The 113,351-nt window shown below is 45.4% G+C and overlaps 4 protein-coding genes and 1 long non-coding RNA gene across 25 annotated transcripts; 2 read left to right on the forward strand and 3 right to left on the reverse strand.

Moving 5' to 3' along the window:
• Positions 1–1,751: 1,751 nt before the first annotated feature.
• On the reverse strand, positions 1,752–10,256 carry RIT1 (Ras like without CAAX 1). 3 transcript variants are annotated; one of them, XM_081305828.1, is made up of 6 exons: positions 10,115–10,256; positions 9,518–9,665; positions 9,296–9,352; positions 5,857–5,930; positions 5,445–5,636; positions 1,752–3,745 (listed from the first exon to the last, which is right to left on the reverse strand). In XM_081305828.1, exons 1-6 carry the CDS (start codon positions 10,226–10,228, stop codon positions 3,515–3,517), a joined length of 816 nt encoding a protein of 271 aa, XP_081161954.1. In that variant the 5' UTR covers positions 10,229–10,256; the 3' UTR covers positions 1,752–3,514. The 3 variants fall into 3 exon arrangements, with proteins under 3 accessions (XP_081161954.1, XP_081161953.1, XP_081161955.1); XM_081305827.1 differs by having other exon boundaries at positions 10,076–10,255; XM_081305829.1 differs by lacking the exon at positions 10,115–10,256 and adding an exon at positions 9,813–10,054.
• Positions 10,257–12,270: 2,014 nt separating this feature from the next.
• On the reverse strand, positions 12,271–31,312 carry KHDC4 (KH domain containing 4, pre-mRNA splicing factor). Of its 3 annotated transcripts, none has more exons than XM_081305825.1 (14): positions 31,195–31,312; positions 30,496–30,712; positions 25,872–26,000; positions 25,387–25,466; positions 22,020–22,072; positions 21,591–21,754; positions 20,418–20,629; positions 19,971–20,031; positions 18,504–18,561; positions 18,019–18,272; positions 15,208–15,381; positions 13,831–13,943; positions 13,498–13,589; positions 12,271–12,629 (listed from the first exon to the last, which is right to left on the reverse strand). In XM_081305825.1, the coding sequence occupies exons 1-14, from the start codon at positions 31,230–31,232 to the stop codon at positions 12,430–12,432; spliced, it is 1,845 nt and encodes a 614-aa protein (XP_081161951.1). In that variant the 5' UTR covers positions 31,233–31,312; the 3' UTR covers positions 12,271–12,429. The 3 variants fall into 3 exon arrangements, 2 of the variants coding, with proteins under 2 accessions (XP_081161951.1, XP_081161952.1); XR_014023507.1 differs by having other exon boundaries at positions 12,573–12,629; positions 13,831–13,915; XM_081305826.1 differs by having other exon boundaries at positions 12,487–13,589; positions 13,831–13,915.
• Positions 31,313–31,547: 235 nt separating this feature from the next.
• Positions 31,548–35,562, forward strand: LOC308655697. Its single transcript, XR_014023508.1, has 3 exons — positions 31,548–31,867; positions 33,041–33,117; positions 35,411–35,562. It is a non-coding gene; the product is annotated as an uncharacterized lncRNA (long non-coding RNA).
• Positions 35,563–50,864: 15,302 nt separating this feature from the next.
• On the forward strand, positions 50,865–55,292 carry RXFP4 (relaxin family peptide/INSL5 receptor 4). Its single transcript, XM_081304987.1, has one exon. It carries the CDS (start codon positions 53,280–53,282, stop codon positions 54,402–54,404), a length of 1,125 nt encoding a protein of 374 aa, XP_081161113.1. The 5' UTR covers positions 50,865–53,279; the 3' UTR covers positions 54,405–55,292.
• Positions 55,293–55,442: 150 nt separating this feature from the next.
• ARHGEF2 (Rho/Rac guanine nucleotide exchange factor 2) lies at positions 55,443–103,048 on the reverse strand. Of its 17 annotated transcripts, XM_081305831.1 has the most exons (26): positions 102,942–103,048; positions 95,301–95,339; positions 92,503–92,620; positions 91,888–91,927; positions 90,623–90,716; positions 75,280–75,424; positions 73,136–73,203; positions 72,750–72,813; positions 71,980–72,109; positions 71,463–71,572; positions 71,178–71,324; positions 70,007–70,257; positions 69,685–69,810; positions 69,283–69,400; positions 68,860–69,108; positions 66,664–66,740; positions 65,754–65,923; positions 64,545–64,612; positions 62,761–62,961; positions 62,308–62,427; positions 62,105–62,172; positions 61,928–61,963; positions 61,666–61,716; positions 61,070–61,513; positions 60,393–60,576; positions 55,448–59,260 (listed from the first exon to the last, which is right to left on the reverse strand). In XM_081305831.1, exons 3-26 carry the CDS (start codon positions 92,564–92,566, stop codon positions 59,187–59,189), a joined length of 3,099 nt encoding a protein of 1,032 aa, XP_081161957.1. In that variant the 5' UTR covers positions 92,567–92,620; positions 95,301–95,339; positions 102,942–103,048; the 3' UTR covers positions 55,448–59,186. The 17 variants fall into 17 exon arrangements, with proteins under 17 accessions (XP_081161961.1, XP_081161959.1, XP_081161964.1 ...); XM_081305839.1 differs by lacking the exon at positions 102,942–103,048 and having other exon boundaries at positions 55,446–59,260; positions 71,980–72,106; positions 95,301–95,324; XM_081305841.1 differs by lacking the exon at positions 102,942–103,048 and having other exon boundaries at positions 55,447–59,260; positions 62,335–62,427; positions 95,301–95,323.
• Between the last annotated feature and the right edge of the window lie 10,303 nt (positions 103,049–113,351).

Genomic DNA, 113,351 nt, shown 5'->3' on the forward strand with positions numbered 1-113,351 from the left:
TAAATAAATAGGGCTGGGGTTGTGGCTCAAGCGGTGGCGCGCTCGCCTGGCATGCGTGCGGCCCGGGTTCGATCCTCAGCACCACATACCAACAAAGATGTTGTGTCTGCCGAGAACTAACTAACTAACTAAATAAATATTTAAAAAAAAAAAAAAAACTCTCTCTCTCCTCTCACTCTCTCTTTAAAAAATAAATAAATAAATAAATAAAGGATGGGGGTTATATCTTAGCGACAAAGCACACAGTGGTTTAATCTCCAGTACAAAAAAAAAGTTATTCTCATTCTCGCACATCTTAGTTTATACGTATTTGAAACAACTGCATAATCTTCAATTAGGAGGCAAATGTACTATAGTTTTCCATTTGTGTTTTCCTATCTCCTCACAAAGAAGTAATCTCTGAATCAATACTCACTAGCAGTTGACCGTATGTTGTAGGCACTCAAATATTTTTGAATGATGGAATCAACCCAAATGCCCACGAACACATGAATGAATCAAGAATGAAATAATGACATTTGCGGGTAAGTGGATGAAAATGGAGAACATCATGCTAAGTGAAATAAGCCAAACTCAGAAAATCAAGGGTAAAACGTTTTCTGTCCTATGTGGAAGCTACAGCAGAATGAGGGAAAGTTGGTGTGTGTGGGGGATTTCAGATAGCATAAACTGAATGGGAAGATCAGTGTAGTACAAAGTGGAGAACAAGAGGGAGGAGGGGAAAAGGGCAGAAATACGTAATGTATTTAACAAAATCAATATAATCATTTTTAATTTTATTTATTTATTTGGTACCAGGGATCGAACCCAGGGTGCTTAACCACTGAACTACATCCCCAGTTCTTTTTATATTTTATTTAGAGATAGGGTCTTGCTAAGTTGCTGAGGATGGCTTTGAACTCGTGATCCTCCTGCCTCAGCCTCCTGATTGCAGGCATGTGCTACTGCACCTGGCTATATATATTTTTTTGAGACAGCATCTATCTGAATTGCTCAGAGCTTTCTCAAATTGCTGAGGCTGTTCTACAACTTGCAATCCTCCTACCTCAGCCTTCCAAGTTTCTGGGATCACAGACATGCTGTATTTTTTCCTTAAAATGATTCCAAATATTTCTACCCACTCATATAAGTAAAAGAAAAGCCCAACAAATTCTTTGAGTTTTGTATTGTCATACAAATTGTCTTCATATACAAGTGCATAAATGAAAAACTTCCCCCAAAACATCACAGTAGATGAAATTTTGCTAATATATCACAAAGTTAAAACATGTCCCTTTCTGAATTCTAACCAGCTAATTTTAGACATGAGTTTCTGAATCTTTTAATTTACTGATCTGATATGGACATAAACTGTTCCAGTGCCTTTCAATGTGTCCCTGAATTTTTCTCTCTTCAAAGTTCCAGGCAGTAATTAATCTTAATGCCCTTGAATTGGATAAAGCTGATTATCTAGAGCTCATAAATTACCTACACTATATGACCACTAAGAAAAGAGATATGACTTACACATATTAGACCCCTCAAACTATCTAGCACCATGAATGAACAGAATTCTCAGTACTAATTAAGCGACTAGTTTATCCAGGAATCAAATATGTGTCAGTAATAAGTCTTAAAAACACTAATCTTATTTTTTGCATACGCAATACAAATTTCCTTCAGTCTTACAGATTTCCTGGCAACATTCTACATTGCAATTATATAACTGTCATTTTCTTGCTTAATGCTAATAATTCCCTAGTTCATTAGTAATGAGAAACTAAGGCATTAAACTTAAAAGGCTCTAAATGTGGTAAAATACTGTAATAGAATTGCACTGTATTTCTACTTCCATGCTTCTCCAAAGTGTAATGGTTCCTGTGAGATTTTTGTTCTGTGCAGACTCAAATTTTGGGTCTTTCATTTTTAGATGGCTGAGTACCATAAAGCATGATTTATTTGGTAGCAAAAACGTTTTCAGGAGTTTCAAAAAGGACCACTACTCAGAGCTAAAAAATGTTAGAACTTTTCTTTAAATCTAGACTATAAACAGTTAGTTTATAAAGAAAAACATAACAACCCTGTTGTCCTGCTTCTAACAACAACAGAAAACAGTAGGTTGAGCTTTCAAAGAGGTGCTACACAAAATCATCCTCTGAGAGTGACACAAATAGTGCTTCAGTGACATTGAATATTCAACACGTGACTCATTACTCTTAGCACTTTTGCATTTACTCTCCACAGGTCTATTTGGATAGCAAAATGATTCTGATCCTCAAAAGAGAAGTTACCAGCAATGTTTAAAGCAGTTTCTTTCTAGAACTATAGTTTCTCAACTACATATATGGAGAAAAGTGGTTAGGCCAAACTGTCAAGGCTCAGACAACCCTGAGGTGAACTTAGTAAGGTCCTCTTAAGGAAATCTTAGGATTACAAACCTAATGTACAAATATTAAAGCTTTATGACTGACCCATTAAGCAGAAAAACCACAGACTTTCTTTGAGCAAAGTCTAGTGACTGTTGATGTCAAGGAGGCCACATGATTTTACTCCAACTTTTGAAAATAAAGTCAGTTAACAAAGGGCCTAAAAATCATTTTGCCAGGTCTTGCTCTTCCAAAGAGTACAAGAAAGATAAGGGAAAGTACTAGGAAACAATGTCTTAGTGTGTGTAACTGTGGAGAAAAAATAAATTTGTACGAGGCAATGGCTGTCCCAACTAAGGACAAACAAAAGTTTAGCAATCCAGTGTTTACCTTTGAAGGTAAAGAAAGGCAAAACCCTGAAAAGAACTTAAGAAGCTCCTAGGAGAAATCTTCATTACCTTTCATATGCTTCTGTCTATTCTTACCCCTCCCAGTGTCTGGACCAAAGGTGCACTTCTCAGAAAAGCCAGGCTTGTACTGGGAACAATGTTCTGACCCTACCTTTTTCTAGCCAACTTCCTGCAAGCATCTGATCTGATTTACCCAAATCTCATCACTCCATAATCTGAACAGATGTCAGTTCCATAGCTATTTGCTGAACTTTAAAACTGATCTCTTTAGCACTGATTTCCCTGTATGATTTTTATTCTGTGACACGGAAGCTCAGTATGAATAGATGAGACTGAGGTCCTTCTCTGGGACAGTCCCAAGAAACTGAAGTTAAAGGATGATTGGGGAGTGTACAGCACATTCCTCTTGCGAAATCATCAAACACACATGGTATACATATTCTCCCAGGATATAAAAAATTTACATTAATTAATTAACATCAGCAAAATAACCCAAAACAATGGTAGATCAAATTCTAATGTGACAATTTAAAAGCAGACAGTGCGTCACTGGGTTAATAAATCAGAATCAACTAAGAAACAATACTTTAAATACCACATTATTGAAAACTCCTAGTAGGCACGTCCCCCTCATCAGTTACTTTTAAAATAATGGTCATAACAGGAGAAAGAGCAAGCACCATGCTTACTACTGCAGGTTACTGGACTGCTTTGATCAAGCACTGCAGTTCACAGATAAAAACACTTCACATCTTCCCTTCAAGTTACTGAATCTTTCTTCTTCCGGAATGGGGATTTTAGCCTCTTCCATACACTGCTTTTGGGTTTGGATTTTTTCTCCATAGCCAGCACTGCCTCCTTCTCTTTCTTCCGTATCTCCCGTACAAGTGCATGGAAGACATCATCAATATAATAGCGGTATGCGGCAGAAGTCTCAAAAAAAGGGCAGCTGAACTCCCGGGCCAGAGCCAATCCTTCTTCCTTGGTGACCTTTAAAAGTGCAAACATGAGCAAATTTAGAGAGCTAACAGAAAAACCATTACAACTGTATAAAAGTAAATAGGCAGGGCCGGAATTGTGGCTCAGTGGCAGAGCACTTGCCTGGCATGAATCAGGCTTTGGGTTCGATCCTTAGCACTTAGCACTACATATAAATATGTAAATAAAATTTAAAAAGATCCATTTACACCTTAAAAAAAAAAGTAAATAGGCAACCTTAACAGGAGGAGAACATCTCAACTCTGAAGGTATGCAGGCAGAATCCAGGCACTTTATAATTTGGGGGGACTAGACTACATGGCTTTTTCTGCCTTAAAATTATATGGTTCTATTTCTGATCTTTTTTCAAGATAACTTTTTAGAACAGATTACTAAATAGATATGGACATCAATATGCAAGACTAATTTTCTCCACACTTTCCATTTTAAGAAAGAAAAGCACAAACAAAAGAGATATATACTTAAACTATAATACTGAAAATTTCGAGGAACCCCAAATCAATATATCCAATTCTGGATAGGCCATAATTTCTCCTACTTTTGGGCAGTAAGACTGTTTCTGATTTTCTGCTTCCATAAATAGCCTGGCAATGAACACTTTGCATATAACCTCTTGAACAGATTTTTCCAAGGCTTAACAGAGAAGCATTACAAATTGACCCAGGTGTAGTAGTTCGTGCCTGTAATCCCAGCCACTATGGAGGCTGAGGCAGGATTGCAAGTTTGAGGTCAGTTTCAGAAATGTATCTCAAAATAAATAAAAAGGGCTGAGGATAGAGCTCAGTGGTAGAGCCACAACTGGGTTTAATCTCCAGTTACCAGTAAAAATAAATAAATGGAAAGAACAGAAATATTACAAATTTAACAACTGTCAAAATACTTTCAAAAGATTTGTATCATTCATTGCTTTCACTAGTAGTCATTACTATACTTTCAACCTCTACCACAAACAGCAATTTTAAGTATTATCACTAACTTGAAAGTTATCACTTATTTTTCTTTCTTTTTTTTTTTTTTTTAATGGTATAGGGAATTCAATCCAGGGGCACTTAACCAACCACTGATCCACATCCACAGCCCTTTTTAAGTTTTTATTTTGAGAAGGGGTCTCACCAGGTAGGCCTCACTAAGTAGCTGAGGCTGGCCTTGAACTTGTGATCCTTCCGCCTCAGTTCCTGAGTTGCTGGATCACAGATATGTGCCACCACACCTATACTGTTTAAACAGATTTATTTCTGAAGTTTTAGTCAATGATCATTCCACAACCTTTTACTTGATGGATATTCTATTCTATTCTGATCATAACCATGTGGCTTCCTGTAAACTGAGTCTCCAATCCAGATTTTATCCATAATATTTTTTTAAATTTTTTTTTGAGAGAGAGAGGGAGAGATTTTTTTTTAATATTTATTTTTCAGTTTTCGGTGAACACAACATTTTTATTTTTTATTTTTATGTGGTGCTAAGGATCGAACCCAGCGCCCCCCGCATGCCAGGAGAGCGTGTTACCACTTGAGCCACATCCCCAGCTCTTTATCCATAATATTAGCAAATAGATACAGCAAAATTTTCAAGGTTAGGGAGAAGCTAATTTTGATTTTCTATTTTAAGGCAAAGAAATCTGTAAACCAAGAAACATAAATGACTTATTCTACAAGATGTTAGACAACATTTTCTTCTCTTTCCTCACCTGTCTTAGCTGTTTTAGGTCAGACTTGTTTCCCACAAGAACCACAGGTGTGTCATCAGTACGTCGAACTCGATAAATGAGCTGTTTGAACTCCCGAACTTCATGGAAACTTCGGCGATCAGTGATAGAATAACAAATGATAAACCCTTCTCCTGCCCTCATATACTGATCCCGCATGGCTGTAAACTCTGCCTAAAGAAACACATAGATCAATAATGTATTGATGTAACCTAGATCTATATACACTAGCTATTTATTTCAGTTTAAAGAAGAGGTAAGTCGATTACCTGCTATCCTGAGTCAGAGTGCATGAAAAATTAAGAGAGATAAACTAGTGATCTCTGCATAAGCCTTCCCCTCCCATTTACTAGAGTAAAACAGCCTTTACTCATAGCTTTCTGGGATTTAATACCTGTCCAGCTGTATCCAAAATGTCCAGATTGGCAGGCTCATCATCAATACGGATTCGGATTTTATAAGCGTCTTCTACAGGAGGGAAGAAAGGTGTACTATAAATCCATACACACAGAATGAAGTGTCTACTTTAAAATTCATAAAGATACTGAAGTTGATTCCACCCCCCCCCTCCCTTTTTTTTGTACTAGGGACTACCCCCAGAGGAGCAGGGCACATCCCCAGTGCTTTTCATTTTGCGACAGGGTCTTGCTAACTTGCTGAAGGTGGCCTTGAATTTGTGATCCTTCTGCCTTAGCCTCCCAGGTCACCACACAACCTCTAAACTTTTTTTTTTTTTTTTTAAGCTTACCACTGAGCTATATTCCTAGGCCTTTTTATTTTAAGACAGGGTCTTGCTAAGTTGCTAAGGCTGACCTTGAATTTGAGATTCTCCTGCTTCAGCCTTCTGAGTCACTGTGATTACAGACATGTGCCACTGTACCCAGCTCTTTGTATTAACAGTATAGATAAAAGAAAAACCATAACTTACTTTACTACACTTTCTAAATAATCCATATTGTCACAATTCTTCCCTTAAGACATTTTATTTTATGCTTATTACTATTATTATTGTTATTATTTTAAGGAGATGGGGTCTTATTTGATCCCAGGAGACTGGCCTCAGTCTCCTGGGATCAAATAATCCTCATGTCTCAGCCTCCTGAGTAGCTCTACTCATGCAGGTTAGTGCACCTGGTTTCTTTAAGGTATGTTATTTTAGTAACCTTGGAAATCATAGGAAAGAATAAAAAACCCTCTCAAGGATTGGGGTTGGGATTGTGAGGCACTAGCATCAATTCTCAATACCGCGTATAAATAAATAAACTATCAACAACTAAAAAAAAAAAAAAAACACTCAATATTTTCATACCCCAAAACAACTGCTATTTATATCCCAATATATTTCCTTTTAATATTTTTTCTTGAATCCCTATTTCTGACCTTTTAATATTTTTTCTTGAATCCCTATTTCAGAGATGAAGAGCCTATTAAATCAGTGTTTCTCAAACCACAGGTCATGGTCCTTTAGTATTAGTAAGTTGTGACATAAACCTAATGGGGGGGAGCCAACATTAAAATAGATAAGCAAAGACTTTATGGGTATGGTAGCACGTGCCTACAATCCCAGCAACGCTGGAGGCTTAGAGTACAAGCTTGAGACCTTGTCTCAAAAAATAAAAAGGAGGGGCTGGGGTTGTGGCTCAGAAGTAGAGTGCTGGCCTGGCATATGTGAGGCACTGGGTTCGATCCTCAGCACCACATAAGGTAAAATAAAGACATTGTGTCCGCCCATAATTAAAAAGTAAATATTAAAAAAAATAATAATAATAGTAATGATAGAGGGCTGGGGATATAGCTCAGTTGGTAGAGTGTCTGCCTCACATGCACAAGGCCCTGGGTTCAATCCTCAGCACCACAAAAAAGAAAAATAAAATAACAAGGAGTGGGGATGGATGGAGCTGACATTGTGGCTCATGGTAAGGTGCTTCCCTAGCACGTGTAAGGCACTAGGTTCAATTCTCAGCACCATATAAAAAATAAAGGTATTGTGTCCACCTACAACTGGGGGGGGGAGGGGAAGGACTAGGGATGTGGCTCAATGGTTAAGTACCCTTGGGTTCAATCCACAATACCGCCAAAACCAAAATAAAATAGAAAAGCAAAAGCTTAAACAAGAGACAAAAATCCTAGAGAACATTATATTTAGAAAGGTAAGCAAAATTTCATGATATTTTAATTTGCTACAAACATACCTGCATATGTATAATAAGTATCCATCAGCAAAATATATTCATACTTATATTTGTATCAATTACAGTGTAAAGTTTTTCTTCTTATAGTTTGTAGCCAAAGTTTAAAACAAAATGTAAACTGGGTGAGAACAGACACCATATCTTTTTGTTTGCCACTGTACCCCAGGGCCTACCCCAGTTCTTGGCTCATTAACAGCAACCCAAGAAACCTAAGTAGCTGCTGTTGAATCAGACAGCGTCATTAGATAATGGGAAAAAATATTCACTAATATCAAAAAGTACTTCATATGGCTAGGGATGTAGTTCTATGGCAGACCATTTAATTTTAGCAACTGTAAGGCTGAGTGTGATCCCCAACACCAAAATAGATAGACAGATAGATAGATAGATCTGGTATTGTATCTGAAAAACAAAAACTGTTTCTATTTTTCCCAAATCCACAGAAGTACCTACTGTATAAAATGACCACATCCAAAGCTGGGCTACCATTGAACACTCTTTCAGCAGCAGGGGCCTGACCTGATGGAAAGTCTTTCTAGAGACCTAGTATCATGGCAAAGTGCCACATACTGAAAATAACAGTGGTAAGGCTGCCTTTCTGTGTCCTCCCTCACCTTTACTTATTTATACTAAGATATAATCCCTTAGAATTAGGGATTATATCTTAAGGTTTAGGGATGACTTAGTGTTCTTAGTCTTAGGAGAAAAGAACAATTAAAACTAAAAAGGCAAAACAAACAAAATGACTTTTTTTACTCTATCAGCATTCTGACAATAAGAGAGTTAAAGACTACAAATGACAGGGAAAACGATACCACTGTATAATGAACTTCAGGTATAAGGAAGTAAATGAAAGGCTTCATGTGGAAGAAGTCCAGGCCGTACATGCCTGGGTTGTAAGAGTTCAGGAGGCTGGCTCTACTTGTTTTTCTGCTTCCTTTTGTGGAAGTTCAAACCAGCTGACTCATACTTACAGTCAGTTTCAAGTCAGACCCTTAGAGAAGTGATAGTAAGTAAGTGGCCTTTAAGCTTTGCCTTTAGTCTAACCATACAGCACACCAACCAAAAAAAAAAAAAAATGACAAAGAAAGTTGTCCCATTAATACTCAGCTCAATACAGAGACTAAAGAAGGCTTGTGTTTAAAAATCTAGAAAAAGAACTATTCAATTGTTTACCAACCACTATTATATCCTTGTTTCTAAATAAATCTGAATTAGATGATGAAAAAAAGCTCAAAATATAAATAGAAATTTAACAATATTTCATGGGTTTTTTTCCACAGGTTAATACGCTCTTTCTGGTATTGGACCAAATAAACATGTTTGAGAGGTTTGTTTCTGCAAAGAAAAACTGAGTATTTATTATTAATTGTTTTTTAAAATTGACATTTACCAAACATTTAACAAGATACCCCCCCCCCCTTTTTTGTACTGGGGATTGAACTCAGGGGCACTTGACCATGATCCACAAACCCAGACCTTTTTATTTTTATTTTGAGAGTTGCTGAGGTTGGTCTTGAACTTGCAATCCTCCCATTTCAGCCTCCCAAGTGATTGGGCTTACAAGTTGGCACCACCACTTCTGGCTCTAAGATACTTTTACAAGGTGTATTTGGAAACCTGAGAGAGAATCTGACTTACCAATGGTGGGGTCATGATCTTCTGGGAATCTGTGGCTGATGAACTGCATGGTCATGGCTTCAAAACAAGAAATGAAAGTTAAAATCCTCACCAAGGTGACCCACAGAAAGGACTGAAAGTATCAACATTGCACAACAAATAGCCAGTAACCCCACTGGCTTGGGTAGAGGTCATTTATTTGAAGTTCCTTTTCATCCTTATAAAATGGAAAATGTCACCTACCACTCTTCCCCACACCACCAGCACCCAGCATCACTAATTTGTACTCCCGTGAGAGCCCTGCAGGGTTGCTACAGCAGCTACCAACAGGGCGAGTTCCAGAATCCATTGTCCTTTTGGGAAATCCTGGGCGGCCCCACGGAAAAGCCACCTAGAAGGAAAGCAAAAGATATCTAATGCAGGGTGGACCCGCCGTGCCGGCGGTCCGAAGGGCCCTACTTTCCCAGACATATTACGGCCTATTGCTCCTAACACCTCAGAAACCTTTCTGGGGCCCCAAGAAGCCCCACATCCTCACCCTCTCTCCGAGATGCTACCGTCGTATGACACATCACAGGTTTCCCCACTTACTTCTCCCACAAAGAAAAAGAGACAAAGAAATTTACAATCTTTTCAGAACGGGGCACCAAGACAAGAAAGGGAGCCAAGGGGGAAGCCTGGGGTCTGGGGACCAAACGCAGGCTGCTGCTGGGCTGCAGGGGCTCATTCCACCGCGGCGCGAGGTTCCGCCCCCTCCCCATCCTGGCCCCACCGTTCCCCAGGCCCTGGCGCCCCCGTCACCTCAGGACGCTGGGCCCCGCAGTCCGGCTGGGCACCCACCGGGTGCTCCTCCGCTGGCGGGAGGATCGGGCTCTGACCTGTGACCCCTCCCGCAGCCGGGTAAGATGGCGCCACCGGCACTGCGTCCCCACGGGAGGGGCAGGGCCGCCCCATGACGCCTGCGGGTGCCCCGCCCTCGCGGGGCGGGACATCGCCCCTTCCAGGTCCCCAAACCTAGTTCCACAACGGGCCACAAAGGCCCACTGGTCACGTACCAGTTTCAAGGTCTGCACGTAGAGACATGGGTATTAAGGCAACTGCATAAAGTGAACTGACCAGTCAGGAGGAGGCAGCGCGTGATACGCAGGGGATCTTTCAAAGGTGGCGTTTGCTGGTGGTTGTCGTGGGGCAGACAGAACTTAAACCAGTTTAAGGCCAAAACAGAGCAAATGAGGAAAGGGACACCTCACCCCTCAATATTCTCCCAAAACAGAGGACTGAGATGGAATTTAGGGACGACTCTCCTCCATTGCAGAAAAAGCTTTCATTTCACAAGCACAACTTAGATCCTTGAAATTAGGAGTCAAAGGGCAGATGTTCACTACCATCTAGTAATCCTAATCAGGTCTTTATGTATTTTAAATATATCTATAAAACATTAAATAACCTGCTTCAGGGCAACCGCATGCATTGGCCCCTGGCTTCCATTCTCAGTACTGCCCTTCAAAATTGATTTTTTGAAATTACTTCTCTCTGGCAGGAAAGGATATAACTCAAGAGTTATAAATGCACATGCATCTCCAGGCAGCACACACATGTACAGAAAATTTTATATTGGAAAATTCCTGATGCCCACCACTCTTATAAGATTGTCTTCCCAAGAAAATATTAAATATGCCTTAAAATATTTCATTCACTTAAACCTTTAATGTCACTGTAAAGTAAAGGTCCAAAATATAAAAAAGGAATACATTGAGCTCAATATCCCTCAAAATTTTCATCTGGACTAAGTTCCTGGAGTTGGGCTGGGGCTGATGGAACACTTGCCTCACATGTAGGAGGCACTGGGTTCATTCCTCAGCACCACATAAAAATAAATAAAATAAAGGTATTATGTCCATAAAAAATAAATAACTTTTAAAATTAATTCCTGGAGTTATGTGCAAACCTCGGAGTCTGTGTATATATTTTTTTGTGAGGTTCTTAACTGCAATATGCTGAGTAAAAATGTTAATTTTAATGTAAGGATGGATTGTAGAAGATAAAAAAAAAAGAAACCACAAGCAGAATATTTATACATTTATTTATAATGAAATTATGGTCTAATTATTTACAACATATAGGAAACCAGAGGATAAGTTTATACAAAGCCAGCCTGCAAAGTATTCAAATGTGCAAAAATGACAGTTCAGTATCTCAAACTACTCCTGGTTCAGCAGACTAGCTCCTTCACTTTCACACATCAATATTTGATACAAAAAAGTTCTTTTGGCAAAACCTGTAATGCCAAGAAAAAAGGACAAGTTGCAATCTCAGTCACCAAGTCCACCATCCTATTTGGTGTAGTCAAATCTCTCTATTTTAGTTGCAAGCAGTTCTGAGAGAGACAGACCACTGTTTCATTTCTGTGATGAGTTCTCACCAGATTTTAGTCAAGTAGTTTTCTCTGACCCAGCTGAAGACAAGGAGCTTAGAAGGGCAATAAAAACTGCAATGGCTATGTAAGACAAATGTGCCTGAAGGTACCCGCTTTGGATCATCCCAATAAAAACTCACAATGAAAAAATAACTTAATTTTCCTAGTCAGGATCCAGCTGCATTTGACATTTTTAAATTAGTAAAATAGCATTTTCAAAAACAGAAAGAATCCAAACTGAAGCAGGGATGAGGATTTCTTAGAATTAGGTACTGAAAAGAAAAGGATGATCTTAAAATCATTTCCCCACTAATAAATAGTAAGGCTTTGTTTGTAACCAGTTATCAAAACTGACCCAACAGTAGTAAAATACAAAGAAAACTTCATTTGAGAGTAGAGGCTATTCATTTGGAAAAGGCTGGATCAGGCCAAACATCTACAGGAATGACCCTGTTGGGATGCTTCATTAGACAAGCACATTTCACCAACTGTTAAAAAGCTTCTGAGACAAATTTGTGATTCTAAGTAAACTTTAACAGATGTTAATGCCACTGCAGAAATGAGAATTTCTTAAAAAAAAAAAAAAAAAAGGAACCCCTTTAAGTAAGGGGGCACTCCACCTCTAAATTCTGCAAAGGTCCAAGATGGCTCCCAGTACAGGCCCCAGAGTCTTGTTAAATCAAATGCATGCATTATTGCTAAGAAGAGTCATCGAGGGTCAAAACTGTTCCACTGTTTCCTATGGTGCCATCCAGAATGGCATCTGTTGTTTAGCTCGTGGTTGTGATGAAGGGTATTGATATCCCAAACTCCAGCCCTGTGGAAAACTACTTGCATTTTTATGACCTCCATGTTCCTCCTCTTCATCAGATGAATCTGCAGCATAAGCCACCAAGCCAAATCCCTTCTCTGTAGTTTTCATTTTTTTGGCTGGATAATCTAGAATAGAGAAAACAACCCCAACCCCATTCCCCACCAAGGGAAAAAAAAAAAAAAGATAATACCATAAATTCGTTAATAAAAAAAAGACGTTAATTTTAAGTGGTTAGTTGGACACCATTTTGAGGTCACAAGGTCAATGGTCACCCAAAAACGTTGAAGATCACACGAAAAACAGCATCAGCATCAGCAAATGTGAATCCACCAGAACCATGTAAGAAAACAGAGAAAGAAAAAGAAACACACAAAAAAAAAAAAAAAAAAAAGAAAAAAGAAAAAAAGGAAAGTTAGCAAATGAGTCTTTGGGGGCTGATATTCACCTTTTAAAGAGTTAAAAGAAAGGAAGTTAAGAAAAGAAAAATATGTATTTTCTTCTGTTCATTTTTATTATGACTACAGACAAAGAACCAAAATGACCCCATGCACCACTATGGATTTAGAGTTTGGGAATGTTGTGGCAGCCACAGGCTGCCAGGAAGATGTGCTTCAGTTCCCAATACAAAGGAAACTGATCTTTTAAAGGAAAATAAAATCTATTAAATCTGTATGAGATCACCTCCAGGTATTCAGACGACATCAGCAATAGAATTTTGAAATGACCTACCAATTATTAGTATTTCCTAGGGTTTTAATGTCACTGATGCTACATATAAAATAAGTTGACTGATTCTTTTCTAGACACACGTCGGTTGAAAATAAAAGGCTGTAACTATACGCTGTCCTTATTAAAAAAAAAAAAAAGTATTCTCATTAGACAGTAGATTATAGAAGGTGGATTAAACACCTGAATGAATATCAGGTTAGGAAAACTTATAGCTTGAGTCCAGTCCTACTTAGTCCCCTGTTCCCCCAGCTCCACCTTACTCACCATGGCTCCCTGTTAAGGTCCCAGACCCATTCCTTTCATCAGACTCAGTTTTTATTCCAGTCACTGGAAAGGCTGGTGGAGGCATCAACTGCCTGTTAAAAAAATGAAAATCCGTTTGAATTCAATTTTTAACTCATCTGCTTCTAAACAGTAAAAGACATATCGCAATATTTTCCATTACTGCATCAATTACAACAAAGAGGAGTTTGATTCATGTGAGCTTTAGTACAAGCTTTAGTACACTGCAGCTCATAGCAATAAACATTACTTATACAAAATGGTGCATAAGAATGACAACTAAATGTATTTGTATAATTGATCAAACTAACTTACCTGTCCCTCTCTCGCTCTTTGCCTGAGGAACTTGCTGGCTTCGATCCTGCACCTTCAATTTCATTCTGACTGGAGAAGCCTGTACCTAAATTAGTCATATGAATGGGTCCATGCTATGAGCAGAAAAATACAGTGGCATTAGCAAACCTACAACTGCTGTAATGACTTTAGCTCCTTAATGTAACTGTCAAGTGCCTCATCTTTCTGATAAATTGAAATAAATTAAACTGTACTATATACTCCGGATTTGGAAGATAACTGTAGTCAAGTAGGGATTTCTAGGATTTAAAGATACTACAATTCATGCTTCATTTTGAACCAACCACCCATAATTCAACAGGTTTCTACAAAACTGTAAAAAATTTGCTCTCTTATAAAGAATGACTGAAGGGGAGCTGGGTTTGTGGCTCAGCAGTAGAGCACTTACCTAGCACATTCAAAGCCTTGAGTTTAATCCTTAGCACCACATAAAAATAAATAAAAAAATAAAGGTATTTGTCCAACTACAATTAAAAACTAAAAAACAATGATTGAAGGATTCTGGCAAGATGTATAGATGCTTCTGTTAAAACTGTACCAAAACCATGTACTTCTTAAAAAAATTATTATTTCTTTCTGTGGTGCTACAGATCAAACCCAGGGTCTCACACACGCTAGGCAAATGTTTTGCCACTGAGCTTCAGCCCCAACCCTTAATCTTTAACTTTATGAATGATTATGTTTGTAATTATGTGTATAAATCACTCCATTTCCAACAGGTGTGTGTAGGGGGAGTATGGGACACACACCCCCTTAATTTAAAGGGGTTAAAAACAAACAAACAAACTGAAAGCCAAGGTTTAGACATATTGGTATATGGATAGCTTTTGGTGAGATATGCTGCAAAGAAAGAACTATCACAGGCTTTCAAGAGTCTTGTATGAGTAAGAGAAAACAGAGTTCTATACAACTCTTTCTAGAAGTTATTCATGGTAAACTTCTCTCCAGGTGGAGAGTTGTGTATTTTCTTTTCTTTTTTAAAAATATTTATTTTTTAGTTTTAGGTTTACACAATATCTTATTTTATGTGGTGCTGAGGATCGAACCCAGTGCCTCATGCATGCTAGGCGGACATACTACCACTGAGCCACCACCCCAGCCCAAGAGTTGTGTATTTTCTTATCACAATGAACCCAAAGGCAAAACCCACCCAAAGGAAATCACACTTGCTTAAATTAATTCCTCAAGAATAAAATCCTAAACTAAATGGATTCCAGAAAGCATAAATCCCGATACTAGAAGGACAGTTAATATAGATGTAAATTTATTTCTTTCTTTAAAGGGAGAATATAGTAGGAGAATAAGATGAGGAAAGGAAAACAAGGTATTTTATTTAACCTGATATCCAAGAAGTCCAGATTCCCGTTCATCTGGTAGCTCCTCTGTGAATCGTCTCTTCTGTGCCTGGGGTTGAGTTGGGAGTGGGGGCTGGGGCTGGGGCTGGGGCTGGGGGCCAGCAGGCAAGGCAGTTTTGACAGGAGCAGCAGGAATAAAAGGACCACTCATCGGACTCTGGGACCAAAACAAACCAAGGAGGAAAAACAATGTAACACTGCTCAACTAATGAATAAGTACTTACTAGAATATACTTCATGTATCACATGCAGCTTTATCTGCTTCCTATATAATTTAACAGTATCACCCAGCCTCCCACCATCATCCTAGGGACATGAAATTAACAATCTATATACAGTTCTTTGAATTTTCATTGTGTATCTCTGAGGTATTAGGAATAAACATAACCATTAAAAAACAATAGCAACTTTAGTCACTTACTTCTGAAGTCATGAAGCAGGAACTTTCTCTTATTTAAAGCCCTTTCATCAACCTGAATCATACATGCAGCTAATGCGTGTGGCAGAGACAACTTCATTTAGTACTACCATGGTTATTATTAAGTTGCTATAACAAGAGCATGTTTAAGCTGGGTTCAGTAGCACATGCCTATAACCCCAGCTGCTCCGAAAGCTGAGGAGTTCAAAGCTAGGCAGTACAACTTAGCAAGGCCCTAAGCAACCTGGCAAAATCCTGTCTCTAAATAAAATACAAAAAAGGGCTGGGGATGTGGCTCAGTGGTTAAATGACCCTGGGTTCAATCCCTGGTACTAAACCTGGCATGATGATGCATGCCTGTAATCCCAGCAGCTCAGGAAGGCTGAGGCAGGAAGATTATGAGTTCAAAGCCAGCCTCAGCAATTTAGTGAAGCCCTAAGCAACTCCATGAGACTCATCTATAAATGAAATACAAAAAAGGACTGTGGCTGTGGCTCAGTGGTTAACTGACCTTGTGTTCAATCCCTGCTTTAAAAAAAGCAAAAAAGAAGGCTGGGGCTCTGTGGTAGACTGCTTGCCTAGCACGTGTTCAATTCCCAGCACAGCATAAAAAAACACACTAAATAAAGGTATTGTGTCCACCTAAAACTTAAAAAAAAAAAAGAGCAAGTTTGACTATTTTTTAAAAATATTTATTATTTTAGTTGTAGTTGGATGCCATACTTTTATTTATTTATTTTTATGTGGTGCTGAGGATCGAACCCAGGGCCTTGCACATGCTAGGCGAATGCTCTACCGCTGAGCCACAATCCCAGCCCCTTGACTAATGTTTTAAGTAGTTATTCCAAAAAAAGAATAAAGAGTGATCAAAACACAGTATACATTAGAGATAAATAGCATTTCTAAAAGGAAAATTCACACAATCAATAACAAGCAGCTAACATTTATAGACTGTTTGGATCATCTTAGTTAATCATTACCACTCATGGAGATTTTATCCTTATGACCATTTTCTTGGTAGTTCAAGTTATATCCCAAGATAAAACAGCTTAAAAGGGGAAAGCATGATGTACCCTGGCAACTTAACTCTAAACCTCCAGCTCTTAACCACTGTGCCATGTTGCTTCACAATTATAAAAGGGTTTCAACTCAAACTCAAGGAACTACAAATCTCATATATTTATTTATTTTCGTTGTAGATGGACATAATTTTTTATTTATTTTTATGCAGTGCTGAGACTCGAACGCAGTGCTTCACGCATACTAGGCAAGCACTCCACCACTGAGCTACCCTAGTCCCAGAACCACAGTTCTTTCTGAATATAAAAAGGAACCTGGCATCCAAAGTATCCCAAGTTTGAGGCCAGCCTGGGCAACTATGGGAGAACTTGTCTCAAAATAAAAACAAAAGGCTGGGGATATAGCTCAGTGGTAGTGTTCCTGGGTTCATTCCTCAGTATCAGAAAGAAAAAAACAACAGTACAATTTTTGACTACAGCCTGAAAACAGAATTTAGTTTACATGCTTTTGTTACAAACTGTGCAACCTTCTTCAGTGCTCACAGCCCACGGACAAGGAAGCCGGGCAATGGTTCAAGGCTGCAGTTTACTCTGGCATGGGTACACTATGAGAGGCCCACAGAGGAGGACCTGCCATAAATCCATTACCATGCTCCCATTAGTCTCTCCCATCTCCAATTGTTCTACATCACCCACATGGAAGAGCTAGACAAAATCTATTCTTTTCTTAAAATTTCACTTTCTTACATAAAAGACCTAGCAAAATTTATAATCCTGGAAAGTTCATATATCATTTAGGCTAGGAACATTTGTCAGAAAAAGATTAGAGCTGCTAAATCAGTTCTGACCCTTCAAAGGAGGGCTGTAGCCAACTTCCTTCTCCGAGAACTCAGTTCTACCACAAAGTTATGGGCAGGCAAACTATGATTCTGGCTTGTCATTCATTTTTGTATATTAAGCTTTAATATAAGTATACCCACTGTTCATTCAGACAGTGTCCATGGCTGCTTTGGTGCTGTAATAACAGAATAGAGAGCAGCTGTGACAGAGACTACCTGACCCAAAAAGCCTAAAATATTTACATAAGGCTCTTTACAAAAATTTGGCCGGCCATTCCCACTTTAAACTACTATTTGGTGACAAGACTTATGAAATTAAATTAACTCTAGGATGAGAAACAAAAATGTACACACTGTGATAAAGTATTCAGGTAGGTTAATAGTAGGAACACAGAAGACAAAAGGAAAAAAAAATCTCACATTGCATGGATTTATTTCTAGAAGACAACCATTTCCCCAGTTTTTTTTTTTCCCCTCCTAAATCAAATGACAGCATAATGCATTCCCTGGCATCCTACCTGTCCAGTGCTAGCTGGAGGTTGCACTTGTGTTATCGGGTATTGTGTTGGCACAGGTGGGACTCCAGTGGGTAATGCTGGCAAGACTCCAGGTGCCAATGAAACAGCTGGTGGCACTATGCTTGGTACTCCATAAGGAGGTTGAACTGGCTGCTGAGGAGGGGGAACAACAGGGTAACCAGACTGATAGCCATTGGATGGATAATATGGTGGTTGAGGAGGGACACTACTTATAGCAGAGGGTTGTGTATAGCCTGAGGGGGGAAGAAAAAAAGTGTTTAATCAGCTGCAGCAGAATGAGACATTTTAGCTGAATATAAACTTAATATCTAGGGAAAAAAAATACTGAGGCATGATTGGCTTTCCAAATTACCCTAAGTTGAAGGAACATTATTAGTGCCCTGGCACAGTTACTCTAGCCTCAAGTATCACACACAAAAATATCATTAACAAAATAGCTCTTAAACACTTCAAGATATACACACCTGGTAAAGGTACAGCAGTATTAATTTGATTCACAAATCTAGAGTACTCAGCATGAACCTAGAGAAGGAAAAACAAATCAATAATTTGAATAAGGCAGATCTACAAACTATTAGGCCACCTCATTGGAAATAGAAGCATATATAATCCAAAATCCCCCCAAACTAGATTTAATTCTGTGGCATTAAAATCATCCAGAAAGCCAAAAATCATAACAACGAGGAAATTTCTTTCTTTCTTTTTTTTTTTTGAGAGAGAGAATTTTTAATATTTTTTTTTTAGTTTTTTTTTTTCGACAGACACAACATCTTTGTTTGTATGTGGTGCTGAGGATCGAACCCGGGCTGCACGCATGCCAGGCGAGCACGCTACCGCTTGAGACACATCCCCAGCCCAACAATGAGGAAATTTCTAAACTGCTAGTACTAGTCAGAATTAATCATATCTACTGGCTGATGTGTCCTCCAGCTCCCAATTTACTTCAATCTCTTCTTTACTACAAGCATCCTATGAACTGTAATTTCATGTATTAACAAAGAACAAGGAAGTTCAAGTGTTGGTAAATCAGGTTATATGCACAAAAACAAACAACAGTTCCCCAACAAGGTGCCCTTCAATACCAAAGAACACAAGGTTCAATGTATTCAACAGGAAACCCAATTTTCCATTAAGTGCTACAGAAAGTACTATGATTTACCTTTCAGTTATTTGTTTATAGAATAAAACAAGTGGATGGGCTGGGGTTGTGGCTCAGAGGTAGTGCGTTTGCCTTGCACATGTGAGGCACAGGGTTTGATCCTCAGCCCCACATAAAAATAAACAAAGATACTGTGTCCCTCCATGACAATTAATTAATTAATTTGAAAAAGATAAAGCAAGCGGAATGAATATCGAGCAACTATCCCAAAAACACTGCTACTTGGTTTTATTTCATTATTTTTTGAGCTCACAGGAGTTGCCCAGATTCTAAACCAATCTTCACTACTGCTCCTGAGCAGCTGGGACAATAGGCATAGTGTCAGAGCTCTACTCTGCTCTTTGTTATGCTAACATAGCCAAAGAATGCCAGTGCAACCACCAAAAAACAACTCTAGAAGGAATCAATCCTACCAGCACCTGGGTTTCAGACTCCTGGGTTGCTAAACCCTCACAGAATAAATTTCTGATCTTTTAGTCAACACTATCCATAATACTTTGGTAACGCAGTCCCAGGAAACTAATACAGGTGGGAAAAAAAGTCCAATCCATTCCAAAATGGCAGTGGGTCTTCTGAATATTATTAGACAAATATAACTGACTGTTGGGGCTGAGGATAGCTCAGTGGTAAATGTATATTAAGGAACACTTACCTAAGCATGATAGGGGCCTTGTGTGGGTACCCATTTTCAATCCCCAGCACCAAAAGAAGAATGAATATGTATACAGAGAAATAAATATATATAATACATATTTATATATCAGTAACTCACTGTTTGCAAGAGATTCTCACAGAGCTTCTTGGCAGCAGCCAGACCTTCTGGTTTGGGATGACTGCAAAGAAATATGAAGCAGGAATTCAAAGGAGAAAATACAACATATAATTCTGTCTCATTTTTCATGCTATTTTGTCTTTCTCTGGGCAATGATACTTCTTGGCATAAGAAATACTTCAAGGTCATAAAATATTAGCTTTAACTGGAAGTTATTTTAAGCTTATCATAGCTCATTTATGATCACAGACTTATATAAGACCTAAGGACCTGAATATTAAAGACACACAGACTTAATTCAGTTATTTTTATTAACTAAATATTAAGTGTTTACTCCTAGTGTTTACCTAAATCCCTAATATTATTAAGCCTTTTTGCTTATTTGTTCTGAATCATTCTAGCCTGTTACAGTCAAAATGACAAGAATTCTGCCCGATCCATCCGTACCTGATGTAAATATACATAGGTTCAAAAGCTTCTCGGCCTGATGCTGGCTCAATGCAGCCTGAACCTTTGCCCCGTAGGAAGACTTTGGCACCTGTTTCAATCTGAATGTGCTGCAAATAGGAGCAGCCTGGACCTTCCACTTTCTCCTTCACATTAAAAGTGGGCACAGCATGTTCTAGACCCACAAATAATTTATCTTGAACATAATGCATCTGTAGGAAGAACAAAATACATCAGATTAAACAGAAAATACATAATTAAATCCTAATCCTAGGGGTGGGGATATAGCTCAGTGTTAAGAGTGTTTGCCTAGCATGTGAGGCCTTGGGTTCAAACCCCACTACTTCCCCACACAAATACATACAAAAATCCTAATACTGTAGAAAACTGTTACACAAAATATTTCAATCCCCAAAACACATTTGATCACTTCTACAACAATACTCTACAATTTCTAATACAAATTCTATCAAAAAGCTTAATTTAAATAAAAACTTCAGATGCTGCGAGTATAACATGCCTAACATGTTCTAGGCCCTGCGATCCCCAGCACCACAAAAAAACATACAACAAAAACAGAAAACCCCTTCATATTCATGCATCTACCTTACCCACAAAATAAACACCTTATTCTATTCATGCATCTACCTTACCCACAAAATAAACACCTTATTCTATTCAACAAGAGATATTTGCAAAGCAAAAATCCAGGATCCAAATTCGAATAAACACATTCACTTCAAGTCAATCAAAAATCACAGCACAGAGTGGGCTGTAAAACTGGAGTAGAATGTTGGGTCATACAGTCAGCCCCAAAATTTTCTCCAATGAGGGCTGCTCTCTCCAACCCTTTTTTCTAGGAGGAGTGTATCAGCAAAGTCTTGCTTCATCAGACTCAGCCTTCTTGGTCCTCCAGTTGCCATGAAGTTTACAAATACAAAATTAAAACTATTTTCACGTTGTACTACGTTTATACCCTTTGCTCTTCTCAATCCCCTTCCTACATTATATCAGAATAAAGATATAGTGAGAACGTATTAGTAGCACACTAATAGGATACCAGTAGCAGATTAATTCTCAGGTCACAATTTTAGGGGTTTTCCTTCACGCGTATTATGTAGTATATAGCACATACCATTTTTATAGAAACAACAATCCCTCACCAAAACATACCCCTGACTGGAAGGGAGGCTTCTGACTAACAGCTGGAGACAGCTGAGTAATGGGTGCTGGTTGGTGATAGACAGTGACTGTTGCACCATTAAAAGTTGGACTTGTCCCTGTGGCAGCCTTCACCACCCCATTGGTGATAATTTCCTTGATTCGGTTTACAGCTCCTAGGGAAAAATAAAGACAGATAGTATACTAAAGAACTGAATGAACTGACTGGTGCCCAATGACAAAGACAGAAGAAATATTCAATTATTCAAAGCACTAATCCACTTTTTAGGTTAGCCAAAATATGTGGCTCCCCATACATGCTGGTGTGTAGCTGGTAAAGACTTTAGAAGAGCCATCAGGAACAGTTAGCAGATTTGAGATACACAGCCCAAAACTTTGCGCTTCCCAAGAAATAATATGTGAACCAAAAACATTACTTACTGTCCACTAATTCCCGTGTCTGGCCCTGAACATGAAGATATAATGGACGATCCCTACAAAGAGAAATGCAAAAGGCTGATCCCAAACTGGTAAAAAGCAAAGGAGCCAAATGGCTCACCAAAATTTTGAGGGAAAAAGGACTGGGGGGGATTAGGGACCGAACCCAGAGGGGCTTTACCACTGAGCTATATCCCCAGCCCTTTGAACTTGTAATTCTCCTGCCTCAGCCTCCCCAATTGTAAGATTACAGGTGTACACCAACATGCCTGGCATGGCCAAATCTAATTTGTAATGTTTGAAGTTTACAAACAAGAAACAGGAGCTTTTGCTGGTAGTTTCTAAGAACATGGCTTTATAGCTGAGGCTATAAATTTTCCTTGTTAAATGGCCCACAGAGAGGTCAAATCTGCTCATATGGATTCATGCAAATATGGGCTTGAGTATCCAAAATAATGGGGAAAGAGTGATGATAACACACAAACTTTTAAAAGATCCTGCATCGACTAAGAAGACACTTTAGATTCAAAGTCTAAAAGTTTAGATTTATATAATGAAGAAAGTAGTCAACAATTACATATGGCTAAGAAATGGCAGGTTTTAAAAAAAATTAATAACCAGGTTCAAAACAGCAGCTAACACATTCAAAGTTAAAAGCCAATATTAAAAACACTGAATTTCCTGTTAGTGATGTAGCAGAGTGGAGAGCATGCTTCAGGCCGAAGGGTTAATCCCCAGCAGAAGAAAATATGTTTTATTTTTATTTATTTATTTATTTTGGTTTTTGGCGGACACAACATCTTTGTTGGTATATGGTGCTGAGGATCGAACCCGGGCCGCACGCATGCCAGGCGAGCGCGCTACCACTTGAGCCACATCCCCAGCCCCAGAAAATATGTTTTAAAACAAAACAACAGCTGGGTGTGGTGACGCAGACCTGTAATCCCAGCTACTCTGCAGGCTGAGGGAAGAGGGATGATAAATTTGAGAGCAGCCTAGAAAATTTAGCCAAGACTCTGTCCCAAAAAACATTAAGGAGCTGGGGATGTGTCAGTGGTAGCTTGCCTAGCATATTATGAGGCACTGGGTTCAATTCAGAGCATCATATATAAATTAACATCTAAAAAAATATATATATATTATATATATAAAAAAGGGATGGGGATGTAGTTTAGTGGTAGAGCACATGCTTATTACTCACCAGACCCTAGCTTCAACCACCCCCCCAGGAAAGCAAGAAGAGATAGGAAAAATTTTTAAAAGGGTAAAATTTTATTTGTAATCTCAGGGACTAGGAAAACTGAGGCAGGAGGATCACAATAAGTACATAAGTTGTAACTCAATGTTCAAGGGCCTCTGGGTGCAACTGCCAGTACCACAATAAAAAATAACCAAGGCCATAGGTTCAATCCCTACTGCACGCGCACGCGCACACACACACACACACACACACACCCCACAGGGCTGGGGATATAGCTCAATTGGTAGAATGCTTGCCTTGCAAGCCCTGGATTCAATCACCAGAACCACAAAAAACAATAACCAAACACCCAAATCCCCCAAAACAGTGCATGGTGGTGCATAGTTGTTACCTTAACAACTCAAGAGATTGAGGCAGGAGGATTCTAAGTTGGAAGCCAGCCTCAGCAACTTAGCAAGACCTTGTCTCAATAAAAAATAAAAAGGTCTGAAAATGTAGCATGCAGCTTGGTGTTAGAATACCCTGGGTTCAATCCAGTATCACTGGTGGGAGTAGGAGTCTCATTTCCTGAATACTTGTCAACTGAGAGTAAAGCTAAAATATTAATAATGAAAGAAAAAAATCTATTCTGCTGCCCTTCCTATCCCAGCAGAATACAACAGACACTAGTATGGTAATTACGTAAAAACATATGTGTAACCAATGTGATTCTGCAATCTGTATACGGGGTAAAAATGGGAGTTCATAACCCACATGAATCAAATGTATGAAATGATATGTCAAGAGCTTTGTAATAGTTTGAACAACTAATAAAAAAAATAAAAAAAATAAAAAAAAAAAGAAAGAAAAGGGCTGGGGATGTGGCTCAAGCGGTAGCGCACTCGCCTGGCATGCATGCGGCCCGGGTTCGATCCTCAGCACCACATACCAACAAAGATGTGTGCCCGCCGAGAACTAAAATATTAAAAAAATTCTCTCTCTCCCTCTTAAAAAAAAAAAAAAAGAAAAAAAAGAAAAATCTAAATTGAGATTAATTGGATAATTTACAGCTAATGATCATCATTTAGTGTGTGTGTGGGGGGTGCTGATTAAACTCGGGGACACTTAACCATTGAGCCAGCCCTTCCAATTCTTTAAAAATTTGAGACAGGGTCTTGCTAAATTACTTAGGGCCTGGCAATATTGCTGAGGCTGGCTTTGAACTTGGATCAATCCCAAATCACTGGGATTAAGACATGTGCCACTGCACCAGGCTGAAATTTTATTTTAGGTACTGGGGATTGAACCCAAAGGCACTTTACCACTGAGCTAGATCTCCAGCCCTTTGTATTTTTATTTTAAGACACATTCTCACTAAGTTACTGAGGCTGGCTTTGAACCTGTGATCCTTTTGCCTCAGCCTCTCAAGCCACTGGGATTATAGGCATGCACCATCAAGCCTGACTGAACTTTTCCTTATTTAAAGGGAGGGACCAGAAATAAGGTCATGGTAAAGCCTGTGCTTAGCATACATGAAGCCCAGGTTCAATCCTAACCCATTTGTGGGGGGACAAATTCCACAGGAAAAAAGTTCAGAAGCATACATGTTAAATGTTAACCATTTGGAGAGGGGTTGTGACTCAGTGGCAGAGCGCTCGCCTAGCACGTGCTAGACCCTGGGTTCGATCCTCAGCACCACATAAAAATAATAATAAAAAAATGTTAACCATTATTACCTTCTTGTATGATTTCTTGTAATTTGTTTCTTACAATTAAAAAAAAAGTGAAATAAAATAGGAAAAGTGACAGAAAAATACCTGTCAACATCTTTTTTTTTTTATTAAACTTTCAGTACCCAGGATTAAACATAGGGGCACTTTACTACATCCCCAGTCCTTTTACTTTTTATTTTGAGACGGGGTCTTATGTAAATTGCCCAAGCTAACGTTAATTTATGATTCTCCTGCTGCAGTTTCCCAATTAACTGATATTACAGTCGTGCACCACCAAGCCCAGCTAGCTGCCAATATTTCTCACACCTATTTAAGAAGCCCAACATTATGCTGCAAATCATGCACCCCGACTCCAAACCAAACATCCTTTACATATATTACCTAGAAATGAAAAATATGAAATGAGAGTCAAATGCCCAATCCTTCCCCAAACCAGAGGACAAGCATACACACACACCCTGGTCCCACTTTAGCTTTCTCCTCAGTTGTCATGAACCTCCCTCGAGTTGACACAGCAGCTCCACTAAGTCGGCTGATCTAAAAGAAGAAAACATTCTATTAAAAAGATTATATACACATATCAAAAAGTCACGATACATATGAATGTATACATAATTATGAATATATAACTATGTTAATAAAAAGATGTGGTACTTAATGGATTTCAATGACAGCAAGATAAATTTCCATCACAATTCATTCATTCTATCAATCAAGGCAGAAAAAACTTCCATGCCTTAAATTCTTATTCTATGGTTTCTTAAACAAACGGGATTCACCCATCTGTTTCATTACCGCTTCTGCAGTTAAATTAAACTCGATCTGATTTTGAAAACATGGACCCAAATCCCCCTCATAGATATTTGACTTCTACTTGAGCTTAGATGTGTTTTTTTCTTTATTCACATGCCACTTTTCCCGAGAGTCCCAACTCTTTCGCACCTCGTCTTGTGTCTGTCCTCGAGTCAGCAAGTTCCTACACGTGAGGGGCACATCATTGATTTCTACTTCAGCTACCACCAGGTCATCCTTGCTTTTATTGCTAGTTAGGCCTTTGCCAGGGGCCTGAAGCTACAAAGACAAAGAAATTAGATTATGGTGTTTATATATAAAATACTCATTTAGTTGTCTAGTTTAAAACTATCCCTTTACTATTTCCATCATCTCTTTAATTCTTTACCTATCAACACTTTTTAAATTCAGTCTTCATAAAAGATATAAAAATGACACCAAGTACAGACAATTTATTTGAAGGCCACCATCAAGATTTGTGACCTTGACCCTGTGTGCACTTTTATGACCCCATCATCATGGAAACTCTATGAGCTAGAAGCTGCAAAATTCTAGAAAGAAAAATTAAAGGTCCAAATTTACAGTTCAATCCAGGGACTATACATATAGTAAAATATACAGCATAGAGAGAATGCACAAACCCATACACCTCATTCATACAATAGCCAAGTTACCTTCTGGTAACCCCTAATCACAACTCACCAAATTCAACTAATTCTCTCCTTGCAATAATCTCAAAATCCCTTCAATATGAAAAAAAATCTAATCTGATTTCAATTTATATTTAAGTATTTATTTTTTAGTTGCAGTTGGACACAATACCTTTATTTTAATGTGGTGGTGAACCCAGGGCCTCGCATGTGTTAGGCATCTGCTCTACTACAACCCCAGCCCCTAATCTGATTTCAATTTAAACCATGAACAACTCTAGAGCTGGGTCTGACTGTTACCTGGTGGTGGTGGTGGTGGGGCGGAGGGGCTGTTCAAGAAAAATAAAATGCTATTTTACAGCACATGCCTACCATGAGTGAGGCCCTAAGTTCGATCTCTAGAACCAGCAGAAAAAATTAAAAAATAGATAAATAAATAAGTAAAAATAAAAACCTTGTTTAACGTAGATGGTAGATGCATTTTTTAAATGTGGAGGCAAGCTGGGCATGGTGGTACATGCCTACAATCCCATCAACTTGGGAGGCTAAGGCAGGAGGATCCCAAATTTGAAGCCAGGCTCAGTAATTTAGCAAGGACATAAGCAACTCAGCAAGCCGGTCTCAAAAAATAAAAAGGGTTGGGGTGTAGTTTAGTGTTCAATGGTAAAGCATCTCGGGGTTCAATTACACACACACACTTCACACAGACTTCTAAAGGTAAATATCAAAATATCAATATTGTTGGACAGGAATTTGTGATAATCAAGTGTTCTATATCTGAGCAGTCCAATATGGTTACCATTAACCACACGTTTCTCTATAGCTCTTTAAATGTGGCTAACGTGACTAAAAAGTAGGATTTTCTATTACATTTAATTTATATAGCTGTACATAACTGCAACTACCACACTGGACAGTGCCAGTATGTATCACCTATTAGAAAACTGAGGTTCAAGAGGGGATTTGGGGATAGTAAAGATGGTGGTGGAATGTGATGGACATTATCACCCTAGATATATGTATGACTGCATATATGGTACAATGCTACATCATATACTGAGAAATGAAAAGTTGTGCTGCAATTGTGTACAATGCATCAAAAACGCATTCTACTATCATATACACCTAATTAAATAAAGAAAACTGAGGTTCAAGATGTCAAAGCCAGTTAGTATTTCGTCTAAATCCAGTATACTTTTATATTTCATGTTGCTTCCAGGAAATTATCCAGGGGTAGAGGGGGTTGAAACCAGGAATTGAAACCAAGGCCTTGCAGGTGCTAGGCAAGTGATATACCACGAAGCTACATTCCTGGTCCTTTTTATGTTATTCTGAGATAAGTCCTACTATGTTGCCCAGGCTGGCCTTGAACTCGTGTTACTACTGCCCCAGACTCTTCACTGGGATTATAACAATGTACCACCCTGCCTCAATTATCATTTTAAAGATTAATTTTAAGAGAAAAAAAAAATGAGTCTAAATATTCAAGTACTATTCCTTTGTCAATATGCTAATTTTGTGGGGCTGGGGATGTGGCTCAAGCAGTAGCGCGCTGGCCTGGCATGCATGCGGCCGGGTTCGATCCTCAGCACCACATACAAACAAAGATGTTGTGTCTGCCGAAAACTAAAAAATAAATATTAAAATTCTCTCTCTTTAAAAAAAAAAATATATATGCTAATTTTGTTGTTGCAGTACTGAGACTGAACCCAGGATGTTCTTAACCATTGAACTACATCCATAGCCCTTTTTATTTATTTATTGTTTAAATTTTGAGACAGGGCCTTGCTACATTGCTCAGGATGGCCTCAACCTTTCCATTCTCCTGCCACAGGCTCTGGAGTTGCTGGAATTACAGGTGTGTGCCACCATTCCCAGCTGTCAATGTGCTTTTAATTTTTTATTTTTTTCCTCAAAGACCTTAGAAAGGGATAACTGACCTATATAATCTTTGCAAATCATAAAAAATACTGATTGTGTGTGTGTGTCTGTGTGTGTGTGGTGTGTGCTTGGGATTGAACCCAGGGCCTTGTGCATGCAAGGCAAGCATTCTACCAACTGAGCTATATCCCTAGCCCTCTATACTGAATTTTTAATTCACTAAAATTTCTCTCCAACTCTCAGAACTTTAATATTTCAGCATCCAAACAGGTTATTTGTTTTGGCCTTACTGATAAACATTCTATAGAACTGGAAGGCTCAAAAAAAATTGCATATTCAAACACAGAACTTACATCTTCACAGGAACAATAGGACTGTAAAGACTAATTTAAGTCATTTTTTTTTTCAAGCAGGAATTACAAGGGAAAGAGATACTATGGAACACAATTCTAGAGGCTTTCAACCAAAAAAATGAACAACCAATTGTATGAGGTGACCTTGAAGTCACCTGTGCCCACCATTAACAAATCTTGTATGTGTTACTTTACTCTCACGAGCCTAATTTTCTTCCTGTGTTAATCATGTAATAATCATGATTGCAAAGATTTTTTTTTTTTTAAGTTTACAAAGGACCCAGGTGGTGATGCATGCCTATAGTCCTAGCAACTGGGGAGGCCAAGGGAGGAGGATTACAAGTTTGAGGCCAGTCTCAGCAACCTTGTGAGATTCTGTCTCAAAATATAAAATGGGCTGGGGATGTAGTTCAGTACCTGGGTCAAATCCTCAGTACCCCTTCCCCCAAAAAACGTTTAAAAAGTTTACAAAGCATATTTTGTAATTATACCACTAGCCATTATCATCATTATTCTGTACATAAATTCTTTCTTTCTATGGCTAAGTAAAAGTTTCAGGGATGGAGCTGTGGCTCAGCAGCAGAGCGCTCGCCTTGCATGTGTGAGGCCCTGGGTTCGATCCTCAGCACTACATAAAAATAAGTAAATAAAATAAAGGTATTGGATCCAACTACAACTAAAAATAAATAAATAAATATTTTTTTAAAAAAAGTTTTCATCAGCTAGGTTCGGTGGTGCACACTGTAATCCAGGGGCTTTGGAGGCTGAGACAGGACAACTTCAAGTTCAAAGCCAGCATCCGAAAAAGCAAGGTGCTGAACAACTCAAGTGAGACCCTATCTCTAAATAAAATACAAAATGGGGCTGGGGATGTGGCTCAATGGTTGAGTGCCCCTGAGTTCAATCCCCAGTAACTCCCCCCACAAAAAGTTTCAATCAGACCCCTTCTAAGCATGAGATTCTAATTATACCAGAAATTTTATAAAATAACACCCTTATAATCTATATGAAAATAACACACTATCCCAAATATAAATTATAACTCTATTTTAGTTCAAGTTTAATAACACAGCTATTAAAGTTATTAGATTCTAATTAGAAGCAACACTCTTAAATTCAGTTAATTTACTTGAATTATTCTGACTTCAGGAACAAAGTACGAATATCAAAAACAGATTTCAGGGGCTGGGGATGTGGCTCAAGCGGTAGCGCGCTTGCCTGGCATGCGTGCGGCCCGGGTTCGATCCTCAGCACCACATACCAACAAAGATGTTGTGTCCGCCGAGAACTAAAAAATAATAAATATTAAAAAATTCTCTCTCTCTCTAAAAAAAAAAAAAAAAAAACAGATTTCAGGGCTGGGGTTGTAGCTCAGCAGTAGAGCGCTCACCTAGTGCAAGGCCCTGGGTTTGATCCTCAGCACCACATAAAAATAAATAGATAAAATAAAGGCATTGTATACAACTACACCTAAAAAATAAATATTAAAAAAAAAAAAGATTACAGAGGCTGGGGTTATGGCTCAATGCTCAGTGGTAGAGCGCCTGCCAAGCGCTTGCCTAGTGAGGCACTGGGTTCAATCCTCATTACCACATATAAGTAAGTAGACAAAATAAAGTTCCAACAACAACAACAAAAACAGGTTACATTGCTTTTAAATGATTAAGTCAATAGAACTTGAGTGAAGCATACAAGCACAAGTTACTCAGTCCATAAATGAAACCAGCCCAATCAAAACTGCCATCTAAAATACCATCAGTAATGCTCCAAAACTAAACAATATTTAAATTACGGCATCTCTATTCTCCTTCATTAACAGTAACAAATATGAGATTACAGCATTATAAAACTCCTAAAATTGCAATTAGCCCAGACGTCGATTTTGAATACCTTCTCAGCAGCATTCTGTGTTGGTTTCAGCTTCCCTTTGGCCATGAGCATGGCATTGATCTTGGCAGCCACAGCAGCAGCAGCATCCAAGGCTCCTGAGGGAGCAGCTGTGGCACCCCCAGGACTTCCCCCACTGCTAGAGACCTCACCACCTGGGGCCGCCGGTGGGAGGAAGAGAAGTGGGGCTGGAGCAGGTTGGTCCCATTTGCTGCGGCGCCTACAGGTAGAAAAAGGAAAACATTAAGCCCTAAAGCGTTCTTGTGTACCATTCTTCCCTTACTACGCCTCAGCACCCCATTTCCCGTCTATCATGTTCCACATTCGTCTACCTCCTACCAGGTCTAAAATTCCCATCTCTCCTTAGACAAGTACAGCATTTCCTTCAAACCCCGTTTCTTTCAATCCTTTCCTAAACTCTTCCTTTCCCGTAACCTCAATCGAAAGACTTCTCTCGGTCCCACATGCCCTTGTTTTTTGCCTTCTCCTTGCCTCGCACTTCCATTAATTCCTGGTTCCCTTCCCCTCCGATCCTTGCCAGCCCTTTTCAGGGGCCCGAGGCCTGCTCAATACCCTTCTCCCTAAAAATCTGGCCTTCCATTAAGCTTAAGTGCCCCTCCACCCATACGCAGCTTCCCACGGTCCCTCCGCCTCTCCTATGCCCTCAAGCTCGCTACGATGCCCTCGCCCACAAAGCTTTACCCTCCAGATCCAGGATGTGTCGCGCTCCCCGCGGACATGGCGACCGGCTCTACTCAACCACCCGCCAACTACCCCACTACCACTTCCCGTCACTTCCGCCCCCAACGCCCTTACGCACACCCTCTTCCGGCCGCGAGGCCGAGCGGTTCCGGTAAAAATGTCGATTCCGATTGGACACTTGGTGATTTAATGGCGTCTGGAGTTTCTGAGACAAGGTAAGGTGTGACTTTCCGGCTTGCGCTTTGCCCTCAAGAAAAATGGCTGCTATGCTTAATTTAAATGCATAGTTTTCGGGGCGGCGGGGGGGGGGGGGGTCGGTGGCGGAGCGGGCTGCCTGCGAGAATCCATCTTTGTTGTGGGCAAAGTGGTAGACGAGGAGACAATACGCATGAGTCAGGGAATTAAAAAGGTTTCCCCCCCGAATTCTAGTGCGTTTGCGTGGCGTCTAAACCTCTACCCAGGGCGAAAGCCTTCCTGTGGCTCCCATTTCGTTTCAGTTACCTGTTAAGGGAAAGGGAAATAATTCGTTCCAAAGGTCATTTAAAGCCTCTCTGGTTTTGTTTTTCATTTCCGTGCGCCTGGCAATGTGTGTCGAGATACGCCGCCGTCTTGCGGTTCTGTACTCGACGTGGCCGAATAGCGCGCGGGCACCTACGTAGAATAGAGTTGTATAGTAAGCATCAGGACAAGGTGCTCGGGTTGCGGGGACTATTAAGAAAAGGAAGTTAAACAGCCGGTTGAGGCCTGGAGAGGCCTAAATTATGAAACGGGCTCTTCTGGGGTCTGCGACGTTTGGTTTGGCCGCCCCGATGTCAGGGCTAGATAATGAAAAGTCTTGACTGCCAAGGCGTTTGAGTTAATACGGGAGACCAGTTTTTCTTTTTATTCCTTTTCGGTACCGGGAATTGAACCCAGGGGAGCCTTCCCACTGAGCTACATCCCCAGCCCTATTTATTTTTTTTATTTTGAGACAGGGTTTCGTTAAATTGCTTACGGCCTCACTAAATTGTTGAGGCTGGCCTCCAACCTGTGAGCCTCCTCAGACTCCCAAATCCTAGGATCACAAGCTTACAGGCCTTCGCCACCAAACCAGGCAAGACCAGGGGATTTCAACATATAGGGTACCTTGGAGATGCCAGAAAATCTAGATGGAATAATAAATAATATAGAATGCTTTCTTTTTCAAAGATGTTTACATTGCAAATATGATTAATAGAATACAAATTCATTTAAAAATCGATTTATGGTGTTTTACTTTCAGTATTCAATAAATAAAATGAATTCCTTACAAAAGCCATCTATATCATGTGAACCGGCAGATGTATACATACACACACACACACACATACACACACACACACACACACACACACACCTGCCATTATATTTCTGGATTGTTTTTATTTTATTTTATTTTGAGACAGGGTCTTGCTAAAATGCCCAGACTGGCCTCCTGCCTCAATCTCCCATGTCTCAGGGATTTCAAGTGTATGCCACTACACCTAGTTTAACAAGAATTTTTTGCGGGGTTGGGGTTGTGACTCAGCAGTAAAAGCACTCACTTAGCTTGTGCAAGGCTCTGAGTTCGAACCTCAGCACCACATATAAATAAATAAAGTAAAAAAAAAAAAGGATTTTTTGCGGGAACAGGTGTTAAATTTTAGCAATTTGGTAGGATTGATGTAATCTTATAAGTATTCTTTTTTATGTATTATTACAAATAATTCTGATACTAGACTTTTTTTTCCCCCCTGAATCTGTGTGTTTTTTTACTGCAGATTAAACTCAGGGCCATCTACCACTAAGCTATAAACCCCAGATCTTTTGTATTTTTTCTTTGAAACAGAGTCAAAACTGAATTGCCAAGACCAATCTGGAATTTGTGATCCTCCTGCCTCAGCCTCCCAGTTACTGGAATTACAGGTACACAACAAATCACCTATGTTAATGGTAGTTTTCTTAATGTTGAACACTCCTTCTATTTTCAAATAATCTTATTCATCTTGAGACATCATTCTTTTAATACACGACTGGATTTGATTTTCTGATATTTTGTTTATGAGTTTTGCATCAGTATTCACAGGTGAGCTTTTGGTATTTTAAAAATTGTAATTGGGGCTGGGGATGTGGCTCAAGTGGTAGCACGCTTGCCTAGCATGCGTGAGGCACTGGGTTCGATTCTCAGCACCATATAAAAACAAAAAATAAAGATATTGTGTCCACCTAAAACAAAAAAAAATAATTTTTTTAATGTAATTGTGGGGACTAGGGATATAGCTCAGTGATAAGAGTGTTTGCCTAGCATGGGCCAGGCCCTTGGTTCAATCCCCAGTACCCCTTCTCCTTAAAAAAATAAAGTTATGAATTTATGCTAGCTTTGAAAAATTACTTGGCAAACATTTAATTTTTTTTCTCTTCTTTGAGTAATTTAGGGATTATTGTCCCATTTAGATTAGATTTGATGTGGGCGGGGTGGCATATGCCTGTATCCCAGCAGCTTGGGAGGCTGAAGCAGGAGGATCACAAATTCAAAGCCAGCCTCAGCAACTTAACAACGCCCTAAACAACTTAGGGAGAAGTTGTTGCAAAATAAAAAGGGGTGGGGTGTGGCTCAGTGGTTAATGTACCTAGGTTCAGTCCCTGGTATGGGGATTGGGGGGGGCTGGACTAGAGCTAGGGACATAGCTCAGCGGTAGAGTGCTGGACCTATATCTTATGCAAAGCCCTAGGTTTGATCCTGAGTACTGCAAGGACAACAAAGGTTAGACTGACCTGGCTTCTAAAAATCATCAGAATCTGGAAGCTTTACAGTGATCCTTGATACTTTAAAAACTTTTCAGGGGCTGGGGATGTGGCTCAAGCGGTAGCGCGCTCGCCTGGCATGCATGCTGCCCGGGTTTGATCCTCAGCACCACATACAAACAAAGATGTTGTGTCCGCTGAGAACTAAAAAATAAATATTAAAAATTCTCTCTCTCTCTCTCTCTCTCTCTCTCTCTCTCTCTCTCTCTCCCCCCCCCTCTCACTCTCTCTAAAAAAAAAAAAAAAAAAAAAAAACTTTTCAACTTCTTTTTTTTTTTTTAACCAAATTAGATCAAGCTTATAGTGTGTACACGAAGAGAGTTGGCCAGCGGCTATCTCACTGGAAACCCAGGACAGAGAACAGCCCAGCTCTCAGGGAAGAAAAGGTCTTTATAGCACGAAAGTTACAAAGGGGGTTGTCTTAGGAATTTATAGCCAACAGGGTTCTGGCAAACACAATACAAGAGCAGTTAACAGATTAATGATTTACATGGCTTGATATTTCAAGGTAGGGAGTAAATTCAGATCCCAACATCAGAATTTATAAGACGCTGCTGAGGTTTCAGAGAGGGGTGTTATCTGGTCATGGAGAGCCAGGCATGGGTGATCAACTTCTTATGTAGTTATTCATCTGTTCAAGATTCTTATTTTTTTAAAATAATTTTACTCATATAATTTTCCTTAAAAAAGCTCATCCATTTTACCTAGAATTTTAAATGCTTCGCTTGAAATTTACCATAGGACCCTCACTTTTTATCATTTATATGGCTATTTCTCTTCTCTCTTTTTGGTTTTTCTCTTTATTTTCCTTAGCCTGGCTAAGGTCTTGTCTGTTCATAAAACCCAGCTTTTAGTTTCATTCATCAATTTGTTCATTAATTCCATGTTAATTTATTTTTATGAATTATTTTTTTAAAACCAGGGGCACTAAACTATGAGCCATATCCTCAATCCTTTTTATTTTTTAAAGTTACTTAGGGCCTCGCTAAATTACTGAGGCTGACTTTGAAGTAGCAATCTTGCCTCAGCCTCCCAAGTTGCTTGGATTACAGGTATACATCACTGCACCTGGCTATCTTTGCACTATTCTTTTTTTTTTTTCCAATTTTTTTTCTTTTTAATATATATATATATTTTTTTTTTAGTTGTCAATAGACCTTTATTTATTTATGTGCAGTGCTGAGGATCGAACCCAGGGCCTCACACATGCTAGGCAAGCGTTCTACCACTGAGCCACAACCCCAGCCCCCTTTGCACTATTCTTGTACTTTCTCTGTAAGTCTAAAATTTTACCAAAATTTTAAAAAGGAAAAATGTTTATAATTTTTTGTGTGTATGGCCTGGGAATTGAACCTGGAGGTGCGCTACCACTGAGCTACGTCCCCAACCCTTGTTATTTTTTCTTTTGAAACAGGGTCTCTCTAAATCCCTTAGGTTGCCCAGCTGGCCTCACACATGTAATACTCCTGCCGCAGCCTTCAGAGTCACTGGAATTATAGATGTGTGCCACTGCACCTAGCACAGGAAGAAAACATTAAATAAGGCAATACATTATTAAAATAACAAACCTTTAAAGTAAAAAAGTACAGGTATTGGGGGATAGTGCAGTGATAGAACATAGGCCCTGGGTTTGATCCCCAGTATCACAGAAAGAGAAGAAAAGGGGAAAAACGGTAAAAAAGGATAAACAACCCCCTGAAGCCCCTTGGGAATTGAATTGCCAGAAAAACACCAGTCTTGAACAGGTGAGTCTTGGTTCAGCTCAAATCACTGTGACGGGCATGTCTGCCTCTCCAATAAATCATGATCTCAAGTACAAGGGATAATGGCAAAAAAGAACCATTACCACAGTTAAATTCATATGAGGGCATTTTCATCAATCACCCTCTCAAGGATGATCTGAAGGGCTGGGGATGTGGCTCAAGCGGTAGTGCGCTCTCCTGGCATGCGTGCGGCCCAGTTTGATCCTCAGCACCACATACAAACAAAGATGTGTCCGCCAAAAACTAAAAAAAAATAAACATTAAAAAAAAAAAAACCTCTCTCTGTCTCTCTCTCTCAAAAAAAAAAAAAGAGTTAAAAAAAAAAAAAAAGGATGAGGGCTGGGGATGTGGCTCAAGCAGTAGCACGCTCGCCTGGCATGCGTGCGGCCCGGGTTCGATCCTCAGCACCACATACCAACAAAGATGTTGTGTCCGCCGAGAATTAAAAAATAAAATAAATATTAAAAATTCTCAAAAAAAAAAAAAAAAAAGGATGATCTGAAGAGTAGTGGCAAACAGAAACTTCCTAGTAAGCAAAATTTGTGACATAATCCAATTTTCTGACCAAGGAACTCACATCGCTTCAATGAACGTGGGTCGCCCAACTGATACTGGGAACTGACTTGTCCTGTCACATACCTTGTCACCAGCTTTGACTACCCTTGCAGTGTTAATGGGGTATCTGTCAGTGTGCCTTGGGGGATGCGAAATAACTTTCAAAGTTTGACTGGCCTATAGTACTGATCTAGAGGGTTTGTCTACTTTCTCCCTTTTTTTTTAATGTTTATTTTTTAGTTGTAGTTGGACACACTACCTTTATTTTATTTATTTTTATGTGGTGCTGAGGATCGAACCCAGGGTTTCGCACGAGTGAGGTGAGCGCTCTATCACTGAGCTACAGCCCCAGCCCTACTTTTCTCCCTTTTAATTAAAAATTCTGCTAGGGAAAAACGTTATACAGCTATGGTCTGGGTAAAGATTATTTGGATTTAATTCCAGAGGCTCAGACAATGAAAGCAAAAACAGACACACAGGATTACATTAAAGTAAAAAGCAAACAATCAACAGTATGATGAAACAACCTGCAGATTGGGAGAAAATATTTACAAATCACAGCTGATAAGAGGCTGATATCCAAAACACATAAGGAACTCAAACAACTCAATAGCAAGAAAATAAATGAACTGATTTTAAAATGGGCAAGAGCTGGATGCAAAGGGACATGCCTGAAATCCCAGTGACTCAGGAGGAGAGATAGGAGGATTATAGGTTCAAGGCCAGCCTCAGTAATTTAGTGAGAAGGCCTAACAACTTAGTGAGACTCCGTCTCAAAGTAAAAACTAAAGTGGGCTGGGGAGTGCAGCTCAGTGGAAGCACCCTTGGGTTCAATTCTCAGTACCGAAAAATAATAAAAAAGAAATGATTTAAAAAATTTAAAATGGACCTAAATAAATATTTTTCAAAAGATGATATACAAATAATCAACAAATATATGCAAAAAAGCTGAATGTCACTAATCATTAGGGAAATTCAAATTAAACCAAAATGAGATTATCTTCTTACACCTGTCAGAATAGCTACTATCAAAAAGATGAAAGAGGCCTAAGGCTGTGGCTCAGTGGTAGAGCACTTGCCTAGCATGCGTGAGGCACTGGGTTCCAGTTGTCAGCACCACATAAAAATAAATAAAATAAGGTCCATCAACAACTATAAATACATTTAAATAAGGGGCGGGCTGGGAATGTGACTCAGCAGTAGAGCATGCGCCTAGCACATGTGAGGCCCTGGGTTTCCATCCTCAGCACCACATAAAATAAATAAAATAAAGGTATTGTGTCCAACTACAACTAAAAAAAAATAAATATTAAAAAAAATTAAAAAAAAAAAAATGAAAGATACCAAGTGTTGGTAAGGGTAATTAGAAAAGGTAATCCCTTGAGGGGAATGGGAAAATAAACAAGGAGAGAAATGAATTACAGTAGATGGGGTAGAGAGAGAAGATGGGAGGGGAGGGGAGGGGGGATAGTAGGGGATAGGAAAGGTAGCAGAATACAACAATTACTAATAGGGCATTATGTAAAATTGTGGATGTGTAACCGACGTGATTCTGCAATCTGCATTTGGGGTAAAATTGGGGGTTCATAACCCACTTCAATCTAATGTATGAAATATGATATGTCAAGAGCTTTGTAATGTTGTGAACAACCAATAAAAAAAAAAAAATTAAAAAAAAAAAAAGAAAGAAAAGGTAATCCTTGCATGCTGTTGAAGGAATGTAAATAAGTATAGCTATTCTGGAAAACAACATGGAAGTTCTCAAAAAACTAAAAATACCATATGTTTTATTTCTATGTATATAGTCAAAGCAATTGTATTAAGTATGTTAAAAAGATATCTGCATTTCCATGTTCATTGCAGCATTATTAACAATACCCAACTTATGGAATCAACGTAAGTGGCCCATCGACAGATAGATGGGTAAAGAAAACAGGGTGGGCCAGGCATGGTGCCATAGGCTCGTAATCCCAGCAGCTAGGGAGGCTGAGGCAGGAGGATCACAAGTTCAAAGCCAGCCTTGGCAACTTAATGAGGCTATAAGCAACTTAGTGAGACTGTGTCTAGAAATAAAAATATAAAAAGGGGGCTGGGGATGTGGCTCAACTGGTAGCGCGCTTGCCTGGAGTGCGTGCGGCCAGGGTTCGATCCTCAGCACCACATACCAACAAAGATGTTGTGTCCGCCGAGAACTAAAAAATAAAATTAAAAATAAAATTCTCTTCTCTCTCTCTCTCTCTCTCTCTTAAAAAAATAAAATTAAATTAAATTAAAAAAAATAAAAATTTAAAAAGGCTGGGGATGGGGATGTGGCTCAGTAGTTAAGTGCCCCTGGGTTTAATCCCTGGTTGAAAGAAAGAGGGGAGGGAGGGAGGAAGGGAGGGGGAGGGAAGGGAAGGAAGAGAAAGGAAGGAAGAAAGAAAGGAAGGGAAAGGGAGGAAAGAAAAGAAAGGGAAAACATGGTGGGTCTGTGTCAGGGCACATGCCCATAATCCCAGCTGGCCTGAGGCAGGAGAATTAAAAGTTCAAGGCCAGCTGTGGCAATTTAATGAGGCCTTCTCAAAATAAAATGGGGTCCAGGGATGGAACTCATTGTCATAGTGACTGCCTAGCATAAGCAAGGCCCTGAGATAAATCCCCAGCTACAAAAAGGAGAAAATGCAATATAGTGCACAATGAACACAATTCAGCCTTTAAAAAGAAAATGCCTCGTGTGCTGGTGAATGCCTGAAGTCCCAACAACTCAGGAGACTGAGGAGGGGAGGTCATTGAGCCCAAGATTTCAAGCCCATCTCAAATAAAATGAAAATGAAAGGAATTTTCATCACTTGCAACAACATGGATGAACCTAGAGGATTTTATGCTAAATAAAACAAATACTGTGTGATCTCACATGCTGAAATTAAAACAAATGAACTCATAGAATCAGAGAGTAGAATGTTGATTACTAGAGACTGGGCCAATAGGGGACCACGAAGATGTTGGTCAAAGGGTACAGTGTTTCAGCTAGATGTATTATATGTAGAGTTTTTTTAGACATAGCCTAGTGACTAAAATTAATAATAGTGTATTGTATATTTCAAATTGGGAAGAGTCAATTTCAAACATTCTTACCACAAAAAATGATAAGTATTTAACTTAGGTGCAGTGGTGCACACCTATAATCTCAGCAGGTCAGGAGGCTGAGGCAGGAGGATCTGCAATTCAAAGCCTGCTTCAGCAAAAAGCAAGGCACTAAGCAACTCAGTGAGACCCTGTCTCTAAATAAAATACAAAATAGGGCTGGGGATGTGGCTCAGTGGTTGACTGCCCCTGAGTTCAATCCCCAGTACCAAAATAAAATAAAAATAAAAAAGGCTGAGAATGTAGCTGCATGGTAGAGCACCCCTGGGTTCAATCCCCAGAACAGGGGGTCAGCCAGGGGTGGAGGGATGGCAGACAGAGGATCTAGTCCGTGTAGAGATGCAAGAGAATGGAGCACTTGTGCTGAGAGAAGCAGAAAGAAGAACCCAGTGAGAAGCAAAATAAGAATTGAACTTCCCTGAAAGCTGTACTGTTCTGTCTTTACATTATCTCAGCTGAATCTGTTCAGATCTACTGAAATTGTAAAATTGCATTTAGGCCCCTAAACTTTCAGGCTAACATTCCCACACACTGCAGTGGAGACTGGGAAGAGAAGATGGACATTGGGAGGCAAAAGGGTGAGAATTTTTTTTTTTTTAAACACTTATTCTTAAGTTTTAGGTAAACACAATATCTTTATTTTACATTTATGTGGTGCTGATGATCGAACCCAGTGACTCGTGCACGTTAGGCAAGCAATCTACCACTGAGCCACAACCCCAGCCCCGAGAATTTTTTTAAGGGTTCTGACATAATCAACTTCACCCTCTCCTTGGATATCTGGGTCATCATTAAGTGGCCACTCGGGGAATTTCTGTTACTCTCAATGAAACAGGCATTATAGAAAACCTGAAGGAAGGGAGTGACCGTGGAACCTGATCTGGAAAGAAAAGGATTTAAGAACATGCTGAGGGCCATTGCCAAGTAGGAATGACGAATCGAAATTTCCTTGCCAGTGTACCCCATGTTGCTTAGAGGAAGGACTCGTGGAAATGGACTTGCCTTGGACATTCGCTGTGACATTGCATGTATGTTTGAGAAAGGTGACCCTGCTCAAGGACCAGGGTGGACCCAGGTTTAGGGTGTATCCTGCAGGTTTTAGGAAGTATCCCACTCCTTGGGTTTAGGGCGTTCCTGGTTTAGGACAATCTGGGTTTAGGGCAGTTCCAGGTTTAAGGTTATTCCTGCTGGGAATAGGGCGTATCCTGCTGCCTGAGTTCCCCTTGAGTTCTCGTGGAAATCAGAAAGTTTTTGGGATTAAAAGCCTGGTGGAGTACGTGAATTTGGGCCCAGAACTTGGATTTCCCCAGAACGTGTGTAGAGGCCGGTGTGAGTTCGGGAATAAAGAATTGCTGTTTGAATCTACAAAGCTGTGAGTGGCTCGTGATTCTGTGCCCAGCCAGACTGCGGCAAGAACACATATGGAGCCAGGGGCAGTGGTGCATGCTTGTAATCCTAGTTCAGGAGGCTGAGGCAGGAAGATCTTAAGTTCAAGGACAGCCTTCCCACTAGCAAAACCTTGTCTCAAAATTAAAAAATAAAAAAATAAGGGGCTGGGGCTGGGGCTCAGTGGTAGAGCACTTGCCTCACATGTGTGAAGCACTAGGTTCGATCCCAGCACCAAATAAAAATAAATAAATATATAAAAATTTTTTTAAAAATAAAAAGAACAGAATGCCCCTGGGTTCAATCCCTAGTACTGCAAAGACAAAAACAAAACCAGAACACACATGGAGGGATTGACCTTGAACAGAAAGAGCTACTTCTTCCTGAGAATCCAAAAAGTTCTTGAACCCACAATGGTGGCATGATCATGCACGCCTGTAATCCCAGTGGCTCCAGAGGATATGAGGCAGGAGAATCACAAGTTCAAAGCCAGCCTCAGGGGCTGGGGAGATGTAGCTCAGTGGTAAAGCACTTGCCTAGCATGCATGAGGACCTGAGTTCAATCCCCACCATCACATGAAAAATAAACAATAACAGGAAAATCATTAAAAAGAAGAAGCAGCAGCCAGCCTCAGCAACTTAGTGAGACTCTATCTCAAAATCAAATAAAAAATGGGCTAGGGATGTAGCTTAGTGATTAAACCCCCTGGGTTCAATCCCTGGTACAAAAAAACTTTTTTTTTCATGAATTTATAAAGAGATTGATTTAATTATTCTGTAAGCATAGTAATACATAGCTGTTAGTACTGTTTACACTTGTTGAATCAGTCAACACAAGTTTGCCTAAGTGAACACCATCTGATCAGTGTCAGCCCCATGCTTCATGAAGTCAGACAATTGCCAATAAACTGGCCACTATCAGTCTTACCAGAGTAACCATCTGCTAAAGATAATGTCTTTCTACTTAAATCTCTAAAAATCTACCAATCCCTGAACTCCAGCCTCCCCAGAATCCTACAACTAGAATATTTGCACTCTGCTCTGCTGGGAGAGATGAGTATGCCTACCATCTCTCTTTTACTAACGCAAGTAATAAATTTGGTAAACATAGTTGTCGCCAGCTGGCTGGGCTGGCAAATAAAAACCCACACAAGCACAGAAATATCTTTTTCCTGGGTCAGGTACAGCTCTGAGACCTCAGCTCCCATGCCTGAAGGCAAGGGGAGCAAGGGAGGCAAGAGGCAAGAAAGCGAGCACACCCGAGCCCCTCTATTCATTTAGGGGAAAGACATTTATAGAATATTCCACCCAAATAAGGCAAGGGATTGGGCTTGGAAGAGTGGAGTCTTGCTTGGTGATGTCCTGTGGTCAGCAGGTTGATTGACGTCTTGGAAAGCCACACCCATCTTAGGTGCTATGTGGGATCTCAGGCAGAGCAAGAGAAAAGGCACACATATGTCACACAGACCAATCAGGCAGCAACGTCAGGCCAGTCCCCTCATACAATCAAATGCGCATAGCTCACATCCACAGCCCATGGCTGGCTGGCGACACATAGTTTGCTCCCTTCTACCCTAAAAATTACTATTCATCAATCCTTCATCCCTTCGTTCAAGCCAGGATGCTTCTCATTACAAAAGCAGAAAATCAAACTCAAAATGACTTATTAATAAAATGTATCATCTCCCAATACTAGAAATTTAAAGATAGCGCATGCTCAGTTTTTCTACTCTGTCTGCCTCCATTGAAGTATGGGACTTAAATTGGCTTCCTTCATGGTGACAAAATGAGTGCAGGCACAGTTGGGCCACATGCTATTAGGTCCAACAAGAAAGAGAAATACCCTCTGCCACTCAGAATAAAAACCATTCTTCCATTTTTGTCTGATTGGGTTAACTTGTGCACTAACAATGGTCATCTGAACAATATCATGAATTGATTAGCCATTGGTTTAAGCCTTGGCTCTTGAACCATTTGCAGCCTTGAGATGGAGAGATCTCTTTGTGTGTGTCTGTCTCTATATATACACATATATACATGTAGAGAGATATTTTATATATATATATATACACACACACACATATATATATATATATACTTTTTTAAAAAAACCAAGAGACAACGTCTCACTAAGTTGCCCAAGCTGGTCCTGAGTAGGTGGGACTATAGGAATGCACTACCACATCCACTTTAAGATGTATTGTAATTGGTTAAACTAATCAGGATCAACTCCTAGAGTTAGGAATAGATTTAGCTTCTTCCAGGTCATGTAGGCTTATAGGGGAGGAATGATATTGGAACAAAATTAGGTCCTTTATAAAGGAAGAAGGGAGAAATGGATTTGGGAAGGCCACCAACAGCATTCAGATGGCTACTGGACCTTTTCTTCCATGGGTTTGTCCAATACCCACTTTCTTCCTAAGACTCCTAAGTCCAGATCTTCGAAAGATGATGTCTATTTCCACTGGCCAACTGCATATTGAATCTGCTATAACCAAGTGGTTCACAAACATTTCGACCCATTTCGACCTGTTTCCGGCTCCCTTCCTCCCACCCCCCCTCTCTATTGTGTGTGTTGTGTTTCCCTCTGTGCTGGGTATCAAGCGTAGGGCCTTCTACATGCCAGGCAAGTGCTCTGCCATTGAGCTATGCCCCCCGTCCCCTCGTTGTGGGTTGTGGTTTCAATTTGCTTTTTCCTTATGATTGATGAGGATGAGCATCTTATCTTCTTATGCTATTCTCATTTCTTCTTTGGTGAAGTAGCTCTTCAAATCTTTTGCCCATTGTAAAAATAAGCTTGTTTTCTTTTTACTAGTGAACTTTGATAAGTCTGTTATCAGCACTGTAATTTGCAAATATTGTCTCACAGTCTGTGGCTTGTCTTTTCATTCTCTTAATCATATTTTCAGAGTGGAAATTTTTTTAAATGTTTGTTTCTTAGTTTTAGGTGGACACAATATCTTCATTTTACATTTATGTGGTGCTGAGGATTGAACCCAGTGCCTTCTGCATGTTAGGCAAGCGCTCTACCCCTGAGCCACAACCCCAGCCCCCAGAGTGGAAATTTTATTGAGTGAAAATTTTATTGAAGTTCAATTTATCAGTTTTTAAAAATATTTTCAAGTTGTTGATGGACGTTTATTTTATGTTTTTGTATGTGGTGCTGAGAATTGAACCCAGTGCTTCACACATGCTAGGCAAGCGCGTTACCACTGAGCCACAACCCCAGCCCAATTTATCAATTTTTTATTTTATAAAGGCTGTTGATTTTCTAACTGAGAAATCTTTTTTTAAATATTTATTTTTTAGTTTTAGGTGGACACAATATCTTTATTTTATTTTTATGTGGTGCTGAGAATCGAACCCAGTGCCTCACGCATGCTAGGTGAACGCGCTACCACTTGAGCCACATCCTCAACCCCTAACTAAGAAATATTTACCTAATTACAGCCACAAAAGATTTATCCTTTGCTTTCTTCTAGAAGTTTTGGGGGTTTAGTGTAAGGGTCCGGCGGAGCGTCGGAGAAAGAGACCCCAAGAGACTGACTTCATGCAATTGGCATAGGGGATTTATTAATTCAGCATGCTGAGGTTCCAGGCTCACTCAGGAAGATAGAGCAGCCCAGAGCCCAGAGCAGAGGTCAAGCAGAGCTTAAGTACACTTTTTGGAGAGGGCGGGGGGCTTTGCATACATCAGAACAAATCATCATGAGGCGCGGGAAAATTGAACAACAACTCTGAGACATGATTAGTACATTCATTGGCGGGAACAGTCTGGGCAGTGGTGATTGGTCACTCCTAAGCGGGGTACACATTTAAACTGATTGGTTTTGTGGCCTGGATGCTTACGTGCCGAGCTACTTGGAGCCCTTAGCTATTAAACAACCAGGGAATCAATGGAAATATTTGCTGGGCAGTTCCAGTATTGTCCTAACAGCTACAGAGATTACAGGTTCCGGGGGTAGCAGAGGAATTTTAACAATACCTGGTCTTTTACTTTTTAGCCCAGGCCTTGCAATTTAGAAACTTTACAATGCCTGGTCTTTTACACTTTAACTCAGACTTTTGCAGCTTAGAATCAGCTTAGAAATTTTACCTTTACATTAGGTGTATTGAGGTTTATGATCCATTTTGAGTTATTTTTTCTGCATGATGTGAAGAATGGATTGAAGTTTTCTCTTTAAAAAAATACTTTTTAGTTCTAGATGGACACAATACCTTTATTCTATTTATTTATTATGTGGTGCTGAGGATCAGATCCAGCGCTTCACATGTGCTGGGCAAGTGCTTTACCACTGAGCTACAGCCCTGGCCCTGAAGCTCTCTCTTGTACTCTTTTTTGGGGGGTGGTACCATGGATTTGAACAGAATGCTTTAATACTGAGCTGTATCCCCAGGCCTTTCTTCCTTCTTTTCTGTCTTTCTTTCTTTATCCATTCATTCATTAGTACTGGGAGTTGAACACAGAGGCACTCTACTGCTGAGCCACATCCCCATTCCTATTTACTTTTTATTTTGAGACAGGGTCTCAGTAAGTTTCTTAGGACCTTGCTAAGTTGCTGAGGCTGGCCTGAAACTTGCAATCCTCTTGCCTCGGCCTCCTGAGTTTCTGGGATTATGGGATTACAGGCGTGAGCCAGTGAACCCAGCTTCTTGTACACTTTTTAAAATTGTAGCTATTCAAATGCTACAAAACCATTTGTTGACAAAGACTATCCATTTTTCAATGATTTGTGTTTGTACTTTTGTTGAAAGTCAGTTGACCATAAATATGCGAGTCTATTTCAGGACTAGATGTTTTTCCATTTGTTAATGTGTCTATTCTTTTGCAAAACCTCACATTGTTTTTCTGGTGCTATCGATCAAACCCAAGGCCTCACACATGCTAGGCAAGTGCTCTATCACTGAGTTACACCTCCAGTGCCAAAACCACACTGTCTTGACTGCTCTAGTGTTATAGGAAACTTTGAGATCAGGTAGCACAAATGCTGCTCCATTATTATCTCTTTACAAAATTATTTGGCTATTTTACAAAATTTTGGGGATATTTTCATTTTCACATGACTTTTAGAATGCTTGTGTGTGTGTATATATATACACAAAATTTTATATATATATAAATATATTTGGGCGGTAGCGCGCTCGCCTGGCATGCGTGCGGCCCGGGTTAGATCCTCAGCACCACAAACAAACAAAGATCTTGTGTCCGCCGAGAACTAAAAATAAATATTAAAAATTCTCTCTTTCTCTCTCTCCCCTCTTTCACTCTCTCTTTAAAAAAAAAAATATACACACACACACACACACACACACACACACTTAAAAGCCTGATAGGATTTTGATTAGGATTGTTGAACCTACAATTGTGAGAATTAACATTTAAGAATATTTTTACAGGGCTGGGCTTATAGCTCAGTAGTGGAATGTTTGCCTAACATGTGTGAGGCACTGGGTTTGACTCTCAGCACCGCATAAATATAATAAAATAAAAGTCCACCAACAACTGAAAACAAAACAAAACAAAACAATATTATTGCAGCCAGGTGCAGTGGTGTGTACCTGTAATCCCAGCAGCTTGAGAGGCTGAGGCAGGAAGATCAGGAGTTCAAAGCCAGCCTCAGCAAAAGCAAGGCACTTATCTTACTGATAAGACCCTGTCTTTAAAGAAATACAAGATAGGGCTGGGGCTGGGGATGTGGCTCAGAGGTTGAGTGCCCCTGAGTTCAATCCCCAGTACTCACCCTCCGGAAAAAAAAATATATATATAAATTAAATAAAATAAAAGGTCTGAGCATGTAGCTCAGTGACAGTGCATCTATGGGTTCAACCACCAGTATTGCAACAACAAAAAAAAGAATATATTCTTTTGCCACTCAAGAACACATAAACACAGTATAATTCTTCATTTGTTTAGATCTTCTTTGGTTTTTCTCAGCAGTGCTTTCTAGTTTTAAGTATACTGGCACTGCACATCTTTTTTGTCATTATCTCTAAGATTTTATTAATTTTTTTTGCACCGGAGTTTTAACATAGGCGTACTTTACCACTGAGTGACATCCCCAGTCCTTTTTGTTTTTTATCTTGAGACAGGGTCTCACTATGTTGCTGAGACTAGCCTAGAACTTGGGATCCTCCTGACTCAGCCTCCTGAGTCACTGGGATTATGGTGTGAGCCACCACCCCAGCAGAAATGCTTTTTATGTAAGGCAGACACCATAATCTACCCCTACAGGTCCTTGAACTCTGATCAGGATAGAAAGTGGGACTGGTAAAATATGGCTTTCAGGGTAATGTGAACAGGATGGATAGCAAAGCGTATTTGTTAAATCTAGTTCCTCCTCTTTTAGCACTTGTGACTAAGGCACCATCTCTAAAGGAGTTGTCATTGTCCCTCTGTCTGCATCCTGATGCCATTTCCCTCTGTAGTTTTGGTGTTTCCAAGGATAGGGACTGGTGTTTGTGGCACTCAGGAAGTGGGAAGGGGATACTGGGTGGAAAGAAGCACCTACAGAGTTTCAAAATGTAGTGAAAAGAACACTTTTCTAGTAGTCAAGGGACTCTTATCTCAAATCCTGCTTCTGCCATCACTTTCCTGGTGGCCTTGAACAAGTCACTTTCACTCTATAAAATGAAAAATTGAATCAGATGAGATCCTTTCTATCTCAAAAAGTTTGTTTATTTTATTGAATCCAGGGCCTTGGGCATGCAAGGCAAGCACTCTGCCAGCTGAACTATATCCCCAGTCCCTCGTTCTCCTCTTCTTCTTTTTTTTTTTTTTTTTTTTTTTTTTTGGTAGTACTAGAGTTTGAACGCAGCAGTGCTCTACCACTGAGTTACATCCCCAGTCTTTTTCTTTCTTTTTTTTTGGGGGAGGGGTACCAGGGATTGAACCCAGGGGCACTCAACCACTGAGCCACATCCCCAGCCCTATTTTGTATTTGTATGTTATTTTGACACAGAGTCTCACTAAGTTGCTTAGGGTCGCTAAATTGCTGAGGCTGACTTTGAACTTGTGATCCTCCTGCCTCAGCCTCCCGAGCTGCTGGGATTATAGGTGTGTGCCCCTGTGCCCAGACTGAATCATTTCTTATCTTTATTTTAGACAAGGTCTTGCTGAGTTCCAGAGTCTGGCCTCAAACTTGTCTTCCTCCTGCCTCAGCCTCCAGAGTAGCCAGGATTATGCACCATTACACAGGCTGTTTATTCTTTTTTTATGAGGAAAGAAGTCATATTTCATTTTTGTCTCCCAGAATCTAGCACAGTGCCTGATACATTGTGAGGGTCATAGAAATGCTGTGATTAGTGAATGAATGAATGAATGAATGAATGAACAGAGTACTTCAAAAATGAGGTTCTGGGGCTGGGGCTGAGCGGGAGCGCCCTTGCCTGGCATGTGTGAGGTTCTGGGTTTGATTCTCAGCACCATATGTAAATCAAACAAAACAAAGGTCTAAAACAACTAAAAATATATATATAACAAAAATGAGGTTCTAGCCGGGCCTGGTGGCACATGCCTGTAATCCCAGCAGCTCAGAAGGCTGAGGTAGGAGGGTTGTGAGTTCAAAGCCAGCTTCAGCAATTTAGTGAGGTCCTAAGTAACTAAGTGAGTCCCTGTCTCAAAATAAAACATAAAAAGGGCTGGAGATGTGGCTTAGTGATTAAGCACCCATGGGTTTAATCCCCAGTATCAAAAAATAAAAATAAATTGTCAGGTGAGGTAGTATATGCCTGTAATCCCAGCGGCTCAGGAGGCTGAGATAGGAGGATGGCGAAGTTCGAAGCCAGACTCAGCAATAGCAAGGTGGCAAGGTGCTAAGCAACTCAGCGAGACCCTGCCTCTAAATAAAATACAAAATAGTGCTGGGGATGAGGCTCGATGGTTGAGTGCCCCTGAATGAATGAACAGAGTACTACAAAATCAATCCTGGGTACCAAAAAAGAGGTTCTTAGACCTGACAAGCCATGGGATCACCTCTGTACATAACCACAAGGGAGTGTTGATGGTCTCAGACCAAGGGAAAGACTAAAGACTAAAAAAAGAAGAAGAGGAAAAAGAGAGGAAGGAAGGAAAGGAAGAAGAAAAAGAATTAAGGAATCAGTAGCTCAGTATCTTATAACCTTTAAAAATCTTTTTTTTTTCTTTTTTAGGGGGGTACTGAGGATTGAGCTCAGGGGCAGTCAGCCACTGAGCCACATCCCCAGCCTGATTTTATATTTCATTCAGAGACAGGGTCTCACGGAGTTGTTAAGTGCCTTGCTAAATTGCTGAGGCTGGCTTTGAACTCATGATCCTCCTGCCTCAGCCTTCCTAGCCGCTGTGATTACAGGCGTGGGCCACCTCTTTAACAATCTTATAAAAAAGACTGTACCACTTAAAATAGTATTCTCAAATGAGAATTTCTGAACTTTGATAACATATTTTCCTATAACAAATTCATAGTTTTTTTTTTTCTTTTTTGAGGAGATGGTGGATACCAGGATCGAACTTGGGGCACTTGACCACTGAGCCACATCCCCAACCCTATTTTGTATTTTATTTAGGGACAGGGTCTCACTGAGTTACTTAGCCCCTTGCTTTTGCTAAGCCTGTCTTTTTTTTAGTTTTAGGTGGATACAGTATCTTTATTTTTTATTTTTATGTGGTGCTGAGGATTGAACCCAGTGCCTCATGTATGCTAGGCGAGCACTCTACCACTGAGCCATAGCCCGAGCCCTAAGCCTGTTTTTGAACTCATGATCCTCCTCCCTCAGCCTCCAAAGCCACTGGGCTAGTTTTTTCTTTTGATGCAAGTATGTCTTTGGTTCTTTTCCCTCAAATATGTTCATTACACTTTCCTTGATCCCATAGGGACTGACTATTACATGCTCTATTTTCTGGGTTCTGTTGCCTTCCTATTAGGTTTGGCCAATCAGACTGTGACAGGAGATTGGAGGGCTGGAGGAGGGGAGAGTATTTCTCCACTGCTGTCTGCTCCAGGTGGCATATCTAGCAGTGAATGTATCTTTCCTATCTCCATGGATCCAGTTACCCAGTGTGTTCCAGAAGATACTTTAATATATTATATATATATATATATATATATATATATATATATATATATATATATATAAATATATATATTTAGTTTTAGGTGGATACAATATCTTTATTTTTATGTGGTGCTTAGGATCGAACCCAGTGCCTCACACGTGCTAGGTGAGTGCTCTACCACTTGAGCCACATCCCCAGTACTCTTAAGTCATTGTAATAAATTCTCTTTTATGCTCTAAAAAAAGGAGAAGAAGAAGAAGTAAGAAATCAGAGGGCCATGGGCTGGGGTTGTGGCTCAGTTGATAGAGTGCTTGCCTAGCATGAGTGAGGCACTTTAGATTAGACTAAAGACTAAAAAAAGAAGAAGAGGAGGAAAAAGAGAGAGGAAGGAAGGAAAGGAGGAAGAAAAAGAGTTAAGGAATCAGTAGTTCAGTATCTTATAACCTTTAAAAATCTTTTTTTTCTTTTTTCTAAGTGAGCACCACATATAATAAATAAGGGTCAATCAACAACTAAAAACAATTTTTTTAAGAAATCAAAGGGCCAGATATTTTAATGGGACAGCAGAAGCCTGGAATTCTGTCCTACCTTCTTTTCTCTAGTGAAGAGAAAATAAATCCAATGCATTGAAATTTTCATAACTGCCATATTGTTAAGGTAATTCTGGGTGGACAGAAGAGTATACATGGCCCTAAGTGAGTGACTAGCACAAAGTCACACAGGAGCAGTCTGAAAGTCCAGGTGGTAGCCCAGGGGCTCACCTGACCCAGGACTGGGCACTCTTCCCTGTCATCCCCTCACACTCATCCAGACCGCATCTCTCTCACCTCTGAGTTTCTCATATAGAGTCATCAAGTCTCATGATGATTTATTGTCCTGAAGAGACCCTCTGCTCCCCAGCACCCCAGGAAGACTAAACATCAAACATGATCTTGGGCCAGGCCAAGTGGTACCTGCCTATAATCCCAGCGGCTTGGGGGGCTGAGGCAGGAGGGTTGCGAGTTGAAAGTCAGCCTCAGCAATTTAATGAGGACCTAAGTACTTAGTGAGACCCTGTCTGAAAATAAAATAAAATTTTAAAGGGCTGGGGGTATGGTTCAGTGGTTAAGCACTCCTGGGTTCAATACCTGCTATCAAAAACAAACAAACAAATCTTGGTACGGGGGGGGGGGGGCACAGAGTGCCTGGCCCATCCTTCTTGAGTGGCATCCCCAGCACTGCAAAAAAGGAAAAAACAAAAACAAAATCCCCAAACATTATCTTAATTAGCCAGCAGAGGGCAAGATGTTGAATATGTTGGAATCCTTGAAAAAGCCTCAGTCTTTTACCTACCCACCTTGCATGTTGTCCTTTACCCAGTGCAGCTCCTGCTGCATACAGAGAGATGGCCAATGAAAGGTGATGACCGAGTGGGGCATTTTTCCAGTTGGGACTGAGATCATGGGGAGACAGGACGAGGTGTGGTGACAGCATGTCTCAGGGCCCACAGCTCTGAAACAGGGTTTGGGGAATAGAGGAGAGGGTGGGGTGCTGTTGAACTCTGGCTACACAGATCCGAGTGGGAAAGGTGAAGTGGCAGTGTGGGTGACACAGGTGGAAGGACGAAATAATACAGAGCAGAGTAAGAACTGAAGGCATGTCCAGGTCCACCCAGGTCCCCACAGGCCCAGCATTCCCTGCAGGGGACGAACAGGAAGCTGTGACTTCCTCTCTCCTTTCCCTCTCTGGGCTTACCCTCAAGGTCATTTGCTGCCGAGATGAATTCCAACCTGTGTTTTAGTTGGCACTGTGCCCTGGGCATGATGACAATAGCTGCTCAGTGTCCAGCTCCCCTGCACCACAATCGCCCCAAACTTCTCCTTTGAAATAGCAGTCATTCCTGCACAGACATACAAAGTGCTGTCTCACATGTGTTAACTTAATTCATTACACCAATTTTGTTAGAGACTTTTTTTTTTTTTTAAACTGGGGATTGAACTCAGGAGCACTTAACCACTAAGCCATACTCCCAGTCCTCTTTTATATTTTATTTAGAGACAGGGTCTCACTAAATTGCTTAGTTCCTCCATAAGTTGCTGAGGCTGACTTTGAACTGGTGATCCTCTTGTCTCAGCCTTCTAAGACACTGAGATTACAGGCGTGTACCACCATGCCCAGCCAGAGACTTTTATCTGAAAAAAAAAAAAATTTTCCCCTACTGAGAACTGAACCCAGGGCCTTGCACGTGCTGAGTAAGTAAGCACCCTGCCACGGAGCACTGAGCTATACCCCCTCTCTCTCCACATTTTCTTTTCTTTTCTTTTTTTTTTTTTAAAGCTGGGTCTTGCTATGTTGCCTAGGGAACCTCAAAACTCCTGGATTCAGGTGATCTTGCTACCTCAACCTCCTATGTAGCCAGGACTGCACATGTGTCACCACGCCTAGTTAATCCTGAAAATTTTGTTCTGTTTTGTGGTGCTGGGATTGAACCCAAGGTCTCGAATCACTGAGCTATAGCTCCAGTTCTTTTTATTTTGGAGGGACAGGGTCTCACTAAGTTATTCAGGCTATCCTTGAATTTGGGATCCTCCTGTCTCAGCCTCCTGAGTAGCTGGGACAACAAGTACATGCCACTGCACTTGGTTAACTCCTGGAACTTTTAAGCAAAGAAATAAGCTCAGGAAGTAAAATAACTCACCCAAAGGCACACAGCTAGTGAGTAGCAGATGTGAGACTCAAGACCCTCTGCTCCCTCTTCTCAGACACTTGTCCTGATTCCTGCCTCTGTGTCCACTCCTTGCCCCTCCCCTGGGCCCCAAGAGAGCACTTTCTGCAGAGGGACTCTGCACACGGTTGGGAGTAGAGGGAAGCCAGGAGCATTGGCACACACCTGAGATTACAGACTTGAGAGGCTGCAGCAGGAGGATCACAGTTTGAGGCCAGTCTGGGCATTTTGGGAGAGACCTTCTCTCAAAAACAAAAACAAAAAAATCCCCCAACAATAGAAAAGGCTAGGGATGTAGCTTAATGGCAGAACGCTTGCCTAGGAAGGATGAAGCTTTGGTTTGACTCCTGTCATTCCTGAGCTGTCTCCCCTATTCTCCCCTTCCTCATTGCACAGAGCGCTCGCTCGCGCTATCTCTCTCTTTCTCTCTCTCTCTCTCTCTCTCACACACACACACACACACACACACACACCCAGGCTTCAGGTCCATCTTGGTATGCCCCACCCACCACTGGTCTGGCCCAACAGGGAGCAGGCAGCTGTCCTCACACCCCTCCCTCTGAGGTGTGGGTGTGGGCTGCGGCTCCTGGCTGGCGCTAAAGGCCCCAGAGAAGCACTCACACCCTGAGCCTCCTGCTGAGCGCCTCAGTGGCCCCTGCCAGCCTGGCAGGCACTTGCTGGCTCTTTATTCAGCACCACCAACCTCCTCCGATGTCCTGCGATGCCCACACCCAACACTTCCTCCCCTCTACCCACGTTCTTCTGGGTCAACGCCTCTGGAGGCAGCGCGCTGAGTGCCGACGATGCTGGGATGCCCGTGCAGTTCCTCGCCCTCAGGGTCACGGTTGCTTTGGCCTACGGGATGGTAGGGGCCATCGGCTTGCTGGGCAATTCGGCTGTGCTGTGGGTGCTGGGCAGCTGCGCGCGGAGAGTCCCTGGCCCACCTTCCGACACTTTCGTCTTCAACCTGGCTCTGGCAGACTTGGGGCTGGCCCTCACTCTCCCCTTCTGGGCGGCAGAGTCAGCACTGGACTTCCACTGGCCCTTTGGAAGTGCCCTTTGCAAAGTGGTCCTGACGGCCACTGTCCTCAACATCTACGCCAGCATCTTCCTCATCACAGCACTGAGTGTCGCCCGATACTGGGTGGTGGCCATGGCTGTGGGGCCAGGCACCCACCTCTCACTCTTCTGGGCCCGTGCGGCCACCCTGGGAGTGTGGCTGGCGGCGGCTCTGGTGACCGTGCCCACGGCCATCTTTGGGTCTGAGGGCGAGGTGTGGGGTGTGCGCCTCTGCCTGCTGCGCTTCCCCAGCAGGTACTGGCTGGGGGCCTACCAGCTGCAGAGGGTGGTCCTGGCTTTCGTGGTGCCCTTGAGTGTCATCACCACCAGCTACCTGCTGCTGCTGGCCTTCCTGCGGCGGCGGCAGAGGCGGCGGCAGGACAGCAGAGTTGTGGCCCGCTCTGTCCGTATCCTGGTGGCCTCCTTCTTCCTCTGCTGGTTCCCCAACCATGTGGTCACTCTCTGGGGTGTCCTGGTGAAGTTTGACCTGGCGCCCTGGAACAGCACTTTCTACACCATCCACACCTACGTCTTCCCCGTCACCACATGCCTGGCACACAGCAACAGCTGCCTCAACCCCGTGCTCTACTGTCTCCTGCGCAGGGAGCCCCGGCAGGCCCTGGCAGACACCTTCAGGGACTTGCGCTCAAGGCTGTGGCCCCAGGGCCCGAGCTGGGAGGAACACGTGGCCCTAAAGGAGGTAGGCAGGCAGTGGGCAGCCAGTACGCCCCAGGAGAGCAGTCCTTCTGCCATGCTCATGAATGGGGACAGAGGGACACCTGGGTAAAGGGTACAGCAGGTGCAGGATCCACACATTCTAAGCTGCCCTGGGCCAGGCTGCAGTGTCCTCTGAGAAAGTCTGACCTTTGATCACCAACTCTGGGTGTGGTGGAATGGGGGAGGCCAGGGCCTGGGGCCAGGGGATAAGGGCTGGGGCAAGAGCTCACAGAGGTGGGAAAGAGGAGGAACCCAGAATAAACCTCTGTCACCCACAGGTGTCTTGACCCTTCATCCTTGTTCCGCCTCCAGGACAGTGCAAGAATTCTCAGAACATTTTCCCCGTAGGGGTCTAGGCTCATGGATCAGAGGTCAGTGCCCATCTCCCTCTGTCCGTCCTCCCCACCCTCACCTCTAAACAGACTATTTCTTTTTGTATTTTTTTTTAGTTGTCAGTGGACCTTTATTTTATTTCTATGCGGTGCTGAGAATTGAACCCAGGGCCTCACTCATGCTAGGCAAGCGCGCCACCACTGAGCCCCAGCCCCAGCCCTAAATGGGTTATTTCTTTTCCTTATTTGGTACCAGCGCTCATAGTGCCCTCTTTCCCTGGCCACTTACCAACTTAGGGGTACCACAGAAACTTGATGCCAGAAGACTCAGCCTCAAGAGCTGTAGCTCCCCTGCAGCTCCCTGCGATGCCAGTGCGGGGTCTTGCCAGAATCCCTTGCACCTGCCAGACCCGTGTGTAAATCCCTGGTGCTGTGTCTCTCCTTGAATTAGGACTTGGAAGGTTATCACTGGTGCCTCTAATCCCAGTGGCTCAGGAGGCTGAGGCCCGAGGACTATGAATTCCAAGCCAGCCTCAGCAATTTAGCAAGGCCCTGAGCAGTTTACTCAGAGACCCTGTCTCTAAACGAAATGCAAAAAAGGGCTGGGAATATGGCTCAGTGGTTGAGTGCCCTGGAGTTCAGTCCCCAGTAGTATCCCCCTCAAAAAAAAAGTGATAACAGCAAGTCAAAGACGGAGGTGAAAGATGCAGAAAGGAGTGGAGGGAAAGGAGGCGAACGGTAGGGCGAGAGAAGTGGTGCGAGTCCCTACCCTGAATGCACAGCTCCAATTCAACATAGCTAGAGCACCTGATTTTCATCTTTACCTCAGACAAGTTACTTACCGCTTTGTGCCTTAGTTTTCTAATCTGTAAAAGGGTTCAACAATGCAAGAAATATAGTGTTTTTGCTATTATTCTCACATCCCATGTAAAATGGGGACGAAGGGAAAGGAGGAAATAAAGGGCAGCTGGTCTTTTTGGAAGTGGTTTTACATGCCATGGGTTATAAGGAAAGTCTCGCAGTAAACCCCTCTCAAAGATGGGTCTCTAGGACAGAGGGCTCGACTTGGTTTATTTTTGGTACCAGGGATTTAACCCAGGGACACTTAACTACTGAGCCCCATCCCCAGCCTTTTTTGTTTGTGTGAGTGGTGCTTGGAATTGAACCCAGGGCCTTATGCGTGCAAGGCAAGCACCCTACCAACAGAGCTGTATCCCCCAGCCTTCCTTTGTATTTAACTTAGAGACAGGGCCTTGCTGAGTTACTTAGCGCCTCTCTAAATTGCTGAGGCTGGCTTTGAACTCGCAATCGTTCTGCTTCAGCTTCCCACAAACTGCTCGGATCATAGGTGTGTGCCATTACACACTCCCATTTGTTTGTTGGGTACCAGGGATTGAACTCAAGGGTACTCAACCACTGAGCCACATCCCTAATTCTATTTTGTACTTAGAGACAAAGTCTCACTGAGTTGCTTAGCACCTTGCTTTTTGTCCATGTTGGCTTTGAACTCTTTCTGCATCTTCCTGACTTAGCCTCCTAAATAACTGGGATTACTGGCGTGAGCCACCACCCCTGGCCTCCCGTTTTTAATGATGGTTAGCTTTTAGAAGGGAGTTTTAGGGGGAGAGTCCTTGGAAAGAAGGTAAGAGGCAGAGGGAGGCTGGGCTGGAGATTCCACTTCCATTGCCCTCCACTGTCCGCTCTCTGGCACACCTTGTAACCCAGGACACCAGCACCCTCTCTGAAGGGGAGACCATGTGCCTCCAGGCTCCTTTCCCTGCCCTGTACCATTCAGTTGCTGAGAAGAGGCCACCCAATTCACAGCATATTAAGCAATGGGAAAGAGATTTAAGTAGCTCACTGATGTTTAATTTCCTCTTTTTGATAATGTTTAAACTGGTTCCAAAACTCCAGCCAATTCAGGAAGATGGAAAATGCTCCCCTACCTAAGTATCCCTCTTCCCACCTCCAGCAGCCTGCGGATATTGGCTCCTCTGGGGGCATCTTGGCTTTATGGGAACCGGAGGTAAATATTGACAAAATTTACAAAGGTCCAAGTCAGCGACGAGTTAATGCACATAGACTTGCCTTTGGAGGAGAGTGGGAGAGAGGAAGGGCAGTGGAGGGGGAAGCCTGGGCAGGGTGGGACGCAGCAGGCTTGGATCTCCTCTGGGAGTGGAAGGCGCAATGGAAGGCTTGGCTTGGAAACTGCAGTAGGATGCCTGGCACGGTGGAGGATGCCTGCCCAGTGGGGCATGCCTAGAACCCCTGCAGTTTGGGAGTTGAGGCAGGAGAATCCCAAGTCTCAAAAAAAACAACTGGGGATACAATTCAGTGGTAAGGCACCCTTGGGTTCAGTCACCAGAACCAACCATCCACCACCACCACCACCAAAAAAAAAAAAAAAAAGATAAAAAAGCAGCAGGAGGGATAGAGGTCCAATCGGAGTTTTCAAAAATGGGGACTTTTTCTACCTCCTAGGATTCCAATAATGGATGAGATAAAGCCCCTTGAAAGATCCAGATGCGGGTTAGTGTCTCCATGCAACCTCAAGTCTTCCCAGGCAGGCTTTTGAGCCCCCTTCTTCTCATCTCACCCCACAGGCTCCAGCAGTGTGCACAACCAGCACGGACACAGCCCCATGCTCTCCACCCCTGGCCCAAGTGAAGGGTGTCAACTAGAAATGAGAAGTGAAATGAGGCGAAAACAAGAACTGAAACCAGAGGCAAAGAGCAGACAAGGAGCTCAGGTGAAGGCTGACACTGGGGACAAACCAGAGCAGGAGGGGGTTGAATATGAAATGAGTGACACTTGGGGAGGTTATAAGAACCATGCCAAAAGGGGCAAGAGGCAGATAGGACTTCTAGCACAGCATACAAATAAGATGAAAGTAAGCTTTGTAATATTGGCATCCCCAACAGCTGCTGGAACCTGAGTGCCTTTTTTTTGGGTACTGCGGATTGAATCCAGGGGTGCTTAGCCACTGAGCCACATCCCCAGCCCTTTTTATTTTTAATTTTGGAACAGGGTCTCACTAAGTTGGTTAAGGCCTTGCTAAGTTGCTGAAACTGCCTCAAACTTGTGATCCTCCTGCCTCAGCCTCCTGAACTGCTGGGATTACACACATGATCCACTGTGCCGGGCTAGCCTTTTTCTGAATTTTTTGAGACAGGGTCTCACTCAGTTACCCGGCTGGCCCTGACCAAGCAATCCTCCTGCTTTAGCCTCCTGAGTAGCTGAGATTACAGGCATGTGCCACCATGTCCAGAATAACTGTTCATTTAAAGATCTGCATGGCTTCATTCATTAGTGCCCCTTCTCTGCAGTGAGGCAGAGGGCCCTTCTGGTGGGACCATGAGATCCAGAGAGGAATCTGGGTCACTCCTGCTTGCTCTCTCACCATCACCCTCAGAACTAGCAGATATTACAAGACAGCACTTCATGGGTTTTCAGTCTTTAATTTTCCCTGCTTGATCTTTTTCTTTTTTCTTTTTTTTTTTTTTAACAATCATATTGGCAGAAAAATGGTTGGAGCTGGTGGGCACTGGGGGAGTCCACTGAAAAACCCCCCAAATTCACGCTGAGGTTTCAGGTTATGGTTACTGAGGTGGGAGATGAAGTCAGGATTCATACAGCTTCCCTAACCCACCCTAGAACTTCTTCCAAATGGCTGACAAAGAAGGTCAGATAGGAGCGCCATTACTCTAGATGAAGGGAGAGGTCACTCTCCCCATTCTTCCCTCAAGTTCAGAGTTGGAAATAGAAGGCTACGATCTCTACTGCCTACAATCTTCTCTTAAAAGTATAAAACACGTGCAGTTGGCTTTGGTACAAAAAAGAAAAGAAAAGAAGAGTAAAACATTCTGGTCCCTGTGGGTCTTTTCCCTCACCCCCAATAAACCATTATGGCCGCCCTAACTTCTATGCCACCAACTCTAGGAAGCCAGGTCTTCTCTCCCTGGGTTTCCTGGAGGATGGAGAGAGCAGTAGTAAGAGGTGGAGGGGAGCAGGGAGAGGGGTGTGGCCCTGCCCTCAGCCCTCCTTAAAGGGGCAGTAGGGTCCTGTGGTTGTAGCCTCTTGTTGAAGATGTGTGTTGCTGGGGAAGGATGTCAGGGCCAGAACCTGTCAGCGCATGGCTAACCCTAGACACACCCCAGTAGTGTTAAAGGACAAGGCCCCCTGATCCCTATGGCTTGGTTCCCATGTCCCTGGTCCTTTAAATCGCCCCTCTCCCCCCATAACTAATAAACAATAAATAAATAAATTTTCCTAAAGTAGAGGGAAGAAGGCATGAAAAATTGGCATCTGTGGTGTAGCTTTTGGATGCCACCAAGGGGATACCGTGGCCTAAACCCCCTGGCTTGCTAAATGGCCCCAGGTATCCAAGGATTCCAAGAGCTGGCAAGGACAATCAGCAGTTCTTTCAAACGTTCCCTCATCATTAGCAGATTGGAGTCACCAAGGTTTGCCCCCCTCAGTAATGTTCTTCAGTGGGGTGCAGCACAGGGAGAGGGAACCCCTTAGCTCTCTGAAGCCACAGGCTCCCCATCGCGGCTCTCTATCTCCTCCGGGATGTCCTGCATTCGAGTGAAGTCTGCAGAGGACAGGGTAAAACAGTGAGCGAGCTGAGTCTCCCATGAGGAACTGTCCCCTACACCAAAGCCTTCCCACCTGAGGGTTGGGGGACTCTGAGCGCTATGGAGGATGACTCCTTGGGGCAGGAGAAAACCATCAGCAGCATGTCCCCACCTAGATACTTGGTATACTTCCTAAATACATAGATATACAATTGGATCAATAAAATACAAAACACTTAGAATTATAATATGAAATTATAATCTAGCTAGTTATTTTGTATTTCCTGAACCAACTTTTAGAACTTGGAGATCTCTGAAATCAATTTACTCTTGGGTGTGTGAGTGTTACCAGGGATTGAAGTCAGGGGCATGTCTCCAGCCCTTTTTTGTATTTTATTTCGAGACAGGCTCTTTCTGTGTTGCTTAGGGCCTTGCTAAATTGCTGAGGCTGGCTTTTTTTTTTAAAGAGAGAATTTTTTAATATTTATTTTTTTTTTAGTTTTCGGCGGACACAAGATCTTTGTTTGTATGTGGTGCTCAGGATCGAACCTGGGCAGCACGCATGCCAGGCAAGCGCGCTACCACTTGAGCCACATCCCCAGCCCCGAGGCTGGCTTTGAACTCGCAATCTTCCTGCCTCAGCCTCCCGAGCTGCTGGGATTACAGGCACACACCACTGTGCCCAACCACTCAGTAATTGTTTATTACTTTGAAGCTCTATTTTCATGGGCTGGGAGTATGGCTCAGTGGTAGAGCACTTGCCTAGCTCACACAAGGGTCCTGGGTTTGATTCCCCACACTGCAAAAAATAATAAAAAATCTATTTCTTCTTGAAAAAGTTGGGAGTCACCAACCACTCCTTATTAGGCAAAATATCTCTCCCCCTCAAGAGTTACTGTGGCCTGGCTTGCTGGCACATTCCTATAATCTCAGAGGTTTGGGAGCCTAAGGCAAGAGGGCTGCAAGTTCAAAACCAGCCTCAGCAACTTAGTGAGATCCTATCTCAAGATAAAAAATAAAAAGGGTGGCTCAGTGGTTCAGTGCCCCTGGGTTTGATTCCAGGACCTGGGTGGTCAGTTAGCACCCACCTGGAAGCCACAGCCCAAGAGCTGTAGCTCACCTCCACTGCAGATCCCACCAGGGTCTCACCTCGTGGACTGTGGGGTGGGGACAGACGGCTGCTGCCTTCCTCCTCACTGCCAGTGTCAGGGTCACTGCTGTCTTGCAGCCGCTCTTCTGGGCTACCCAGCTCCTGCCTCTCACGGTCCTCAAAGGGTCGGTGGACAGAGCGAACAGTCACGGGCAGATCCAGGCGGTCATGTCCCCGGCTGGGCTGTGGAAAGCGGGCAGAAACTACAGCGGGCTGGACAGTGTGAGGACTGCAGGCTCTGCCTCCCTGGGGGCAGGGTGTCCAAAACCCACTCCTTCTCAACAGTGACTCCCTGGGGTAGCCTCCCCACCAACTGATCTCTTTTCTTGTGGCCATCCAGGTCATTTTCCTTCAGCACCCATCCCTGTACCTGGGGAAACTTCTTTGTTTTCTAACCAGTCTTTTTTTGGACAGTACTGGGGATTGAAGCCAGAGGCACTCTGTTACTGAGATCCATTTTTTAATAATTTGAGGCAGGGTCTCGCTAAATTCTGAGGCTGGCTTCAAACTTGGGATCCTCCTGCCTCAGACGCTGGAGGCCAAGACTACAGGCCTGTGGCCACCCCAAGCACCCAGCTCCAACCAAAATCTTAGTATTCTTCCAGGCTGCTGCTTGATTTCATTGTGGGGGGCCCTCTGTCACCTGAGGCCGGGTTACCACTCTAGGCGGCCCTACCTGAGGGGGCGTGAAGCTCAAGTACAGGGCGTCGCCAGCGGGGAGGCTGCGCCTGCGCGGATCCAGAGGCCGGCGCGCCCAGGGCGCCTCGGCAGGGAGCGGCTCGGTCTGGCCCAGGGCGGCCAGCTGCCTGCGGGCCTCCTCGGCCTCGCGCTCCAGCAGCGCGCGGGCCTGCTCGCTCTCGCGGAGCCGCGCCTCCAGGCTGCCAGCCTCGGTGGCCCGCTCCTCGCCCAGCCGCCGGCAGCGCCGCAGCTCCTCCTGCAGCAGCGCGTGTTGCCGCTGCAGCAGCGCCAGCTCGGTGGCTTGCTTGTCCGGGGCCACGGGAGAGGCCGCCGCCCTGCCAGCCTCCCCATCCCGAGAGTTGGCTCGGGCCAGCTTATCCCGCCGCTCAGGGCCCTCGGGGAACCGGGCTTCCATCAGAGTGTCCTGCTGGGCCACAGCAGCCTGGGGTAGGACAGGGACAGAAGGGTATGTCAGACACCCTGGTTCCCGGACCCCTGGCCCTCAGCCTCCAGCCCTGTTAGGAGGACTGTGCTCATTCCACGGTCTCGGCCAGGCTCCGCCCTCCGGCCCGGAGGCGGTCCTCGCCCACTGACCTGCAGGCCATGCAGAAGTCCGTAGAGATTGACCACCCGCTGTAACGCCTCCTGAGGACAGAGGAGAGGGTGGGAACAGTGCCCAAGCTTCAGGACGGAAGAACTGTCCAGAAGTTGAACAAGAGTGGGTGTGGGGACAACAGGATCTCGAGACACTCTGAAGTCCACACGCTGTCCCCCGCACCACTCCAAATTGGGGTTTTTCAGGCTGAGAATACCGCCCCCCCCATCAGGCTCCTGTGCTATCAAGTTCCCGCCTCACCTCTTGGGGGGATCTCAGCTGGTTTCCATTTCGATCCTGCAGAAATGGGCAAGGGTGGGGAGTCAGCAGACCCCCCAAGTCCCTGGTGCCTGCCCCTGAGAACTCTGTGCGGAGCACCCACTGGTCTGCTATCCCCTGCCCAACCTCCAGCCACATCCTGGAATCTCAAGGACCCACCTTCTGGCTGGAGTCGGAGTCGGCTCTGCAGAGTTCAATGGAACCATTGAAGGTTCTGGCCTCCCCGTCTGTTGAGAGGTGGAAAAGGATGGGCTGAGCTCAGTTTCCCAGGGTCCTGACCCGCTCCATCCCTGGCACTGCCCCTCCCACAGTCTTTTCAGCTCCTCCCACATACTGCATGGGTCCCCTGCCCTGGCACTCACTGGCAGTAACCCCAGGACTCGTGTTACCACCGCTGTCCGGTTCCAAGGGCAGGGCTGACTCTCGGGGTGTCAGGAGCAGCTCCACTCCAGGCCCCACCAGCAGGTCTTTCAAGCCCTCCACTGAGGGAAAGAGGTTAAGGACAGGAATGACAGACCACTCTGAGGTGTATCGTTCACCCGACAGACACACAAGCCACCCGAGCCAGACCCCTCCAGGACAGTGGGGTTTAACCCACAATCCCACAGAAGACAAAGGGCCTCGAAGAAGCCCGGTGGGGAGCAGGAGCAAGTGCAGTGGGAGAGGTGTCAGCAACCCACCCGCCAACTGGCATAGGACGGGCACTCTGGCCACACGCTGTGGGGTACACCTCCGCCTGTGTGTACCCAGATCTAGCCAAGTGTCCATATTCTGACGGTGAGCACACAAGCCGATCTCCCCCAGAGCCCCCTCACCCTCACGGATAGCATCCTGCAGCAGCCGCTCGCCACGGGGGGATTCCAGGGACTCAGAGCGGAAAAGGCCCCTGGGCAGGGTGGGCAGGGACATTCCACTGCCACCGTCTTCTTCTGCCTGGAAGTGGGTCATCTCAGCAAACAGCCCGACCTTCTCCTGCAGCAGCTCCACCAGTGCGCGGTCCTTCTGCTGCAGCTCCACTGCAGATAAGGAACAGATGAGCACCCGGGGCCAGGGCCCAGGAGAGCCAGTGGAGGGCTGGGTGGAGTGGCAGGACTTCACTTTGGGTGCTCAACCTCTGAGCCATACCCCCAGCCCTGTTTTATATTTTGAGACAAGGTCTCACTGAGTGGCTTAGCGCCTGGCTTTTGCTGAGACTGGCTTTGAACTCATGATCCTCCTGCCTCAGCCTCCTGAGCCGCTGGGAATACAGGGGTACGCCACTGGGCAGGCTATTTTATTTATTTTTATGTGGTGCTGAGGATTGAACCCAGTGCCCTCACACATGCTAGACAAGCACTCTACCACTAGGCCACAATCCAGCCCCTCCTTTATTCTTCCCTGCTAGTGGGATGCAGATGTGATGGTGGAGCTGAAGAAGCCACTTTGGATGTAGAGATGAAAGTTGAAGATGGCAGAGCTGTAACGCTATCTTACACTTCTTACTCTTGGACTCTTAAATAGGAATAATCTACATTTCTGGTTTTTTGGGTACCAGAGATTGAATTCAGGGGCACTTCACCACTAAGTAATATCCCTAACCCTTTTTATTTCGAGACAGGGTCTCACTAAGTTGCTGAAGCTGGCCTTAAACTTGTAATCCTCCTGCCGCAGCTTATTGAGTTGTTGGGATCACAGGCAGGTGGCACTGTGTCTAGCCAAGAAATAATCTACTTTTTAAAAAGGGGACTTTTGTTGGTATTTCTGTATAGCAGTTAGGTCACATATACCCTAAGCGATATTAAGGCTCTATGATAAAAAAGTAAGTTCCTTGCCCAACCCTGGTCTTCCTAATTTCCTGTTCCAGACACAGCCACAGTAATATCTTTCTAGTAATATCACACACATACACACAGACAACATGTATGTAATTATATCTATCCACATTTTGTAAATGTGTATGGAGTACTAAGGAGTAACCCAGGGGCACTTAACTACTGAGCCACATCCCCAGCCCTTTTAATGTTTTATTTTGAGACAGGGTCTCACTTAATTGCTTAAGGCCTTGAACTTGCAATTCTCCTGCCTCAGCCTCCCTAGTTGCTAGGATTACAGGTATGAGCCTCTGCACTAGCTAGCACATTACTTTCTTCTTCTTCTTTTTTAATTTTTTTTTTTTGTTGTAGTTGGACACAATACCTTTATTTTATTTGTTTATTTTTATGTGGTGCGGGGGATTGAACCCAGTGCCTCACGCATGCTAGGCAAGCACTCTACCCCTGAGGCACAACCCTGGCCCCTCCACATTACTTTTAAACAAAGTGTAGCATACACTTTACATTGTCTAACATTTTGCTTTCTTCACTTAATGTGTTTGGTTTTAGATCTATACCAGCCCTCATGGAGCTATCTCATCTTTTAATAGTTGCGTAGTATTCCATTGTGTGGATATGTCATAAATCATGTGACAAGTTCCCTATAAGTATACATTTTTTTAAGTTGTAAATAAAATGTAAATTTATTTTCTCATTTTTATGGGTGCTAAGAATCAAACCCAGTGCCTCACACATGTCAAACAAGCACTCTACCACTGAGCTACAACCTCAGCCCCAGGGGGACTTACTCTTGATCCGCCGTAGGTATGCCTCATCCTCCGTCTCAATCAGGGGGAAGTCCTCCCTGGATGGGCATCTGGAGGGGTCACAGGTTGGACAGGGTTTAGGAAGACACTAGGTCACAAACCCGGTGTCGGCCTTCCCTCACTTCCCACACTCCCCTCGTCTAGTCAGGCTCTTCATCTTCAGTTCATGCCCTGATGGCATTCATTCTTTTTTTTTTTTTTTTTAAATATTACTTTTTAGTGTTAGGTGGACACAATATCTTTATTTTTATGTGGTGCTGAGGATCGACCCAGGCCCTCATGCATGCTAGGTGAGCACTCCACCACTGAGCCCCAGCCCAGCCAGATGTCACTCATTCTTGACCTCTCCTTCTCTTTTCACTGACTGTCTGTGTTTGAAGGACATAAAGATTATAAAAATCCTGTCTAGGGGTGTAGCTCAGGTTCTAGCATGTGAAAAAATAAGCAAAATACTTCAGAATTCTTTGTTGTAATTTTCTTTTCTTCAATAGCAGATTGAGCCCAAGTGCTCTACTACTGAGCTACATCCCCAGCCCTTTTTATTTTTATTTTGAGACAGGATTGTTGCTAAGTTGACCAGAGTGGTCTCAAACTTGTGATCCTCCTTCCTCAGCCTCCCAAGTTGCTGGGATTATGGGCAGGCACCACCACACCTGGCTCAAGAACTCAATCTCAACCTTGCACTGTGCTTTGACTTCTTTTACCATCACAATTAAACATACAGTTGACTCCTCAAATCTAGTGTGTGCCCTGGAGATTTGCTGCTTTAGCACATCAACCAGTTTCCTTCTTGCGTCCATGATTTTGAGTCTTCTCTCTAGCATCAACGTTCTCCTGTTTCATTCATTTTTAGAAAATAAAAGTAAATCGCAATATGATCCAAATCACGTCCCTGTGCCTGCACACCAAGTGGAACCGTCCTGCTGGCCGGCAGGTGTCCCCCGTGGCAGCTCTGAGCCTGCGTCTCTTGTCAGCTCGTGCTGCATCTGAAGGGTGGCTGGCCTTGTAAGCATATAAAATATGATGACGGGATATAAAGATCATAGGGGACCTTTCTGTTCTGGCCCACCTTGTCTCTCCCCACGTCTCTGCCTCCGCCTCTGAATGCTGGTTCTGTCCTCAGCACTATGGCCTGGGACCCAAGGCTGCGGGAGAGTCCATACGCACATACAGGTAGCAAGCAACACTCACACGCGCACACTCTGCTGAATGACACGGATCCAGGTGCTCCGGTCATCCCGGGACGCTGTATGCACCTCATACATCTCGGGCGGGGCCGCGCTGATCAGGAACATCCCTTTTTCCTGGTTGGCGATGTCCCGCACTATCAGATTCTGCAGCGACACCACTGAGGGCTTGTCCTGCCAGTCGGTGGAGAGGAAGGATTAGGATTAGGAATTCTGAGGTGCTTGGATCTTCAACCTAAGAATGCCCCAAGGATTGAGGAAGACCTCCTACAATACAAGTCAAGAGGCCAGGCTCCAGTGCCATCTAGGAAAAACTTATAAGAGCTAGGAGCAATGGCGCATGGCTGTAAACGCGTGGGCTCAGGGGCTGAGACAGGAGAATCACAGGTTTAAGACCAGTCTCAGCAACTTAGCCAGACCCTGTCTCTAAATAAAATATATTAAAAAAAGGCTGGAAATGTGGCTCAGTGGTGAAGCACCCCCTGGTTCAATCCCTGGAACCCTCCACCTAAAAAAAAAAAAAAGGATGGGCCGGGGATGTGGCTCAAGCGGTAGCACGCTCGCCTGGCATGCGTGCGGGCCCCGGTTCGATCCTCAGCACCACATACAAACAAAGATGTTGTGTCCGCCAATAACTAAAAAATAAATATTAAAAAATTCTCTCTCTCTCCTCTCTCACTCTAAAAAAAAAGGAAAGAAGAATGAACTGGGCATGGTGGCACATGCCAATAATCCCAGTGACTCAGGAGGCTGAGGCAAGAGGATCACAGGTTAGAGTCCAGCCTCAGCAGCTTAGTGAGGCCTTAAACAATTTATCGGGACCCTGTCTCAAAATAGAAAATAAATTGGGGATGTGGCTCAGTGGTTGAGGGCCCCTGGCTTCAATCCATGGTAGCAAGCAGAAGGTGTCTCACCAGGGCAGGAAAGATGTACTTCTGGTCCTTCTCCTGGAGAAATAGCAGCACATCCGTCATCAGCAGCATCAGCACATCTGGTTGGGGAATGAAGGCAGAGAAACAGCACTAAAGGGTCTGACAGGTGCTGCCCTTGATCCCAGGGACCAGGCCCACCCTGTCAGCAGGAACTTCCAACCCCTCATCCTGCTCTCTTCCCTCTGGTCACTTATCCCACCTTCTCAAGACTTCCTACCTCCCCATTTTTGGAGCATAGAGAGGGAGGGGCAAAGAAAGATGCCTCAGAGGAAATGCTTTTGGGGCCGGTAGAGACCAGGGGGTCACAGTGCCTTTGGAAAGAACTCCGTACCCTTACTCAGGTTTCTGAGCCAAGGGTCTACAGGCCCCTAGGGTAGCCACTATTTCAGGGCTCTAGAAACCCTCTGAAGTTTTTACATATTAATAGACACACATGCATTTTTCTGGGTGAAATGGTCTAAAATTTTTTGGTTTTATTTTACTTTTTTTTTTTTTCTTTTCTGTGGGTCTCGCATCCCAGTCTCAAACCCCTGGACTCAAGTGGTCCTCTTGCTTCAGCCTCCCTAGTAGTTGACACTGCAGGCATGTGCTACCACCTCCCAAGAGGCCCAAGATAGTTTTTTTTTTTTTTGTACTGGGGATTGATCCAGGGGCGCTCTACCACTGGGCTACATCCCCAGCCCCACCCTTTTTTTGTGGGGTTGGGGATTAAACCCAGGGCCTGTGCATGCGAGGCAAGCACTCTACCAACTGAGCTATATCCCCAGCCCCTGATCCTCAGCCTGTTTTGGAATTTTTTTTTTTTTTTTTTTTTTTTTTTAATTTTCAGACAGGGTCTTCCTAGGTTGCTGAAGCTAGCCTCAAACTTTTGATCCTTCTGCCCCAGACTCCTGAATCAGAGTGGCGCACCTGGCAGGTCCAAGATTTTTGTGAGTCACAAGATTCCCAGAACAAGAGGGGCTGTTTTGGGTTTTTTTCTTCCTTTCAGACTTTAAGTGTAACATCTACCTAGTGCTAAGATCTTTTTAGGTATCTGACCTAAATTCCCCCTACCCTAACATATTCCCACTTCCCACTCTGCGCTCAGCAGGGAGGGAGGAAGAAAGTTAGTTTCTTTCCACTAAAGCAGGACTGAAAGGACAGCCTCCCCGTCTGTCTCTGAACAACCCCATCTCCTTGGATCCCAGCAGGATCCGCTTCATCTCCCTTCCTGCCCCCACTCCAGGCTCTCAGATCCTTTGTGGGCCTGCACTGGAAGACGGAGGGGGAGACGAAGGTCAATTCTGTGACACGTGGTGTCACATACTCACCCTTTGCCCTTGGGGATCTTACTAAACTGTGGGCACACAGAAGAGGAGGGTTTTTGCTAAATGCTTCAGAAATAGAGCTCTCCAGCCTTGCTATTTTTACCCCCCCTGCTTTATATTCTTAGCTGCTGCGTGGGAGGGATGGGAAGGAGAAAGGGATGGAGGGAAAAGCTGGTGAAGACTGACAATATCCAGGCCTGGGGAGGAGGGTTTCATGACCTCCATAGAGAAGCCCAGGCAGCCTCCAGCCTCAGGTACCACATTACGGTAGCCCCCATTCCTCGTCCTCAGAACCGAGGCTTGCCCTCTGCTGGCCCTGACTTAGTTAGGAAAGGCTTGCAGGTACGACCAATTCTGGAAAGTACTCCTGGGAAAGTGCGCGCTGCCCTCCAACATGGCCCCCCTCCTCTGCCCTGCCTGTCCCTCCTTGGGCTCAGTGCCTCCCTCTGGGACTTCCCTGGTTGCATTCCCAGAGCTCTGGTGGCTGGGATTCCAGTAGGGGCAATCAACCGCCCTGACCTAGTCTTCTTCACCAACACTGATGGCTCGTGGGCCAGGTCTGTAACTCAGCGACAGGACACTGGCCTAGCGTGTGTGAGGCCCTGGGTTCAATCCCAAATAGCACCAAGTAAATAAATAAATAGAGCTGGTGGCTCTCTGAGCACGCAAGGACCATAGAAATAAATCCGTACCGACAAGTCCCTGTCCTGTCCATGATGTTCAATGCGCAATGGAGACTTTTGCTACAACAGACCATGTCTTTTCCTCCCACTGAGACTCGCCCCTGGGTCAGGACTGCACAACAGGGTCCTCAAGGAGGGTACATCTCCCACCCTCCGAGGCTGGACTCTTGCTGGGTCAGGTTACTGACCTTTGAAGCGCCCGGTTGCTGTCTTCCAGAGCAGGCAGCCATCATGGATGAGCTTGCGCCGTAGAAGTTCCTCTCGGCCAAAGGGCCCCTTGCCAGGCACCGGGGCCTGGGCCCGAGGGTCCATGCGGTTGTAAATCTCCTGCAGACGGGCCCCTTTCTCTAGCTCATGCACATCCTGGTCCACGTTGGACAGCAACTCCTTCACCAGCCCCAGTGCCGCTGTTAGGTCCTGGCGCTCCTCCTCAGCCCCTGGTGCCAGAGGGTGGGCGTAGGGCATGGCACACCTGGCTGCACTCCAGCCCCAACTCCCAGGGGTCTGGATTCCACCTGGAGGCTGCCCAGGGTCCCACGCCTTGTAGGGCCACCGCGAGCCTTTGCTCATCGCAGGCACCCTCTCTACCCACACCTGCGAGTCCCGCTCACCATGGGAATGCTGTAGGATGCGGTTGATGAGCACTGGGTACTTGGTGATACGCTGAGTCACCAGGAGAATGCACTCCTGGACCCCGTGCCGCTTCAGCACAGCTGAACGGGTCACTTTCTGAAAGGGAAGGGGCAGGGCTTGGGGTCATCGGCCATTTACCTCATACTAGGTGACAGTGCTGGACAAGTGGGTACCAGCACCACGCGTCTATGGTCAGGACCAATTTGATAAGGTGTGAGAAGTATGTGGGGAGCTAGCACAACTAGCACAAAGTGCTCTGCCACCATGAGGGGTGACTGTTGATCGGATCCAGGAGTGGACAGGTCCATAAATGGCGAGCCCATGAATGGTCTGGACCAGGACAGGTGGCCTGAGCACAGGTCCTAGGGAGGATTGCTCACCCGGATGAACTGCTGGAAGCGTTTGTCTCGGGCATACAGCTCCTTATAGAGCTTTAAGGCCTTGGTGTGCCGGCTGCAGAACTCTGCATAGGTCTTCCGCATCTGCTCCGCACTGGGACCTGAGAACTAGAGGTCGGGGAGTGAGGCTAGCTCAGCATTTCCCCCAAAGTCACAGCTTATCCCCTGGACCTGCCTTGGGCCTCCTGCCAACAGGCTGGCTTCTTGCCCCTCCAGCTAAAGTTCTGTTGTAGGCAAGAAACAAGCCCACCCCACCCCCAGTCACACCTCCATGAACACTGCCCAGGGGTCCTGCCTCTCCCACCTGGCTGATGAGCAGGTCACCCAAGCGATGGATGACAAAGTTCCGGGAGCTGCCAGGGCACAGAGCCTGCCGTCGGCGTTCTAACAGCTGGCTGAGGAAGCGCGTATGGATGTCACTGAGCTCATCCACACAGGGGAACAGGCCCTGCACAACTCCTGGCTCCAACTGCAGCTCTTCCAGCATCCCCGTGCGGAAGAGGCGGGTCATGATCTTCAGCGTCCTCACATGGTGCAGCTCCGTCTGAATCAGCTCTGTGGGGACAATGGTACGCTTGGTTTTCTGCTCTGGCTTGGCCATGATTTGTGGGGCCCTAGGTTGGTCCCTTTCAGGTTAATATCTCCATTACTGAGATCTTAGATAATATTTTTGGTACTGAGGATTAACCAGGGTGCTCTACCACTGAGGTACAACCTCAGCGCCCCTCCTCTTTATCTATCTATCTATCCATCTATTTATTTATTTTATGTGGTGCTGAGGATCGAACCCAGGGCCTCACTCCTATGAGGCAAGTGCTCTACCACTGAGCTACAGCCCCAGCCCCCAACCTCAGCCCTTTTCATTTTTTATTTTGAGACACTAAGTTGCCAAGGCTGGCTTGAACTTATAGTCCTTCCACCTCAGCCTCTCAGTCACTAGAATTATAGGTGTGCACCATTAGAAATGTCTGGAGTCCCCAGCACAGTGTTGGGTATGGAAAAGATACAGAATGGGAACTAAATTGAAGAAAAAATAAAAGTGGAGCCTTGGAGCCAGGCATGGTGGCATACACCTTTAATTCCAGTGACTTGGGAGGCTGAGGCTGGAGGATTACAAGTTCAAAGCTAGCCTCAGCAATTTAGTGAGACCTTAAGCAACTTAGCAAGACCCTGTCTCAAAATAAAACATTAAGAAAAAATGGCTGGAGATGTAGCTCAGGGGTTATACGCAAGTGCCCCTGAATCCAATCTTTGGTACCAAAAAAAAAAAAAAAAGATGGGACCTTGGCCATAGAACCGAGAGGTAAAGGCCCAGAGGGAAACCTGATACCAAGCAGGGTCGTGGAGGTCAACAGGTTAGGAGGCAAAGGTCGAAAGAGGCGGGAGATGGCAGAAAGTAGGACACAGAGAAACAAGTAGGACACAGAGAAACGGGATCTGGTGAAGGAGGAGGAAGGCAGGGTGGGCGTGCTCACCGTAGATGACGTCCTGCTGCTTCATCACCTCCTTCTTGTGCTGCTGCAGGAAGCTGCTATCCACAGCAAGGCTCCAGGAATCAGCCGCAAAGTCCTTCTCATCCATTTCAAAGTCGCTCATCAGCTCATTGTAGATCACCTCTGCACCTGGACCCCAGTGGGGGCGGCAACTCAGTCAGACCCTCTTCAGTGGGTCCTGGGCCCCCCCAGGTGCTTCCACCAGCCACTCATCTCCATCCCCTCTTCGTCTTCCCCGGGTCAGCCCCAGGCCCTGGCCACACTCACCTTCATCAATGAGGGACTCCACCGACTGGGTTCGGTTCCGCATATTGAGCGAGTCTGTAGACTGAGAGAGGATCCGACGCAGCCCCAGGGGCGTCTCATCATTGAAATGTCTAAAGGAAGTGGAGGCTGTCTGCATCACCCTCACTCAGGCCAAAGAGCCCTTCCCCGGCGGGGACCCAAGGTGGGATCTGAGAGGTGGTCACCTGTGTTCTCCTTACTCCTATTTTTGTGGCAGTGCTGGGATTGAGCCTGGCAGTACTCTACTACTGAACTGCATCCTCAGCACCTCTTGTTTTTTTATTCTGATGCAGGGTCTTGCTAAGTTACCCAGGGCTGGCCTGCAACTTTCAATCCTCCTGCCTCAGTCCCCCCTGAGTTGCCGGGATCACAGGTGTGCACCACCCCACCACCTGGTTCTCTGTCTCCAATTCTGAACTCAGGGACAGAAGACCCTCTCGGCTCCCTAGGGCTCCCTACTCTCTGCTGCCTAGCTCCCCTTCCCCAAATAAAGGCTCACCCAGCAATGTTGGTGGTGGAAACACTCTTGGCTAAAGACAAGGATGAGCGGCCACGGCGGGAGCCCAGGAGGGACTGCCGGAAGCTGTCAGCGGGGTAGATGGCTGAGGAGGGCCGCTCTCGGGTGGCTGCTGTTGGGGAGACACGGTGAGCAGGCAATTCCAAACGCTGGTGCCCTCCCAGGATTCGGAGCTCCTAGGCTCCTCCTCACTGGAAAGGAAGTGTCCTCTCCCGCCTTCCCTTTTGTACAAGAGAGATGGTCACAGTGACAACAATGCCACTGTCCATTTACTGCATCCTCCAGTGTTCACGTGTCGGTGACACATCTCCCCCAAACAGCCTGAGAGCACACTGAAGCTCAGGAAAGCAGAAAGACCTGTCCAGGGTGACCCAGGGATGGCGAGTAGGGACACGGGCTCTGCTCTTCCTGCCTGAGCATCATGTTCTTTCTGTCATACCAAACCTGTCAGAACGGACACTTGACAGCCACTGCCAACACTCCCCCAAATGTCGTGTATACAACTGACAAAAACAACAAAGGACGCGGCCAACTCAGGTGACCAACCATCCCACGGCTTATCACATTGGGTCTTTCCCGTTCTGCCCCTAAACCCAGGAACTTGTGTCATCCGTTAAGCCCCACTAGCTGCCTCCACTAAGGAGAGGAAGGTGCTGTGCCTGGGAATGACCTCAGGGGGGCAGCAGAGCCTGTGGACTGAGCTGCCCGAGGTCCAGGGTCTCAAGGGAGCCCCCCCACTCCCCACTACTCACTCTTACTGCGAAGGGAAACAGACTGCAAGGCAGTGTTGTTCTTCAGCAGGGCGGCTTTCTGTTGCTGTGAGACAGAGCGAAAGAGACACCAGGAACAGCTGTCACCCAAGGATCCCCCCCCCAGGCCTGGAGTAGGAGCTGGGCAGCTAGCCCCTCAGGAGAAAGCTGGCACTGTGGTTAAGGGCATGGGGTGGCTGACATAACTCCAATTCTGTGGGGCTGTATCTAGAGCCATAGGCCTGGCCACTCAGGGGACCCAGGGCCGGGGGTCAGGTTCTGGGTTGCCCTGTGGTATGGAGGAGGTGGCAGGGGATGAATAGAAAAGGCTTGAGGTCACCACACTTCCTGCCCTCTCCCCCAGCCCTCTGCCCTCCCTGCCATCTCACCTTCTGCTTGACCTTGGTACAGTTGGCGAGGGTGTCTTTACAGCGGTTGTGGATAGTCACATTGCAGGCTGGGAGGGTGGGGTAGAGAGGGTGAAGGGAGGGCCAGGTGGTACAGGAGGGGACACACCCACATGCAGACACCCGAGTCCCCCTAGCCACACGGTCCTCAGACACTCTCCCCCTTCCCAGACTTCTCAGCCATTGCCACACCCCACTCCCTCCCTCCCACAGCCCTTTCCTTCAAGCAGGAAGTGGAGAGGGTGGTCTGGGTATGAAATGAAATAAAGCAATCAGGAGAGATGGACAACCCTGAACCAAAAATGGCCGTGACGGGACAGGAGGGAGAAGGGGTCATGCTGCCAGGGATGAGCTCAAACACAAAAGAGGTGGAGAGTGGCAGATGGGAGCCAGGACTCCCACAGAACAGGAGATGGCACCGAGGCAGCTGGGATGGCAGCTAGGGCAGAGGGGGACAGTAACATGCCCTGAGCAAATGCCCAACCTTTAATCTATCCCATCAATCCTTGGAGGCTGACTCAACTATCCTCACTTTACAAATGAGGAACGTGTCCTGGAGAAGCTCAATCCCCTGCTGGTGGTGAAGCAGGCCTGAATTCAAAGACCAGACTCCTCCCGTTGTCCCACAAGGATGCCACAGACTCTGGCCGGGTCTAAGCAACTCCAAGGTGGACGGATCCAGCGGGGAAGTCGAGACAAGTCCCTGCCCTGCCCTGCCCTGCCCTGCCTGCCAGCCTCCTCTGTGGCTTGCAGTCAGCCTGCCTTCTCCCTGCCAGGCCTGGGGAGTCCTATTCCCCATGTAAGGCAAACCCACAGCTCCCACACTCCATCTGCTGCTCCGCACCCCCCACCCCACCTTGCCACGGGGTAGGAGAGAAAAGAAGGGAGGAGGCGTAGCCAAGCTCCAGTGCAGGACCACTGCCATCCCCTGCCCCAAATGCCCTCATCCTCAGCCTCCCCAGCTTCCCCTCCCCCACCAACACCACCGGAAACTCTGCTAACTCCTTCAGACAATACCCAGCACCATGCTCACTTCCACAAATACAAGGCCAACAGGGTGGGGCCCAGGGGCAGACAGTGGGGCTGCACGGTGCTCACCCCCACTGGAGCTCCCTTTTCCTACCCCCAACACCTAGTGTCTCTGGATCGAACCTCCGCTTTCCACCTGCTCTCAAAATAGGGCTGCCCGCCTCCCCAGTTCCCCTGGCAACAAGCTTCCGGATTGGATATTTTGTCAGGTCTCTAGAGGGATCTAGATTGGGTTTCCCTCCTCGCCCTCCTAACTCTAAATCAAGCAAGTGAGGAAGTAGAGGGGAGACCTCACTGGTTCTTTCTGGGGGCTTCTCCCCCCAGTTCCACGGGGATTTGGAGGGGCAGTGCTTCTGCTACGCTGGCCAGTACCAGTCGGAGGCATCTCGGCCATAAATTTGGGGAGAACCGGGGGAGGGGTAAAGTGGAAACCCTCCACATAGGAGTCGCAGGGAAGGAACTCCCTGTCCATGCTCCAAATCAGGTTTGCCCTCAGACCCGGTGAGGCCTGGGTGCCCTAGTCCCTTGCCCTCCTCCACACGTCCCTGCTGGCTTCCTACGCTGTCTCTCAGATTGGAAACTGATCTGGATGATCAGATGGGGGGACCTCATCCCACCCTCTCCTTGAAACAGGGATTTCACAGACTCCACCCACAGTCAATAGATAGGAAGGGCAAAGGCACCCTGAATGTACAGTTCTGCCCAGGAAGATGGGCGGAACCAGCTGCAAGGTTGATAGCTTTCTGGCCAGATCCTCTCTCACCCCCCTCTGCAGACACATTCTTGCTTCTTCTCCAATCACTTCCCCTAACCCTCAACAGCTGTTCAGGAGCGAGAGGGATACCCAGTGGTGACAGCTGCAAGCAGAGTCCTCCCAGCCTCCCCTCATCACATTCCCCAATAGACCCGCTCATGCCACATTCCAACAGCCACCACCCTCAGGGTGAGAAAGGGAGCAAGCATCTGGCCCCGGCACTTGGGCCCAGCTGGGGGTTCAGAAAGGGAAAGTCCCCCGTGTGGATCCAGGGCAGACAGGACAGATGGGAAGACAGGGTCGGTGGGCACCAGGTCTGAGTGACAGGGGCCAAATAACTTACTTGGGCAGACGAGGGCTTCCTTGGCGGTGATACTCTTGTTACAGGCATAGCACATGGTCATGCCCGAAACCGTGATGGTGGTGAAGAGGTGCCCGTTGGTATAGCGGGCATCCTTGGCTTCCTTCATCTTCTCCTTTTCCCGGGCCTGTGGAAGGAGCAGGAGACACAGGAAGTGAAGTTGGACGATGCCAGGGGCCTGGAGTCAGAGACAGGCTGAGGGCAGTGAGAGAGAGAAGCCAGCCTGGGCAGGCTGCAAAGACACCAACTCCACAGCAGGACTGCCCCGGGGCTCAGGGTGGCTGACCAGGAGTAACCAGGCCCTGAGTGGCCAGTCCCGAGAGGGTTTCGGGGTCCCTGACCCACCTGGCCCCTGCGGCTGGGTTGCCTCCTGTTGCCACTCATCTCCCTGCTCTGGAGCGCCGCGTCCTCACTCCACCTCCCAGCCCCAGCTCTGCTCGCCCCCGGGCTGCTGTACTCCCTTCCCTGTGCTGGGGGAGATGCGCAGAGCGGAGGGAGAGCGGGCGAAGCAGAGGGTGCCAGCTCACCAGCGCTTTCCAATCTATGGGAGTGAGCTCCTCTCATAACCATGACAACCGGTGTTGGAGCGGCTGTCTCCGTGGCAGTCACGGGAGGGGGGTGTCAGGGATGGGAGGGCAGGAGATCCCCTTATTAGATTGGCCGAAAGGACAGAATGCCTCCAGGGCCACCCCCAACTCTGGGGTCAGGATGCCAAACCTTTAACTCTTCTACCCACTTAGTCAAGGTCACATGCTGCCCCCTCTCTGGGAGGCAGCGTGCGCCCACTAATCTCTAGGCAGGGGGAACCTGGGTTTGGTCTCAGGTCACTCCTCCTCTCTGGGACCTTTAAGGACAGAAACAGCCAGCCAGCTTGGTTGTCCCAGCAGAAAATCCCCCCCTGCAGCCTAACCTTTATCCTTCTCAAATTACACTCCAGAGACAAGACCCGTAAGAGCTCTCAACTGCTCCTAATCCAAACGGTCTCCCTCATTCTAGAAGTCCTTTCTGACATCTACCTCCCTCCTTCCAGCCCTGCTCTCTGCAGAGATGGGGCACACCCCACATGGCCCCTCCAACCTCAGGCGGGCCTTTCCCATCTCGGCCTTCCTTCTCCAGCTGCCCACTGGCCTGTGAGTCAAGTCACTCTCTCTGACTTCTTTTCTGTCCTTCCTCAAGCCCCTGAGCTTCCTCAAAAGCCTATGAAGGTGGCGCTGGGGCTGGGGCTGGGGCTGGGGCTGGGTGGTAGCGGCTCGCCTAGCACGCGTGAGGCACTGGGTTCCGGCCTCAGCACCACGTAAAAACAAGATAATATGTCCACCTAAAACTAAAAAAAATAAATATCTTAATATTTATTTACATAAATATTTTTAAAAGGAAAAAAAAAAACACCTATGAAGGTGAGAAGACTGGGAGACCACTGATCCCAGAACCTTCTTCAGTTATCACCTCAGGTCTCTAGATCTCTGTCCTCCAGAGCGGGGGGACAAAGCAGGAAGGGAAGCTAACCACTCCCTTCAAGTTCCCTTTGCCTTTCAGAAACCAAACACCAGAGCCAGCCTTGATGGCACATGCCTGTAACCCCAGGAATTGGGTAGCTCAGGCAACAGGATCACAAGTTCAAGACCAGCCTCAGCAACTGAGAGACACGGTCTCAAAATAATAAAAGGGGCTGTAGAGGTAGTTCAGTGGTTAATCACCCCTGGGTTCAATCCCCAGTATGAAGGAAAAAAGAAAAAAAAAGCAGGATCAGATGGTCGAGGATATGAGCCCCAAAGTTGGGGACCTTGGTGGGGAGCCTTCAACCTGGGCCTGAGGAGGCTGGCCCTGACTGGTTCCAGTCCCACTGGCAGGAGGTGGGGGAGGGGAGAGACGCAGACCAGTGCTCAGGGCAGAGGGGGTAGAAAAGGGAAGTACAGTGGCTGAGTCAACAAATAGGGCCAGAGGGCACGGGGCTGTGGTGACCTGGAGCCCAGGGCACTCTGGTGGCTCCAGATCCTCCTCCCAGCCTCTTCTCAGCCTGAGTTACCTGACAATGAGCAGGGCCCAGAGGCCCAGAGGCCAGTCCTTGTCCCCCCCCCATGCACCTCCCCACCCCCACACTTTTGTTTCTTTCCTCCTGGCTTATCCATTTTTTTGGTACCTGATTGAACCTGGGGTGCTTGACCTCTGAGACACATCCCCAGCCCTTTTTTGTGTTTTATTTAGAGACAGGGTCCGGCTGAGTTGCCAGGGCCTCGCTGGCCACTGGGGTTACAGGCACAAGCCACCTGCGCCCGCTGGCCAGGCCTTCCTTCTCTCCCTATCTCCTGGTCCTCAGCTCTCAGCTCAGGTTCTCCTCCTCTGCGCCTTCACCTGTCTTCCTTGCCTAGGTGGCTTCCTTCAGCTCCGCCCCCATGTGACCACGTGAAGGCCTCGGTGTCCCTCCCTCCGGCCTCCTCCTCCGTGGTGCAGGCCACTCCTCCTCCCCTAGTGCTCCAGCACAGTGGCCTCCCGTTTTCTATACTGGCACCTGCCTGCCTCAGTCACCAGAACAGTCTCCCCGGATCTAATCCGCTGACTTGCTCCAAGGTGTAGCTCTTTAATTGATCCAGTGTTTTCAGAAGATCACATCTGCCTCTGAATAATAACCTTGTGGGACCCTCAGAGACCAAGTCCAGACCGCCCTTCCCACTGCCCTGCACTGTCCCTACTTTCCTCATCTCCTGCCCTTCCAAAGCAGTGGCACTTATATGACATTGAAGTCAAAGCAAGCAAGCAAACATGAAGACAGCATTCAAAAGAGCAGCGTCACTGGCCCGGGTAACTCCAAAAGGGACAGTGTTTCAGATCTGTCCTGGTGCTGCTAGAGTTCCCCTTTCCCAATTTCCGCACAGCCCTCCCCCTCCCCTCTCTCCCACACTCACCTGCTTGGCCAGCTCTGATGAGCACAGCAAGGGGAGAGGACTAGGGCAAGCAGAAAGCCATCTCTAAGGGCCTTCCCCTCTCTGGCACAGATGCCCCAGTGCCAGCCAGGGTACCCTGGGCCCTGCCTGCTCCACCCCTCAACACTCACCCTCTCTCCGAGTGACCCCCTCTCTAGGTGGGCTAGCAGCGGGCAGCAGCCCCAGCAGCAGCACATCCCAGCAGCAAGCGGCCTGGCACTGCCTAGCACTATTGTCCCAGAGGTGGCCTGTGCCCGCCCCAAGGCTCCGGCTGCTGAGGATGGAAGGACATGGAGCCTGCTCTCCAAGGGAATCGGCTCCAAAGGTGGGATGAGTGGGCTGGTTTGGATTTCTGTCCTGTTCTCTTCCAGGTTGGTCGGTTTGTTTACTAAAGGGGATGTGACCCCACTGAGCCATATCCCCAGCCCTTTTTTTATTTTTTAGAACCCAAGGGCGCTTTGCCTATGAGTTATGTCCCCAGCCCTTTTTAATTTTAAGATAGGGTTTCACAAAGTTGCTTACGCCCTATGTTGCTGAAGGTAGCCTTGAACTTGTGCTCCTGCCTCAGCCTCAGGAGTTGCAGGAATTATAGGCATGCGCTACCATTCCTGACTCTTCCAGGTTTGTTTTTTAAGAAAATCATATTGGGTGCTCACTACTAAAATTGGAACGATACAGAGAAGATTAGCATGGCCCCATGCAAGGATGACATGTAAATTCATGAAGCGTTCTATATTTTCAAGGGAGGGGGCGTAGGGGTAGGAAAGATGGTGGAATGAAATGGACTTCGTTACCCTAAGTACATGTATGAACACCCAAGTGGTGTGACTCTACTTTGTGTACAATTAGAAAAATGAAAAAGTGTGCTCTATATGTGTACTATGAATTGAAATGCATTCTGCTGTCATGTATAACAAATTATAATAAATAAATTTTTAAATGTTTTTTAGTTGTAGGTGGACACAATACCTTTATTTATTTTTATGTGGTGCTGAGGATCGAACCGAGTACCTCACACGTGCAAGGTGCACACTCTACCACTGAGCAACAACCACAGCCCCATAAATAAATAAAATTTTTTTAAAATAAAACAAAATCACATTGGAAGCCAGGCACAGTGGCGCATGCCTGTAATCCCAGAGGCTCAGGAGGCTGAGACAAGAGGATTGCAAGTTCACAGCCAGCCTTAGCAAAAAGCGAGGTGCTAAGCAGCTCAGTGAGACCCTGTCTCTAAATAAAATATAAAAAAATAGGGCTGGAGATGTGGTTCAGGGGCTGAGTGCCCCTGAGGTCAATCCCTGGTACCCCACACATACCCCCAAAAAAGAAAATCACACTGGGCTGGGGTTGTGGATCGGTGGTAGAGCGCTTGCCTTGCTCATGTGAGGCACAAAGTTTGATCCTAAGCACCACATAAAATAAATAAATAAAGTAAAGGTATTATGTCCATCTATAACTAAAAAAATTGAAATAAGAAAATCATACTGGTTCCCATTTACCTACTTCCAAGCAGGACAGACCTTCACCTGCTGCATGTTCCAACCTATCCACTGAGAAAATGCCCATCTACAATTCACAACACGCTCAAGGCCCTGAAGCCCTCCTGCGCTCCAGCCTCCTGCTGTCTGGCAGCCAAGGGTCATTCTGCCTCTTTCTCACAAACCTCAGGAAACCATCTTTCCAGCCTACTAACCTTCCTCTCTGCCACTGCTACATCAAAGATCAAGTGAAGGAACAGTTGAGCACACCTAGCAAAAAGACTGCCAGGCAGGTGGCACACTGTGATCCCAGAGGCTCGGGGAGGCCAAGGCAGGAGGACCACAAGTTCAAAGCCACCAGCCTCAGCAACTTAGCGAAGGTCTAAGGAACTCAGTGAGAAGGGCAGGGAAGAGAAGGACATCAAGATCAAGCACATCAAGAGAAGGACATCAAGACATGGGGGTCTCAGCAGCACCCTGCTCTGGGGACCCCACTCATTTCTTACGCGGGCCTCCAAGATGTCCCCTCCTCCACAACCACTTTGGTTCCAGGTGCAGTTAGCAGCAGCCCCTTTCCCAAGATGGTGAGGCCTCTGCCCAGACCAGAGCCTAGAGAGTCTAGAGGGGTGCACTGGGGTTTGAGTCACCTGTGGCTCAGTCCCCAGACAGCAAAGGTGCAGAGTCACTACGTCAGGGGAGAAAGCCAGAAGCTTCCTGCCCATGACTGAGAAAAGAACCTGGGATGCTCTCAGCCAGGCCAAGCCCCTTTAGGAGCTTCCAGGGACAAGATGAGGACTGGAGGCCAGGAAAAGGCGGCCAAATAGAAAACACTAGTTCCAAGGGCAGAAACAACACGGAAAATAACAGTGAACACACACAAAGGCACTTAATAAATGCTTGCTTAATGAACGAAGATGAGACCGGTAATGGGGGCCAACACATTGGTGAAGGGCACTTAGGGCCACAAGGAATAAAATAAGGCTAAAGACCCTGAGACCTAGTCACTCTGGACCCCAGCCTGCCCCCTACCCCGACACACCTGTCAGGCCAGGAGAGAGACAAGCGGGGGTGGGGGGAGCGATGCAAACAGACGGGCATTTGTGCAAGTGAACAATAGCCGTGCCAGGACTCCCTGCCCTCCTGGCACAGGGCAGGCTGAGTCGGGAGGGGGCAGCTGCTGCCTGCAGCCTTCCCCCCTCCCCCAAGGGGACACAAACAAACCCAGACGGCCCAGTGAGCCAGCGGCCCAGTGAGCCAGCGTTTCTCAGCCATTTCCCCTACCAGCTCCAGAAACCCTGACCAATCCACTCACTGGGCTCCTCCAAGATTCTTCGAACCAGAGGCCAAAGCTAAGAATGGAACTACTTCCTCATGTCCAGAGGGCATGATCCCCCTACTCTGGTGTCCATACTGCAAACAGTAACTTAGAGCACAGCGGGACAGACACACAGAGGAACATACCCCAACACTCAGGTCACTCAGGTAACATGCACACATGGGATTCACATTCCAATCCGTCCCTTCCCGGATTCCAAGGTCACAGCTCCAGAGCCAGGGGATTGACATCAGACAGACAGATGCTTCTTGAACTCCTTGGTCACTCCCAGCAGGTCCTACCTTAGGCACCCCTAGGTACCTTGAAAACCCCCCCTCATCTTGTTCCCTTCCCCCATTCTTGTTTCTCCCCTCCCCCTAGGTCCTTTCCCTAACCTCCGTGACCCTCAGAGTCCTTCTATGTTCCCAAAAGCCTCTGCCTCCAGGAGGACCCCAATTTTTCAACTTTCCTCCAAAGCCATCAGCCCTCCAGGCTCCCTCCTGGGCGCCCCCAGCTCTCCTCTCTAGCTACACCGTTGGTCCAGCACACAAAGCCAGCCACCTCTCTAGTACCCAGAACAAAGAAAGATCTCTCCTCCCCGCTCCCCATTCCACCTGCCCACCACACACTCCAATGCTGGGGTCCCAGAGATCCCAAGGGGACCGCCAGCCTCCAGAGCCATCCCTACACCTCTGGCCCTGGTTGTCAGAAAAGGATCTTTTGTTCGGAGGGACCTGAAGGTTAGGGCTGGGGAAAGGAGGGAGGGAAGAGCAAGGGATGAAAGGGAGAGAGAGGGGATCTGTGGGCTTTGGGGTTTGAGGAGGTAGGAAGTAGAGCAGAGAGAATTAAGGGGGTGGAGATCTAAAGACAAGCCTGGAAGAATAGAAACGGAGTGAAAAGAAAAAGGAGCCTGGGGGGCAGGGGCTCACAGAAAGATCCTAAGGGGTGGGAAGAGAAAGAGGCAGGTTGTACTCCAGTTCCTCCTCCTAGGAGGAGCTCGGGGAGCAGGGCAGGGACCGGGAGCAGGTGGGGTGCCTGACCCATCCCCCCACATAGGTAGCAGGGAAGAGACCATCTTCTTCAAATAATCTCCTTTCTAGTGCCCCCCTTCCCACCACAGTATAAAAAGAAAGGAGACAGCTGGCGTGCTTGGGGGAGGGGGGAGAGGGGACCCAGGGTTTGTTGGCTAAGAACCAACTCCCCCCTTCTGTAACCACAGCTTTCCGGAGGTGGCGGTGGTGGCCCTCCCCTTCCGACCAGCCCAAACTGACACCCTCCTCTTGTGGCCTCCGTGCCCTCTCAGATCCACCCACTCAGCCCCCGCACTCCCCTTCCCCCTGCCAGATTCCCAAATACCCCCTCCTCGGCCAGCTCCGGGGCAGAAAGAAGAACTGGGTTTCCGGATGCCCAGTTCCCTACTGGGGGAGGTGACAATAAACAAACAAACAGCAACAAAAGAGAGCACAGGTCCAGGTATCTGGCCCCTGGCCCCCTCATTAATGGAGAAAGGACCCCAGTATCTAACCTCCCGGAATCTCTCCCTGTGCCCCTGGCCAGGTCTGCCCCTCCTGCCGCTCCCCCGTGGCTTTCCTTTTTAGGGTGGAACCCTATTTCCGTGGTTTCAAAAAGCCTCTCCCGCCCCCCCTTGGCTCTACTCCAGGGTCTCAGCTCAAACGGTTGAAAAAATAAACAGACTTTTGGAGCTGGGGCCTGGCTTGGCACAGGGTTGTGAAGAGCCTGTCTGCCACCCCACTGTTCCACCACACTTCAGCCACCTCACCCTGGCCCTCTGTTTGTCTTAGGGGTTACTCAAATCCCCGGCTGCTTTCCGGTTAGCAGAGTCTAATATCATCCCCTGAGAAAGTCCTAAAGCCTCCTTCTCTGTCTCCATCCCCACCTCTGCCCTAGGTTGGACCTTCTCCCAGTTAGCACCAAGACAGGTAGCCTGGCTAAGAATCAGCAGGGAGGTGGAGGTGAGGGGACTCCATCCCCTGAAGGGCTCCAGTGGAGTACTGCTCCCTGGCCTGAAGATGGTAATCAGCTAAGCTGGCCACCCAGCAGACATGGAAGGAAAGCCAGAGATGAAGATCAAAGCAGCTCTGGGCTGGGTTCTGGCCTTTCTGAGAACCAGCACAGTGTGGAAGCCCCACGGAGCTGGAAGGTGCTGTCTGGACACACCACCTTCCTCCCAGTTCCCAGCTGCTCAGTTAAAGTCAGTTTGATCATTTTCTGGGGCCTGGGGTGTAGACGGGTCATAGCATTTGGGAATGGGTCTGGATACAAAGACAGGAATAAAGGATACTTTAAAAGCAGTGGCCAAGAGGTCATGGGGTGTGTGTGTGTGTGTGTGCGCGCGCGTGTAATTATACACCCAGACTGGAGATGACAGGTAAAGGACCTCCAGCACCAGGAAATAAGAGAATAGGCGCCGAGGACGGCAGAGAGGGGCAGGAACGCAATGCCCAGGTCTGTCCGCCTAAGGCTTTCGGGATTGGGAGAACAAGGAGCTTGGAAGGCTGGTGGGGCAGAGAGGGATGGGGACCACCCCGCGTTCCAGGCTCAGGGGTGCTCCGTGGGGAGGAGAGAATCCCAGCTACACAAAGACTTCTGCTCCCTTCACCTGGGGTGATGGCCTGGGGCCCGGGGTGGGGAAGGGGGATGAGCGTCGCTCAGCGGTCCTGACCCCCGCCACCCGCCCACCCGAGGGGAGAGCTGAATCACAGCTGGAAAGCCCATTTGCGCGGAGAGGAGGAGCTGACTTTTGTCTTGGAGGGGAGGTGGTGGAGGTGGCGGTGGTGGTGGGAGGAAGCTGGGAAACCACCCCTCCCGCCCCCTCCGCCGGATGGCGGGGACAAAGGGGGAACGACCTAGCCGGCGGCCGAGGCGGGGGTACGGCCGGGGCGACCCGGCAGCCGCCCAGCGAGCGGGTACGGAGAGAGCCCACCTCCGGCCCGACGCGCGCCTCCCTCTTCCCGCTCGGTCCCTTACCGGAGCAACTTTCTTCTGAGCGACAAAAAACACCCGGTGGCGCCCGATCGGAGGCGACCGAGCCCAGCCTGCTCTCCCGGGGTCCCGGCAGCGAGTCCGCGCGGCGGAGCGGGAGGCGCGGGTCGCGTCCCCCCGGCCGCCCCGCCCGCTCAGTCCCCACCCACCCGTCCCGCCGCGCCGCGCGCCCGACTTTGGCGCCCAGAGCCGACCCGGGACGCGGGGCGCGGGGCGCGGAGGGGCGCGGGGCGCGGCGGGGCGGGGGGCGCCCGAGGGCCGCGGCGGGGGGCCGGGGGCGCCCGGGGGACGCAGCGGGGGCCGGGGGCGCCCGGGGCCGCGGCGGGGGACTCGACCCACCTTGCCGGCCAGCTCTCGGCTCCGCTCGGTCCGCGCCCGCGTGAGGGACTCGATCCGGGACATGCTCCGGCGCGAGCCGGGCGCCTGCTATTGTGGGGAGCCGCGAGGGTCCGGGCCGCCGCGCCGGCGGGGACAGGAAGTCGGACTCCCCTCGCCCGGCACCCAGCGCCAGTTCCTCAAACCCTTGTCTCCTCCCCGCCGCTCAGGAAGGGGGGGCGGGGCGCGGCGAGGGCGGGGGCCGGCGCGCGGGACGGGGCGCCGCGGGGCCAGGGGTCCCGCCCTGCGGAGGGCGCCCCGGCCCCAGCTCGGCTCTCCCCGAGCCCGCGGGTGCCGGGCCGCGCAGTCCCCGCCGGACCCAGGCCTTCCTCCCCTCCCCCTCCCCCAGCACTGCACTTTAAAGACCCTCGGGCCGCAGGACTCTCCCGCCCCCAGTTCTCCAGGGGCCCGGGGCCAGTTCCTCCCGGCCCTTGGGGGCCCGTCGAGCAGCCAGAATAAACAGACCCCGAGTACGATTGGGGGCAGGGGCGGCGAGAGGGAGGGCAACTCGAAGAACTAAAAAGACGGATCTTTAGTAGGTTTATAGGAAAAGAGTCGTTCCCAAAAGTCAAAAAAGAGTCGAGAGGACAGAATTCTCCCACAAGCCTCCACCTCTCTGGGCCCTTCCGGACCACACTCTGCCCATCCTCCTCCTAGCTCCGCCTCTGCCAGCTACTTTGGAGGGTGTAGGTGGGAATTAGCAAGCTTTCCTGAAAGCTAGGGAGTTGAGGAAGTCCTTCCATGTGTCTAACCTTGGTTCTCTCTGTGGCTACTTAAACCGGAACCAGAAGACTAGAAAACAGCCTGCCCCAATCAGAGAACAGTTAGGGCACAACCAACTGTCTCCATTAGAAGGAAGATGGGGCCAGGCGCGGTGGTCAGCCTGTATTCCCAGCGACTTGGGAGGCTGAGGCTGGAGGATCAAAAATTCAAGGTCAGCCTCAACAATATCGTGAGACCCTCAGCAACTTAGCAAGACCCTCTTAAAGTCAAAAGGAATGGAATGTAACTCAGTGGTAAAGTGCCCCTGGATTAAATCCCCCTTACCAAAAAGATTGCCCCAACCTGTGCCAATCTCCACCTTCGGTGAGTTTCCTGCTATTTTCCTCCTCCAGTCTAACTGTAATCACTCATATTGCAGTTCATTTCCTCCTCTCGGGGTGTCCCACTTCTATGTAGAAATCGGAGCACAAACAAAGAGCGCTAGGACAGAGCCTACTATGTTTGCAAGGTCCTGCCTGATTCTGCTTGCAATTGGTGTGGGAGGAGGAGGGAGGGAGAGGAGGCCCAGCCCAGGTCCAGACTCCTCAGTAGGACCAGGCTGGAGGTTTCAAGCCCAACTCAGCCAATTTTAGCCTCTGCTTCTATTTCGGGCTTCACTGCCTCACCGCTGGCTGAGCTGGTTGGGCTCTTCACCCCCAGCACCACCCTCACGCTGCTCCTCTGGTTCTCCCCCTGCCTAGCAACTCCTTCTTCACCTTCTTCACCCATTCTCCTGTTCAGGATCCTTATATAGCAAAGAGCAGAAAAAATGAGAAGGGCCGAGCCTGGGGGCACAGGCCTGTGCTCCTAGCTACTTGGGAGGCTGAAGCAGGAGGACAGGAAGTTAAAGGCCATCCAAGGAGCTTAGCAAGACCCTGTCACAAAACTTTAAAAAACAGCTCAGGGGGCTGGGGATGTGGCTCAAGCAGTAGCGCTCGCCTGGCATGCGTGCGGCCCGGGTTCGATCCTCAGCACCACATACCAACAAAGATGTTGTGTCCGCCGAGAACTAAAAAATAAATATTAAAAATTCTCTCTCTCTCTCTCTCTCTCTCTCTCTCCTCTCTCACTCTCTCTTAAAAAAAAAAAAACAAAAAAAACAGCTCAGTGCCTGGATTACATTCTCAGAATGGGGGCAAAAGGGAGGCCAAAGAGGAAATAAACCATAGGGGCCCAGGCTGGGTGACAAGTGGAAGAAGAAAGTGCTTCCCCAGAGCCCGGGCTGTTTTCTCCAGGGTTGCACCTGCTGGAGACCTATGGGAAGGCTGCAAGAACACTCCCAAACCATCAGGCCTGAGTTCCTGGCCCCAGAACTCCAGGCTTACCTCCCCTCGCTTCAGCCAAGACTCTGGAATGTACTAAATTTAAAAACAGGGAGCCAAAGGCCAGAATCCCAGCTTCATGGCTCCACCCACTGGGGGCTCAGAGACCAAGACTGGACTAGGACTCGGCTTTTCTCCCAGGCTGAAGGTTCTGCAAGCAGAGGATAGAACCTTAAAGGGCCAAACTCTACCTGGGTACCCAAGAAGCCTAAGATTTGAACCCCAGGCTCTTTTTTTGTCTCTTTTGGTAGTGGGAAATTGATCCTAGGGGTGCTTCACCACTGAGCTACATGTGAGGCAAGCGCTCTACCATGAGCTATAACCCCAGCCCCCCAGTCCTTTTTATGTTTTCTTTTGAGACAGGATCTCACTAAGTGGCCAAGAGTCTTATGATTCAAGAGGCTGACCTTCAACTTGTGATCCTCCTGCCTCAGCCTCCTGAGTCACTGGGATAACCTGGGTGAGACACCATGCCCAGCTGTACCCCAGGCTCTTTAGGGACCTCTCAGTCCATAAACACAATGTAGAAAGTCTAGGGGCTGGGGACATAGCTCACTTGGTAGAGGGCTTGCCTCGCAAGCACAAGGTCCTGGGTTCAATCCCCAACAACACACACACACACACACACATACACACACACACACACTCACATAGGGCTGGGGCTGTAGCTCAGTGGTAGAGAGCACTTACCTAGCATGTGTGAGGCAATGGGTTCAATCCTCAGCACCACATTAAAAATAAATAAATAAATAAAATTTCTGTGAATGACTAAAAAAATATTTGAAAGAAAGCCTATTGAATGAGAAATATATCCCATTCTATGTATGATATATATATATATATATATATATATATATATATATATATATATCAAAGTGCATAAATGCATTATACTGTCATGTATAACTAATTAAAACAAATTGAAAAAATAAAAAGTCTATTGAAAGAAGAGGCTGGTTGGGGGGTCTGGGTTGCGGCTCATCTGTAGAGCGCTCGCCTAGCACATGCGAGGGAGGTGCTGGGTTCCATCCTCCTCGGCACCACATAAAAGTGAATAAAATAAAGGTATTGTGTCCAACTACAACTAAAAAAAATATATTAAAAAAAAAAGAAAGAAGAGGCCGGTTGGGCTGGGGCTGGGGCTCAGTGGCAGAGCACTTACCTAACATGTATGAGGCACTGGGTTCAATCCTCAGCACTACATAGAAATAAATAAATAAAATAAGGTATACAAAAAAGAAGAAAGAAAAAGCTGGGTTCCCTATGGTGGCCCAACTTAGTAACACCCTGTCTCAAAATAAAATTAAAAAGATGGGGATATAGATCAGTAGAGTGCTCTGGGGTTCAATCTCCAAAACCAAAAAACAAAGGAAAGAGAAAAGGAAGGAAGAAGACTGGCTAGCCTAATCCTTTTCTGTCTCCTTTTAGTGAGACCCTTCCTCAAAATAGTCTCCTATTATTCTTTTTATCTCCTTGCTGTTTGTTACCCTGCTCCTCATTATCCCCTTAGAAGACAAAAATGAGGGGCCGGGGGTTGTGGCTCAGTGGTATGGCGCTTGCCTAGCATGCGTGAGGCACTGGGTTCGATCCCTGGCACCATGTAAAAATAAAATAAAGGTTAAAAAAAAAAGACAAAAATGAGCCAGTGGTGCACATGTGTAATCCCAGTGTCTTGGGAGGCTGAGGCAGGAAGATTGCAAGTTCAAAGTCAGCCTCAGCAACTTAGTGAGGCCCTGTCTCTAAATTAAACATAAAAAAGGACCAGGAATGGGGCTCAGTGTAAAGCACCCTTGGGTTCAGTCCGTGGTACAAAAAAAAAAAAAAAAAGAAGCAGGAAGGAGGTAAAGAAAGCTAATCTACCTTTAAAAATGCCTGCATTCGTGAATTAGTCTGCAGCTTGACTCAGGGTCCATTTCCTGTGTCCTCCGGAACAATGAACACTTTTCCTTCTCCCACCACCCCTTTCTGAAAACTATTCCTTTATTCCAACACCCCCTCCAATGATATCTTTCAGATTTCCAGAAATTAGTTTTTATACACACAAAAATCAAAATTTCTGCCAGAATCTAAAAGTTGCCACCACCTTCTTCAGCCCATTTAACTTGATAAAATATATCCCTCCCATTTCCCTGGAGAAGGACCCAACTGCCAGAGGCTGGGCCAGTGGTGAACAGAGCAAGCCCTGGAGATGTCTGGACCCAGACCCTGCACGGGGCCAGAAGAGCTCTGTTTCTTCTTGTTACTCTGGATCTTGTATATGGGGCAGGGGGATTAAGGCATAACTGACGCCCCCCAGCAGAGGCTGATGGAAGGAGGAAGGGGACAGGCTGTTGGGTTGGGTTTACTTCCGAGAGGGGCAGAGGCAGCCATGTCAGAGCTCCTCCGCCTTTTACTCGCTATGGGATCTTGGGCAAGTAGTTTAGCTCTGGGTTAGCTTGTCTACGCAATGGAGATTAAAATACTTGTCTTTGTTCAAGGCCAGCCTCGGCAACTTAGTGAGACCCTGTGGGATGTGGCTCCGTGGTAAAGTGCCCTGGGTTCAAGCCCCAGTACTGAAAGAAAACAAACAAACAAATAAAAGCCACTCACTTCTATTCTGAGTTCTTACAAGAATTAAATGAGGTGGCCTCTGGGGAATGAACTGCTTCCTTCTGTCACTGCCTGACTGAGCTGCTGTCCTGCCCTGCCCCCTGATGTTTACCTGCCCTGTTCCACATCCTGAGTCGGAGGAGATGAAGTGAAGCAGGAGCCCTTGTTCCCCAGAGGCTGGAAGGAAGCTGGGCCGAGGCATGGCAGGGAGGGAAACAGGAAGACAGGACCAGAGGCCCTGGTGGGGAAAGGCCAGAGGGGACCATATCCTGGCTTTCTCAGGTTCTTTCCTGTTGCTTGTCTGGGCTCCAAGGTCTGCCCACATTCTCTTTCATTAGGTTATTCAGCCTCCTACATGGCTGTTAGGCCCAGAGGGGGCACACACAGACCAACTGGGGCCGAGCCGAGCCCTGCACAGTACTGACAGGGTGAGAGGCTGGGGTTGTGGCTCAGCGGTAGAGCGCTCACCTATCACATGGGAGTCCATCCTCAGCACCACATAAAAAATAAATAAATAAAGGTATTGTGTCCACCTATAACTAAAAAAGACAAGACAAGAGGGTGATTCCCCCAGCAGATTCACCTCCTCTGAACTCAAGGAGACTCTAGTCAGGTGGGAATCCACCAGTCTCAACTCCTAACCAGGTGCTAAACAGGTGACCTGTTTACATCTCTGTCTGCTTTCCCAGCCCACTCAGAGGAAGGGAATCTGGCTCAGAGGCTGGCCCAGGGGGCAGCACCAGGCCCTCAGGGAGAGCCAGAAGGAGTCTAAGCAACCCTAGTGTGGGAAAAAACCCTGGTCCTTCAAGGTGACTAGGATATCTTCTCTAGAGTTTCTCAGTGCCCAGAAGCCACCCCAGGTTGGGAAGACACATGTACACCTGGGGAGGCTAGGGGAGAAAAGGAAGGTGGCTCCTTCTGCCAGTCAGTAAAGAAAATAGAAATGAATTTCAAGCTGCAGGCTCCAGAGAAGAGGGTTGGTCACCAGGAGGAAAGCCATATGCTTTCACTTACCAGGATCAGAACACACACAGCCACACAGGCACATGTCCTCCAGAGTCACACACCGTCCTGGCTTACCCTCCCACTAGGGCCTTAGTTCAACTCCTTCAGCTGCCATTTCCACCCATGAAATTACGAGTGTAAAAGTCCTCTGCAAACTCTAATACTCTACGAAGAAGTACAGAGTCCTGCTGTAATTATTATCATTATCATGTCCAATAATAATGGACATAACGTTTCTGCTGCCCACCTCTTAGCCGCATGAGACCTAAAGTAAGGAAACGCCATGCCCTGCCTCAGCTCCCGGCTCTGAGCCCTCGTCCCTTTTCCAGCTGTCCACAGCTGCCTGCTAAGCTGGAGGCGGGGGTAGAGCAGAGAAAAGGCGATTTGCTGGGTCACAGCCACAGAGGCTGGAAGAGTGAGCATGTGTCCCCTCAAAATGTGAGCCTTGTCCTGACTCTCTAATAGGGAAGGCTGGGGAGGGGTGACATGGGAGGCTCGGAGGAAGGGAACGGGGAGGGCGACAAGTCCAGGCCCCCGTCCCTCTCTAACTCTTACCTTTGACTTGCCTGTCATGAGGAAGAGGAAGCTGAAGGTCCTTCGTAAGGAGGAGGCTGCCCAGGTCCCGGAGTTCCCTTCCAGCCGGTTCCAGCTGCAGAGAGACAAAGAAGAGGTGAGAAGAGGGAGATGGAGCTGGAAAGCAAACAAGATACTCCCAGAGATGGTGGAGAGAGCACGGGAAGGCCCACGGCCAGCAGGTAGACTAGGAGGAAAGACTCCCAGGGGAAGGGTGAAGAAGAAAGAGGAGGGCGCAAAGGCACCCCACACACCTCCGACGGCTTCCCGGATGTGGACACTCGAGTTTTCCAGGCCCCTCTATTTATGAGGAGAACTCCAGGCTCCTCCCAGATACATGCAGACTCCCCCTTCCCACCTAATCCAGGCTCGGGATGGGTGGACCCAATCCCTGCTCTCAAGCTGCTGCCCAGAGGAAGTGGAGTGGAGGGAGAGCCCTCCAGGGGGGCATTTCCCCCCTCAGAACAAGAGCCCTGTGTAGACCCCGTGCTGTTTGGAAAGAGCCTCTGGGCCTGAAGCCAATAAGGACTGAATTTCCTGGGATTTCATCAGCCCCATCCCATGAGCTAATCCCAAACCCAGAGCCAGGAGGATGTGTCAGCTGCAGAATTTCAGGACCACAAATCAGAGTCTGAGATCTTAAAGGGCCCAGTACTCGCTCACACAGCCACACTGCCTTAGAAGACGGTCCCACTCAGACTTCAGTCACAGGAGCCAAATGAACAGGTGCTGATTTTACATGCTTATTTAGACAGTTATCAAAATCTCTCAGCTTCCTCTGTCTGGGTTCTTGAACTTGGCCTTCAGGCCCTGCCCTCTTCTGGGAGCTCTACAGCTCTTGCATAGCTCTCTTAGGACCACTACCCAGTGGTCAATTATCTGAACCAGCCAAAGCCCAACCTTGGTCCTTGGTCACTGTCTCTCCCTGACTGTCCAACAGCCCAACTGCCCATCCACCTTTATATCTTTGACAATAGCGAACTCTCTTACCCAGCTGACACTCTGTGATATGGTTACTCCTTTTCTTTCCCTAATTTCTCCCCCATCCCATGGGGCTATCGGAACCCAGAGAAGAGGGCAAATTTTATGCATCTCAGGGAGAAGGATATTTGTAGATCTGTAATCAGAAATGTTAAAGGAAGTATGTGTCAGGAAGCAGATACTCTGGGGGCCACAGAATCCATGGCCCTGACCCATCGCTCCTCCCCCATCTTAATCTTTGAAGGGATTCCAGTCCCCAAACTCACGGTTTGCTGAGGTCAGTGGCAGAGTACTGGGATGAATTTCCTGCCAACAAAGAAGGAGAAGAGGACTGTCTAGCTGAAGCCAGACAAAGACGCCCAGGGCTGCCTCCCCCACCCCCTCCACCTGGATCAGGTTCCCAAGCTGCAGGTGCATGTGACGCCATTCCTGAGGGCGGGCACTGGGGAGCAGGGAGAGGGCGAGGTTCTGAGCAGAGCACAGCTGAAGAACTTAGGAACCAGGGTTATGAGAAGAGGGGGAGAGAGGCCTGATGTTTCAGTTCTGTTTCTGGTGACTGGGGAGGACTAAGGATTCACACTGAGTTCCCAGTACTCCATCTTGAGGAAAAGGTACACTTCAGATAACTGTCCTCCACTTTTGGTGACAGAGGAGGCTGGAGAGCCTCTCTCTGCCCTATGTCCCCTCTAATTGGCAGAAGAGTCTCAAAATGCCAAAGTCCTGAATTAAGATCTCTCATTTGAGTAATGACATTCTGGGGGCTCCAAGGGTGTGGCTGGAGGTTATCCAGGACACCTGGATGCTGAACAGCCGACGGAGGACTAGTGATGAGATGGATCAGAGAAGGGTCCATCTTTAATTCACTCCCCTCTTTTACTTACCATCTGGATCTGAGCGCTCCGAGAGGCAGTTGATGGCGCTCATGGATACAGACTTGGAAAGCATACCAGTGACGGAGTGGTCCAAGGAGCCAGCAGATGGATGACAGGAATCCTGACCCTAAAATCATGTCAAGAGTTCTCATACAAAGGTCAGCTTCACCCATCGCCCAGCATGTTCTCCCCTTTCCCACAGCTTGGCATTTCTACAAACTCAGACCCTCCCGGGCTCCACGACCCACATCTGGGATATTCCAGCTGAAATAGTTCAGAAGTTACTCCTGCTCTTTTGTCATCGCTGTGCTGTCGCAGACTTTCTTCTTCAGTTCTTTTTGTAAATTGACCCATCATAAGTCTGCATGTTAATACTACGCAGTGTGATGTCTCCATACATGTACACATTGGGTAGCAGGCTTTTTAAATACAGAAAACATTTTTGTAGAGAAAATATTGACTCTGAATGATTTCCAGAGATGACAAACTCAACCTATAGGGGCGAAGTAGGGAATGAAATAAACTCGGGCAGTCTGGATTTAAGGCAAGAGGAAATAGGAAATACAGATGGTGGGTTCTTTAGACAATCTTTTCTCTTTTCTTCCTCAAATCTGCAGGGAGCATTACAAAAACTGGCCACATATTATGTCATAAGGCAAATCTTAACACATTTCAATAATATGTATCCCAGAGCAATAACCAGAAGTCCCACTTCAGTGGATTAAAGAATTTGTAATATACCCGGGTTGCAGTGCCGTAAGCCTGTAATCCCGGTGACTCGGGAGGCTGAGGCAGGAGGATCAAAATTAAAAAATTAAAAGGACTGGGGATATAGCTCGCTGGTGGAGGACCCCTGGAATCTCCAATACTTAAAAAAAATCTGTGATATAGTTACACATTATTTGACAAGTAAAAACAAACAAACCACAGTTCATTTCACAATATGGATGAATCTTGAAAACACAATGTTGATTTAAAAAATCAAGACCCAAAAGATTTATACACTGTATGATTGATAACATTCATATAAATTTTAAAAGAGACCAACTATTGATTCTTTATATATATATATATATATATATATATATATATATATATATATATATATATATAAAATCAATTTCAAAATTTAAGAATGTGGTCATCTGTGCCAGAGAGAGAGTTAAAAATGGGAAAGAACACCGAGGGCTTCTGGGCTTTAGTGATCTATCGTTATTTTGTTTTTGTTTTTGTTTTTAATATTTATTTATTTTTTAGGTGTAGATGGACACATCACAATGCCTTTATTTTTATGTGGTGCTGAGGATCGAACCCGAGTCCTGCCCGTGCTAGGCGAGCGCTCCACCGCTGAGCCACAATCCCAGCCCCTGATCTATGTTTTTTTTTGTTTGTTTTACTTGTTATTATATACGTGTGTGTGTGTGTGTGTGTGTGTGTGTATGTGTGTTCAGTGCTGGCAATCTGTTTTTTTATTTTTATTTTTACATTTTTTAACCCAGGGGTGGTTACACAGGTATTTGCTCCCTAATTATTCACTATACTCTACATGTAAGTTTTCTATATTTTTCTATGTTGTGTTACATTTAAATTTTTTTCCAATGGGGAGAAAATCCCTTAAGTAAAACCAGAAAAAAAAAACAAACTCTAGAGTTGCGGGTGCAGCTCAGTGGTAGAGCACTTGCCTAGAATGTGCTAGACCCTGGGTTCAATCCTTAGAACCACAACGAAAACAAAACAATTTTTTTTTTTAATTCTACAAAAATAAAAATACTGGGCTGGGGTTGTGGCTCAGTGGCAGAGCACTCGCCTCGCACATGTGAGGCACTGGGTTCTATCCTCAGCACCACATATAAATAAATAAACAAAATATAGATTATTATATCCATGTATAACTAAAAAAAATATTTTAAAAAAACTATAAAAGAAAACTCATGGGACATAGCAAGTGGTATTTCTAAAGCAATTTGTGGCCTTAAAATTTCATATTGAAATTTTTTTTTTTAGATGTTGATGAGCTTTTATTTTATTCTTTTGCTTATATTCGGTGCTGAGAATCCAACCCATTGCCTCACACATGCCAGGCAAGTGCTCTACCACTGAGCCACAACCCCAGCCTTGAAATTTTTTAATAGCTTGAAAAGTAATGAGTTATGCCAACTTAAGTTATAAAAAGAACAAATCACAAAGAAAACTGAGAGAAGTATATGATAAAGATAAAACCGTGCAGGCTATAGTGGTGCACACCTGTAATCCCAGTGACTCCAAAGGCTGAGGCAGACGGATTGCAAATTCAAGGCCAGCCTCAGCATCCTAGTGAGACTGTGTCTCAAAATAAAATACTGAAAGGGCTGGGGATGTAGCTCAGTGGTAGATGTACTCTTGCTTAGAGTGCTCCACAACCTGAGTTAGATCCCAAAACAATAAAGAAAGAAAATCAGAAATCAATGAAATACTAAATAAAGATAAACTAGAAAGGGTCAATAAAGCCAAGAGTTGTGTTTTAGGAACAGGCAAATAAAATACACAAACACAAAAGAGTGATAAAGAGAGACGGCATAAATAAAATTAGAATGACTAGGTGGATCTAAGTACAGAAAGAGCAATGATTAAAAGGTTAGAGAAGGGGCTGGGAGATCACTCAGTTGGTAGAGTTCTTGCCTTGCATGTACAAGGCCCTGGGTTCAATCCCAGCACCAGGGGGAAAAAAAAAGAGAGAATATTACCTACAACTTTTTGCTAACAATTTTGAAAATGCAAACAAAATAGACAAATTCTTACCAAAAGAAAGAAATAGATATATAACTTACCAAAACTGAGTCAAGAAGAAATAGATAGTCTGAATGGTCCTATTAAAGAAAGGGAATCAGTAGTTAATTTTCCAAAAGCAAAACAAAACAACAACAGGCTACACTGTTCTGGACAAATCTTTCCAGAACAGATCACTAACAGGTTATACATGAAGAATTATAGAAATTATAGAAATTCTTCCAAAGAATAGAAATAAAAAATAAAAATAAAAACAGAAGCACTTCGACTCTCTAAGACAATAAACCTGATCTTTCTTGTAAATATAAGTAAAAAATCCCAAACAAGCCAGAGCAATTAGACAGACGAAAGAAATTAAAGGCATAAAAATAGGAAAAGAAGAACTTAAATTATCACTATTTGCAGATGACATGATTCTATACCTAGCAGACCCAAAAGGGTCTACAAAGAAACTATTAGAGCTAATAAATGAATTCAGCAAAGTGGCAGGATATAAAATCAACACGCATAAATCAAAGGCATTCCTGTATATCAGCGACAAATCCTCTGAAATGGAAATGAGGTCAACCACTCCATTCACAATATCCTCAAAAATAATAAAATACTTGGGAATCAACCTAACAAAAGAGGTGAAAGACTTATACAATGAAAACTACAGAACCCTAAAGAGAGAAATTGAAGAAGATCTTAGAAGATGGAAAAATATACCCTGTTCATGGATAGGCAGAACTAACATCATCAAAATGGCGATATTACCAAAAGTTCTCTATAGGTTTAATGCAATGCCAATCAAAATCCCAACGGCATTTCTTGTAGAAATAGAGAAAGCAATCATGAAATTCATATGGAAAAATAAAAGACCCAGAATAGCAAAAACAATGCTAAGCAGGAAGTGTGAATCAGGTGGTATAGCGATACCAGATTTCAAACTATACTACAGAGCAATAGTAACAAAAACAGCATGGTACTGGTACCAAAACAGGCGGGTGGACCAATGGTACAGAATAGAGGACACAGAAACCAACCCACAAAACTATAACTTCCTTATATTTGATAAAGGGGCTAAAAGCATGCAATGGAGGAAGGATAGCATCTTCAACAAATGGTGCTGGGAAAACTGGAAATCCATATGCAACAAAATGAAACTGAATCCCTTTCTCTCGCCATGCACAAAAGTTAACTCAAAATGGATCAAGGAGCTTGATATCAAATCAGAGACACGGCATCTGATAGAAGAAAAAGTTGAAAAAAAAATTAAAAAAAAATTTTTTAAAAATTTAAAAAAAAAAGAAGAAAAAGTTGGCTACGACCTACATACTGTGGGGTCGGGCTCCAAATTCCTCAATAGGACACCCATAGCACAAGAGTTAATATCTAGAATCAACAAATGGGACTTACTCAAACTAAAAAGTTTTTTCTCAGCAAAAGAAACAATAAGAGAGGTAAATAGGGAGCCTACATCATGGGAACAAATCTTTACTCCTCACACTTCAGATAGAGCCCTAATATCCAGAGTATATAAAGAACTCAAAAAAATTAGACAATAAGATAACAAATAACCCAATCAACAAATGGGCCAAGGACCTGAACAGACACTTCTCAGAGGAGGACATACAATCAATCAACAAGTACATGAAAAAATGCTCACCATCTCTAGCAGTCAGAGAAATGCAAATCAAAACCACCCTAAGATACCATCTCACTCCAGTAAGATTGGCAGCCATTATGAAGTCAAACAACAACAAGTGCTGGCGAGGATGTGGGGAAAAGGGTACACTTGTACATTGTTGGTGGGACTGCAAATTGGTGCAGCCAATTTGGAAAGCAGTATGGAGATTTCTTGGAAAGCTGGGAATGGAACCACCATTTGACCCAGCTATTCCCCTTCTGGGTCTATTCCCTAAAGACCTAAAAAGAGCATGCTACAGGGACACTGCTACATCGATGTTCATAGCAGCACAATTCACAATAGCAAGACTGTGGAAGCAACCTAGATGCCCTTCAATAGACGAATGGATAAAAAAAAATGTGGCATTTATACACAATGGAGTATTACTCTGCATTAAAAAATGACAAAATCGGGCTGGGGATGTGGCTCAAGCGGTAGCGCGCTCGCCTGGCATGTGTGCGGCCCGGGTTCGATCCTCAGCACCACATACCAACAAAGATGTTGTGTCCGCCGAGAACTAAAAATAAATATTAAAAATTCTCTCTCTCTCTCTCTCTCTCTCTCTCTCTCTCCTCTCTCACTCTCTCTTTAAAAAAAAAATGACAAAATCATAGAATTTGGAGGGAAATGGATGGCATTAGAGCAGATTATGCTAAGTGAAGCTAGCCAATCCCTAAAAAACAAATGCCAAATGTCTTCTTTGATATAAGGAGAGTAACTAAGAACAGAGTAGGGAAGAAGAGCATGAGAAGATGACTAACATTAAACAGGGATGAGAGGTGGGAGGGAAAGGGAGAGAGAAGGGAAATTGCATGGAAATGGAAGGAGACCCTCAGGGTTATACAAAATTACATACAAGAGGAAGTGAGGGGAAAGGGAAAAATAATACAAGGGGGAGAAATGAATTACAGTAGAGGGGGTAGAGAGAGAAGAGGGGAGGGGAGGGGAGGGGAGGGGAGGGGGGATAGTAGAGGATAGGAAAGGCAGCAGAATACAATAGACATGAGTATGTCAATATGTAAATCAATGGAAGTGTAACTGATGTGATTCTGCAATCTGTATTCGGGGTAAAAATGGGAGAAAAAAAAAAGAAAAAAAAAGAAATATAAAGTATTATAACATAAAATAAATCTGAACTGGGAGACACAGGTGCCCCCATATTAAAAAAAAAATCCCAAACAAAATATTAGGAAACTGTAGTATTTTAATGATCACAGATTACTTGCAGCTTTTCCTATTAAGAAGTTAAGAAGTCATCTAGTTGGGCATAGTGGTGCATGCCTATAATCCCAGCAACTCTGGAATTAAGAGGATCACAAGTTTGAGGCCAGCCTGGGTAATTTAGCAAGACCCTATCTCAGAAAAAAAGAAAAAAAAAAGTGCTGAGGATATAGCTTAATGGTAGAATACCTCTGGGTTCAATCCTCAGTACTACACCCCCCCCCACACACACACACACAGAACTGTCGGCTGAGCCCAGACAGATTGCCCACTTATAAAATTGGAGCCAAAAATGGTTGTTTGCTAAGCCACTAAATTGGGGGTTAGTTTATTATACTGCAATATAAGTACCACAAATAAAACCTAGAAGTATATAAAAAAGATAATCTAGCCAGTCACAGTGGCACATGCCTGTAATCCCAGGAACTTGGGAAGCTGAGGCAGCCTGGGACAGCCTGGGCAACTTAATGAATTCCTGTTTCAAAATAAAAAGTAAAATGGGCCAGACATGTAGTTCAGTGGTAGAACATCCCTGGGTTTAATACCCAGTTACACCCTCCCCCCCAAAAAAAAAGAAAGAAAAAGACAACCTGTCATAACAAAATTACATTTATCCTAAGAATACAAGGATGGTTTAACATGAGAAAAACTTCACTTGTAATTCACCTCAATAATGTATTAAAGGAGAAAAAATAAAATCATCATAGTAATTGCAGAAAAGCATAAGGATAAAATCCAGCGCTCATTCATTCTAAAAATGAAAGTCTTGGCAATTAGGAATTGAAGGAATCTTCCTTAATCTGATAAAGAGAATCTTTCCCAGAGTACAGCCCTGCAATCAATTTCAGCGAAGAAACCTGGACTGGGAGTATAACTCAGCAGTGGAGATTGTGCTTAGCATGCATGAGGTCCTGGGTTCAATCTCCAAAAACAAGGAGATAACAAAAAGTTAAACCTAAGATATATTCCCTCTAAAATCAGAAAAGACAGGCATGCCCATTATCACCATTTCTACTCAGCAGAAAAGAAGAAATGTAGTTCATTTGAAGATGGCTAACTGTAGCTCATGACTGTATTCACAGCTACTCTGGAAGATGAGCAGGCCAGCCTTAACAACTTGGTGAGACCCTGTCTCAAAATTTCAAAAATAAAATTAAAAAGGGCTGGGGATGTAACTCAGTAGAACATCCCTGGGTTTAATCCTCAGTGCAGGGGAAAAAAAAGACACCATACATTGACTAATTTTCAATTCTATTTCTATAAACCAAACATAATCATAAAATGTAGTGTAAAAATAAAAAAGCATTGTAATAGCAAGCAAACCTAAAAAGTACCCATAAATAAATCTAATGATTGGCAAGACAAGTATGAAGAAACCAATATTTTATTAAAAGACATATTCTTGGAAAAGCCTAAATAAATGGAATTTTTTTCCATGCATGTGAATTCATTCTAAATTAATATTTTTCTTTTTTTGCAGGGGGCTGGGGATCAACCCCTGGGTCTCATTTATGCTTGGCAAGTAGTCTACCACTGAGCCATATCCCCAACCCCTAAATTATTCTTTAAATTCAGTGCAGCCTCAATCAAAATCCAGTAGGTATTTTTGCTTGTTTGTTTTAAGAAATTTGTAAGCTGATTCTAAAAGTTACATGGAAATGCAAAAGACCTAGGGGAGCCAAGATCCTAAAAAGAATAATAAAGTTGGAGGACTTATACTGTTCGATTTTAAAGATTTCAACTAACGCTATATTAATTAAGACAATGTGATGTTAGTATAAAAAGAAGCAAATAGCTCAGTGGAATAGAAAAGGTCCAGAAGTAGACTCACATCAATACAGTTGTTTGGTTTTCAACGAAAGTACCACAACCACAGCCATTTGCTGGGGAAAGTAGGGTCTTTAAAAAAAATTATAATGGAACAATTGGGTCTTTATATGGGGAAAAAACAAACACTAAAATGTGAAAGACTAAAACAATAACCCTTCTAGAAGAAAATATTGGATAAAATCATCACATTCTTGGGGTAGGCAAAATCTCTGAAACATAGCCCAAATGCACTAACCTTATAAAAAAATTTGGGGGGATACCAGGGATTGAACTCAGGGGCACTCGACCACTGAGCCACATCCCAGCCCTATTTTGTATTTTATTAGAGACAGGGTCTCACTGATTGCTTAGTGCCTTGCTTTTGCTGAGGCTGGCTTTGAACTCGAAATCCTCCTGCCTGTGCCTTCCGAGCTGCTGGGATTACAGGTGTATGCCACTGTGCCAGGCTACCATTAAAAAATTGATAAATTGCTGGGCATGGTGGCACATGCTACAATCCCAGAGGCTCTGGAAACTGAGGAAGGAGGATTGAAAGTTCAAGACAAGTTTAAGCAATTCAGCAAGGCCCTAAGCAACTTAATGAGACCCTGTCTCAAAATAAAAATAAAAAGGGCTGGGGATAGGACTCAGTGGTTAAACACCCAGGTTCAATTCCCAGTACCAATAAATAAGTAATAAAAACAAATTCAAAAACAAGACATAATATATTAGTAGTAAGGCATATATCTGTGTTAAAACAATTTTTAAGGGCTACTAAGGACTGGGAGAATAGCTCAGTGACTTAATATGTGTGAGACCTTGGGTTTGATCCCCAGCACCATGAAAAAAAAAAAAGTAAAAATTTTTAAAGTAAAAATTAAGGTAAATGAGTGATAAATTCAAGACAATTTTCAGGAGGCAGGGAAATAAGAGACAGGAGGATTACATAAACAAATTTAAAAGTATTGGTGATCTTGAGATAGGTGTTTGATCTATTGGGGATTCATTTTAAATAGTATATTTAAAAAGACAAAGGGAAAAATACAACAGGAAATATTAGCCACTTGGACAAACTGGAGAGCACATTTAAGGACATCAGAATTTTTTAAAGTTTAAGCATCTTAGTGGCCAAACAAAATAAAGTTGGAGCAAGACTTGGCACATGAACAGTCTGTAGCCCCAGGCCTGAGCTCAGTGAAGACCCAAGCTTTTAGTCTGTGGGCTCTGATCTGCACTACAGCAAATCCGAAGAGAGAGACAAAGAATATTAAGGGTGGCTGGGGATGTAGCTCAGTTGGTACAGTGCTTACCTCCCATGCGCAAGGCCCTGGGTTCTATCCCCAGCACTACCACCACCAAAAAAAAAAAAAAAAAAAATTAAGGATAAGCTTAAAGATGCAATCGAGAATAGGAATTGGAGCAGAAAAGCATAATAGAACGGCATCTTAACAAGGTTTTTGTTTGTAGGGCTGGGAGTACAGCTCAGTTGGTAGAGTGCTTACCTCCCATGCGCAAGGCCCTGGGTTCTATCCCCAGCACCAAAAAAAAAAAAAAAAAAGGTTTTTGTTTGTGTTTTGGGGCAGTACAGGGGGTTGAACCCCAAGGTTTGGGGTATGCTAGGCAAGCAGTCTACCACTGAGTCACATTCCCAGCCTTTTAATTAATTTATTTTCTCTCTCTTTTGAGACAGAGTCTTGCTAAGTTGCTCAGGCTGGCCTCAAACTTGAGATCCTTCCCTCAGCCGCCAGAGTTGCTGGATTACAGGTGTGCATCACCTGCCCAACTGCACATTTTTTAAATTTAATAATTACAAGCTTAAAAGATAGTTTTATTGGCCAGGCATGGTGGCATACCTCTGTGGTTCCAGCTACTCAGGAGGCTGAGACAGGAGCATGGCTTGAACCCAGGAATTCTAGATCAGTCTAGGTAACAAAGGAAAACTTTGTCTCAAAAAGAAAAGAGAAAGGGCTGGGGTAGTAGCTCAGTGGTAGAGCACTTGTTTAGTATGTGTGAGGTGCTGGGTTCAATTCTTGGCACCACATGTAAATAAATAAAGGTCCATTGACAACTAAAAAATTTTTAAAGAGAGAGAGAGATAGAGAGAAAGAAGAAAAATGAAGGATATAGGAGTCATTTGACTCCAAAATCCTGTTCTTTCTACAATATCTCTGAAATGGGGCAGCAGATTGGGTGGGGCATGCAGAGATTCAGATGGCTAAAAAGCTGCTGATGGGTTAAGAAGATTCTTGCTAGTTCTCAGACAGGCTGTACACAGCCTCTTTTTCTCAGTCTTTCTTCCAAGTCATATGCACCCCAAAAATGAATCCAGGATTGGAAAGCCTGGCCAGTCAAGGGATGCGCTCAGGGATGTATTCAGGGACTCTCACCTAGCAGAACCAGTGGTGTCTCCAAAGCTCTTTTGTATCCACAGTGGTCCTTAGATCCTAGTTGGAGACACTAACCCTGAGTTATGTTCCCTTAAGCCAGAAGGCTGGGCAATGTTTATATCCTTTCTCATTCGGTACTCATGGCTATCTTGTTAGAGAACTTTTATATCTTTCAGGGTACTAGATGCCTAGTTTCATCCCACAAATAACAAGTCCAGTTTCAACCATGGGAATTGGGGCCCAGAGAAAGAAGTGGTTATAACAGCTAGGGAAACAGGGCCCTTTTAAGAAGAGAGGAACAGAAATATCCACATTAACACAGAGACACAGAAAGGGAGAAACAGAGAGTCTTAGAGAAAGCAACAGAGGCGGGACGCTAAGAGTCAGGGCCAGAGTATACAGACCCAGAGAAGCAGACAGAGGGGTACAGATGACAGATTCAGTTTGGTCAGATAAAGTCAGAGCAATGCTTGGACCCAGAGAGACCCAGCAGCTGGCAGAACAGAAGAGGCACAGAGTGGTGACTGGACAGGCCAGGGACATAGGAGGGGCGGAAAGCAAGACAAGAGCCTCAGTGGCGATTTGTCTGTCCATACCAGGTGGGAGGATTGGCCACTCTGCTGCTGTGATCCCAAAACAGTGTCCAGTTCTTCTTGGCTCTGTAGTAAGGGGGCTTCCTGGGGGCCTCGGCATTCCGAAGCCTGCAGTCTGCTCCTGAAACACACATTGCCACCACTGCCCTCTGTAGTCAGTGACCAGTGATGGGCACCAGGGAGGAAAACTGCCTCGGTCCAGCCCTGTTGCTTGCCCCCCAGCCCAGCCCTTCCTGTTGGCATAGGTGCAGCCCAGACTCAGGCTAGCTGTTCCTTTGGGGGCTCTGCTTTGGCAGAACTGCAGAGCTAGATGCAGGCAAGGGTGGCCCCTGCTGGCCAAAGCGCAGTACTGCACTCTAAAGAAAACCTGTCAATGTTGGAGGGGGGAGGGGAAGGGCAAGCTGGAATCGCACTTCTCTGGTTTCTGATGCCAACCTTTCCCCTTATTCAGCTAAATAGTGTGCTCAGGGCTCCCTTCCCTCTGCACCCAACATGCCATATTAATGTCTGATCATAAAAGATGGCTGACACCGTGAACCCCTGAAATGCAGCTGGCACCACATATGGGGTCCCCAGGGCATTTCTGCTTTCAACTCTGCTCATAGGAAGGTGCCCTGAGGTTTTCAGGCATTGCTTGTCACCTGAATTCCCACCCGCACCAGTTCAGGAACAAGACCCAGCATGCTCTCTGCCCACTCAGCCCACAGCCAGCTGCGCCCAGGAGCTAGAGAAGGGGGTCCACTCACCAGAGCTAAGGGAGCTTGTCCAAGGGGACCACCGCCAAAGCAGAGGGACAGTGCACCTCCATGGCTAGCAGGCCCCCACGATGACCACTCACACTGAACTCTTCATGCGGACCCCCAGGGCCTTCTCTTTCTGACTTCCTCTGTCTTTGGGGAAGTGGTCAGGGATTTTCCAGGGGAGGGGGAAGAGTTGGGTCCCTCTCCCCCAGTTCAAGCACATGCAGAACTCTGAGCAAGAGCAGCTGCTCCCCCCTGCAGCACTGAGCTGAAAATCAGCCTGAGACACCGTGGGTCTGCCTCAGCCTGGAATCAGCAGGACTGGAAATGGAACAAGCCCAGTGCCCCAACCCGGAGCCCACTTCTCTCAAGAAACATCCTAAATGGAACTGGAGACTCTCATGCCAAATGAAATAAGCCAGTCCCCCCAAAATGATATGTGGATGCTAACATACAACAAGCGGGGGCGCGGGAGGGAAGAACAGAACGTCATTGGATTAGACAAAGGGGAATGAAGGGAAGGGAGGGGGCATGGGAACAGGAGAGACAGTAGAATGAAATCAGGCATAACTCTCCTATGTTCATATGTGGGTACACCACCAGTGTAACCCACAAATCCACAGCGTGTACAACCACTAGCATGAGAAGTTATACTCCATGTATGATATGTCAAAACACAATCTACTGTCATGAATATCTAAAAAAAACCCCAATATATATATTTTTAAATCCTAAAGTTCTTTGGGCCTTAGTTTCCTCATCTGTAAAATGAGGGGATTGGGTCATTTGATTTCCGAGTTCCTTTCAGCTCTGACACTATTGTTTGGTTCTAGGAAACCCAAAGTGGGACCCAAGTGTCTTGATCCTCCCCCCACCTCTGTTCCCACACTAACCTGCTCCTGAGAACAGGTAGGAAGGAGGAGCCAGAGCCACTGGGGAAAGTACCCTTTTGGAAGACAAGCTCCATCCTCCCCAGGCTCACAGTTGAGCTCTGATTATCCAGGGAGGAGACTAGAGGCCCAGCGAAGGTCATTCCTCAGGGATAGTTGTCTCTCTGGGAGATCTTTGGGGGGCGGGTAAGGACACAGAATCTTTCTTCTCAACCACTTTCTTCAAGGCGCAGGGTGTGGAGGAGGCAGGGAGGAGGGCTTCATGCTTACCTGCTCAGGGGGTCCTGGAACTCCCTGCCGGGCTCCCAGCTATGTCTTTTGAAGGGGTCATAGGTGTGGCTATGGGCACGGAAAGCCCCCGACCTTCGGAGGGGTACAGCATGGAAATCATTCCCTGCCTTTTTTTGTTCTTCCTTTTCCTCCTCATTTTCTTTCTCCTCTTCCTTTAGCTGCTCTCTGGATTCCACTGCGGACAGGCAACGGCGAGTGCGGCCTCGGGGCACTGTGTCTCCACCTGCGAGGAACTCCTCTGGGACAGCTCTGTTCATGGGCAGCACACACAAGCCAGTCTGTGCCAAGAAGAGAAGGGAGAACAGAGTTCTAGAACTTGGGAACTGGAAGGGGGTCACAGTCAGCCAGGCTTCAGGCAACCTAGTCACCCTCACTTTATGGAGGCACAAATTGGAGAATGGCTTGCTCCGAGTCAAGCCACCTACAGAGTCAGGTCTCGGGGTTTTCTGGCTCCCAGTCCAGTGTGTGTGTGTGTGTGTGTGTGTGTTTTGTTTTTGCTTTTAAAACTGGGATTGAGCTCAGGGATACTCTACTATTGAAATATACTCCCAACCCTCTATATTTTTTAATTTTGAGACAAGGTCTCTGAGTTGTCCAGATTGACTTTGAACTTGTGAACCTCCTGCCTCAGCCTCTCAAGTTGCTAGGATTACAGGTGTGTGTGTCCCACCATGCCTGGTTCAATGTTCTCTCTTTCTTTTTAGTACTAGACCCCAGGGATGCTTTACCACTGAGCTATTTCCCCAATCCTTTTATTTTTTATTTTGAGACTCAGTCTCACTAAGTTACTTAGGGCCTTGCTAAATTGCTTAGGCTGGCCTTGAACTTGCAATCCTCCTTTCAGACTCCCAAATCGCTGGGATTACAGATCAATGATCTTTCTAGTACATAAGATCCTGTTTGAGCTGGGTGTCATGACACATGCCTATAATGGTGTATCGGAAGGCTGAGGCAGGAGGATCCCAAGTTTCAGGTCAGCAACATGAAGTATCAAAAAGGCTGGGGAGTGGCTGGGGTTTTAGCTCAGTGGTAGAACACTTGCCTAGCACATGTGAAACACTGAGTTTGATCTTCAGCACCACATAAAATATAAATAAAGGTATTGTGTCCTTCTACATCTTAAAAAAGGCCTAAAAGCCAAATGTTTTCTCTGATTATGAATGCTGACCTATGATGGTGGGGGACATGGGAAGAATGGAGGAACTTTGGATTGGGCAAAGGAAGGGTAGGGAGGGGTAATGGGGGTAGGAAAGATAGTGGAATGAGATGTACATCATTACCCTAGGTACATGTATGATTGCATGAATGGTGTGACTCTACACCATGTACAACCAGAGAATTGAAATGTTGGGCTCCATTTGTATAGAATGAATTGAAATGCATTCTGCTGTCATGTACAACTAAATAGAGCAAATAAAAATAATAAAAAAAAATAGAAAAAAGAAAAGGGCTGGGGAGGTAGCGTAGAGGTAGAGTATCCCTGGGTTCAGATCCCAGTCTCTCTCTCTCTCTTTCTCTCTCTCTCTCTCTCTCTCACACACACACACACACACACACACACATGCACACGCAGACACACACAAAGACTTTGGGTTATCAAAGGAGTGAGCACATGTTACCAGTTGAGAGAATCAAAAGGGAAATAGAAGTAAGCAGACAGTTTTTGAGCTGTGCCTAGAGGGACAGAGGGGTTAGAATGTGGCCAAGGGGGGTGGGGAGAGGATCCTGCACTGATAAAGTAATAGGGAAAACAGGTTCATAAGTGAAAGAATTATGATTTCTTCCTTCTAAGACCCTGATCATGTGAGGAGTAAGACCTGTCCCCGTGTCACAGAGAGAAGGGCTCCAAGCATCAGCTACATCACCCTCATCTCCTAGCCTCTCTCCCAATCCCAAAGGAGCATTGTTTTCACCATCCAAACATCCTGGCTGGTACCAGGGCTCACCTTGGAGTGTCTCAGAGGAAGGACACTCAGATGCTCTTGAGTTGAAAATAAGTCCCACTCCAGAAAGAAATACCAAATTCCAGAGTACCAAGGTGGTGGGGGGCAGAAGGGAAGTACCAGGTACTGGCCCTTCTGTTGGAAGGCGTCTCCCAGGCACCCGTTCTCCCGGGACCACCCCTAGCTACTAAGATGTTGAAGTGCACAGAAGGACCAGGACGTCGTGGGTCAGAACTTTCTTCCCAGGCCTTCTCTAAGTGGTCATAACCACCCCAGGAAAAGTCCAGGTTATGGGAAGGTGGTCCTTCAATCTGCTTCCCCCTCCTGGCTGCAATCTGTCCACTGCTCCCACTGCACCCGGGAGTGGGAGGGAGACAGGGGCTCAGTCTCTGCAGGGGGCATTCTGCTCCCCTGTGTGTGGTGGAAAGAGAGAAAGGAGAGGCTGAGGAGACTGGCCTGGGCCCTGGGCCCCACATGCTGTCCTATCTGGGAGCGGTGTTGGGGGATTCCTCAGCCAGTCCCCCGCTGAGATCCTCTCCCTTCTCCTTTATGCACCTGGCTCTGTGCCATCAGGAGTTCTGGGTGTAATCCGGATGGTCAGATCTGCAGGGTGCAGGATGGAGCCTGAGGACTAGGGCACAGTCCCCGACAACCAGCAGTCTCTGAGATGCAATCTAGGGGCAAAGCAGCACTTTGAGAAGCACGGGTGGGGAGAAGAGTAGGCATGGGAAATGTGCACTAGGAAAAGAGGAACACGGGCCAGAAAGAGGGCAGAAATGGAAAGGAACCAGGAGGATCTTGGGTGCTCTGATATCCAGTGACTTCCCAGAAGCAGAGAGTCAGCTTGAGCTGCAGTATGCAGCCTCTACCTCCCATCTGTACTTGCAGGATTGACTTTGGCAAGATGAATGAAATGTAGTGAAGGAACTGGATGTGGAGGCACACACCTGTGATAGGCCTGGGAGTCTGAGGCAGGAGGGTCATGAGTTCAAAGCCCACCTCAGCAATTTAGGGAGGCCCTAAGCAATTTAGCAAGACCCTGACTCAAAATAAAAAATAAAAAGAGCTGGGGATGTGGGTCAGTGGTGAAGCTCCCCTGAGTTCAATTTCTGGTATCTTCTTCTTCTGGAAAATGTGTTGCTAGAGGAAGAAGGGAAAGTACCCTGCAACCCCAGCCCTGCTGACAGACACTGCTGATCCCCATCCCCCAGTGCTGGAGATCAAACCCAGGGTCTGGGGCATACTAGAAAGTTCTCTACCACTGAGCTACACCCCCTCCCGCCTCCACCCCTGCTGCTAGTCTTGAGATATATATATTTTTTTTTTTTTTTTTGATGAGGGGGAACTGGGACCACTGAGCCACATCCCCAGCCCTATTTTGTATTTATTTAGAGACAGAGTCTCACTGAGTTGCTTAGCGCCTCGCTTTCACTGAGACTGGCTTTGAACTCAGAATCCTCCTGCCTCAGCCTCCCAAGCCTCTGGGATTACAGACATGCACCACTGCGCCCTCTCAGCTTGAGATCTTTGTGTACCTCCTATCTTCTTCCAGAGCGTATCAACTGGAATCCAACCCTTTTCTCAAAGATCCACCCTTTCCCCCAGCATTTGATTCATCTCTCTGCCGTCTGTGAAAATGAATCTGTTGGACGGCTTTCCTCTCTCAGCCTCATTTAATTTCTCAAGAGTTTTTCCTGCTTTCTAACCTTTACCTCCTCCCAGGCTAACACACCAATAATTTTTATTCTTTTCTTCAAAGAGATGAGGCTTGGCAAGTTTTCCTTAACGACCTCCCAGAGATTTCCCTCCTCTGCTTTCTGAAATTCAAACGGAGGCTGCCATCCATCATTGGGTCTTTTCCCTGCCTCTCCATCCATCAGGTCTCTCCCCACCTTCCACTTTCCCAAGCCTCCAGAGCTCAGGAAATGGTGCAAGGGAGTGGCCAGGACTGAGTCTCATAGAACGGCTTTTTTTAGCTTCTGTATGAGATCACATCTTGTCTCATCACTGTTTCCGCTGAGCAGAGAGATAGGAGATTCTGAAATAGTTCTGGGATCAGACGCTTGAGTTGGGGAGTTGGGGGGGCAGGAAGGGGCTTATTTTCCTGTCTCCCTACCATCACCGACCATCAGTATCTCTGGTCCCCTCCTGAGAGTGTATGATCTTCACTGATTGCACTAGTCATCAATATCTTTTTGCACACTCTACTGGGTAATACAATGAAAACTTATAATATTGCAATGGAAAGAGACATCTATTGTTTAAAAACTTTGAGAGCATAATTTCTTTAGGGTATAATAATGGCTTTAAAGTCCGTTTGTTTTGCCAGGTGTGGTGGTACATGCCAGTAATCCCAGTGACTTGGGAGGCTGAAGGAGGAGGATTGCAAGTTTAAGGGCAGTCTCAGCAACTTAGGGAGATCCTGTCTCAAAATTAAAAATAAAAGGGCTTGAGATATGTTCAGTGGTAGAGCACTCCTGGGTTCAATCTCCAGTACCAAGAAAAAGGAAAAAAAAAAAGGGTCTGTTAGTTTTACAAGTTCTGCTGCTTTCATAATCGTAAGCCACATGACCTTGGGAACTTGCTTAGTTTTTTTTTTTTTTTTTTTTTTGGTACTGGGAATTGAACCCAGGGGTGCTCAACCTGTGAGCTACATACCCACCCCTTTTGATATTTTATTTAAAGACCGTCTTGCTAAGTTGCTTAAGGCCCTGCGAAATTGCTTAGGGCCTTTCTAAGTTGCTGAGACTGGCTTTGAACTCGATCCTCCTGCTTCAGCCTTCCAAGTTGCTGGGACTACAGGTGTGTGCCACTGTGCCCCCTTTGCTTAGCTTTTTGAGCCTCAGAATCATGTATGAGACTATAAACAGAGAATAATAATAAGGTTATTACCTTGTAAGGTTGTTGATAGATTTGATGATAATTTGTGCAATGCAACTAATATTATGCTATTAATAATATACTATTGTTGTTACTTAGAGATAGAGAGAAGGCAAAGCATGTTGAAATAGGGAGCTAGAGAGAACAATTTAAGACAGAGAAGAAATAGGCAGCATATGATGGTGATCTACTGTTTTATCTTGAGAGAGGGGTGGGGAGAAAATAACCCACAGTGACACACTGCAGTGGGGACTAGTTACAAACAGCATCTAATGGATAAGTGTGCACAGCAGCAACCATGGCAAGAAGAGCAATAGCTTTTCTGTCCTTTGAGACCCTGATGAACCAACCCTCCAAAGAGAAGGGAGGGACAGAATAACTTCAGGTAATTTAGAGCAGAAGTTGGCAAACTACAGCCTGTGAGCCAGACCTGTCTTTTTTTTTTTTTTTTTTTTTTTTTGCTGTTCTGGGGATTGAACCCAGGGGCCCTCTACCACGGAGCTTCATCTTCGGCTTTCCCTCCTCCCACCCACCAGACAGGGTCTTGCTAAGTTGCCCAGGCTGGCCTTGAACTTGCAATCTTGCCTCAGCCTCCCAAGTGGCTGGAACAATAGGAGTATATCAGCATGCCTGGCTGTTTGCTATCTTTTTTTAAAGAGTTGAGAAAAAAAAATAACAGAAATGAATACTTTGAGACACATACAAACTATAAGAAATTCAAATTCCAGCACCCATAAAGAAAGTTTTTCCCCCTGACACAGCCATGCTCATTCTTTCATGTATTGTCTCTGGCTATTTTTGCATTAAGATAGATAGCAAAGCTGATAGTTGTGACAGAGACCATATGGCCCACAAAGCCTAAAGTATTTTTTTTTCAGGGTATTTACAGAAAGTTTGCAGATTCCTGATAGAGAGCAACTGGGTTTCAAAATCTCAGGAAGGACCAAAGAGACCAAAGAGGGACATTCAGGTTCACAGCATACCAACTAGTCATTCTGAAAAACTTTAGGGGAGGAGGGGACATGAGGACCTCAACATATCCATTTCCTAAATATCCTCTGGAGCCCACAGGGAAAGAGGTTTAACCCATGAGTGTCCACATCCAGCCCGTGTGGTCATTACAACCATTGCTTGAAATAGACATTATTCTTCCTATTTTATAAGGAGTCCCCTGAGCTTAAGTTGCTAGCTCAAGACCACACTGCTGGACTGCAGGATTGGAGGTGGAGAAGAGCTTTCAAAGCTGATCCAGCACACTGAGTTCTTCTTCTTCTTTTATATATATATATATATTTGTGATGGACCTTTATTTTATTTATTTATATGTGGTGCTGAGAATCGAACCCAGAGCCTCACACATGCTAGGCACGTGCTCTGCCACTGAGCCACAACCGCAGCCCCCCACCACACACACACTGAGTTCTTTTCTGAAACCAGAAAATAAGCTCCCAAAGAAAGCAAGTGACTAGCTTGGAAATAAATCAAGCTGATATTGTCATTCACTTCTCAAGCCACCTCCTTGACCCCAGCCAAAGAAAGGCAGCAGGCTTCCAAAAGAAATTAGCTGGGGGTACCAAAGAAGTTAAATTTGCCCTTTCTGTCCCTTCTCTTATCTTAGCAATGTGATGAGGTGATGGGGTGGGCAGGGCTCTGGTTTTGTTTGCTGCCAGCAAACACTAGGGGTAAGAACTGCCAATAGCAACCAAACACAGGGGACTGGTGGTCTGGGGTCAATGCTGGCTGCCACTTTGGAAGCCTGGGAGGCTTCCTGCATGTGACTTCAGGCTCCTAAATCTCCCCATGGGGCAATAAAGGAGAAGACCTGAAAGAACCAGATAATAAAGACTGGGAAGGAAGGGAGAGGCCAGATGACATTGTCTACTGGCTTCTCCTCCAGATCCCCTGGCCTGGGGGCACAGGGTCACAGAAAACCCTTTGATGGTTCAAAATTTAACCTACCCTTTCTTTTCCCAGGAAAACCATTAATCCCACAGCACCCCACAAAGAGGGCTAGAGCAGAGCTTCTTTAAGCCCTAGGTGAAGAAGGCCCATTGTCAGCAGTCCCTTCCTCCTCCACCCTGGACCCCCATCCATGGCAGCCTTCCTTGGTTGAGCAGTGGTGTCTTGGAAATGTTCTCTTTCTCTGACTTTCCCATCAACTGCCAGAGAACGGTTCAGTCTCCAAAAGGAAAGGCAAGGGATGTGGAGACTTGGTTCATTCACACACTACTGCAGCATGAACTGCCAGGCACTGAGACCCAGAAAGATCTACACATGAATACAGAGGTCGGGCAGGGGCTAGTATGGGCAAGAGCCATCTACCCAGATCAGCTTCCGAGCTGACTCTTTTTTGTTTTATTTTTTTTTGTAGATTGTAGATGGTTACAATACCTTTATTTTATTTATTAATTTTTTTATGTGGTGCTAAGAATTGAACTCAGTGCCTCACACATGCTAGGCAAGTGCTCTCCCACTGAGCCCTAGCCCCAGCCCTCTGGTTGACTCTTGATAGTACCCTCCTACATCCAGGGCCCATAGGGTAGAGCTATGGACTTTATTATTAGTAAATTCTAGAAGTTCAAGCTGGAAAGACACTCGGGTCTAATCTAACCACAGGCCTTCTACTATGTCAGCAAACAGGCATCTCAAACACTTCAGTCACCACCGTCTCTATGATATACTAGGTGCATGAGTCAGTTGGGAATCTGACTGCTTTGTATTGTTGTTGGGTTTTCATTTTTGCATTACTGGGGATTGAACCCAGGGTTTTCCAGCATGCTCTACCACCGAGCTATATCCCCAGCCCTTTTTCTTTTTCTTTTTTATTTTGAGACAAGATCTCACTAAATTGCCCAAGCTGGCCTTGAACTCGTGATCCTCCTGCCTCGACCTCCATAAGTAGTTAGGATTACAGGTGTGTGCCACTATGCCAGGATGTTTTTGTTTTTAATTGATTCAAAAATTGAATTTAGGGACACTTATCCTCTTTCTTTCTCCTGGGCCTGTGGCTGTATGCTTATTCTACCAGGGCCTTAAGACCCAGACTAGTCCATGATATATGGGGGACAGGGAAGAAAAGGGCTAAGACCAGCCAGTCCTCTTCTACCTCCTGCTGGTTTCCTGGCATGCACTTTGAGAGCTGTGCCAGAAGGGTGGGGCACTAGAGGGTCTGAGATTCAGAGGGACACACCTGAGAAGACTTGGCCCTCTGACGCAGGGAATTAACCTGTCAGATCCCGGGAAACAGCTGAAGAAAGTCAGTGGAACAGGGAACCCCTAATTTGGATGAGATAATCTGGAATCTGGAAGCCCCTAGCTCTCAGGTATGAGTTAGTGGCCCTTTCAATCTCACAATTAACCCTCCATCATAAAAGGAACGATGTTAGGCACAAGAAGAAGGGGACCCTGGGTGAACTGGAATATTGAGGTTTCAAGATTCCAGAGCCATTCTCAGTGTCCATATCTCCCAAGTAAGAAAAAGAGACCAAAAGACACTCTAATGGACTGATGTCAGATGAACTTGAGTCCGAACCTCAGTTCTACAGTTTACCTCTTAATTGACATGAGTTAGTTATTTAACTTGTCTAAGCCTTTTATTAATATAGGGATTGGGTATGCCAACCCCATAGGATTAAACAGATTAAAAAACATATATATATGAATTTAGCA

Source organism: Spermophilus citellus, assembly GCF_964194105.1.
Source record: "Spermophilus citellus genome assembly, chromosome: 9".
Taxonomy (NCBI): domain Eukaryota; kingdom Metazoa; phylum Chordata; class Mammalia; order Rodentia; family Sciuridae; genus Spermophilus; species Spermophilus citellus.

What these genes read in the sequence shown, in the direction of transcription:
- ARHGEF2 (XM_081305831.1), bottom strand. Translation starts at nt 92,566, where the DNA reads ATGCTTTCCAAGTCTGTATCCATGAGCGCCATCAACTGCCTCTCGGAG. An exon ending in GCCACTGACCTCAGCAAACC is followed by an intron (nt 90,717 to 91,887) that starts GTGAGTTTGGGG and finishes GTCTCTCTGCAG; the next exon opens with CTGGAACCGGCTGGAAGGGA. An exon ending in GCAGCAGGACGTCATCTACG is followed by an intron (nt 70,258 to 71,177) that starts GTGAGCACGCCC and finishes TTGTCCCCACAG; the next exon opens with AGCTGATTCAGACGGAGCTG.
- RIT1 (XM_081305827.1), bottom strand. Translation starts at nt 10,228, where the DNA reads ATGGGGCGGCCCTGCCCCTCCCGTGGGGACGCAGTGCCGGTGGCGCCA. An exon ending in TTTTGGATACAGCTGGACAG is followed by an intron (nt 5,637 to 5,856) that starts GTATTAAATCCC and finishes GTGTTTCTTTAG; the next exon opens with GCAGAGTTTACAGCCATGCG. An exon ending in ACCTAAAACAGCTAAGACAG is followed by an intron (nt 3,746 to 5,444) that starts GTGAGGAAAGAG and finishes GCACTTTTAAAG; the next exon opens with GTCACCAAGGAAGAAGGATT.
- RXFP4 (XM_081304987.1), top strand. Translation starts at nt 53,280, where the DNA reads ATGCCCACACCCAACACTTCCTCCCCTCTACCCACGTTCTTCTGGGTC.
- KHDC4 (XM_081305825.1), bottom strand. Translation starts at nt 31,232, where the DNA reads ATGTCCGCGGGGAGCGCGACACATCCTGGATCTGGAGG. An exon ending in GAGGACAGACACAAGACGAG is followed by an intron (nt 25,467 to 25,871) that starts GTGCGAAAGAGT and finishes TTCTTCTTTTAG; the next exon opens with ATCAGCCGACTTAGTGGAGC. An exon ending in AAAGAGCGAGAGAGGGACAG is followed by an intron (nt 13,590 to 13,830) that starts GTAAGTTAGTTT and finishes TTTTTTTAACAG; the next exon opens with GCAGTTGATGCCTCCACCAG.